Here is a 121,896-nt window from a genome sequence, read left to right on the forward strand (position 1 = left end):
GTGTCTCAGTGGGAAAATCTCTCTGTGGGAATGTGGCAGAGTGGGAAAGTGTCCCTGTGGGAATATGACAGAGTGGGAAAGTGTCTCTGTGTTAATGTGGGAGAGTGGGAATGTGGCTGAGTGGGAAATTGCCTCGGTGGGAAAATCTCTCTGTGGGAATGTGGCAGAGTGGAAAAGTGTCTCTGTTGGAAAGTGGCTCAATGGGAAAATGGCTCTGTGAGAAAATGTCTCTGTGGGAAAATGGCAGAGTGGGAAAGTGTCTTAGTGGGAAAGAGTCTCTGTGGGAAAGTCTCTCTGTGGCAATGTGGCAGAGTGGGAAAATGTTTCTGTAAATGGGGAAGAGTGGGAAAGTGTCTGAGTGGGAAAGTGTCTCTGTGAGAAAGTGTCTCTGTGGGAAAGTGGCAGAGTGGGAAAGTGTCTCTGTGGGAAAGTGTCTCTGTGGGAAAATGGCAGAGTGGGAAAGTGTCTTAGTGGGAAAGAGTCTCTGTGGGAAAGTCTCTCTGTGGCAATGTGGCAGAGTGGGAAAATGTCTCTGGAAATGGGGAAGAGTGGGAAAGTGTCTGAGTGGGAAAGTGTCTCTGTGAGAAAGTGTCTCTGTGGGAAAGTGGCAGAGTGGGAAAGTGTCTCTGTGGGAAAGTGTCTCAGTGGGAAGTTTCTCTGTGGGAATGGGGAAGAGTGGGAAAGTGTCTCTGTGGGAATGTGGCTGAGTGGGAAATTACCTCGTAGGAAGGTGTCTCTGTGGGAAAGTTTCTCTGTGGGAATGTGGCAGAGTGGGAAAGTGTCTCTGTGGGAAAGTGGCTCAATGGGAAAATTGCTCTGTTAGAAAGTGTCTCTAGAAATGGGGCAGAGTGGCAAAGTGTCTCAGTGGGAAAATGGCAGAGTGGGAAAGAGTCTCTGTGGGAAAGTGTCCCTGTGGGAATGTGACAGAGTGGGAAAGTGGCTCAGTAGGAATATGTCTCTGTGGAAAATTCTCTCTGTGGGAATGTAGCTGAGTGGGAAAGTGTCTCAGTGGAAAAATGGCAGAGTGGGAAAGTGTCTCTGTGGGAAAGTGTTCATTGAGAAAGTGTCTCTGTGGGAAAAAGTCTCTGTGGGAATGTGGCAGAGTGGGAAAGTGTCTCTGGAAATGGGGCAGAGTGGGAAAGAGTCTCTGTGAGAAAGTGTCTGAGTGGGAAAATGTCTCTGTGGGAAAGTGTCTGAGTGCGAAAATGGCTCTGTGGGAATGTGGTAGAGTGGGAAAGTGTCCCTGTGGGAATGTGGCAGAGTGGGAAAGTGTCTCAGTGGGAAAATGGCTCTGTGGGAAAATGTCTCTCTGTGGGAAAATGGCAGAGTGGGAAAGAGTCTCTGTGGGAAATTCTCTCTGTGGGAATGTGGCTGAGTGGGAAAGTGTCTCTGTGGGAATGTGGCAAAGTGGGAAAGTGTTTCATTGAGAAAGTGTCTCTGTGAGAAAGTGTCTCTGTAGGAAATTCTCTCTCTGGGAAAGTGTCTCTGGAAATGGGGAAGAGTGGGAAAGTGTCTGAGTGGGAAAGTGTCTCAGTGGAAAAATGGCAGAGTGGGAAAATGGCTCTGTGGGAAAGAGTCTCTGTGGGAAAATGTCTCAGTGGGAAAGTCTCTCTGTGGGAACGTGGCAGAGTGGGAAACTGTCTCAGTAGGAATATGTCTCTGCGGAAAAGTCTTTCTGTGGGAATGTGGCAGAGTGGGAAAGAGTCTCTGTGGGAAAGTGTCTCAGTGGGAATGTCTTTGTGGGAATGTGGCAGAGTGTGAAAGTGTCTCAGTGGGAAAATGGCAGAGTGGGAAAGAGTCTAAGTGGCAAAATGGTTCTGTGGGAAAGTCTCTCTGTGGGAACATGGTAGAGTGGGAAAGTGTCACTGTGGGAATGTGGCTGAGTGGGAAAGTGTCTCTGGAAATGTGGCAGAGTGTCTGAGTGGCAAAGTGTCTCTGTGGAAAAATGGCAGAGTGGGAAAGTGTCTCTGTGGGAATGTGGCAGAGTGGTAAAGTGTCTCTGTGGGAATGTGGCAGAGTGGGAAAGTGGCTCTGTGGGAAAGTGTCTCACTGGGAATATGGCAGAGTGGGAAAGTGTCTCTGTGGAAAAGTCTCTCTGTGGGAAAGTGGTTGAGTGGGAAAGTATCTCTGGAAATGGGGAAGAGTGGGAAATTGTCTGTGTGGGAAAGTGGCTCAATGGGAAAATGGCTCTGTGAGAAAGTGTCTCTGGAAATGGGGCAGAGTGGGAAAGTGTCCCTGTGTGAATGTGGCAGAGTGGGAAAGTGTCTCTTTGGGAAAGTGGCTCAATGGGAAAATGGCTCTGTGAGAAAGAATCTCTGTGGGAATGTGCCAGAGTGGGAAAGTTGGTCTGTGGGAAAGTGTTTCACTGGGAATATGGCAGAGTGGGAAAGTGTCTCTGTGGAAAAGTCTCTCTGTGGGAATGTGGCTGAGTGGGAAAGTGTCTCTGGAAATGGGGCAGAGTGGGAAAGTGTCTGAGTGGGAAAGTGTCTCTGTGGAAAAATGGTAGAGTGGGAAAGTGTCTCTGTGGGAATGTGGCAGAGTGGGAAAGTGGCTCTGTGGGAAAGTGTCTCACTGGGAATATGGCAGAGTGGGAAAGTGTCTCTGTGGGAATGTGGCAGAGTGGAAAAGTGTCCCTGTGCGACAGTGTCTCAGTAGGAAGATGTCTATGTGGAAAAGTCACTCTGTGGGAAAATGGCGGAGTGGGAAAGTGTCCCTATGGGTACATGGCAGAGCGGGAATGTGTCTGAGTGGCAAAGTGTCTCAGTGGAAAAATGGCAGAGTGGGAAATTGTTTCTGTGGGAATGTGGCAGATTGGGAAAGTGTCTCTGTGGGAAAGTGCCTCAGTGGGAAAATGGATCTGTGGGAAAATGGCAGAGCGGGAAAGAGTCTCTGTGGGAAAGTCTCTCTGTGAGAATGTGGCTGAGTGGGAAAGTGTATTAGTGGGAAAAGTCTCCCTGTGGGAAAGTGTCTCAGTTGGAATGTGGCTGAGTGCGAAAGTGTCTCTGAGGAAATGTTTATTTTACCTGTTGTGGGGAAGATTTGAACGGATTCACTTTTTCCAGTATTCCCAACATCTCTGATATCTTTAGATTCAGAAACAAAGGAGAAATATACAAAAAAACCAAAAAATTATTCCAACTTTCAAGCCATCCATACTTATTCAAGCTATCACAAAAATTAGCTGCCCGTTGTATTGTGATAGATGCATGTCATTACATTTTGCTTTTAGATTTGAATAAATTAATCCCTAAATTAACTGTTAAACAGCAAACAACACAATGAACTCACTCGTGAACTCACCTCATGAACTTAACTGTATTCATTTAGTAAAATAAAAGCTAAATTAATCCTGACATTAATTGTTTGGGACAGTGAAACTTCCTTCTCACAGCAGCTCAAATATGAGTAGGGGCTGAAGACTGAGTCACGTCATGTAAAACAAGCGAAAGAGTGTGAGGCCTTCATTGTTATATTCTTTGTTTCACAATATGTAGCAGACTGTCTACTGGGGTCAGGTTTGGACTATAGACCATGCAACTTCTTTCACAGTAGTGCATTTACACTGCAACATAATATGATTGTGCATCATCTTGTTAAAATATACAGGGCATCTATGGAGAACACAGTGTCGAAGGTGGCTCTTGTTGTCGAATAAACACAGCATTAACAATGCTATGTTGGACATGTTTGATTGAAGGGTTCTCTTCTTTGAACAAAGCACATTGTGTCAAATTCATCCATTGTTCTTGACTGACTTTGATTGTCCAGATGCCCCCAAGCCCAGAGTGGACAGCTCTCCTGGACATGGTTAAAATGAGGCTTCCTTGTAGTATGTGTAGCTATAATGTGCTGTGGCATTGATAAGTTTACCAGAGGACTCTTTAGTCCACTTTGTCATAATGCCTATGAACAAGTAAAACAACAAACAGGCAAGCTTAGTTTAGCTGGATGGCCATTAGTCCTATAGCCATTGTCTCAGAAGTGTTTCTGTGTTAATACATACCCTTGATCTTTGAACATCTGGTGAAGGTTTGGTGCTTCATTTTTATTCTGTCTTTGTTTCCATGTGGTTTTTATTCTGTGATTGTATTGTACAGAAAATCCGGAGGGCAGGAAACGTGCTGAACAGTTCCATATTTAGTTCACAAACTGGAACCACCCTGGTTCCTCACTGGTGGAAAAGCACTATGTTAAATATTCATTCATTCATTATCTGTAACCCTTATCCAGTTCAGGGTGGTAGTGAGTCCAGAGCCTACCTTGAGTCATTTGGCGCAAGGCAGGAATACACCCTGGAGGGGGCGCCAGTCCAGGAAATAGGCATATGGCAGATTATTTCTTTGTTGTAGCAATGCTTCTTGGTAATAAAACTTACACGATTGGAGCCTGTTAATTTCCCTTTTAAAAAAGTGCCACATTTGTAAGAAACATGTATTTGTGGGAGGAGTAGTAGAACTGAGTGTGTGTGGGTTGCGACCATGAAAAATTTGCCAAATCCTGTATAACATACAACCCTGTTTGTGTGGTGATATGTGGAGCTACGGCATTTTGACTAGCACTTTCAAGATGGAACCGAACGTATATAAACTTGTTGCTCACAACTTCCTCTGATGTTAGGCAGTTTCTTATAGATGTATGAACGATTTGCGCTGGCAACTAAACTGTGATAGTAGAGATAAATAATTACATATATAATATCTGTTTCAAGTGGCTGGATTTCCCTGGAAACTGCAGTGTCCTGATGTGTTGACTGAGCCACAAAGACAATTGTGTATCATAAAACATTTGCAAAGAAACACAATATATTTGCAAGGGAACGCAAAACATTTTGAGAGGGAACGCAAAATCAATAGTCTTTTTTTTGCCCCAGTCCCTTTAGGGGCTCCGTATCGAACAGCTGAGTTACATAGTACTGTGCAAAAGTTTTTAGGCACCTGAGGAAATGAGATTTAAGGAGCTATTATCTGAGCAGTAAGAGATAATGTGCCCAAATAAAAAGAAATCACATTATTAGTGATATTGTGTGTGTTGATGTATTGGATTAACCTTTAACATCTCTCCTGGTGGAAGTGCAGTTTTATTTGAGGTTATACACTATTTCACTAAATAAAGTGGGCTGTTGATTTCACAAATCCATATGATCAAGGATAACATCTGGAAACAAACTTTTGTCTTCACGCTCGCCCATGACACATTTTTAGAAGAGAATATCATATTTTGTATTCAGAATTATATATATTTAGAAGATCATATTAGAAACCATTTGCACTTGATACGAGCTCCTTCGAGCTCGATACGAGTTTTTGGCAGATTTAACTCTCACTCTCTCTCTCTCTCTCTGTGTGTGTGTGTGTGTGAGGGATAAATAGCAGTGGATTTGCAGAGTTCCTTTATATTTATTAGTTTTGTACGAAACAAATTCTAAAAAGTGCTAAACTCCTAGACACTTAGTACTAGACACTTCCATTGTATCATTTGGGACGTGCACACGCTCGCGCCAGTTTCCGTGCATAAAATATAACGGATGACTGAGGGATTAAAAATGAATACTTTAAACCTCCCAGTGTCAAAGGAGCCAAACACAGACAGCACTGCACTGGTTCAGGAGCACCACTGGGTTCTAAAATGATGCGCAAATACAAAAGAATGGATCTCAATAGTGAACTGAACAGAGAGACATCACTCAGCTAATGAACCATCCATCTACTGTCTGTAACTCTTATTCAGTTCAGGGTCACGGTGGGTCCAGAGCCTACCTGGCATCAGTGGGCGCAAGGCGGGAATACACCCTGGAGGAGGTGCCAGTTCTTCACAGGACAACACAGACACTCACCCCTACGGACACTTTTTGAGTTGCCAATCCACCTACCAATGTGTGTTTGAAGCGTGGGACGAAACCCACGCAGACACGGGGAGAACACTCAGCTAATGAGCCCTAACCCTAAATCATCTCCAAAGACGACAACAATAAAAATAACGACAACAATAAAAACTTGTAAAATCGCCTGTGACTTTCTCAAGTCTGTCCGGGCTAATGGCTTGTTTTATTTCATTATATTAACAGAGAATCTCTGCAGTTTCTGTTGATTTAATCGGCACCGTTTTCCTCGTTTCTCAGAGAAAAGTGTAAAGAGATTCAGAGACATACCCACAGCTCCTGTTTGTTTATGTTTTCCTCCTTCGCTCTGCTTTGGGAAAGTTGTGGGTGTGGAGACCACATCACTTCTGCTCCTCGGGTCCGTGGCGGACAGAGGCGTTCCCACACATCGGATATGTTTTGTATCTTTATTCCGTAAAAACCCCAATAAAGAGTAGATTATTGTTGTAGAAAAGTAATGACTGAAGTTCTGTTTAATAACTGTCTGAGAGAATGGGCTCTGCCCAGAGGTGTTCAAACTCCTGCCTCATGAGTGGGCGGGGCTAAGACCTTAAGAATAAATATGTTACAAATGTACTTCTGCACCCAGCAGAAAATTTAAATTTATAAAGAAATGATTAACTTGGGGTTCTGCGGTAATTTAAAGAATTTAATGCATGTTAAAATACAGCTTTATTTTTTTAGTGTTTACAAACAAACAAAATATTGCACAAGACTCTAAACATAATAAAAATAAAAACAAAAAGACACAAACCCGGTCTTCAGAAAATAGTTACCTGGAAAATGATGCCAGCTAGAAATATGCCATTTTTTTCCTTGTTGTCACGCCTACATCCCAGGACTCCAATTCCCAGAATGCACATGACTACCCACCGGTCTCCCTCGCCTGAATTCTAATTACACACACCTGTTTGTTTCCCTATTTATACCCCTATCACTGAACTGTTCTCTGCCGAGTATTGCAGTGGTTTATCCCATCTTACAATGCATTCGCTTGTTATCAGTCTGACGATTTCTTGTTGCCTACTTCTAAAGCCTACGGTTTTTGCTTATCCTCTGAGGTACTGTTTGCTCCCTGTTTTGAACCTTGCTTGCCTTGTGATTACTCTTTTGGATAACGTCATTAAAAAACTGTTTACTGTGTTCTGCGATTGTCAGCTTTCTGTTCTGTCCTGACAGAATACTCGGCCACCATGCAGACAGCGGACACAGATGTCGTTAGAACGGCTATTACTAGTCAGGGCCATATGCTTGGTCATCACCAGCAAATGTTAGCTAGTGTGACCCAATCTGTCGACTCTCTCGCTCAACAACAACAGAGTCAGCAGCTCCAACTGAAACAAGTGTTGGAGAGTGTGAACGCCCTTATAGCCCGTATTCCTGCTCCTAGCCCTAACCCCAGTCCTCCTACAGTGTCTGTTAGTTCGACTTCACGTTATCCTGTCAGTAAACCGGAGATTTTTGAGGCATACATTGATGACATCTTGATTTACTCCCCAGATGTCAAAACACACATAATCCAAGTCAGTCAGGTGCTTCAGCGTTTAAAGGAGAATAACCTTTATGTTAAGGGAGAAAAATGTGAATTCCACCAGCAAACCATTTCGTTTTTAGGATATGTCATCAGTGTGTCTGGTATAGTCATGGACAACCGGAAAGTTGAGGCGGTTGTGAACTGGCCAGTCCCGAATAATGTTAAAGATCTTCAACACTTTTTAGGATTTGCAAATTTTTACATTTTAGTTCTATTGCAGCCCCACTTACTGCTTTGCTGAAGGGTAGTCCCCATCAGTTGTGTTGGTCTCCTCAGGCACAAGGTGCTTTTGACCGTCTCAAGACTGCTTTCACTTCTGCTCCCATATTAAAACATCCAGATCCCGAACTTCCCTTCGTTGTTGAGGTCGACGCATCGGAGACGGGTGTAGGAGCGGTACTATCTCAACGTAGTGGAGAACTTCCTAAGTTACACCCTATTGCTTTTTTTCACACAAATTATCACCTGCAGAATGAAACTATGGCATCGGAGATGGAGAACTTCTAGCGGTAAAATTAGCTCTGGAGGAACGGAGGCACTGGCTAGAGAGTTCTCTACATCCTTTCACAGTTCTAACAGACCACAGGAATCTAGAATATCTCCGTACTGCAAAACGAATGAATTCTCGGCAAGCCAGGTGGTCACTGTTTTTCTCTCGGTTTCGGTTCTCCATCACATTTCGTCCAGGTAGTCGTAACCTTAAGGCTGATGCGCTCTCTCGTATAAATCAGAATGAATTAAGGGAGAACGGTGAAAAATCCACTGATTTTATACTACCTCCTTCCGTTTCTGTGTCTGCCATCAGATGGGAATTAGATGAACATATTGCACAAGAAAATAGGTCTAAAGGGGTGCCTGAAGTTTGTCCTGAAGGTAAAACGTATGTACCACCTGAATTAAGAAATAGGTTGATTACCTGGGCCCATTCGTCCCTGTCATCTGGTCGCCCCAGAGAGAGACTAAGCACTACACAGCTTATTCTAGCACGTTATTGGTGGGGGACATTAAGAGCTGATGTGCATGAGTTTGTTGCATCTTATTCAGTTTGTGCCCAGTCTAAGACACCAAAAACTCTTCCGGCAGGTAAATTAATGCCTCTACCAGTTCCAGAACGTCCCTGGTCACACTTAGCACTTGATTTTGTCATGGACTTACCTCTATCTGAAGGAAGTACTACAGTACTCACGGTAATTGATCAGTTCTCTAGGGGGGTTAAGTTCATACCGTTTCTATCATTACCCACGGCCCTGAATACAGCTAAGGCTATTTATACACATATTTTTCGTCATTATGGAATTCCCGAAGATATTTTATCTGATCGAGGTCCTTAGTTTACTTCACATGTCTGGAAAGCCTTCTTTGAACATTTAGGAGTAAATGTTAGTCTCACCTCTGGATATCCTCCCCAGAGCAATGGTCAGTGTGAGCGGGTCAATCAAGAACTGGGAAAATTCTTACGTATGTATTGCCATGAGAATCCACAAGACTGGTCCCAGTACTTGGTGTGGGCTGAAATAGCACAAAACTCCTTGGTGAACTCGACTACAGGCCTCACCCCCTTTCAGTGTATTTTAGGTTATCAACTCCCGTTGGCACCCTGGACTGCAGCAACATCAGGAATTCCATCAGTGGACTCGTGGATGAGACGCAGTGAGGAGGTGTGGGAAGAAACTTATCAACACATCTCAGAGTCCCTTTCCTGATATAAGGAACAGGCTGACAAGAACAGATCGAGTTCTCCATCATTCCAGATTGGGGAAAGGGTGTGGTTGGCTACTAAGGATATCAGGTTTGAGGGGAGGTGCAGGAAGCTCCCAAGTACATTGGTCCTTTTCGTGTTTCTGGTAAAATTAATGAAGTTACCTATAAGTTGGAGTTACCAGCACAATATCGTATTCCTAATTCCTTTCATGTGTCTCTCCTCAAACCTGTGGTTCCAGGTCCTTTGAATGAGTTGCTGCCCGACGACATTCCGCCCACGGCTGTGGACTTTGGGGACTCTTCTACATATGCCATGCGCGAGGTGCTGGATTCACGTAGACGTGGAGGAATTCTTCAGTATCTTATTGATTGGGAAGGGTACGGTCCAGAGGAGCGTTCGTGGGTACCTTCAAAGGACGTCTACGACCCCGTCCCAGATGTCGCCCTAGAAGATCAGTCTCCAATCCCGCTCCGTCCCTTTCTACGTCTCGATCCAGAAACCCACGTCAATCTCAGCCCGCCGCATGTGCAGTCGTCTCTAGCTCCGGTAACTCTGTTACGCTGGGTGGTCGTCATCGTGGCCGTCCTTGTTCCAGGCGTCCTCCGGTGCCTTCGGGGGGGGGGGGCTACTGTCACGCCTACATCCCAGGACTCCAATTCCCAGAATGCACCCGTCAGTCACATGACCAACAACCGGTCTCCCTCACCTGAATTCTAATTACACACACCTGTTTGTTTCCCTATTTATACCCCTATCACTGAACTGTTCTCTGCCGAGTATTGCAGTGGTTTATCCCAGCTTACAATGCATCAATCAGTCTAACGATTTCTTGTTGCCTACTTCCTGCCTGTTTTCGTCTCCTGCCTTGTCCCTTTTGGTACTGTCTGTATTCCTCGGTTTTTGAACACTGCCTGATTTTCAACTAGGGTTTTTGCTTATCCTCTGAGGTACTGTTTGCTCCCTGTTTTGAACCTTGCTTGCCTTGTGATTACTCTTTTGGATAACGTCATTATAAAACTGTTTACTGTGTTCTGCGATTGTCAGCTTTCTGTTCTGTCCTGACACTTGTATTGAATTATATCACTCTATATCACTTAATTTACAATTTGTTACAGAAGAATATAGAGGTATTTGTGTAAAAAAAGTATTAATTAAATTAATTGAACCAGACTTGTGGGGTCAGTGTTGTGAGAATTAGACGGTCAGTTAAATTCAGAAAGACTTTGAAAGCTGATTGGTCGAGGGGATTGGTTGCTGGTGATAACTACAAAATGGTTTTGATCAGGCCAAATGGTGAACTGAGAGACTGACCAGGTGTGGACATTTTAGAAACAGCTGCTCATGAGTCTAAGGTCACCAATGCCAAGTATCAATAAAGGACAGTGTTCTGGAGAGACTGAGAGCATTGTGAAACCTTTGGATGAGTTGGAGTGGTGTGAGTGATCCAGAACCAATCATCAACACCAGCACCTGACCTCACTGATGATCATTCAGCAGAATGCCATCAAATCTTCACAGCAATTTTCCAAAACCTAGTGCAAACTAAAAATTGCAGGTAGGATGTAGGAAATGAAGTCCCCTTTGTTTCAGAAGAAACACTGAAAATGTAGATATACACAAGGCTTGTATTTTTCAAGTCAAATTTCCTCGGTTTACGGCCTGGTTTGCAAACAGTGTAAAATTAACCACATCCAAAAACCCTAGAATTTCATTCACTGCGCTTAGGCCTTTCCAAAGAGGAAGTGATTATACAAAACAAGAACTAAGAAACAGAATGAAGTAAAATCACAGGCAGTATTCAGACAAAGATAAAGTGTCAGGTGATCAACGTGATTATTTTATAGGACAATTTCCATTAATTTAAGATTTATTTAAAACCAGTCCAAAATATAAACTAGCAAACTGGCAAATACATGTAAATGAAAATTGTAGGCTTGTGCACATTCACAGATTTATATAAATATTACAATTATTGGGACGCTATGTAAACATTTGAATATTCAAATGATTAACCCCCCCACAATCAAATCTGGAGATTAAATAGAAATCAATAAAACACAATAACAGTTTTTATATACAGTAATTGTAAAAAATGTGGAAAGCATGGAAAGCAGTTCCCATCTTTCAATGGTAACTGGAAGATTTGTGTACTTGAGAGTACAAATATCGTAACAAATCTCTCTCATTAAACAGAAAAAGCTTTTTTTAACAAATATCTGCAAACTTTCAAAATCCTGTTCTTTTGTTATGAATAAAGAAAACTATTTTCTGAAACTGTCTAATTACATCGTTTCATTTATGTCCACGTTCTGGGGTGAAGATTTAAAATTCATTCCAGAAATGAAGGAACAAGGAACATACGTTCATGTCATTGATGTTGTCTGAAATGGAAGCTGAAGCTGCTGTGATTCCTCCTGCTGTGGCAACCCCAAGGCCAACAGCTGATACAATAAGCAAAGCCCCAAACGTCACTGGTGCTAAAGCCAGTCCGGCGATGGCCGCCACTCCACACACAGCAGTTGTAGTGCCACCTGTAATGTTAGCAATCTTAGCGCGGTGATGGAAGATGCTGAGGTCATCGGCGATGGCGTAGAGCAGGGGTGTCAAACTAGATCCACGGAGGGCCGTGTGGGTGCAGGTTTTCTTTCCAACCACGCAAAAGCCCCACACTACTGAAAGTCAAGATCTACTGATTAGATCCAATGATTAAAAACAGATGGAATGAGGTGTGGTTTCTGTGTGGTTGGAAAGAAAACCTGCACCCACACGGCCCTTCGTGGATCTAGTTTGACACCCCTGGCGTAGAGGAACAACACGTGTTGGTAGAGAACTTCTGCTTGCTCTGTGAAAACTTTATAGAACACACGGAGCCCACGGTGGAATTTCCCCCCAATCTCAGTGAAGGATCTGGAAAAGATAAGAAAAATGAGCTTTAAAAATATATATATATATGTCTCATTTCTATCCACTGGCAAAATGTGCATGTGCCAGCAGCAGGTGGCACCATTTAAGAATTTAAGCTTAGTTTCCATTACGTTAAAGATTATGGTGCAAATACCAAGGGACATTATTACATGGTTTCATCCTCTTCAAGTATGATCTCTTCATCCGATGGTAGTTCATCCCACTCTAGAAGAGAAGAAGCAATTTATGTATGTTTAAATGTATGAATTATATGTCCTGCTTAAGTGCACAGTTATACAGGTGTGAAAAATCATTCCATAGGAGTGCTCACGTTCTACTGTGTTCCACCACTCCATCAGACTGTCAGTGTCCTATGGTTCAGACCCAAAGAAGAAAACAGCACAGGATGATTACGAGGAGAAATCACTGCAAACATCTTAACTTGTGAATCAGTCGTTTTCTGGACTGATATTTTATTAGATTTTCACTCTGATGAAGATATTCAAAGTGCGATATTCAGAAAGTTACTTTCCTTTATAAAAATCTAAGTGTCAGAAAGTCTGAACTAAGTGGTTTCCTATTCTACACACATTTACAGATTTTACTCTGTAAAATGTACAAGTTATTTATTAATTTCTTGTGAGTTATGTTTGTGTGGCTGACTGTGCTCAGACTGACCCCTTCTTCCTCCTCCTCTACATCCTCCAGCCTCTCTCCTTCATTTGGTCTTGTTCTTCTCACATCCATCTGTGAGGACATCCATTCAGCCTGAGAAATACATGTGAAAAGAGAAACAACTACGTCTTTGGCACTTTTTAAAGATCTGTGAATAAACAGCAGGGATCAGAAAGACTTTACGCATCATCTCCACATGGGAAAACCTCCATCTGCAAAACCACAGCCTTCACAACAATTTCTGAACAATCAGAATCTACTCTGATTATTCATGACAGCTATGAATACATATTCAGAACTTTAAAGTGGCATGTGAATATTGAAAATATAAACAAATTTATATTAGCTGTTAACCCTGGTACTGCACTCATAACTTACTATGTATTTTATTTTAACATACTGTATATCATTTTAATGAACTGTTGAACAAATTGTTTTAACAACTTTAAACATAGCCTCTGGGAGTTCATCTGACCTCGTACATCCCACAGCATCAGAAAACTAAGCGGTGTCTTTCTTTCATGCTCAGGGACCGGAGCGAATTCGTTGGCATGTTGTAACAGAAACATGGTCTGTTTTACTAAAAAATATCATTTTGAGCACTGAAAAAAATGTTACATTTGTCCCTATAGAGGAAAGCAAGACAGTGTGTTAGCTTTCATTAATGGGGTAAATTTACTGTTTGAGCCACTAACTCTAACTCAATCTAACCTCTTTTCTGAGGTTCTGAGTTCTGAGTTCTGAGTTTCTTCTGAATAAGTTCTGTTTTCTGTAACTGTGTGTGTGCCTCTCTCTCTGGCTTTGTGCGTGTGTGTCTACCTTTGTGTGTCACTTTGCTTTTGTGTGTGTGTGTGTCCCTCTCTCTCTGTCTTTGTGTGTGTATGTGTTTCTCTCTCTGGTTTTGTGTGCGTGTTTGTGTGTGTGTGTCTCTACCTTTGTGTGTCACTCTGCTTTTGTGTGTGTGTGTGTCTCTCTTTCTACCTTTGTGTGTCTCTGTTTGTGTGTGTGTGTGTGTGTGTGTGTGTGTGCGCATGTGTAGTGGAGTACAGACCAGATAACCAGATCGAAATGAAAAGTTTTGAATTAAACTTTTCCAGTCTGAATAAGACCTCTCGTCTGTGACAACATCCAACCTTCCACAGGACTGTTTGTGCCCGCGGGGGGTCAAAGCCCCACACACACGCGCACACATAAGCTAAAACATCAAAGGACTTGAGAAGGACACTTTCAACACATGGCCCCAACGACCCCCTCTCTTCAGGAGATAACCTATTTTATAATGCTTTTAAGAGACAGGAACCTCAAACAAAAGAAAGGGTTATAATCCCGCCTGGAACAAAGTGGCACCTCAATGTCTCGTTATCTCCGCGGAAATCAACAGATGTTCAGAAAGGGGCGACCTCGAATTGAACCCCATTGACTCAACCGAAGCATGGATCAACAGCGACACCAAATGGACACTGGCGAAGCTACACCTCACTCGGAGTCACCGGAAAACAATAGCGGAAAATAATCAAACTCTGATTATTTGTGTATTAAACCCATGTATTAATGTCACTTTCTGTACCCTCAGATGAATGCCTATCTCCTAATGAAATGTTGTATATTGTGGACTGTTCCTATCATGAAGAGAAATCCTACCTCTGAATAGGATTAAACGAATTAATATTCTTTCCCAGCATAGCATTATAAATGGGACGTAAAGATGAAACCTTATGTAACTGTCTGATATTAATAGTCCAATGTACTCATTGTTATATGTTGATAACAGGTATAAGAATTTTGATACGAGAAATTCATATTCTTTATGTGTGAATCAATGATTCAAACCCCCTTCGACTCTCTCCCCCTAGCGAGAGTCACGTGAGACTGAATTTGTTTCCAATCAGAAAGAGGACTCCTCCCGTTAAGGCGTGACCGCGCCAGCCTTGAAAACACAGAACAGCCCAACGCAGTTCAGTTCGAAGTTCTGAAGAGTTACGAGAGCTCGACAGAAGTAACGGACCACGAAAGAAAGCGGGAAAAGAGAGGACGCCGACGACGACGAAACAAAAGAAAAAACTCAGAGACTTCAGAAAAGCTTACGAGAGACGTCTCGAAATTAGCGAAGAATATGAAGTTTTACTAATACGTCGAGTAATTTGAATATCTTCTTTTCTTTTAATCGTGTTTATGTCTTATAACCCAATCTAAGTTTAATCTCACGACTGATCGAAGCAGGTGAACTTATTCGTGGCCAGAGTAAGGAAACACTGCCGAGACACCATAAAGTCTTAGAATAAGTGAGTTTATTGAAGCGGTTTTCAGTTCTGGAGCTGCAGCAACCAGCGAACCTTTCGTCTAAGACGTCCATATTTTGGACTCTCCCACTCCGGACCGAAGGCCGAAGAGAGGATCCTGCCGCCGGTGTCATCACACTCCGGGCACGCCCAAGATAACTCAATCAACGAAGAAAGACCTCCACGCTAACTCAGCCTGGATGCTTCTGCGGTAAGAACCGCGAGACTAAGTGAGACGCCTCCACTCCCAGGACTTCAAAGAGCCTCTGTATCCAAACGAGTGGTGAAAATCGACGAAAAAGTAAGCTAAACTTATGCATTTCCAGAGCTGAAAAACCGAATTGAGTTCTTGATAAATTTTGTATTAATTAAACCTTAGCCAGTAACTTTAGTCACAAGTCAGAAGCGCCTAGCTCACCTTTAAGCTCGAATCAGTTCCCCCTGCCGGACACCGTGGGATTACAAGGTTGTGCTATGTTAATTAAATACTTCTCTTTATTAATAAAACTCTCATTCTTGGAAATCACAGTGTTTGCAATTTGTTTATTAATTTCCTGAAAATCCTGACGGACTCATTTAGCATGATTATTATTCATTCTCAAACTAATAATTAATGTTTTAATTGCTTAAGCCAATTATAAATCTTAATTAATTTCATCAAGTCAAATATCAGAGATTGGAGGAGTTTGAATAAGGTCAAGGCTATAAAACAAATTATAAAAATTATATGTATATGTATTTGTGGTGTACCTTACTACACTACATATACATATACAACCAATTATTTCTTTTTGGCGCCCAACGTGGGGCCAGGAAAAAGGCTTTTAATGAACAAACTGTAAAACACTGAAACAATCAGCTTGGGTTTATGAAATACTTTCCGCTGTTTGTGTTGCTGAATAACGATTGAGATTCAAAGCTTGATGTGGGTAATTTCGTGTTGTGTTTGTTACTGCTGAAAAACTGTTCTGTGATATATACCGGTTAGAAAATAAGCTTGGTTGTTTTTGAAAGTGCGCGCCTGCGCCATTTTGCATGCATTAAATTGAGGCCTGGGCACGTCTAAATTGCGCGAATCTCCGCTCTTAAGACTTTGCCTTCGGTTCGACCCCTTAGCCGCGAATCCCGGCGAGAGACCACCGAACCGAATACCCCCGTTCGTTTTAAACTGGGTCGCTACCAGCGTTAATAACGAGATCGCGCGCTAGGCGATTGGGAGGTTATTAAACAGCCGAAAATACGGCTTGTGTGAAGAGCAGTCTGCTCTTGTCAGCTGTTCCTGTTAAACTGAACTCGTATTCAGAAAGGAACGAACCCCTTTGAAGGGGCGGAGCTGAAACTAAGGAGGGAAATTCAAAACGCCCCCAAAACAGAGGAAGACTAATTCCCTCTTGTGGTATAAGTGCATAATTGCAGGGAAAAATACTTCATAACTAGCGTCTATTGAAGCGTGTCCTCCCGTGCTCCTCCTTGTGGTCAAGTGGTGCTACCCTTGACGTTTGATTCCCGTACACCCTCTAGTGGTTGGGAGGTTGTCCGCCGAGACAACATAAGTGTTTAGCAGCCCTCTGGTGTTTAAAAGTTGTCATTACAGATGAAATTCTTTTAAAATACCTTAGTGTAAAATCTCTGTTCCCCTTTTAAAATTTTAAGTTTTATTTTTTTTTTGATAGAGTATCTGAGCGTTTAAAATCTTTATCCCATTTTAGATTTTAACTTGATAACACCCTCTAGTGTTGAAACTTCCCGCTACAGTGGAAATTCCCATTTGTGTTATTGTGTCTGCTGGTACCGTGTCTATTGGGATTCCCACCAGCGCCGACTGGTGTCCATTGCTGCTATTGCATTGTAACTTGCTTGTCGCCCTCCGGTGTCCTAGTCTGGTATTACAATTTAAGTTCAACTTAAATACTGAAGCTCGCTGTTGCCATTCAGACTTACCTTCAATACCCTCTGGTGGAGAAAACTTGCTATCGCAATTGAAATTGTCGACCAGTTCACACTGATAAGACCTGGTATCACAGCTCTAGTGGCTGTCTCTAAACTCTGCACATCTGAATAATTACAAGTAAAGGCTTGGAAGCATAATAAGTTGATACAACTACAGCAGACAGTGTGCAGTAATTAGAGATTGACACTTTAACTTGATACCAGATCACAAACGCAGTTAAAAGAGAGAGTCTTTTAATCTTGCTATTCTTAATAATTCTTTAATTCGGAAAATTCTTTTACTTTCATAATTCCTTAATTGGAAATTATATCTAATAATAAACCTCACTTAATATTAAAATTCCTTCATCCAAATTTCTCGACAATTCTTTAATTCAAAATTTTTAATAATTGTTATTATTAAAATTTTTTTTTTATTAATTTTTTTTCTCTCTCCTTGTATTCACTCGCGCATAGCAACTTTCACTCCACCCTCTCATACTAACAGACTTCCCTTAGAGATTCACAAGTGAACTCTAACACCATACATACTAGCAGTTACTCTTAGAGCACTCGGTACAGGTGAATTTAGTTCAGATTTAGTTAGAAAAGGGATTAACGGAATTAATCCTAACTAAATAGAAGTAATTTACACCTCGCAGTTAAAACACAGCTAACATGGCAGAAGGAACCTTTCCCTCTGAAGTATATGTAGAAGGTTTGTGGGATGAGGCATTCTCTGTTCTGACCAGCATCACCAGTGATGTGATGCCTGGATTTGCAGAGACTGTGCAGAAGACCTCCCTGGTATGCCGTGACCACATGGTGGCTAAGTGGGTAGAGAACCACTTAACCCACATGGCCAAGGGCAAGTCCCTAACGGAGGCATTAGGTCAAATAGCCATCCTCGCTTTAGTACAGCTCAGAGCCAGCGAACGTGAGCTCGAGGTATCACAGCGACAGCAGGCAAAGGTAGAGGCAGAGTTAAGTCAACTTCAAAGCGAAATAGCTGAAGGGAACACACTGCCCCAGGTCACACCTGATGTGCCACCTAGTGCCGCTATAGAAAGACAAGAACAGCAGGAAGATAGTGAGGATCAGGAACCAGACTCAGGGACCGTAACCTTTAGAGCTGCTGCAGCACCTCCTCTGGTGTCAACGGGTATTTCACCTTCCCCTGAGTCTCCTGTCAGCCGTCCCTTACAACGCCCTGCTAGACCCAGAGCACTGCAACCCAGTGTCTGGTCCCCTCAACCTTTACCCTCTCATGGTCCCTCATACAAGGACCTAGATAAAATCGCGCGTAATATAACCCGCTTTGATCCCAAACCTGACGGTTCTAATTATATCTTTTCCTACCTAAAAGATATTGACTTTTACCTCCAAAGGTTCCCCGGGATCACCATAGATGACAGACTATATGTGATTAAACTGACCTCCAACCGAGACGTCAGTAACTTCATTGAACGTCAGCCAGACTATGTGAAAGCGCGATATGATGTGCTGTGCCAAGCCTTGGAGGACAAATTCTCCAATCACCTGTCACAGACCGGACTGGCCGCTGCTTTGAACATAAAACAGCAACGCCAGGAATCCCCTCAGCAATATTATAATCGACTCAGACAGGCGTACTTCGGACCTAGAAATGACTCCGGAATGGAGGAAGAGTTAAATTTCAAGTCACTATTTATCCAAAACCTCCATCCCCACACCAGTCATCAGTTGGGAGTCTCAGCTTGCCCTCGCACCCTGTCTAGCAGACAGCTGCGCGATTTAGCACTCAGAGGTTTCCTAAAATCCCAACAAATTCCCAACAGGCGGTCCGAAACACCCCAAGTCTTCAATGTCGACTCCAACTCCCCACATTTAGAGTTAGAAGGTGCCACCCAGGCCGATCCACCAAGATCCGCCCTGGATCCTTCCTCCACTCCGTGGACCAGTGAGGGCCCGAAACCTCATCCGCCCTCAAACCAATACAAGCGCTACCCTCCTCGCAGGCCAGACAGAAATCACGACAAAGATTTCTGGAACCCTCGGGACAGGGCTGGGTATGGTCGTGACTATTACCCTGTAGAAAACCGCGGTGCGGGCCGTGGAAAACCATCACATCCCCATAAGGGATATGAGCGAACAGCTCCGAACCAGCTTTCTGATTCCTATAGAGAAAAGAAAGAGAAATACTGGTATCAAAATAAAGAAAATCACGCTAAAGACAAGCTTAAAGGCAAGGAATTCACCTCTAAGGAATTAGAGGATATCCGCCGAATGCTTGCAATGATCTGTAAAGAGAAAAAGAAAAAACCCGACGTTCTTTCTATCACCTCTGTGCGGTCTAACCCAAAGCCATCCTCTAACACTCCAGAAATGTTAGAGAGTTATGTAGGAGAAGTGACAAGCAAAGCTCCGTCTTGCAGCGCACCGTGCGATCTCCTCGTGACCCAAACAAACACTGAAAACCCGATGATACAGGGGGGTGACTTGCAACCACCCTCCAGTGCTGTTTTAGTTGTTCAGTTAGACGGTAAAGAAGGTTTAACGCCAAATGACCCTTCAGTCATTGAAGGCGACACCGTCCGACAATTCATGGGACACTTGACTGAGAAAGGGGTTGCACGCAAATTCTACTTGTCCACCATTGTGGAGAGAAGGCTAGTACATGAGGCCCTGTTGGACACTGCATCAGATGTCACGCTCATGTCTTCCGCCTTGTTCCACCAGGTTCGAGCCATTGCGCGGCGTGAAAATCGCGAGATACAGCTCCAAAACTGTTCTCTTAAAATTCAGCCGTATTCACATGCAGGCCTCACTATCCAATCTATGGCACTAATACACTTAGCCATTGGACCAATGACTTTAGTGCATCCAGTCCATGTGTCTCCTCTCGAAACAATTCCCTTCCTCATCGGCAAAGATCTCCTTAATCGCTTCGAACCACTGATTGACTTCAAAAGGTCAAAGATCTGGGCACAAGTGCGTGAGCCTTTACCCATCTGCACCCCACACCACCGGGAAGCTCAGTGTTGCCGTCTCGAAATCCGGCCTGAATCAATAGGAGATCCACCAAGTCAGATCCCTCACTTCGAGGAAGAGGAAACTGAGCCCAAGGCAGCCACGCCAGAGACAGCAGTCTCTCCCTGGCCCCCTAGTGCCATGTTAGAACAACGGAACACATTCCTGTGCACTTTCACACAGCCGTCCACAACAGACGCTCCCGGCCTTCCCATCGTGAATGGTCTCACAATGCAGGACTGTCATGTAGACAATGCAGTTCTGGCTCTATGGACCGACCAGTCCGCCATAAGCCAAACCCTCTTTAACACTCTGCGCCTCACTCAACCAAATATTCCTTTGGTGAGCAGTCCTTGTCGTTTTCCTCTTAACCTGACATCAAAAGCAATGTCACCCACTGATGGAATTTGCGCTTTAACCGTCCAGTGGAACAAAAGGGTAATCACCCATTATTTCTTAGTCGTCCCTAACTTGCCGCACGACGTTTACATTGGAAGTGACTTCTTGGTGCGCCTCGACGTCCACGTAGACACCCTCAATAGCGTGCTGTGGTCTTTGACTGATGTTTCAACGGAAACCTGGTCCTCTGATCTCAGCAACCTAGGCTCAGGACAAACTATTCCCGAGGTATGTCAGGTCACTAACCAAGGTTCACTTGTGGTACCTGCGAATGCAGCAAATGTACCCATCCGCTTAATCATGCGACCTGGCCAACACTTGAGCCACGCGCATGCACTTTTCCAACCATCACCTCAGTTCTTCGAGCTAGGCCTCACCCTCGAAGCCACACCTTTGGTGGAGACGCGAGCAAGATCCACCTATCTATTCGTACGGAACGAAACCACTCAACCCTTAACGATCCCTCACTCATCCCCTCTGGGTTGGTTAGTCAGTACGAAATTCCATGACTTCGAGTTGCGAATTCCGATCATAGGACCAATGCCTGAATCCCTGCTTCTTGCCATGCAGAATCAAAGGTGTTCTACACTCATCCGACACGAGCTGTTGCTCTCTTCTCAGCTCTGGACATGAGTAACGACGCCATTTGCAGGATAGATCTCGCTGACGACAATCAAATGACGATCACGGTTCTTTCCATAGATTCATCCCCGGAATCCTCCCGGGAACCATCTCTTCTTCCCGAAGCGGGAGAAAACACTTCAAATCCACGTACTTCAAAAGAACTATCTGACTCCGAATTTCGTATCCAAGTCGAACAAGTTCTAAAGGAGGCCGACGCCCTCCAAAGCAAAGAAGAACGTGAGAAACTCTGTGAAGTGCTCCTTAAATATCAAAAATCTTTTTCCAAAGATTCAACGGACTGTGGTCTCACTGACATTCATTCAGTACGCATTCCCACTCGTCCAGGAGCACCACCCACATTTGTCCGCCAATACAAAATTCCGTTGGCATCCTATGAACCGGTACAAGAAATCATTGATGACTTGCTGGAAAAGGGCATAATTCGACCCTGTAACAGCACGTACTCGGCACCATTATGGCCCGTCATAAAACCAAATGGTAAATGGCGCTTAACCATCGACTATCGGAAACTAAATCAACAGGTTCCCTTGTCTCGATGGCCGATGACACAATTGGAGCAAGAACTTCCCTCGGTCTGAAACGCTAAATACTTTTCCACCATCGATGTAGCCTCTGGCTTCTGGACCATCCCGGTGCAAGCAGAAGACCAACACAAGCTCGCTTTCACTTTCGCAAACCGACAGTACACATTCACTCGGTGCCCTTTTGGATATGCCAACTCACCCGCGGAGTTTAATATTTTCTTAAACAAAGCATGCCCTGATGCCCGCGAGCGAGGCACCCTCATATATGTGGACGACATACTCATGCGTAACCACTCCCTACAGGCACACATTGACGAGATTGATCATGTTCTTGACCAGCTTACAACAGCAGGTGCGAAAATATCACTCTCCAAATGTCAGTGGTGCAGAACAAAAGTGAATTACGTCGGTCTGCTCGTAAGTACTGATGGTGTTGAACCACAAGTGAGTCGAGTGCAAGGGGTAACAAACCTCGCAGCACCCACCAATCTTAAGGAACTCCGCAGTTTCTTAGGAGTATGCAACTACTCACGACAATTCATAGAGAACTACGCGGACCTAGCTCGTCCACTTTATGACCTTGCCGCACGACGTTTACATTGGAAGTGACTTCTTGGTGCGCCTCGACGTCCACGTAGACACCCTCAATAGCGTGCTGTGGTCTTTGACTGATGTTTCAACGGAAACCTGGTCCTCTGATCTCAGCAACCTAGGCTCAGGACAAACTATTCCCGAGGTATGTCAGGTCACTAACCAAGGTTCACTTGTGGTACCTGCGAATGCAGCAAATGTACCCATCCGCTTAATCATGCGACCTGGCCAACACTTGAGCCACGCGCATGCACTTTTCCAACCATCACCTCAGTTCTTCGAGCTAGGCCTCACCCTCGAAGCCACACCTTTGGTGGAGACGCGAGCAAGATCCACCTATCTATTCGTACGGAACGAAACCACTCAACCCTTAACGATCCCTCACTCATCCCCTCTGGGTTGGTTAGTCAGTACGAAATTCCATGACTTCGAGTTGCGAATTCCGATCATAGGACCAATGCCTGAATCCCTGCTTCTTGCCATGCAGAATCAAAGGTGTTCTACACTCATCCGACACGAGCTGTTGCTCTCTTCTCAGCTCTGGACATGAGTAACGACGCCATTTGCAGGATAGATCTCGCTGACGACAATCAAATGACGATCACGGTTCTTTCCATAGATTCATCCCCGGAATCCTCCCGGGAACCATCTCTTCTTCCCGAAGCGGGAGAAAACACTTCAAATCCACGTACTTCAAAAGAACTATCTTACTCCGAATTTCGTATCCAAGTCGAACAAGTTCTAAAGGAGGCCGACGCCCTCCAAAGCAAAGAAGAACGTGAGAAACTCTGTGAAGTGCTCCTTAAATATCAAAAATCTTTTTCCAAAGATTCAACGGACTGTGGTCTCACTGACATTCATTCAGTACGCATTCCCACTCGTCCAGGAGCACCACCCACATTTGTCCGCCAATACAAAATTCCGTTGGCATCCTATGAACCGGTACAAGAAATCATTGATGACTTGCTGGAAAAGGGCATAATTCGACCCTGTAACAGCACGTACTCGGCACCATTATGGCCCGTCATAAAACCAAATGGTAAATGGCGCTTAACCATCGACTATCGGAAACTAAATCAACAGGTTCCCTTGTCTCGATGGCCGATGACACAATTGGAGCAAGAACTTCCCTCGGTCTGAAACGCTAAATACTTTTCCACCATCGATGTAGCCTCTGGCTTCTGGACCATCCCGGTGCAAGCAGAAGACCAACACAAGCTCGCTTTCACTTTCGCAAACCGACAGTACACATTCACTCGGTGCCCTTTTGGATATGCCAACTCACCCGCGGAGTTTAATATTTTCTTAAACAAAGCATGCCCTGATGCCCGCGAGCGAGGCACCCTCATATATGTGGACGACATACTCATGCGTAACCACTCCCTACAGGCACACATTGACGAGATTGATCATGTTCTTGACCAGCTTACAACAGCAGGTGCGAAAATATCACTCTCCAAATGTCAGTGGTGCAGAACAAAAGTGAATTACGTCGGTCTGCTCGTAAGTACTGATGGTGTTGAACCACAAGTGAGTCGAGTGCAAGGGGTAACAAACCTCGCAGCACCCACCAATCTTAAGGAACTCCGCAGTTTCTTAGGAGTATGCAACTACTCACGACAATTCATAGAGAACTACGCGGACCTAGCTCGTCCACTTTATGACCTCCTGAAAAAGGACACTCCGTTCACCTGGGGCGAAGCCCAAGAACACGCCATGCAGGCACTGAAATCGAAACTGTGCACGGCTCCATGCCTTGCCTATCCTGACAGTAGCAAAGAATTCTACCTAGAAGTAGGGTTCTCGAATCACTGTCTCAGCTCCGGTCTGTATCAATTACACGATAGAGACAAACGTGTCATAGCCTATGCTAGTAAAACTATGCTGGCTGCCGAAAACAAATACAGTGACTGCGAAAAAGCACTACTAGCAACAGTGTGGGCAGTCAAACATTTCTCCAACTACCTAGGTGGTCAGAAGGTGATTGTTGAAACTCATCATCAACCAGTCACTTTCCTAAACAGCCAACGAATTCGAGAGGGTGTAGTAACTAACGCTCGAGTAGCATCCTGGCTAATGGCTCTCCAAAGCTTTGACTTAGAGGTACGTTACGCACAAAACTACAAGAGCCCCCTAGGCACAGGCCTTGCTTCCTGCAGGCGATGCGAAGGAAACATTCCATCCCAAGTGCCACAAACTCCAGAAACCCTCTTACCCACCGTGGCTAACCACCACTATTTCGATCCTAACACATGCAAAGACCTTGTCACTGCGTATGTAGATGGTTGCTCGTTCCGCCGAGAACACACCCTGATGGCAGGGGTGGGTATTATCGGAATAAACGGATGGCCTCACGAACCCCTAAGTTTCAAATTGGGTGCTCAGTCCTCCCAATATGCTGAAATAGCAGGAATTCTCATCACAATCCAGTCTGCAGTCCAGAAAAGCGTAAAAACGTTGGTGATCTGCACAGACTCCAACTACGCGCACCTAAGTTTCACATGCCACTTGAGACTGTGGAAAACCAACAACTACACCACGTCAAACAAAAAGCCAGTTAAACACAAAGAGCTTTTCGCGGCATGCGAACACTTGGTAGACACACATGACCTGCAGATCTACTGGAAGAAAGTGAAGGGTCACTCCCGAGTCCCGGGAGATGACAAAGAATTCAATGATCAAGCAGATAGCTTAGCCAAACAAGGGGCCCGCGAAGGCACATCGTGGACATTCGATCCCTCCCTTTTTCCAAACCCACCCGACATCGAAGTTCTAGCTGTCACACGGTCTCGAACTGTAACGAAGGCGTCGCCTGACAATGCCAAAACTACCATTGTCTCTATTAACCCTGCTTTTTCGGACGCCGACTTAGTTACTCTCCAAGCTCGAGACCCATCAATTTCTAAAATGCTTAGCCATGTCTCTGACCCATCTACTAATCCAATCGCAGCACAGGATCTTGACACCATACCAGGCCTTAAAGACCTATACGGCACCAGAGCGTCCCTCCAAGTCGTCAAAGGCTTGCTAGTTCATGCCACTGACTCGCACACTTCACCTACGTTCGTGGTTCCTCAGTGCCACAGGGGGGTGATGCTGATGCACACCCATGACTCCCCATCTGCGGGACACAAAGGGGTCAAAGCAACACACCATTCGCTCAGGCAGGTGGCATATTGGCCCCACATGGTAAAAGATGTGGCTGACTACATTAAAGGCTGTCTGGTATGTTGCCAATTTCAACCCTCGAATCCTCTTCATAGAGCCCCTTTGCAAAAGAAAGGAGTATCCTTCCCTTGGTCAAACCTCCAGATAGACTGGGTTGGACCACTCACTCGAACAGTAAGAGGTAACAAGTACTTCCTCACAGTCACGTGTGCATTCACTAAATGGGTAGAATGCCTCCCCGCACCGAATGACACAACGCTAACCACTGCATACTTACTGATGAACCATGTCTTCTCACGGTTTGGCCTACCCAGCCGTGTCGACTCTGACAGAGGGACACATTTCACAGCTGAGGTCATGCAGCAGTTCTGGCAACTCTTAGGAGTAAAAGCCAGCCTTCACATTAGCTACCATCCTCAAAGCTCAGGTCAGGTAGAGCGAGCCAACCGAACTGTTGTTAGCATACTGAAAAAGTACGTAGCAGCAAACCAACGAGACTGGGATGTCAAACTTCCCCTCGTACTGATGGCCATACGGGCGACCCCACACGACGCGGTCGGGGTCTCACCCTTTGAGTTGATGACAGGGAGACAAATGACTCTGCCTCTACATCTGTTATATCAGCCAGGTGAAGCTAGCATAGCCGTAGCCTACACCACCCATCAGTACATGGAGGACCTGCAGAAACACCTCAAAGCTACTTTCGCCTTTGCCCAGCAGAAACTGGAAAAAAGTGCAGAAGGTCGCAAAGCGTACTATGATCACAAAGCATCCCACGACGAACTCCAAATAGGGGACAAGGTATGGTACTACATCTTTGTCCAACCTGTTGGAAGGTCGCGAAAAACAGGGAGGAATTTGGCCCGCAAATTCCTACCCCGATGGTCCGGTCCCTATAAGATAACAGACAAACTGTCCCCCGTTGTTTACAGGATCAAAATAAACAAAGCTCGGGGCAATACCGAATTCAAATGGGTCCACCGCAACCAAATCCGACCACACACAACCCCCATGGGACTTGTAGGGGATACTAACGCTTGTGTTAGATCATAAACGACAGAACCAAAGGCAGGAAGGGTGTTAGTTAACAAACAACTATAACCTTCTACTCACACCTTAGTTCTCCTATCCCTTTTCCCTTTTTCTCTCACATTTTAGCAGGCAACGAGCTTCTAACCAGACTGAGGACACTCAGGGTGCAAGACCCTAGTCCCTCATCGTCAATTATTATAAAGTGTTTACCCTAGGAAAATTTTATCAAAAGGGGGGTATCGTGAAAATTTTATAATTTGTCTAAACGACTCGCCGTAAATACCCTAAATCTAACCATGAGCATCTCTTCCGGTAGGATGGCCCCGCTGCTCATTCTCCTGATCGTCGGCTCCCTAGGAACCGCCGTGCTCCCTGAAGTGATCGAACCAGGTCCTGACTCAGGAATAATACTGAAAGACCAGCCGGGACTGCTAATCACTAATTGCCGCCTCCATACCCAGAGAGTATTTGTACGGTTGAATCCCGCCGAAGCGTGTAGCAAAAACCTACCGATAACCACTCTGCAGACTGGCCGGAATGGAGTTAGATGGACTGAGGAAGCTATCAGCCATGCTGAAGCAGACGTAACTCACATGCTCCGCCAGCTACAAAAGTTTACCGTGACGCAATCAGAACTAAATGGTTTTAATAAACGACCTAAACGCTTCATAGGCGGATTGCTAATGGCAGCTGCAACTGTGGGATCACTACTGAGTCTCGGAACGTCCGCCGTCAATGCCGTCAATGTAGCCGCTGTTAAACGTCAAGTAGGGGAATTACAAACGGAAATTCCGAACATTAAAACCCAATTAGATAAACAGCAGCAGCACCTGCAAACCATTGGGCAAACCCTACGTGGCACCGTCGTAGTGCTCAACGCTCACAGTGTCGCCTTGAACAAAATGTTCCAGACAGTTAACTCCATGCTTTCAGTAGTACAACTTGACCTTGCCCACATCCAGCTTGTGAATATGTTATTGTCTGATATGCTACAAGAAATCAGCTCAAATCAGGACACTTTCAACACATGGCCCCAACGACCCCCTCTCTTCAGGAGATAACCTATTTTATAATGCTTTTAAGAGACAGGAACCTCAAACAAAAGAAAGGGTTATAATCCCGCCTGGAACAAAGTGGCACCTCAATGTCTCGTTATCTCCGCGGAAATCAACAGATGTTCAGAAAGGGGCGACCTCGAATTGAACCCCATTGACTCAACCAAAGCATGGATCAACAGCGACACCAAATGGACACTGGCGAAACTACGCCTCGCTCGGAGTCGCCGGAAAACAATAGCGGAAAATAATCAAACTCTGATTATTTGTGTATTAAACCCATGTATTAATGTCACTTTCTGTACCCTCAGATGAATGCCTATCTCCTAATGAAATGTTGTATATTGTGGACTGTTCCTATCATGAAGAGAAATCCTACCTCTGAATAGGATTAAACGAATTAATATTCTTTCCCAGCATAGCATTATAAATGGGACGTAAAGATGAAACCTTATGTAACTGTCTGATATTAATAGTCCAATGTACTCATTGTTATATGTTGATAACAGGTATAAGAATTTTGATACGAGAAATTCATATTCTTTATGTGTGAATCAATGATTCAAACCCCCTTCGACTCTCTCCCCCTAGCGAGAGTCACGTGAGACTGAATTTGTGTCCAATCAGAAAGAGGACTCCTCCCGTTAAGGCGTGACCGCGCCAGCCTTGAAAACACAGAACAGCCCAACGCAGTTCAGTTCGAAGTTCTGAAGAGTTACGAGAGCTCGACAGAAGTAACGGACCACAAAAGAAAGCGGGAAAAGAGAGGACGCCGACGACGACGAAACAAAAGAAAAAACTCAGAGACTTCAGAAAAGCTTACGAGAGACGTCTCGAAATTAGCGAAGAATATGAAGTTTTACTAATACGTCGAGTAATTTGAATATCTTCTTTTCTTTTAATCGTGTTTATGTCTTATAACCCAATCTAAGTTTAATCTCACGACTGATCGAAGCAGGTGAACTTATTCGTGACCAGAGTAAGGAAACACTGCCGAGACACCATAAAGTCTTAGAATAAGTGAGTTTATTGAAGCGGTTTTCAGTTCTGGAGCTGCAGCAACCAGCGAACCTTTCGTCTAAGACATCCATATTTTGGACTCTCCCACTCCGGACCGAAGGCCGAAGAGAGGATCCTGCCGCCGGTGTCATCACACTCCGGGCACGCCTGAGATAACTCAATCAACGAAGAAAGACCTCCACGCTAACTCAGCCTGGATGCTTCTGCGGTAAGAACCGCGAGACTAAGTGAGACGCCTCCACTCCCAGGACTTCAAAGAGCCTCTGCATCCAAACGAGTGGTGAAAATCGACGAAAAAGTAAGCTAAACTTATGCATTTCCAGAGCTGAAAAACCGAATTGAGTTCTTGATAAATTTTGTATTAATTAAACCTTAGCCAGTAACTTTAGTCACAAGTCAGAAGCGCCTAGCTCACCTTTAAGCTCGAATCAGTTCCCCCTGCCGGACACCGTGGGATTACAAGGTTGTGCTATGTTAATTAAATACTTCTCTTTATTAATAAAACTCTCATTCTTGGAAATCACAGTGTTTGCAATTTGTTTATTAATTTCCTGAAAATCCTGACGGACTCATTTAGCATGATTATTATTCATTCTCAAACTAATTATTAATGTTTTAATTGCTTAAGCCAATTATAAATCTTAATTAATTTCATCAAGTCAAATATCAGAGATTGGAGGAGTTTGAATAAGGTCAAGGCTATAAAACAAATTATAAAAATTATATGTATATGTATTTGTGGTGTACCTTACTACACTACACATGTGTGTGTCCCTCTCTCTCTGTCTTTGTGTGTGTGTGTCTCTCTCTGTTTTTTTGTGTGTGTCTCTCTCTCTGTCTTTGTGTGTGTGTGTCTCTCTCTGTTTTTTTGTGTGTGTCTCTCTCTCTGTTTTTGTGTGTGTGTGTCCCTCTCTCTGTCTTTGTGTGTGTCTGTGTTTCCCTCTCTGGCTTTGTGTGTGTGTGTGTCTCTACCTTTGTGTGTCACTCTGCTTGTGTGTGTGTCTCTTTCTCTCTACCTTTGTGTGTCTCTGTTTGTGTGTGTGTGTGTCCCTCTCTCTGTCTTTGTGTGTGTGTCCCACTCTCTGTCTTTGTTTGTGTATGTGTTTCTCTCTCTGGCTTTGTGTGTGTGTGTCTCTACCTTTGTGTGTCTCTGTTTTTTGTGTGTGTCCCTCTCTCTCTGTCTTTGTGTGTGTGTGTGTGTGTGTGTGTGTCTGTCTGTCTCTGATTTTCTTTCTCTCAGATTCAGATTCTCTCCCCCTGATGCTCACTGTCTCTCTTGGGAAGAGTAGTCATTTTTGTGGGGTGACAGAAACCTTGTCTTACTTGTTCCCAGTTACATACATTTTTTTTCTGCTATGGTACTGTAAAGCTCGTGGTCTGGTCTCTAACTTTCTCATTCTCACTCAATCAAGTTCAGCTGAAAACTTGTGGAACCTGTCAGAGCACATTGTGAAATGAAAGGCCTCTCTTTCTTTCTGAGAACCTTCAGCTGCAGATTCACAGAATAACAGAAGAAAAAGACTAAAACACAACAGTTGCAAATACAGTTGCTCCTGAACTCTAACACTTCTTCTAACACTTAGGTGTGGATACTTTGCGGCCTCTGAAAGGTAAAAGTCACTGGACGTAGCGCCTACGGGTCCCACGTCCTCAAATCAAATCAAATCAAATCGAATCAAATTTATTTATATAGCGCTTTTCACAACTGATGTTGTCACAAAGCAGCTTCACAGAATTCCAGTAAGACAAAGATTTGACATGAAATGTAAAAACAAATGTAAAACCCTCAAGTGAGCAAGCCAGGGGCGACAGTGGCAAGGAAAAACTCCCCCAGCTGAGGAAGAAACCTTGGGAGGAACCAAGGGTCACAAGGGGTGACCCATCCTCCTCTGGTCAATCTACTGGTGATGATAGTTATTAGTCCATGAGAACTTCAGTATAGGGACAGCTTCAAGGCACTTGGTGGTTGCTGGAGCGTGGGCAGCTGGTCTGAAGCGTGGAGGAGGATCTCGACAGTCATCCATCAGTGTCCAGACAGACAGGTGGGCAGTCGTTTACTCGGAAAGATGTAAAGGGATGGAATTAGTTTTGAACTGTTTTGTGTTTGTAAAGTAGAAAATATGAAAATTTCCAGAGTGTGGCTAATGACTCCGGCAGATCTGACTATGACAGCTTTAACTAAAAGGAGAGAACCAGGAGGACACACAGACACGGGAGCATCCTGAAACACTGGCATCCCTCCGCTCCACCGTCAACAAACCTGAGTGATCACGAGAAGCGGCGGGACGACAGCACCAGCGTCTCAGTTTACTATAATACCCTGTGTCCATGGACCCCCCGGATCTGACGCCTTTATCTATGGGGGAGCATTAGCTACCAAAAGATAAACTAAACAAATGTGTTTTTAGCCTAGATTTGAAGATTGCGACTGTGTCTGAGTCCCGAACATTTTCTGGAAGATCATTCCAGAGTTGGGGGGCTTTGTAAGAAAAGGCTCTTCCCCCAGCTGAGGCCTTCTGAATTCTGGGAACAATTAAAAATCCAGTATTCTGTGATCTGAGTGAACGTGGAGGCTCATAATAGGAAATTGTATCTTGAAGATATTCAGGAGCAAGCCCATGTAGAGCTTTATATGTTAATAACAAAATTTTGTAGTCAATGCGGAATTTAACAGGCAGCCAATGAAGTGATGATAAAACTGGGCTGATATGTTCAAATTTTCTAGTTTTAGTGAGGACCCTAGCTGCAGCATTTTGAACTAGTTGAAGTTTTCTTAAATTGCTGCTGGTGCATCCTGACAGTAGTGCGTTACAGTAGTCAAGCCTTGAAGTAATAAAGGCATGTACTAATGTTTCTGCGTCCTGAAGGGATAAGGCATTTCTAATCTTAGCAATATTGCGAAGATGTAAAAAAGCTGTCCTAGTGATACTACCTATGTGTTGATCAAATGATAAATCCGGGTCAATTATGACACCAAGATTTTTTGCTGCTGAACCAGGTTTAACTGGAAAGTCAGCGAGATTTAAAATTAAATCTGATAATTTATTTCTTGCCACTTTTGGACCCAAAAGCAGGACCTCTGTTTTGTTGCTGTTTAGAAGGAGGAAGTTATGCAACATCCAGCCTTTCACGTCTTTTACACAGTCTTCTATTTTCTTTAATCTGTGTTTGTCATCGGGCTTGGCTGAAATATACAATCGTGTGTCGTCTGCGTAACAGTGAAAATTAATGTCATGGTTTCTTATAACTGTGCCTAGCGATAACATGTATAATGTAAATAATAATGGTCCTAAAATAGAGCCTTGTGGAATTCCAAATCTTACTTTAGAATAATTTGAATTTAGATTGTTTACATTTACGAATTGATAACGTTCTGTTAAGTAAGATTTGAACCATAATAGGGCTGTCCCTGTGATTCCAACCATGTTTTCTAACCTTTCTATGAGAATATTGTGGTCTATTGTATCGAAGGCTGCGCTTAGGTCAAGAAGCACCAACAGGGATACGTGGCCTTGATCAGAGGCAAGAAGAAGATCATTTGTTATCTTGACTAGAGCTGTCTCTGTACTATGATGTTGCCTGAATCCAGATTGGAATTTTTCATATATATGATTCTTATGTAGATATGAACTAAGTTGTTGGGCCACAGCTCTTTCTAAGATCTTGGACAGAAATGGCAAATTAGAAATAGGCCTGTAATTAGACAGTGTACTAGCATCAAGATTTGGTTTCTTGATCATAGGTTTAATAGCTGCTAGTTTAAAAGCTTTGGGTACATGGCCCAGACTAAGGGATGAGTTTACTATAGTTAAAAGAGGATCAATAATAGCTGGTAGTACTTTTTTGAGCAACTTTGTGGGAATTGCATCAAGTGTGCAAGTTGTACAGTTTGCGGAGGTGATAATCTTCTCTAGTTCTAATTGTGGGAGTGGGTAAAAGGTTTCAAGTCTTTCTTTTACAGTTATATTATGTTTTATATCATTCACATCGGGTGGCAGCCAGGATGGATTTGATCCTGTGGCTTGAGTTTGTTGTCTAAAATTCTCAATTTTATTATTAAAAAAGTCCATAAAATCTTTACTGGTGAGAGTTGCTGGAATTAGTTGTTCAGAACCTGCTTGATTTTTTGTAATTTTAGAAAACACACTAAACAGTGCTCTCGGATTATTTTTATTATGGGAGATCAGCGAGGCCAGATATGCTGAGCGAGCTTTAGTGAGGGCATTTCTATACTCTATAAGGCTGTCTTTCCAGGCAGAATGGCAGAACACTTCAAGCTTGGTTGATCGCCATTTCCGCTCTAGTTTTCGTAATGTTTGTTTTAAAGTACGGGTCTTATCATTATACCATGGTGCGAGCTTTTTCTGTCTTATACTTTTATGTTTAAGTGGTGCTACCTTTTCTAAAGTAGATCGACAGGTATTTTCTAGGTAATCAGTTAGTACATCTAGGTCCATTGGGTCTGATGGAGTTGGAACTGGGGTCGATAGTTCTGGTAGGTTTTCTATAAATTGTAGGGCGGTAGATGGTTTTATTATACGCCTTGTAGAATAGCGAGGGTTCTTACATATATTATGGCTAAAACGTAGCTCATATGAAATTAAGTAATGATCGGAGATTGCTGAGGATTGCGGTAAGATATTAATTTTGTCAATGTTAAGACCTAGTGTCAGAACTAAGTCTAAAGTGTGGCTGCAGTAGTGTGTAGGCCCTGTTACATTTTGAGTAATACCAATAGAGTCTAAGATTGAGGTAAATGCCTTTTTTAGTGGGTCACTTTCCTTCCCAAATGGATATTGAAATCTCCTACAATTATAACTTTATGACTGCACACCGCTAGGTTTGTAGCAAAATCACTGAATTATTTCAGAAATTCTAAGTAAGGCCCTGGTGGTCTGTAAATGTTGCATAATAAAAATGCGTCCTTTTTTGTGAACAGATTTGTAATAATAGTGGAGAGAACCTCAAAAGAAGAGAAGGTGTCACATTGTTTAAGACTAATTTCTAGGGTATTTTGGTAAATTACACATACTCCACCTCCTTTGCCTGATATTCTTGGGCTATGTGCATAATTATAGCCTAGGGGGGTGGCTTCATTTACTGCTAAATATTCATTTGGTCTAACCCACATTTCCATGAGACAGAAAACATTGAATTTATGATCACTTATAATATCATTTACGATGAGTGCTTTTGAGTTTAGTGATCTTATGTTGAGTAACCCAAATTTTAGTTCTGAGGTGTTGCTGCTAGGTGTTGTGTATGATTTAATATTGATTAGGTTGCTGATACAGGCTGATTTTGTTTTTCTACTTTTACATTTAGTTCGGGGAAAAGACACAGTCTCAATACAGTTGAACCTGGGTGACGCCTCAAGACAGTTCGCAGACGGTCGGTTTAGCCTGTCTCTCTGCGGCCTGGTCCCGGCTCTGGATTGTCAGCAGCTATCTAGACTACGTCCTCAGGGAACAAAGCCTGGTCTGGCACCTTTAGGGTTAACAGAATAAGATTTAAGTAAGTGAAGACACACTGTGCAAGCATTAAATCATACACTGTAAATACACTGCTCACAAAACAAGACAATGACCACTAGAGGGCCAAAAACTCCCAGCACGGGGCTGTGGAGCAGAGGGAGGAACTATGCTGTCTGGAGTAACTAAGCATCATCTAATAACTTGGGATGAGTTGGAGTGGTTTGTAATGCACAACTTATCCAAAACTCAGTTCCCAACCTCACTTTTGGCTGTTTTGACTGCCATACAATCCCCAGAGCAGTGTTCAAGAATGTAGATTCAAAGCCTTTTCAGATAAACAGATTTTATTCCAGAAAAGAGGAAGATAACCTCACTGTTAATGTATTTGCTTTTTTTAATGGAGTCTTTGAATGGAGGAAAAGTTACCGCTGCTTCTCGGCTTAGTGTCCTTTTGTCTGTCGGTGGCTTCACATCCTAAAAATTTTTTTTAAAAAGACAAGCAATTTAACACTATTTTAATGCCAAAAAAATACACCACAGTCCTGAGCTCAGCAGTTCCACAACAACAGAGTAAACTTAGATTCTATTCATACACAAAACAACTGTGTACGCACTGGACTATACTCCTCTGTCCATCTCTCGCCATCCTCAAGGTCTCCTGCTTTAAACAGATCTGCTCCTTTATCTGTGATTTCAGGATCCTTCATGCACTAAATACCACAAACATCGTCATTAAAATGACTGCATTTCAAACAGGGATTAGCAACATAATGTCTACAAACTGAAGAATAATTAAATGTAATAAAGGTAACAAACATGAGATGCCACTTAACCTCAGAATCTCTGTGAGCTAGGGGTGGGACCCTCAGAATAGGAGGCTTCTTCATCTGTGAGGAAAAAGATTGCACAAATCAACACAGAAAAATCCTTCAAATCAGGAAACGGGCATAAAAAAGATAAGCACAAAAAAATACCTCATGATAATCATCGTGTCCCTTCAGTTCAGAGCCTTTAACATCACTGGCTTTAAACAAGTCTGCACCTTTCTGTGGGGCTTCATCTGCTGCACTCTGAAGGCAAATCATGTCATAGGAAATTTGGTTTGAAATATGATCAATATCCACACATGCCTTTCCTACAAAAACAACACAACATAGGCCTTACCTTTGATCCCCTCCAAGGGAAACGAGGCATTTTCAGTTTAACAGGTTTCTTCTGTAAAACAAAAGGAGCATGTTTAAATCTCAGTGGATTTGGAGACTGATCATTACACAGACAAATCAGAAGATTCTGGAGCCTCACCGGTCGAGAGTAGAGCATTTCTAGTTGTGGTCCACTGTCATCTAATGAGGTGAACTGCTCAGCTCCACTCAGAGGGAAAGGTTCATCCTGAAAACCCACCTAAACATTACAACACCAAAATGAGTTTTAAGACTAAGATAATCAAACAATTTCTAGAAAGGCATTTCACAAAGCATCAGCCAGAAAATTTCAGGCTGTTCCAAACCTCTTCAGCAGGAGAAAAGCAGAGGGACATTCACACTTCACAGGTCTCAACTTCTCATGAAATGTATCTGGCTATTTACTCTATCCTGCTTTGTGAAACTCTCCCAATAACAACAACAACAAAATTAATACCAGACCTCCGACTGCCACGAAGGCGTGAACCCAGTTGCTCCCTCCTCCTGCAGCACTGAATCCTGGGGAAGAATTTCACACTCATTTATGGAGTTAAACACCACAGTAACTAAAATAAAACAGCAAATGTTTCAGTAGAGGTCAAGGTCAGGTGTAGGAAAGCAGCCAATGACTTCATTATATGGACCTTTAAATGTGGCCAATTTTAACAAACACCAGTGATTCACTAGTAATGATGAACATCAGTGATTCCAGTATGCAGATTCAGTATTATACACCAGCAATTATAGAACGTAGACTCAGTACTCTAGATAATGAACTGGACTGGCTAGCCAACACTGAAGCACTCTACAAGAAAGGGCAGAGCAGGCTGTACTTCCTGAGGAGGTTGGGGTCATTCAATGTCTGCAGTAAGCTCCTCAGGATGTTTTACCAGACTGTTGTTGCCAGTGTCCTCTTTTATGCTGGGGAGGAAGCATAAAGAAGAGGGATGCTGGGCGACTAGACAGGCTGGTTAAGAAAGCTGGCTCTGTAGTGGGGGCTGAACTAGAGTGCATCACTTCCATATCAGATAAGAGGACCCTGAACAAACTGATCAGCATCTTGGACAATGAGTGCCATCCACTCCACAGTACCATAACTAAGCAGAAGAGCTTGATCAGCTAGAGACTTCGCTCACTGCCAGGCTCAACTGACAGACTGAGGAAGTCATTTGTCCCCAGGGCTATTGAGCTGTTCAATGCTTCACTCAAGGGGAGAGGAGAGATGGACTTCTCTGCATAGTCTGTCTGCCCATCCACCTCCTCCATATTTGTACATGTGTACCTAAATGGACATTAGACAAGTCAACCACTGGACAAGTCAACCAACTCATCTACCTTATGTGTATCTTAATCTGACAGCTACAATAGTAGTTTTATACTTAATACAGGAACATTGCACTGAATTGCCTTGCACTATTTATTTTACTATATTTATTTCTAATTCTGATACTGCGCTGATATTGCACATTCCATACCCTTTGCACTATCCAGACCTTTTCAACTTTTAAACTATATACTGCACTCAAGAGATCATCCTCAGCTGCTCACTGTATCACAGATTCTTACCAGGCTATGTTTGATCATTTTTAAGCACACTATGTTAATTTTTTGGTATTTGATTTTTTGATATTTTGATATACAACTCAGCCTACATAGTATATTGAAGTATGTCGATTTTGATATTTGTTTTAGGTTAAAAATTATTTTCAACATTTAGTATTTTAGTATCATGTTCTATATTCTACTGTCTCTTTTGTACAGTGGATTTTTTTTTTAGTCCATTGCTGTTAGTGATTGTTGTATGTGATGTCTGTAAGCTACTGAAACCTTGAATTTCCCCTGGGGATCAATAAAGTATCTATCTATCTACTTATAATCAGCGATTCCTAGAAATAACTCAGTACTGAACATCAGAGATTCCTGAAATTAATCTCAGTACTGAACATCTAGTAATTATTGAAAGTGACTCAGTACTGAACATCAGTGACTCTAGAACGTACACTCTGTACTGATCATCAGCAATTCCTAAAAATGGTTCAGTACTTAACATCGGTGATTATTAAAAATGATTCCATGTGGATCATTAGTAATTCCTAAAAGAGACTCTGTACTGAACATTAGCGATTCCAAAAGGCAGCATCAGTAATTAATGATGTATGTCAAATTGAACACAGCGAATCCAGGGCAGCAAGCTAGTACCTTTGGTTTCTCCAGAAAATGGAGGTCTTTCCTCTTCTGTGGCAGGTCATCTTCAAACACCCTCTACAGAAGAGGAGTATGTTCAGAGAATCATTTAGCAGTTTAATCCATTTCATAAAGACAATAGGAGAGTGAATGTATAAATTCACTACCTTTGATGGTCTAAGAGGTACGACGGGTTTAAAGTTTAATGAATTCTTCTGTTGGACACAAATCTCATGTTATTATTTATCATAAAGCACCGCCAGTGTGTAAACACTAAGCAGTAAAATAAATACCGGTCTACAGTCTTTCATTCCCAGCTGCATCTCCTTGCCACTGTTCGGCTTTCCGTCACTTTGAAGTCCGGAGCTTTCCTCAAACAGTTCATCCTATACCAGAGAACACCTTCATTAAAGCGAAGCTGGTCATAATTGAGTCTTGGTCGTATCACCGGCATCGACCCCTTGGATGCTTGAAGATGAGGTGACTGGCCCGTTCCATTTTCAGAAATTTCATCATGGGACTTTATCTGATTGAACAACAAAGAGAATAAAGTTAAAGCTTTCTTTTAAAAAGTAAAAATACAAAAACCAATAATACAAGTCATCTGGAAATGTGCTAAACAGTAAAATTACCTTAGAGGTTCGGTAATGCAATCGGGGAACTTCAATTTTATATTTTTTCTTCTGTTGAGAATTAAAAGAGAACTATTAATAATCCAGGGAAAAAAATCTAACATAAGAAAAGGTTACTGTGGTTGAACGAAACCTTGACTGATTTGCTGGTCACTGTTGCTCCATGTTCTTCTTTGTCCGATGAGAAAACATCATCTGAGGCAAGATCATGGAACTAGAAGAAAAGAAATGTCTTTATTAAAGCCCTGGAACAGGTTTAGAACCATGCACAGCTGTAATCTACTTAGACTAAATCCTTCTGTACCTTTGTCCGCCAAGGCAAGGTGCCTCCGTAGCCATCATTCATGTTCTCGGAGGCTTTCTCCTAAAAGAAAAAAAAAATGAAGTCTGTTAATTATTACTACAAATACAATCAGTAAACCACTTACTGACAATGCTAAGGCAGGTAAACAAACAATAATCAAACAGTAAACAAGATCAAATACCATTGTGTGTCTGCCAAGCGTTGCTGTCTGCGCAACCGTCATTTCTTCTCCAAATTTATCCTAAATCAAACATTTTAAATGCAGTTGCATTATAACTTTTTCAAGAGGTCAGAATTGAATTATGCTTGTGTAAATATTCACCCTTGACCCTCTTCTGGACAGAAACGAAGACCTTAGCTTCTTGCTCAGTTTCTAAAATGAGAGAAGAGCAAAGAAATCCGAAGCATTGGCACAGAGATTAAAATAATATCAAGAATATAAATTTTACAATATATATATATATATATATATATATATATATATATATATATATATAATAGCCCTTACACTTTAATGAATACAATGAGCTCATGAGATAAAGCAAAATCTTTGGATATTAAAGTGTAACCATACAACACACTGAACTCTTCAATTTGAACCTCTCTATTCAGCTCAACACAACAATTAAAACACCAGTGTCAGAACCTTTGAAGAAGCCCTAATGATGTGAAATGAAATCATGTATCGAATTTGTAATTCACTTTAATTCAGTCTAATACAGGTGCTTGATAAACTCTGTTGTAGTGATCTTTTTTGATTGTTATGCTTCACTTGTTATGAAGCAGGTAATCATCAAACAAATACTCAAATCAGGATTTTTTCTTTGTATCAAATAAAATATAGACACACAACTTTTCCATGTTTTTTTCCCCAGAGTGTCTAAAGACACGCCTTCCTCAGAGGCTGCAGTGATCTGTGAACAGTCAAAGGCAAATAGTTTAAGTCTGACATTGGTATAAAACATGAAATAAACAAAAAGAAAGAAAAATTAACTCTTTTGTTCACTCTTGCTTATTACTGATCAAAAACCAGAACAAAAAAAAAAAAAAAATGGCAATTTACCCTCGAAGAATTACCCTCCTCAGACGTAACTTTCCAGGCTATTGGAAAACAAACATTTTAATTTTACATACAATAAATTTGCAAATACCTAACTGTTACTTTTTGTTGCAAACATAAAAATACACATCCAGTAACCACTTTCTCATCTGTGACTGGGCAGTGCAATGTTGCAACTGGCCCAAAACCCATTGAGGACACTTAAACCACACATCTTCCCATTTAGCCAAACAATTACATTTTTGGATTAGTCTGCTGGCATTTAGTATCCAATTGTGTTAAAGAATCAAATTAACATTATCTGAAAGCTGCAGCTAACACAGTTAGACTTCAGTGTACTAATTAATTAAATACTTATATAATTAATTAATTCTTTAACTGGAATCACTGGTCGCAAGGAGGGAACACACCCTGTTGGGGGCACCAGTCCTTCACAGGGCAACACACACACACACCTATGGAGTTGCCAATATAGTTAACCTATTCTTTTGAGGCACCAATCCACCTACAACAAACATTTTAACAAACTACAACCTGTTGTTTTTTTTTGTTTTGTTTTTTTTGGACAGTGGGAGAAAACACCAATTCCTCACCGACAGTCACCCAAAGCAGGACTTGAACCTACAACCTCCAGGTCCCTGAAGCTGTGTGACTGTGACACTACCTGTTGTGCCACCGTGCTATTTTAAATTAAGGAACATAATTCTGGAACTGTTTCAGATTGCCCACACAGTCTTTCACAGGGCAGTAAACTATAATTATTTTTTATAGAATTATACAATTTTAATACTTTTGCCTTTTTGTCTCCCCTCAACTGTTTTGAAATGTGGTGTTGGCATCAAATAATTAATACTGGGCAAAAAAAACATTTCAAACTCAAGTATTTTACTGTAATACAGGGTTTAAATGATATGCACATCAATACATGTTATTTGTATTTTAATTTACATACAGGCTTCCAATCAGGGGAAAGTTGGGGACTGTCCTCTGGCCAGTCCTCTACACACTTCTCCTGTAACATCACCCAAAAAAAACACAGTTATGACACAGCTCATTTTACATTTACTAACACTAAGTGTATTTTATCTTGCACAAATAGCACACGCACCTGACCGATGAGAAGTACATCCACATAGACTTGATTCTGATTTTCCTCTTTAGCTGATGTAACATTCTGTCAATTTAAAACAAAAGTAAAAGGAAACTTTTACAGCAACAAACTATAAATATTGTACAACTGTAAATAACACACATTTATTAAAACATCATGTATTATTAGTAATAACTGCATTCTGCCACCAAGCAATAAAAATATATATATAAAATAATACAATCTAACACTACCCCATAAATGAATATAAAAACCATTCTGTTCTGAATGGAGCCCAGCCAATCAGATATCTAAATCAAAATTAAATTTCATAAATAGCTGCAAAACACCTGAATGCTGGCTTTTGCCCCTGAAACTGGAATAGGAGAAGATCTGGGGTTAAGGAAAGATCTGGGGTTGATGTGGGAGGAGCTTGGATAGGAATAAGTTGGCTTTGATAATTGCCAGAATAAGCTGGTGCAGGTGTGGGAGGGACAAACTGAGGCTGAAAGTCCACAGCCTGAAAGAGAGACAGAGAAAGATTGTCACTTCTAAGTAAAGACACTACGAGAGGAAAAAAAAAACACCATGGTCTCATACCTGATTAAGGTTCTTACGAATCCCACGTGGAACTGGTTTGGGAGGACGTCTTCTGAACATCTACAACATCAAAACAAATTTCATTTTGTCCTTTGTCCTTCAGAAGAAATTTCAGCCAAAAAGCATTAATTATTTAATTCATTCATTTTCTGTAACCCTTATCCTTCACAGGGTGACACCCACTCACACCTACGGACACTTTTGAGTCAACAATCCACCTACCAATGTTTGTTTTGGACTGTGGGAGGAAACTGGAGCACCCGGAGGAAATCCATGCAGACACAGAGAGAACACATCACACTCCTCACAGACAGTCACCCGGAGGAAACCCACGCAGACACAGGGAGAACACACCACACTCCTCACAGACAGTCACCCGGAGGAAACCCACACAGGCACAGGGAGAACACACCACACTACCTGCTGCACCACCGTGCCGACCTGCCGGAAGCTACTGCAATTCACAAGTAAAAAATTCTACAGCCCCAAGTTGGCATCATGCAAATCTAAATAATGACAAACTTTTCTCATGCCATGCCTAAAAAAAAAATCTGAAGCTGATGAAACCTGAAGTTAATTTTCTTATATGTTTTAACAAAAGAAACATGTCATTACATTAATTTAAAATGGTGTCACAATAGAAAAAAAAATATGTCACAACTTAAGGAAGTCAACTTGAATTTATTTTGTTAGTTTACCCTAAAAATGACACAGGACGTAGGGCCAGAAGTGTCTTGGGTGTTAGATTCCTTGGCTGAAGTCATTGAAGATCTCCCATAATAAAAATAATCCGAGAGCACTGTTTAGTGTGTTTTTTAGAATTACAAAAAATCAAGCAGGTTCTGAACAACTAATTCCAGCAACTCTCACCAGTAAAGATTTTATGGACTTTTTTAATAATAAAATTGAGAATTTTAGACAACAAACTCTAGCCACAGGATCAAATCCATCCTGGCTGCCACCTGATGTGAATGAAATAAAACATAATATAACTGTAAAAGAAAGACTTGAAACCTTTTACCCACTCCCACAATTAGAACTAGAGAAGATTATCACCTCCGCAAACTGTACAACTTGCACACTTGATGCAATTCCCACAAAGTTGCTCAAAGAAGTACTACCAGCTATTATTGATCCTCTTTTAACTATAGTAAACTCATCGCTTAGTCTGGGCCATGTACCCAAAGCTTTTAAACTAGCAGTTATTAAACCTATGATCAAGAAACCAAATCTTGATGCTAGTACACTGTCTAATTACAGGCCTATTTCTAATTTGCCATTTCTGTCTAAGATCTTAGAAAAAGCTGTGGCCCAACAACTTAGTTCATATCTACATAAGAATCATATATATGAAAAATTCCAATCTGGATTCAGGCAACATCATAGTACAGAGACAGCTCTAGTCAAGATAACAAATGATCTTCTTCTTGCCTCTGATCAAGGCCACGTATCCCTGTTGGTGCTTCTTGACCTAAGCGCAGCCTTCGATACAATAGACCACAATATTCTCATAGAAAGGTTAGAAAACATGGTTGGAATCACAGGGACAGCCCTATTATGGTTCAAATCTTACTTAACGGAACGTTATCAATTCGTAAAAGTAAACAATCTAAATTCAAATTATTTTAAAGTAAGATTTGGAATTCCACAAGGCTCTATTTTAGGACCATTATTATTTACATTATACATGTTACCGCTAGGCACAGTTATAAGAAACCATGACATTAACTTTCACTGTTACGCAGACGACACACAATTGTATATTTCAGCCAAGCCCGATGACAAACACAGATTAAAGAAAATAGAGGACTGTGTAAAAGACGTGAAAGGCTGGATGTTGCGTAACTTCCTCCTTCTAAACAGCAACAAAACAGAGGTCCTGCTTTTGGGTCCAAAAGTGACAAGAAATAAATTATCAGACTTAATTTTAAATCTAGCTAACTTTCCAGTTAAATCTGGTTCAGCAGCAAAAAATCTTGGTGTCATAATTGACCCGGATTTATCATTTGATCAACACATAGGTAGTATCACTAGGACAGCTTTTTTACATCTTCGCAATATTGCTAAGATTAGAAATGCCTTATCCCTCCAGGACGCAGAAACATTAGTACATGCCTTTATTACTTCAAGGCCTGACTACTGTAACGCACTACTGTCAGGATGCACCAGCAGCAATTTAAGAAAACTTCAACTAGTTCAAAATGCTGCAGCTAGGGTCCTCACTAAAACTAGAAAATTTAAACATATCAGCCCAGTTTTATCATCACTTCATTGGCTGCCTGTTAAATTCCGCATTGACTACAAAATTTTGTTATTAACATATAAAGCTCTACATGGGCTTGCTCCTGAATATCTTCAAGATACAATTTCCTATTATGAGCCCCCACGTTCACTCAGATCACAGAATACTGGATTTTTAAATGTTCCCAGAATTCAGAAGGCCTCAGCTGGGGGAAGAGCCTTTTCTTATAAAGCCCCCCAACTCTGGAATGATCTTCCAGAAAATGTTCGGGACTCAGACACAGTCGCAATCTTCAAATGTAGGCTAAAAACTCATTTGTTTAGTTTATCATTTGGTAGCTAATGCTCCCCCATAGATAAAGGCGGCAGATCCGGGGGGTCCATGGACACAGGGAATTATAGTATACTGAGACGCTGGTGCTGTCGTCCCGCCACTTCTCGCGATCACTCAGGTTTGTTGACGGTGGAGCGGAGGGATGCCAGTGTTTCAGGATGCTCCCGTGTCTGTGTGTCCTCCTGGTTCTCTCCTTTTAGTTAATGCTGTCATAGTCAGATCTGCCGGAGTCATTAGCCACACTCTGGAAATTTTCATATTTTCTACTTTACAAACACAAAACAGTTCAAAACTAATTCCATCCCTTTACATCTTTCCGAGTAAACGACTGCCCACCTGTCTGTCTGGACACTGATGGATGACTGTCGAGATCCTCCTCCACGCTTCAGACCAGCTGCCCACGCTCCAGCAACCACCAAGTGCCTTGAAGCTGTCCCTACACTGAAGTTCTCATGGACTACTAACTATCATCACCAGTAGATTGACCAGAGGAGGATGGGTCACCCCTTGTGAGCCTTGGTTCCTCCCAAGGTTTCTTCCTCAGCTGGGGGAGTTTTTCCTTGCCACTGTCACCCCTGGCTTGCTCACTTGAGGGTTTTACATTTGTCTTTACATTTCATGTCAAATCTTGTCTTACTGGAATTCTGTGAAGCTGCTTTGTGACAACATCAGTTGTGAAAAGCGCTATATAAATAAATTTGATTTGATTTGATTGAGGTGGTGAAAATGCTTAGCAGTAGCAAAGCCCAAGGAGTGGATGAGATTCACCCAAAGTTACTGAAGGCACTCGATACTGTGGGGCTGTCTTGGATGACATGCCTATACAATATTGCATGGACTATGAGAACCGTGCCCTTGGATTGGCAAACGGGTGGTGGTTCATATTTTTAAAAAAAGGGGACCGGAGAAAGTGTGCCAATTATCGTGGCATCACACTTCTCAGACTCCCTGGGAAGTCTATGCCAAGGTGCTGGAAAAAAGAATCCGCCCGATAGTCGAATATAGGATTTTGGAGGAACAATGCAGATTTCGTCCTGGCCGTGGAACTATGGACCAACCCTTTACTTTTTCACAGATGACTGAAGGGGCGTGGGAATTTGCTACTCGACTCTACACATGCTTTGTGGATTTGGAGAAGGTGTATGATCGTGTTCCTCGAGAGATTTTGCGGGAAGTGCTTCATGAGTATGGGTTGCCAGGGTCGCTCCGGCGAGCCATATGGTCCTTGTACTCTCAGAGTTTGAGTTGTGTTCCAATCTCTAGCAGTAAGTCAAGCTTGTTCAGTGTGGGCATTGGACTCCGTCAGGGCTGTGCTTTATCTTCACTCCTGTTCCTGATGTTCATGGACAGGGTGGCGAGGCATAGCCTGGGTCAGGAAGGCTTCCGTCGAGGGGCACGAGAGGTGGCATCTCTGCTGTTTGCGGACAGTGTTGTTCTTCTGGCTTCTTTGCACGGAGGCCTTCAGCGTTCACTTGAGCAGTTTGCAGCCGAGTGTATAAGCGGTCGGTATGTGGATCAGCACCTCCACTTCTGAAGCCACGGTTATCTGCCGGAAACAGATGTTCCCTTCAGGTAGGGTGTGAGAACTTACCCTAAGTGAAGGTGTTCAAGTATCTCAGGATCTGAAGAAGAATAATGGAAGAGTGCAGCGTCAGCCGAAACGAGCTTTTTCCCATGGGTTGCTGGGCGAACTCTCCATGATTGTGTGAGGAGCTCAGTGATTAGGGAGGAGCTCAGACTAGAGTTACCGCTCCTTTGCATTGAGAGGAGTCAATTGAGGTCATTTCGGGCATCTGGCAAGGATGCCACCTGGATGCCTCCCACTGGAGGTATACCAGGCATGTTCAACTGGAAGGAGGCCCTGGGGTAGACCCAGGACATGCTGGACAGATTATATCTCCCAGGTGGCCTGGGAACACCTGGGGATCCCCCAGGAGGAGCTGGTGGAAGTTGCAGTGGACAGAGACGTCTGGACTTTTTTGCTTGTCCTGCTACCACCGCAACACTGAAATGGATAAGCAGAAAAGATGATGATGATGATGAAGTTCTGTTACCTCAGTGGAAACAGGCTGATTTAGATATCACCCCATTTGACCTCAGTGCATCAAGCTAAGCAGACTGGCCATCAACTCATCATCATCATCCCAATTCTGTTATTTCTTGGTTAATTATAATAAATGGAAAATGAATGATAAAACAATTCTATAACCTCCACTGATTTACTGAAAGGTGACATATAACACCTCTGTATCCAAGAAGGAACACAGTCCTAGTTTTAAAAGTCCTGACCTGCTTTGGTCCAAACCCCACAAGCCCCACATCAGTGTTCTCCCCCTGTGTAAACAGCCCTGTTCAGAACACCCGCTTTCAGCACCTGTGCCTTTAAATGATAATGAGCCACTCGCTGTTCACCCCGACCCTGAGTGCACAGCAGTGAGGAGCTAGGAGCAGAAGGTTTTCAGCCATTTTCACTTTATTTTTACTCAGTACCATTATTTCTCCACGCTCGTTGTGTCTGTTTTGCTGTATTTAACATCATCTTTGCGCTCTGACATAAAAGCATGTCCAGCTCTGTGATTGGACTCAGACGAAGGGCCAGGCCATTCTAAAGTCTCTGCACTTGACATCTGAAGCAGAGCAGAATCAGAACAGCTCGTTTTATCCAGTGATTCTGATTGAGGCAGCACACAGAAAACTGACTAGGGTCTTGTTTCACAGTGTGGGGGTTGGTTGGCACTAGGTAAACACATTAACCCTCTGGGGACCATTCGTGATGTTTCTACTAATATCTTAGTAATATCAAAGAGCAGAAATACAGTTCCAACACTCTCTGAATATGTAGAAACAGCGCTTTCAATTGCATGTTATCGCAAGACTGTATGGGCCTTACATCCCAACTTACGAGCCTGTTAAAAAGCTTGAGACACACCTCCTGTGCCTCTCACCGTGTCTAACTGGTGGATTTACTTGTCTGTCATCTGCATCTCTCTTGTAATTGGTGAATTTGTGCGTCCATCAATGTTTTTCTTTGAAACAGACCAATGGACTATCTAGAAATCACTAAGGACTTACCCATTCCTTCAGTTACCCTCAATGCTTCATTCAATCAACGTTGGAGGAATGGCTTGAAAAAGTACAACCACTAAAATTGGTGCAGCACATCTGAAAAACAGCGACGAGGAGAACGGAGCTTCAGAGACCGAGGTGTTTTATGATAAAATGCCCGAACCACCTCAGGTAGCTCCTCTCAATGTGGAGAAGCAGCGGCTCCACTCCGAGTCTCTCCCGGATGTCTGAGCTCCTAACCCAGTCTCTAAGGGAGAGTCCAGACACCCTGTGGAGAAAACTAATTTCACCCACTTGTACCCATAATCTCTTTCTTTCAGTCATTACCCAAAGCATGTGACCATAGGTGAGGGTTGGGACATAGATTGAACGGTAAATTGAGAGCTTTGCTTTTCTGCTTAGCTCTCTCTTCACCACAACGGACCGGTACAGAGCCCGCATTACTGCTGATGCTGCACCGATCCGCCTGTCAATCTCCTGCTGCATCTTTCCCTCACTCGTGAACAAGACCCCAAGGGATTTAAACTCCTTCACTTGAGACAGGATCTCACTTCCAACCATTTCCGACTGAGTACCATGGACTCGGACTTGGAGGTGCTGATCCTCATCCCTACTGCTTCACACTCGGCTGCAAACTAGTCCAGCAAGAGCTGGAGGTCCCGGCTCGATGAAGCCAACAAGACCACATTTACCCCCTAATGTGTCAGTAATGGCGGATTTAGTTTTTGCTAAACGCTGCTTATGTGCATGAACAACGCATAAACTAATGTGATTCAATAGTCATGAACAAAATGACCACCAGCACCACCAGCCTGGCCAGAAAAAGGTTTCACATGGTCACAACCAACTTCCCTACAGCCACCAACATCCCATGCACCATCTTCTTCACAAAGTGTGACAGATCTCTACTGTTACCAACAGCCACCACATCCTTCTGTGCCTGTTACCACACCCAAGTCCTTGTCAGAAGAAATGCCTCCATCACAGCCATCACCAGCCCGACCAGCCTAGAGGCCCTATTCCACCGAGGCACAAACACCCACCCCCAGCCATGATAACATCAGGCTACAGCACCCCGACCTACACTGCCACCAGTTATGCTGTCCTGGAAGGCAGAAAATGACCTAGACACTAAGCCCCTTGTTTCCAGGTTTTGACCCGCTTGTACACCAGGGCCACAGCTCAGTTCCACCTCTACATATACACCCCTTGACACATTCAAACTTTACTTCCATTTACAAACTGAACAAACACTGTGGCAAAATATAAACAAGCAGGCTGCTAAAATCACAGGACAAAAATACAAATGGACAAACAGAGGTGGGGTGGGTTATAAGTACATTTGGCTGCCCATTAGTAAATGCTTGACTGTGTATAAGCTATAACCAAAGATAATTTCAACATCATAGGACAGGCCATGACCAGTGGAGAAGTTGTTTTTGCCAGTGCATGCATATATATATATCAGTGGCGGATGCTGGTTTTTCAAGGAGGGGAAGCTCAATTTCGGCCTACATCATAAAATGTGTCGGTTTATTTATACGTAAATTCTACCCTCCATTCCTTTTTTAGAAAATGATCTTTGACCCAGTCGTACCAACAAGGCATCTTTTCCAGGGACTTGACTAGTGTCCTCTCAATGGCCAGCAGAGGTAGGCTGCTTAAACGGCCTAGGCCCATGTGAAGTGTGTCTGCCTGTGCTCGCACGGATCTTTACACCAAAGGATCGTTGATTCGCTCATTTCGCTGTCAATCAAAAAGGGAGTCAGACTCAGACAGATCATCCAATCATCATGCAGAAGTTGAGCGTCCGGGCCAGCCGAGGCCAGCCCACTGCCCCATAGACCCCCAGAGACGCTGAGTGTCCGATGGGCGGGACAAAGCCCAGCATTTATCCAATGACTTGTCTTGTTTCGCTGCTTCGCTATTGAACTCTGTGGACGCCGTTTAAAGCACTGTGAAGCTGCGGGAATGATTCAGAGGAAAGCCGCGTCTTTACCAGTGATAAGAAGCTGATCCTGAACAAAAGTTGAGCGTGTTGTAGTGCATATTTATTCATGACATGTACACACAACAGTATATATGCCATCACTTATTTTTTTACATTTTAGGGGACGCTGAGCTTCTCTTGCAGTCTTAGAGGTTTATATAATAAACATTTACTAAGGGACAGACAATGAACGTATATACAGTAAACTTTACTAATAAACAATTAACTTTTACACAGTAAAGTGTTATTAATGTTTCATTTTGCCAAAAATGGATTAATATTTTGTCATGTAGAGGGAGAGATGGCACTTTTACTAAATTAATTTTAGACATTTTTTACACATTTATACAGTATTTAATTCATACAATCACCTGTTTTTGTGTCCCTAAGATTCTGATAAAACTATTTCAATCACCAAAACAATTCATCCACATGAGTAAAGGGATGTTTTCACAAGAGAGATAAAGATTTTCTAAAATCTGATTTAAGTTTACGTTTTTCAGGGTTAGAAACAGATTATCACTTCATAAACTGCTCTAGGTCATATGGGTCATCTCTCAATGATAGAGCTGAGATTGTTCTGAACATTTTGATATAAAACATGTGGGCAATATATTATAATAAAAGAAAATTTGCAAAAATTAAGAAAATGTCCTTAGACCATAAAGTGTTAATGTGAATATACACCAAACATAGGAATTCTTCATCATATATCCACAGTAAAACACTACAAAAGAAAAATCTATATTTTAAAATTAAAATGTATATACAAAACATATATACGTATATACATATTTCATTCATTTTCCAAAACCATTTCAGGTCAAAGTCATGTTGACAGATGATCAGATGGGTTTACAAGGAATAAACTTCCACAGCTTGTTACCAATATTATCTTTATACGGACAACAAATACTTATGGACTGATTAAATATACTTAGACCAAAAATCCATATGTAAATTATAATTAGGAAACAATTACTTACTGTAATATTACTAAACCATTTAGCTCCAAGGGACAGAGTAAAAGTGGTAAAGAGGAAGATCAGAAAAATATTCTTACCAGCACACCATCTGCTGAGGCAGTTACTGGAGAAACATCTGGAGGTCCATCACGACTGGTGTTGACAGAAGCAGTGAATTGTCCATCAGACTGAACTTTCTGCTCTTTGAACAAACCATCTTTCTCGGTGTAATCATCAGAAAATGGGTCAAACACTTTAATATCTGTAGTGGTGGATGTTGAATTCTGATACAGTGGAGTACTTTGAAACAGACCGGACACAGGGGTGTGAAAGATATCACCTGATGCAGACAAAGGTGTGTCTGAGAAAACATCTGCATTGAAGACAGGAGGAAACGGGTCCTGGAAAGCCTCTGCCCCATTAGGTTCTACAGCAGGAAAAGGCAGAGGTTGGGAATCGTCATTTCTTTGATGGGCAAGAATGTATTCCAGAAGATAATCTCTCTCGCCAGACGGCTCACTACAGCCTTCATTCTCACTGGTCACAGCTCTCAGCAAGTCAGCATTTTCCTTTTTGGATTCATAAGGTTGTAAATTATCTGTTTTCTGATTGGACAGTCCAGTTTGAGAGAGTTCTGTAAGCCAGGAAGTGGGTGTGGCCTGGAATGCATCAAATGAATGACTGGGGAAAGTGAGTTGCGCACGGTTAATTTGCAGGCTTGAATCAGGGGGTGGGAAGACAGCTCAATCATTCTGAAGATAATCACACTCAAATGTTTCTGCAGATGGTTTGTCTGGAGTGAGGAAACAGAAAAAGCATAAACAGAGAAGAGATTAATTAAAAAGAGACAACTTTAAAAACACACACCTATTTTTATCTGCAAATAAACTGATAAAAATATCAAATGCTGCAGTTGCCAGGTCCCATAACCAGCAATGATTTTATACATTTCTTTAAAAAAAATGTATTGCAATTTTTAAAAAAATGCTTTTTTATTGTTTTTATTAATTATCTAATGTACACTCCAATTCAGAGTCAACCTTTATCTCAGCTCTGATCTCTTTAAACCACAGCAATGATCAAACTCACTCCAGTGACTGTCAGTTTTTACTGGGCACAGTATGTGGTCACGCCATCGTTTTAAACTCTCTCCCACTCACTGCCTCCAGGACATCGGCAAACACTTTACAGTTTCATTTCTACAGGTACAATATGATCTCACTCGTGCAGGCTGATAATTTTAGGAACGTGTAGGAGCACCAGGTTAATGCATAAATTAAAAAAAAATATAAAGAAGTAACAAGGAAGCAGTCACAAAATATGTCACCAATTTTCAAGTTATGAGCAAGATTAAATCTGTGCAATAGATCACATCTGGGCTCAACATTCCTGAAATACAATAAATATATTCTAATCCAGATTTAGGTTGCAAACCTGTTTAGGTTGAGAAGAAGCTTTTGGAGAAAAACTGGAATCTGAGGCAGATGATTCAAGAGTCTGAGGAAAACACGAAGAAAATCTTTAGTAAAAAAGACAAAATACAGTGGCATAAGACTCTTTGAGGATTATGGACATTCGTAAAATGAATACAGTATTCTACAGTCTGGTGTGTGCAAATGTGTCCATTTATTCATTCATTCATTGTAGGTAATCACTTTATTTAGTACAGGTTCATGGTGCATTTGAGCAAAGGGCAGTCCCTCACACACTCTCTCTCTCTCTCTCTCTGTCTCTCTCTCACACACACACATAGTGACAAATTCACATAGTCACTCACACACGTACAGTCAAACACACACTCACGCAGTCACAGAAACTCACAAACACAGTCACCTACAGTCACACAGTTGCTCACACATACAAAGACAGTTGCTCACACACACTCTCATGCAGTCTCACACACTCACTCCCTCAGTTGTTCACACACTCACTCACCTAGTCACATTCACTAAGACAGTTGCTCTCACTCACTCAGTCGCACTCACAATCACTTGCTCAGTCGCACTCACAATCACTCGCACACACATTCATTTGCTTAGTCGCACTCACAATCACTCGCACTCACTCACACGCTCAGTCGCACTCACAATCACACGCTCAGTTGCACTCACTCACTCGCACTCAATCACCCGCTCAGTCGCACTCACTCAAAATCCCATACTCGGTCGCACTCAGTTTCACTCACTTCCTCAGTCGCACTTGCTAAGTCACACTCAATCACTCGCTTGCTAAGTCACACTCACTCACTCGCTTGCTAAGTCACTCACTCACACTATTACTCACACACTCAGTCATACTATTACTCACACTCAGTCATACAATTACTCACACATTCATACTCACTCTCAGTCACACTCATTCAATCAGTCATGCTCACACACTGTCATGCTCATGTACTCAGTCTGTCAGTCAGTCATGCTTACACATTCATGCTCACTCACTCATACTGTCGCACTCACTCACACACTCACAGTCACGCTCACTCACACACTCGTGCTCACACACTCACGCTCACACACTCAGTCATGCTCCTACACTCACTCAGTCACACACTCAGTCATGCTCAGACACTCAGTCACATACTCAGTTGCGCTCACTCACTCAGTCGCGCTCACACACTGTCACTCAGTCACACACTCAGTGGTGCTTAGACACTCAGTCGCACTCACATACTCAGTCATGCTAACACACTCACTCACACACTTAGTCGCACTCACTCTAAACCTAACCCCACCCCTCAAATGAAAACAGCCTGTTATGGGTGGCCCATCACAGAGTACAGCACAACAGTAGACATCGTTCAGCAATCTTCTGTCCACTGAGCAAGTGATCGTCAGAAACACAGAAGTTGCAGATTTGCCATTTCATTAAACTTTTATAAAACAGAAAGTTGCAAGTGAGTTGCAGGAGTTTTTACATTTTGCATCTCAGATGTGAGTTTCAAGCAACCATTGCATGAAATGTTCTAATGTAAATGTTTTAACAAGAAACAAAGGTCACAAATATGTTCTGAGTAAAGAAAAACTAAACCTGAAAACTATATTCTGCCCAATCCTCTCTGCCAAAGACAAACAGCTTATTCTGCCATAGACTTGTTTGGTGTGTGGTGGACTGGATGATTAAAGTTTGATGAAACAAGATGTATTGGCAATTTAACAATTTATTCATTTAAAAAAGAGGAGCCTCAGTAGCGTGTGGAAGAGCCATACACAGCCACAACAGCCTCTACCTCCTCCTCACCCTGGTCACCAGCCTGGTCACACACTGCTGTGGGATGGCATCTCATTCTTCAACCAGAATTTGTGGCGAGTCAGCCGGCGTGGTTGTGTTGGTCACTCTGGCACCAACAGCACGCCCAAGCTGATCCCACAAGTGTTCAATGGGAGTGAGGTCAGGAGCTGGCAGGTCATTCCCTCCTCTCCACTCCAACAGTCTGACGGTAGTCTCTGATAAACCCCGCTCTGTGGGGTGAGCGCTGTCATCTTGGAGGGTAGAGTTCGGTCCCAGACAGTGAAGATATGGGATTGCCACTGGTTACAGAATTGTATCTCTATCTCTGCATTGAGAAGCCTGGAAATCACATTAAAAGACACGATGAGTACATAATGCTCAGCGTTACCAGCACCGTTGTTGTGGTTTCCAAAGCCCGATGTTCCTATTAGAGACAGGGTTTTGAGACATCCAATACAAAAGGTTAAAATAGATTTAGAGAGACCCTCTGAAACACCCAGGCCACTAGGTGCCAGTATAATCCGTGTTACATAATGTGAAGAGAAATCAGTGAACTGAGTTAGTGACTGCAGCAGTAAATGTGTGGAGCTCACCTTATACTTCCTGTAAAAGGGACTCAGCGACACTCGCCTCAGAAAATCCTGCAGATGGGTAACACTCTAAAGAGAAAAACAGACACAGCAGAGCTTCACAGACACAGCACACCGCACACACCACACACACACGCAGCACACCACATATAGACGCGGCACCATTTCAAAGACGCAGCTCACCACACACAGACGCAGCACACCACACACACAGATGCAACACACCACATATAGACGCAGCACACCACACACACTCACGCAGCACACCACACACAGACGCAGCAACACCACACACACAGATGCAGCACACCACACACAGACGCAGCACACCACACACAGACGCAGCACACCACAGACACGTGCAGCAAACCACACACACGCGCAGCAAACCACACACACAGACGCAGCACCGTTTCAAAGACGAAGCACACCACACACAGACGTAGCACTGTTTCACATGCGCAGCACACCACACACACATTGTTACGTCTAGTGACCTATTTGTTTTGTGTTTCTCTACTCTCTGAGTAAATGCCTCAGGTGCTGCTGCTGATTTGCTGCTGGAACTGTGCTCTGGTTGGCTGACAGGATTAAGCAGAACAGATATAAAGCCCTGCTGGTTGACTGAAAGAAGCCCATCCTCTTCCTCCTTGCCATTGCTTCTTCCTGCCAGACTAAGGTGCGTGTGGACATGCTATTGTGTGTGATTCAGCTCATGTTATTGTGTGTGATTCAGCTCATGTTATTGTGTGTGATTCAGCTACCTAATGTAGTGTTAACTTAATAGTTATCCTACTAAGTTGGAAGCTGTAGGGGGTGTAGCCTTATTTCTTTTCCGTAAAGGGGTTGAATTGCTTCTGTTTGTTAGGGAGTTAGGTTATGTTTTTGTATTTTCTTTCTTAATTATTTTTGGGTAGGTAAGTTGTATATGTTGGGTGGAAAGGGATTTTGATTATTTTGGGCTTAGATCACTCCTGACGTTTTTGCTTCCATTATAATCTTGCAGTCAATAAAACATTTGGAAACTGGAGTCTTGTGACAATGTGTAGTTTTCTTGGTCTGGTGGGATCGAAGTGTGAGGAGTTGGGGGAGACATATTATTTCTTTTTTTTTTTTTATTATATATGTTGCAGCTTACCTAGACAGGCTGTAACATAAATTGGGGGCTCGTCCTCTTTGGGTTTTTTTTTTTTGGCAGGGGGGGCTTTCTGCTTTTCTTGTTGTCTGGCTGGGTTTATTTATTTTTTTTTTTTTTTTGGTGGGGGTGAGCTTCTATGGTTTGAGGCTTGAGTATGGACGTGGCTGACTTTGTTAGGTCTCCTTCCCGTGTGAAATTGGATAATTACCGTAGAAAGGATCTAGTCTTAATTGCTGAGACTTATCCTGTGTCTGTTCCTCATCATGGTAAGAGGGAGGAGATTAAAACTGCTTTACTTGATCACTTGGTTGCTTTAAAGGTGTTGCTGGATGGAGAGGTGGCAGTCAGTGCAGAGGTTGCAGATGAGGGTGGAGGAGTGTACTATCAGTGCGGTACCACCTAGTACAGGATCCAAACTTTCTGATCCTCTGATAGCAGTGTGCCTTAAGGAGTTGGATTTGGAGACACGACGGCAGGAGCGTGAGATACAGTTACTGAAGGTGAGGGCTCTGGAGATTGAAGCTGAGAATGCTCTGAGGTTATACCAGTTGCAGACTGGGCCTTCAGGTGCAGGCACTGCAAGTGGTGTCCCTTTGCTACTACAGCTGGGTGCTTCTTCAGAGTCTACTGAAAGGAGAGCTTCTGGCCCTGTTTCCATTCTTCCTGACCATACGTCTACTCCTTCTGGCCCACTCCTGGTCCACACCTTCTACCTTGTTTATTCCTTTGCCAGCTGCTGCTCATTCTTCTGTGACATCACCAGAACCGGTTGCTGCATTTGATGTAGGTAAGCATATTAAGTTAGTACCTCATTTTAGAGAATCAGATGTGGATTCTTATTTCCCTGCCTTTGAACGAATTGCCTCTGTTTTGCATTGACCTAAGGAAGTCTGGCCTCTGTTGTTGCAATGCAAGCTGGAGGGAAAAGCTCAAGAGGTATGTGCAACATTATCTTTAAGTCAGAGTTTGGATTATGAGGTAGTGAAAAGCAGTATTTTACATGCATATGAGCTTGTGCCTGAAGCTTACCGCCAAAACTTTAGAATGAAGGTGAAAACTGCCAGCCAGATATATGTGCACGTGAGAAAAGGACTTTATTTGAAAAGTGGTGTAGTGCCTCTAAAGCGACTAGTTTTGAACAGTTACAGGAACTCATTTTATTGGAGGATTTAAAAAATTCTGTTCATGAAAATATTGTGGTTCATTTAAATGAGAAGAAAGTTCTTTCTCTGGCAGATGCAGCGGTATATGCAGATGAGTTTGTGTTGACTCATAAAACTTACATCGCCAGTACGGTCTGACCGTGTGGTAGGAAGGGATTGCACATTAACACATGCTGCGTTTGTTGCTCCAGTAAAATGTGAGGTACCACCTAAAGTGTTCCAAAAGGGTCATCATGATGGTGAGACGTGCGTTTGTTTCTTTTGTTGTAAACCTGGACACTTGATCGCAGATTGTAAAGCTTGGCAAAAGAAAAACAAACAGCATATCAAAAGTGTGGGTCTAGCACAACCAGATGCCATGTTGTCTTTGCAAAGTTTCAAATCTTGCCTGGATGAAGGGTATAAGCCTTTTTTATTGGATGGGTGGGTTTCAATGGTAGATCAGGACCATGATTTGCAACCTGTTAAAATATTACAAGATACTGGGGCTGCTCAGTCATTTATTTTGGAAAGTGTTGCCATTCTCAGAAAAGACGTTTTGTGGGTCTTCTGTTTTAGTACGGGGCATTGAAATGGGTCATCTGCAAGTTCCCTTACACACAATTTATTTAAAATCTAGTTTAGTTAAAGGTCTTGTAAAGGTTGCTGTGCGAGATAAGCTGCCAGTTGCAGGTGTCTCCCTCATTCTTGGGAATGATTTGGCTGGAGGAAAAGTGTTTCCTTTGCCAGAGGTGAGTGTGACGCCTGAAACTGGTGACATCGAGCCAAAGTTTTTGTTCCCTGGTTGTGTGGTAACACGGGCTCAAGCTCGTAAAATTCCAGAGGTACCCCTTTTAGGGACATTTATGGCACCTCAAAGTCCATCAGTAGTGAAGGAGACAAACGCAAGTGGTGACAAAAAATTCTTTGGGGAAGTGATTAAGACGGGGTTAAAAATTGGGAGAAAGCAGTTGATTGAAGCTCAGCAAGGTGATGCATCTTTAGCCTTGTGTTTTGCTAAAACTGTTCCGGAGGGGGATATAAATAAATCAGCGGTTGCTTATTATGTGAGGGAATTTTTAAAGCGTAAGTGGACACCTACAGGAACCTCTGATTTGGGTTTGAACACTATCCATCAGATCGTTATTCCAGAGGCTTATAGAGGTCCTGTTTTGAGCCTAGCACATGAAAATGCATTTTCTGGGCATTTAGGGGTTACTAAGACTTATGACCGTATTTTGAGACATTTCTTTTGGCCAGGACTCAAGAGTGATGTTTCAAATTTCTGTCGTTCTTGTCATGTATGCCAACTAGTAGGTAAACCCAATTAGTCAATTCCATCAGCTCCCCTTCATGCAATACCGGTTATTGGGGGGCCTTTTGAGAAAATCATTCTGGATTGTGTGGGTCCATTGCTAAGGACAAAGGCAGGACATGAATATTTGTTGACAATAATGTATTCTGCTACTCGTTATCCTGAGGCCATTCCCTTGCGCACCATCAGCTCTAAGGCAGTGGTCAAGGCTTTGGTGAAATTCTGCTCTACATTTGGGTTGCCCAAGGTTATTCAAACAGATCAGGGTTCCAATTTCATCTCTAAGATTTTTTTTTCAATTGATTAATGAGATGTCAGTTTAACATCAAGTAGCTAGTGCTTATCACCCATAATCACAAGGGGCATTAGAGCGGTTTCACCAAACGTTAAAATCTATGCTGCGCAAATATTGCTTTGAATCAGGATGTGACTGGGATGAGGGAGTCCCTTTTCTTTTGTTTGCTTTACGGGAGGTTGTTCAGGAATCTCTTGGATTTAGTCCTGCACAGTTGGTGTTCGCACATACAGTTCGGGGTCCACTTAGAATGCTCCATGAGCAACTGAGTGCTGAGCAATTGTCAGAAAAACACAATGTGTTGGAGTACGTGAATGCATTTCGTGAACGTCTGCATAACGCCTGTAAAATAGCCATGGCTTCATTAACTGCTGTTCAAGCTAAAATGAAACGTCGTTTTGACAAAAGAGCAAGGTGTCGTGAATTTCTCCCTGGGGATAAAGTTTTAGTATTTCTGCCCATCTCTGGTTCAGCCTTACAGGCTAAATTTTCTGGTCCTTATGTAATTGAATCCAAACTTAGTGAAACAGATTATGTGGTTAAAACTCCTGACCGGAAAAGGAAAAGTCGCTTCTGCCATATTAATATGTTAAAGGCCTATGTATGTCGTGGTCCTGTGGGAAGTTGTGATGTGTTGCCTACTGCTAAAACCACTACTTCTACTGTTGCTGTTATCCCGCTTGTGTATAACCCTGAAGAAGATGGGTTAACATTGCGTAGTGTACCTTTTGTGCCTGCACGTTTTTGTATTTTCTTTCTTAATTATTTTTGGGTAGGTAAGTTATATATGTTGGGTGGAAAGGGGTTTTGATTATTTTGGGTTTAGATCACTCCTGACGTTTTTGCTTCCATTATAATCTTGCAGTCAATAAAACATTTGGAGACTGGAGTCTTGTGATATTGTGTAGTTTTCTTGGTCTTGTGGGATCGAGGTGTGATGAGTTGGGGGAGACATTTTTTATTTTTATTTTTTTTAATAATTTGTTGCAGCTTACCTAGACAGGCTGTAACATAAATGCGCAGCACACCACACACAGACACACACAGACACACACATGCGCAGCGCACCACACACAGACGCACACACAGACACACATACGCAGCACACCACACACAGACGCACGCACATGCGCACATGCGCAGCACACCACAAACAGACGCACACACAGACACATGCAGCACAGCACACCACACACAGACACATGCGCAGCACAGCACACCACACACACGCTCAGCGCACCACACACAGACGCACACACAGACACATGCAGCACAGACGCACACACAGACACATGCAGCACAGCACACCACACACAGACACATGCGGAGCACAGCACACCACACACATGCACAGCGCAGCGCACCACACACACGCGCAGCACACCACACACAGACGCACACACAGACACACGCAGCACAGCACACCACACACATGCGCAGCGCACCACACACAGACACACACATGCGCAGCGCACCACACACAGACACACACATGCGCAGCACACCACACACAGACACACACATGCGCAGCACACCACACACAGACGCACACACAGACACATGCAGCACAACACACCACACACAGACACATGCGGAGCACAGCACACCACACACATGCACAGCGCAGCACACCACACACACGCTCAGCGCACCACACACACGCGCAGCACACCACACACAGACACACGCAGCGCAGCACACCACACGCAGCGCAGCACACCACACACACGCGCAGCACACCACACACAGACGCACACACAGACACACGCAGCGCAGCACACCACACACATGCGCAGCGCACCAAACACACGCGCAGCGCACCACACAGACATGCGCAGCACACCACACACAGACGCGCACACCGCACACACACACACAGCACACCGCACACACACACGCAGCGCAGCACACCGCACACACACACACACCGCACACACACACATGCAGCACAGCACACCACACACAGACACATGCGGAGCACAGCACACCACACACATGCATAGCGCAGCACACCACACACACGCTCAGCGCACCACACACAGACGCACACACAGACACACGCAGCACAGCACACCACACACACGCGCAGCGCACCACACACATGCGCAGCACACCACACACAGACGCACACACACACACGCGCAGCGCAGCACACCACACACATGCGCAGCACACCGCACACACACACGCGCAGCGCAGCACACCGCACACACACACGCGCAGCGCAGCACACCGTACACACACACGCGCAGCGCAGCACACCGCACACACACACGCGCACCACACACAGACATGCGCAGCGCACCACACACAGACATGCGCAGCGCAGCACACCGCACACACACACGCGCAGCGCAGCACACCGCACACACACACGCGCAGCGCAGCACACCACACAGACATGCGCAGCGCACCGCACACACAGACATGCGCAGCGCACCACACCGCACACACATGCGCACCACACCGCACACACATGCGCACCACACCACACACACATGCGCACCACACACGCGCAGCGCACCGCACACAGACACACACATGCGCAGCACACCACACACAGACACGCGCAGCACACCACACACAGACACGCGCAGCACACCACACACAGCACACCACACGCAGACGCAGCACACCAGACGCGCACACACACACAGACGCAGCACACCAGACGCGCACACACACGCAGACGCAGCACACCACACACACATGCGCAGCACACCACACACAGACGTGCACACACACGCGCGCACCACACACACACACACACACACACACACGCACACCACACACACATGCGCAGCACGGTTTCACAGGCACAATCTCAGTCACTTTGGTTTTTGTTCACTTTTAAATGTAAGCAATAATAAACTGCAGGTCAGTTCCTGTTAGAGATTAATTTTAACTGAACAAGGACATGTCTCTTCAGATCAAACAGATTAGATCTGGCGAAGTACGGGTTAAACCAGAGTTATTTAAGACTGCGAGAAAACAAACACAGGCAAACTCTGGAGTGAAATTAAACATTGTGCTGCTGCTGGGGCGGATCCTTACCGATCTACCGAAGGTGCCAAGGAACCTTCTGCCCTGCCGCTCTGTGCTTCTGCCCCGCCGCCCTTCGCCTCTCCCGCCTCCTGTAATACAAGACTTTCTAATCGTTGTTTTTGTCGCAGGTTAAAAGCAAAACCAGTTTCCTTTATTCTCATCATGAATCCTCCACGTGCTGCTGTGAAGACAAAGAATGTCTGGCGTTTTCACTCTGAACCTAACCTGCCCAACCTGACCTTCCACCTCCGCCGAGGATGCTCCGGAGGATGTCTGTGGACCTCAGTGGTAAAGAAGTCCAGGCTGTCTGCAACACTCTTTATAACTTAATTGTGATGGGGTTTATATGGAAAAGCTGTTTAAGTGATTTTTTTTTTAAATCAGCTTAGTGTGGAAAGGCTGGGCTCCGAATCTTTTTATTCTGATGGTTTGTTATTCTGTTCTCAAAATGGGGGAATTCACTTTACAGCAGGCAGCCAGTGGTGTGAGGCTGAAACTGATTTAATTGGATTATCTGGTTTCTAGTGTGTGTTAAGGTTCCTACTGTTGGAGTTGGGTTTGTAGCAAGTGCTGTAGATAATGCATTATGTTGAATCCAGACACAACATGCAACAGTTTATAATTTGTTAAGTTTATTACGTTTATTTGAACGGCAGTGTGTTTATACCGGTTTATGTATAAAATGTTGATATTCAACCATAACGGCTGAAACAATTACGCAACCAAAGTACAATTTGAGGTAAGTTCAATTTATTAAAATTAAGGATACGTTTACAGTTAAGAATAGGGTTGTTTAGGGTTAGATTTAAGGATAGGTTTAGGGTTAGCTTTAGATATTACCAATAGCATTGATTAAGTACAAAACCAGCCATTTCTAACCTTTTTGAACTTAAAATCAAGTTAGGTTCAGGTATAAGGTTAAGGTTAAGGTTAGGGCTAGGCCTGTCACATTTTTTGCCAATTTTTTGTGTGTTTGACATATTCTCTAATAAACTAATAAATAAATGAATAGAATAGTTGTGATAAACTATATTATTGTCATTTTAAGACTATAATAATATAAGATGTATTAATATAATAAGCCAATAATGCAATTACAACCCTTTTAAATATCATAATTTTTTTTGCAAAAACCTATTAAGAATATTCAGACCTTGCTATTGGAATATTTTATATAATTAATGTTATATTTAATTAGACATCAAAATGTCTAATTAAATATAACATTAATTATATAAAATAATTCACAGTTTTTAAACAGATCCATAAAAATATTGATAAAGTCATTATTGTAACATGCCTAGGGCTAGGATGAAATATTCACTGTTAAATAGGCACAAAACCAGCCATTTCTTACCTTTTGTGGCTTACAGTCTTTGGGGTTAGATTAGAGTTAGGCTCAGGGATAAGTTTAAAGTTATGGTTAGGTTTATAGGCTTTGATATTAGCAAGAACTAAACAAGTCAAATCCAGCTGTTTTAAATATTTTGGTGCTTTAAATTACTTTAAGTGTCAACTTTAGGTTAGGGCTATGTTCAGGGTTAGGTTTAGGATTAGATGTTAGCGATAGTGTAAACGTAGAGAAAAACAATGCAGTTTCTTGTTTTGGAAGTTAGGATTAGGTTTAGATTAGAATTAGGTTTAGGAAAAGTTGTAGGGGTGATTGTTCATGCTGGATAGCCAGAATGTCATGTGAATACTAATGATTATATTTAGTACACACTTTATGAGTATCCGATGTAGTACACACTGTATAGATCTTGGGAATGGGCTTTTAGTAAAACTCGTACCAAATTATTTTGGGACCAGTCTGCGTCTGCACATTTACCAGCCTCTACATGTTATACTTACTCATGGTTTTGACATAGTGACATTGTGGGTCAGAGCAGATGGTTTAACCAATCTTACCTGTGAGTTTACAGTGTTGTATGTTTGATTAGCTACAAACTCTGTTCACTAACGCTCAGCTAAAATGTTGTCGAAATATGTGGTGTGCCTAAACTGTAAACGGAGAATGCCCATTTGTACAATACTGTGAGAAATATATCCTGAACATGTAAAATCCTGATGCTGGCTAGATGTTTGTGAACCAGGGGTGCTGCAGGATGTTCTCCAGGGAAGGTCTGGATCCTGGCCGTTTGTCCAAACAGCATTCCAGCAGATCCCGACAGCCTGCAGAGAGACAAAGACGGACAGTGAGATGTTTTACTCTGTGTCTAGTGGCTTCTATTCTGTCTATTAATGAATAGTTTGTTTATTATGTGTCATTTTCTGCTTTGAGACTTGACGAACACTTTTCAAACTAGGGATATTCTGGACGTGAAATGATCATGTACTACTGTGTTTGTGTGTGATTCTTACCTAGGGAAAGATACCAGGGGATGTAGAGCTCCTGGCTGACGATATCCGTGGGGTTGTTAAAGGGAAATCTTCCATTCAGAAGGACGAACAGTGACTCCGATCTGCCACACTGTGAACGGCTCAGCGTTGTAAGAGTGATAGTCAAACCACTCGGGAGGAGAGTAGACCTCCGTTCCTTCAAGGGAGAACAGTGAAGTTAAACTTTAACCGGTGAACGCCATAAACTTTTGTCAATTGACTGTTACTTGATTGTTTTTTTAGAAAGTGAAGTTGTGGTGGTGTCCGTTGCTAATCCTTACCACCAAAGTCGCTGTAGTCCAGGATCCACAGATGCAGACCTTCAGGGACACTCTGGATTAGGATGTTGTCAAGTTTGATGTCTTGATGGACGACTCCTTTGGAGTGGATGGCGATCATGGCCTGGACCAGCTGCTTCAGGATTTCCTGAACGTGAAATAGAAGATGAAGTTAAATTTATTACAGCAGGACATTAAAGGTTCTGCTCTTGACGATGTGCTTTCTGGCACCGCAGGACAAACTGTTCTGAAACTTGGGCTGAAACTCATTGGGTAGTGCTTTAAATGACTGTTTTACACGACTGACCCATTCTGTGGAACATAAATTGGTTCATTTAGGGACATTTGATTTATTAATGAATAATCAATCACTGGATGAGGAAGATTTGATTCGTGTTGGTGGTAAAAACGACAGCAGCATTGTCTCACCTTGGCTTCCTCCTCATCTAAGTATCCTCCTCTGGCCTCCAGGTAATCTACCAGGTCCATGGATGGCACTGGACGCTCCATTACCACCACCACCTCATCCTGAAGTTCTAGCCAGTCCAGAATCCCAACAGAGAAGCGCTGCATATCTGTGGCATCATCCTCATTTGCCCCAGTGATGGACATCAGCACTACTTCCAGAGGATCCTCCCTCTGTTCTCCATCCACTGTCTGTAACAGAACACAGCTGTTTTAATATCAGTCCAAAAAGTAGTTAAGTCCGATTTCCTCAGCAACAAACACATGGATCTACACAAGGGGGCAGCAAAGAGCTTAACGGTGCTAAAGAGCCTTAGTAATGACACATTACTTACTTACTTAGCAATGGTCTTACTTGTCTGTCTTCTACATTGGTCCATACAACCCACCTTCCAAAAGCTCTTCCCACCTTCATGATATGTCATCAGAAGGCAGTTGTCCTACTCATTAAACTGAAAGATCTCACTCTTATGACCGTTTTGGCACCACAAGAAGTTAGTCGACATGTTTATAACAGCCTCCATTTTTCATTTTGGTGAGAGCACCACTAAGTTATTTTCTGACCTGAGGCTTCTGTTCCTCGTGTGCTAAAATGAGCCCTGGCTGAGGATCCACAGAGTCACTCATGGGCTGCTGAGCTGAATGAGGCATTAAAAGAACTCACCACAGTAGTGCGTGTCACGTGGTCTGCAGGGATGTGTTTGATAGCCACCTGTAAGATTTAAAAAAAGACTGGATTTAACAAATGCCACTGCTTTTAGTATCAAATTGCTGAAGAGACCTTTGGTTTCCCACACTATAAAGTAAATATTTTGATATTTACAGGTAGCCCGTCTTCTCTGCGGATGCCAGCGAACACTGAGCCATATCCTCCTTCCCCTAGATAGTCCTGCTCCTCATACAGCAGCTCCAGCACACCTACAAGGAGATGAAAGGGTTAAAGGGAAGCTCCTCCAAATGTCAGACATGTCTGAGAAGTTAAAGTTTACAATATGAAGAATGTCATCCAGAGTGAGTTGATGTTTGTTGCTGCTTTCTGGAGAAACTTACAGGTGATAGGTGTCTCTCAAAGCCCCATCACAGTAATTTTTGTGAACAGATGTTTGAGTTTCATGAAGTTTGTTTCACAATGGCCACAATTTTACTCAGATCAACATCATATATCAGAGCCCAGAAGATATGTGGACATTCACTCTGGATGACCTTTACATCTACAGAACTGTTGACGTGTGTGTTATTTTAACGCCATATTTCTCACGTCTCAAGGTGGTGTCATTCAAAACATCGTCATCTGATTCAGTGTCCAGCTCCTCGCTCCACTCCTCAGGAGAAACACCTTCCTCGGACAAACTGTCCTCAGAAGAAACACCCTCAGGTGAATATTCAGTGGAAACAGAGGCGGGTGATGTGCTGGAGCTCTGTCCCTCTTCCTCCTCCCATGCACTGGCAGCTCTCTGCTCCTCATCCCTCTCCACGTCCTCCACCTTCCATCTCTTTCTCTGACTGCAGCAGAGCTTGCTCCTCCTCCTTTTCTTGCCTCTCTGGACAAGGCCGGTGTTCACAGGAATATCGTTGGACCTCAGGGCCTCTAGGGGCACTGGGTCATCAGCGTTTGCCCCTGTGGAGCAAGACAAGATCGGAAAAAACATCAGCAATTATGCATTTAGTGAAAGGGGATAAATTTAGACCTCCATATTAACATTGCATAGTCTAAGCAGATTGAACAGCTAGTATTCACTGGAGATTCCTATTAAAAGTCCTAGTAAAAGAGGTGCTGTAAGACTCTACTAGACAGGATTTTTAAAAACTAATATTGTAGCCAGCCTATCTGATGGAAGCCCATTTAGATTTTCAGAATACTGCTACGACTAGCACTGCTTCGATGGGAGTGTGACCTAAGGTCTTATGTTCACAGCTTCCTATGTTCCTACTGTCTTGTGTTCCCAGGCCCTAGCCTTTATTTCAAGGGCCCTAAGTCTTGAGGACCCTATGTTCCCAGGATCCCTATGTCCCTGGATTCCATGTGCTTCTAGGGTACTAGACATAGGTTCCTATAGCCCCAGGTTTTAGGGTCCCTGTTTAGGACTGATGTAGATATTGTTAGCTTTCTAGCTATATCTAGTAACAAACGTAAGATGATCTCCAGAGTTTCATAAATAAATTAATTTCTTAAATCATCCCTAAACTCAAGTTTAATCTTGTGTTTTTTTTCTCACAGCTAGTTACAAATTTAAATATAAACAAAACGATACTTCATTTCATTACTGGGCTTTTCCTGCATAAATAATTCTGTAAAACATGTCTCCTCCACTTTTCACAGAGAGTTCATTATAGAGAAGAAATTTGTGTCAGAAATTCTGACAGAACTCACTTTTCCTGGGGCACAGAACGGTTCTGGACATCGTTATCTCGAAGCAAGTGTCAACTCGATCGATCCAACTCTGTTGTGATTCGAATTCTGCATCTCTGGGCAGATTCGGTGATGATGTCATCAACAGTCACAAACCTGACCCACAGTCGGAATCCTGTGGTCGCAGTGGAGACAGTGGACACTAGAGTTAATGCAATCACACAGTGACAAAATGGAGGACAGGATTTTAGGGGTTAGTAGTGAATAGTGATCAAAATTAATTAATTGAATCCAAAGTATACATTCCTATTTCTCATTATCTCCACACTACTGTGCACTTACAGTGATGTAAGAATGAGTGGAAATTATATTAAAGCATTGGGAATATATTTATTTCTGAATGGTTGATCTTAATTGCTGTACTGGTATATTTGTGTTTTAAGGCAGGTTTTGCCTCTCATTGGAAATAAAATCCAACAATAAAATTAATGTAGAATTAGGAAAGAAACCTTGTGTCATTGCTGTCATTCAAATAACTGGTCAGTCTACGACCCCTTAGGTATGCTGTCCATTTCCTTCCTCTTTTCTTTGGAGGAAGCCCCCTCTTTAGACGAATAATCATGTGAAACATCTTTAGTGGGAACAGTGGTTCATGACAGACTCTGACTGAAATTCTGTTCCTCTTTGCTCTCAGTATCCGCCTCATTCCCGCTCCATTTTCTTTAATTCCAGCTTCTGAATGTAACATTGGAGAACGTAAAACATCTGTTTCTGCAAAGTTTATGTTGCTTAATAAGTTTCTACAGAGTGCTGTTAGCTATTTATTCTCAGTCCAGAAGAGACATTGATGTGTTTTAAAACTCCAGTAGCACTGCTGTGTCTGATCCATTGGTACCATCAAAACACGTGAATATATATCACTGCAGTGCTGTGAACCTGCCACCACCCAAATCACACTTGCTTTCAGGGGGAAAGGGACGTCTGTCGTGTTTAAGTACAACATGTTTCTGTTTGGTCAGAGGAGTTGATAAAATGGCGAATGAATTTAGATACGGAGCGTGGCTTTAATGTTGTCACTGACTTCCTTCACCGCTGAAAAGCCGTGTACCTTTAACCGAGCCCAACCAATCAGATTCACGCTCTCTGCTGGTACGGTGGCAGAGTGAGGACAATCCGACCCATCTGGACACTAAGTTGGCTGCAAGCTGATGAGCGGATCCTAGCGCTGTGTTTATGGATCGCCTTTCTCGGCTTTTCTAGGACGCTTTTTGTTTTTTTACGCGTGTGCTTAAAACATTAGTGCGCTCTCTCTTCTCTGTGTCCGCTGCACGCAGCTCTGTCCGGGCTTCTGTTCTCGGTGCGGGCGGGTTGGCCATTGTTCCAGTGTTGTTGGGTTTCTTCCCCCTCCGATCAGGTTTCATCTGACCAAGATAGGCGGCTCGGGCACCAAGATGTCGAACCGAATGGTGTGCAGAGAAGCGAGCCACGCCGGCAGCTGGTACACGGCCTCAGGTAGAGCCGGGGAGAGCGGTGTCTCTCCGGAGCCCGCGGGCCGAGAGGAGGGGGGTCGAGCGGGCGGGGGTCGAAGATCAGCTGTGAATTTATAAACACCTCTTGAGGAGCACAGGCCTCGCTTCACAATTCAGCAGCCGATTATGTTCGAACACAACCACAAAGCTCACACTCTTAATACTCCTTGAGGGACTTGTGTCACATTTACTAACGTTACTCGAGCAGAGAAGAGCTCTGAGTCTGAGTTTAAACAAAGGCGCTGGGAGCTAAGTGAGGCTTGCTAAGCTCGGCGTTTAGCATTTTAAATGTTCCGAGATGTCTTTACATGGTTCAGTCCAAACAGGAAAGTTAATAAGCAGTTAAATTGGCCTCGAAATAGGTACAAACTAACGCCAACCCCCCACGGAAATGATTTATTTTCGATGACAAAGCTTTTGAAGAGGATTGTTTTGCTGTCTGTTGCTAGACAGCTAGCTGAGGTTGTTTGGCCTCACTGTTTTTGTCCAGTTTCTCGATATTAAAGTAGACACCGGACGAAATACAGTGCAAATTAATAAATAAATCAGGCCAGCATATTTTCATTGAGTCTCTACATAGCTGCCAATGAACAAATTAGGCAGTGTGTTAAATATAGCTCTCACCACAGCTAGTACACTGCTTTAAAGGTGCAGTAGGCGTTTTTATTTCATTTCATAACTAGTATCAATACACTAGAATAAGTACAACATGATTAAAAACAGCTATTTCACAAACTTTGTCAGTACAAGTGCTTTCCGTGCCTGAGAAAAGCTGTTTGACAAATGGCAGTTGGGCCCAGCCTGCCTGTCTGTTTTTGTGGTTCATCTGATTGGCCTTCGGAGGTCTCCTTAACTAATGCACCAGTGCATTTCTCAGGTTTTGGGATGTGAGACATCTAATGGCAAAGTAACTAAACTGTAATAACATGCAAGCACTTCAATGAGATTTTCCATTGCACCTTTTAAAAGCTTGTGTTGTTATAGTCAGCTGGGTTTAACTGTTAAACAGAATTACAGTGTTTTTTTCTAGTAGGGTTTACTCTGTCTGTTGTGACCTGTGCTGCTAATGCAAATCTATACAGTTAGTGCAGTCCAGTCCCATTCCAGCTTGGGGCCACTGTGAAAGACAGCATAGTCAGCAAACTGTGAACCTGGGTGAAGCAGTCAACAGTGTCCTCTCGCTCAGAATCAAAACGTGACACTGTCAAGCTTCTGGCTAAATTTTTTGCCTTTCTTCTTCCACATGAAGGTGAACACGTTTGTGTTTGCCCACACCCCCCCCCTCGTAAACAAACGCTCATCACCAAAACCTGCTGGTCAGTTTGTCCTCAGAGATAGTGATACATTTTCAGACAAACCTTCCTTTGTTTCCCTCTTCAAACAGCAGCCAGAAAAAGCATGTCATGGTTAGTCAGCAGATTTTATTCTATGATTAAACGTCGGCTCAGTTTAATATACCTTTTCGGTGTAATAAATAACTTAAAGGAACTAAAGGCTCAGCTTCATAAGTGTTTATCATCGTAGTCCAGATATCAGAAGACCTAAGTCATGTGAGGTAAATTATCACTCATATTTTTTATATATATAATGCAGTTACTGAACAGTGAAGATTTTTCTTGCTTTCTCTCTGTTCTGTAGTAATTTCAATGTGAGCCTAATGTGCAGGCTAATGGTGGTCTCTCATTTTAAAACGTCTGATGTGAGGGTATTTATAACTATAGAGTGATTCATATGAGAACAAGTATTTTTTTATGCACATTTTTCACTTTGAGACATCTTACCATTGTTTTGTGTCATTGTCCCATACTAAAGAGAATTAATAGCAGTTTTGACGTATATTTTTCTTATAGTCCCCCTCTGGTTGTTAATTAAAGTAAAGACAAGTTACATCCAAGGGGGGAAAAATCCCCTAATGCCTTAATAGTGATTTAGATGTAAATATATACCATCAATTTTGTTTATTACACAACGGTTTACTAAAACGAATTTAGTCTCCACCTCTATCTCCACTTTCCCCTTGTCCTGTCACCTGCAGCTTCAAAGCCACACCCTGCAAGAGGACTGGATTGAAATGTAGGATGTCCGTTTCAATTCTGCAGAGTAGTTTGTACAGCTGCAACACACCCAAATCTACTCACGAATGCAAATACATTTTTCTTGTGGGTCATGTTTTATGTTTTAGTTTTTGGGTCACCTTGTGATTATACCTGTATTTTAGTATTTAACATGTGTTCTCACGCACACAGTCTGACTGTCCGACCTGTGTTGTGTCACATACCAAAAAGCAGCCTGGTTTTAAATGTGGATGCTGCTAAACAGGAGTAGGGTGTTACACAGATGGACGTGTCAAAATATATTGGTATTCACAACACATGACGAAATATTACTATTGAAAACAGCTTGTATTTGTAGTTCTTCGGAGCACATTACCTGGTAGTACTTATTGTACGTATAGAAATATTAGTTTAAACAAGCATGTAGGTCTGTTAACTGGCTATTGGAATGTCAGATCGCTATAATCTGAAAATGAACCTGATATTATCTGATATAAGGCATCTGTTGACACGGCCACAAACAGAACTGTTTCAGGATATCGTTATGATAGACAGAATGATAACTTTAATGATCACTGAGGGTAGTTGATGTTACAGACTCTCAAACCCCATCAAGACACCAGTTAACAGGATGTTATAGGAAACACAATAAACACATACTGAGCACTAAACAAAAAGATACAATGAGATTTTTAAAGTGGCAACGCTACAATAAGAACAAGGTATAATGATAAACGGATACAATATAAAATAAAGTGCAATTCAAATGAATAGATCAATACTGCAGTAGTTCACACCCTGAGTAGAGCTCTGAACTATAATGCATTAGTAATGTATTCATTCTTTTTAATTTTTTTTCTTTCTCTCTCTCTCTAGGATCCCAGCTGAATGCACAGCTAGAGGGCTGGTTATCTCAAGTACAATCCACAGCAGCACCCGCTAGAGCCATTATAGCACCGTACGTGACTGAAATTTCTTATTTAAAAAAATGAGTTAGTAGAGAGTTAAATCTTCTTTTAATTGTGGAATTTCTGTTCATTTTTTCCTTTTAATAATAATATATTATTTATTTTTGTTTGATTCTTTTAAAATGATACCTTTTAGATACAAATTTATTTGCATATGTAAATAGCTTTGAAAGCCTCCTGTTTTTTTCTGTATTCGATTCCTCTGAGCTCATTTAAAGAAATGGTTTTACAGTTTTTAAATAATTAGATATAGTGCACTGTAACAAATCTTAGACTAATACAACTTGAAATATAAATGATCACAGTACGCTTGGCTCATACAATTGCACTTCTTAAAGCAGAGCAACTTTCAGTGAACCAGTTTGGAACAACTTAGTGGTCCTGTTCTGCTGGAATAAGTTGATAGAGTGCTCAGAGAGTTTCTTGCCATTCAGTAAATGCACTAAACGAATGTAATCCATTTGGCTTAATCAAAGAGAGGATATGCAGTGATTTGGTTTTCATATTTGATTGTGAATTGATGCCAGTTAATATTTTGCACCTTCTTTCAGCCATGCTGGTTATACTTATTGTGGAGCTTGTGCAGCACATGCCTACAAGCAAGTGGATCCCTCTATTACGTGAGTATTTTTTGCTGTTAATCATGTAGCTTGCATATTGAACGGGAGTCCTCCATTATGGGATGAACTAACTCTCACGCTGTTGTTTGGTAGCCGGAGAGTGTTCATTCTTGGACCTTCACACCATGTGCCCCTATCTCGATGTGCTCTCTCTCCTGCTGAGGTCTATAGGACACCACTGTATGACCTAAGGATTGACCAGAAAGGTAAAACCCTCACAGTGAAAGTATACACCAGGCTTAATTTCTGGACTAAACCTGCAACTCAGTGGAAGAGATTTAAAGGCCTGAAGAAGTGTTAGTTAAGTTACTTTATAGTGAGCAAATCAAGAATACTCCATCATATCTGTGACACCCCATTATTTGCCATTGTAGGAATGTAATTGGAATAATATAAATTTATTTGTATGCATCTTCTTTGAATGAACACTAAACAACACATAGTCATAAACAATACCTCTCAAGATTTAAAATAATAAAAAAAGCTTTCTCATCCCTTTAGTTTATGCTGACCTGTGGAAAACGGGCATGTTTGAGAGAATGACTCTGCAAACGGATGAGGATGAGCACAGCATTGAGATGCACCTGCCTTACACTGCCAAAGCCATGGAGAAGTAAGTGTTACAAGGGCCAAAGTTAGTCCACCCACCTCTGCTTATATGGCACTTTTTCACCATAATGTTTTTTACCCTTTGTAAGAGGGTGTTGTATGTATTCTAAGGGAGTTGGCAGAATAAAATACAGAGAGGCTGATACCAGACTGCTGTCTGCTCGAGACACCACACACTATATAGAGACTGTGTCTATTTCTCAGCAAACTGTAAAAATGCTTCTGAATGCTAGATATGTACTATCTGTCTTTTGTCATGGCTCTACCTCCGCATTGTTTCACAGAAACAGGGGCTTGAACTTTTCTTTGATTTGTCACTATTCCTTCTGGTACAGATTAATGTTCATTTCATCATGCTGCTTTACTTTGTTCTAAGTACATTAAGAGGTACTGGATGTGTCTTGAAGCCAGAGACAACTATTCACTTCAGAACAATCTGCTTGACACTGTGGTTGAACTAAACCACTGTATTGTTGAATGTCTTTGTGTAAAAAATAAAACCAAACTGTGTAGCATCACTGCTACACAGTTAATAATCCATGATTTTCTCAATCTAGCTTTAAAGATGAGTTCAGCATTGTTCCTGTGCTGGTGGGGGCTCTGAATGAGTCTAAAGAACAGGAGTATGGCAAGCTGCTCAGCAAATACTTGGCTGACCCCTCCAACCTGTTTATCATCTCCTCAGACTTCTGCCATTGGGGTGGGTGTTTCTGCACTACTTTAAAACCAACTGTATTAATGAACAATTATAATGTAATTAGCTTGAAAATAAGAATTGAATTGAGTTTAAGTAATTTAGCTATCAGATAAGTGCTAATATGTTTAGCTTTATGTCAGAGGATGATTTTCAGTTTGCTTTCTATTATATTTTTAGGTCAACGATTCCGCTACACCTACTATGACGAAAATCAAGGAGAGATCTATAGATCCATTGAACATCTTGATAAGATGGTAAACCTGTTTCTTTTTTAGTAAACTCTTTGTACATTTGCTTACATTGTTTTCACAAGAGGTGGGTTAAAAAAAAAAAAGAATCATTAAAGGCTAAGCACCACTTAATGGACCTCCATGAATATTCCACATTATTTTAGTTACTGACATAAGTATTAAAATGATAATAATAATAATAGTAATTAAAATGAAAATAGCATGCTTAGTTTGCTTTAAAACTGACAATTTTATTAAATTGACGGAAAAACCCGAGCTCGCTACGGAAATTCCTGAACCCAACCGTGACGTCACTGGTGGACAACAGCTGAACAACGCCGCGGTAAAACACCGTTATGACTGACTGTTATGACAGTATCTAGCTAAATAACCAACATTATTCATGACAATAGCTTAGCAATAAGCTAAACTCAAATTTAGAGGTACCGTTATTCTTGTAAATGTGATCGAAGTCGAACTCGAATTCATCCGACACTATAAACCTCCGTAATGCAGCTACGTAGCCGAGTATAATCTGAGCCACCGAGTTTAGCAAGTCAAGCTAACGTTAACTAACACCAACTAAAACAGGCGAAGTGAGTGTCCTTACCCTGTTTACCTCCATGTTACAGAGGCTCTTGAACACCTTTCGTTGGTTTCCTTACATGCCCATATTGTTGGAAACGCGCCAGTGAAATGAGCTACAGATAACGGAGTGAGCGGACGGTCCTTTCCAAAGTGCCCGTTTAAAGTTGACAAAATTAAGGTCTTTTAAACCTTATTCCTTGAATTATTAAGTAATCCAAAAGACTTAAGCCAGGTAAACATGTGCGTATAAGACAGTGGTCTTATACAGCTGCTTCATGTTATACTTGAAATCCTGCAGCTGAAAACAATGCTGAATTCTCTCACACTGTGATCTCATGTGGGCTAAAGTTAGAGTTCTGCGCTTTCCTTTAGTTAAAGATTTGTGAATTCTTAGAAATCCATCAAATTTAAATTAAAATTACTGTTATATCAACTGTCATGAGAATCATGTTTTACACAATGGTTCTTTTCTCACCAGGGAATGGGAATTATAGAACAATTGGACCCTGTCTCCTTTAGTAACTACTTGAAGAAATATCACAATACTATTTGTGGTCGTCATCCCATTGGTGTTCTATTGAATGTAAGTATTTGTTCACCCTGAATATGTCATATTGTTATTAGTGCAGATATTTGCAAATATTTATTTATATGATTATAGGACTATGCTGTCAGACATATTCCTTTCTGGATAATTCAAACGAACTATGTTGTGTAGACTACAGCTATTATAAACTGAGCAGATTAAAGCAGACTCCCTGGAAGTAACATGCAGCATGACATTATATGCCATTCATCATAAGACCATCATAAAATGGGTCTTAAAATACAGGGTGGGCCATTTATATGGATACACCTTAATAAAATGGGAATGGTTGGTGATATTAACTTCCTGTTTGTAGCACATTAGTATTTGGGAGGGGGGACACTTTTTAAGATGGGTGGTGACCATGGCGGCCATTTTGGATCCAACTTTTGTTTTTTCAATGGGAAGAGGGTCGTGACACATCAGACTTATTGGGAATTTCACAAGAAAGACAATGTGTTCAAAGTGCTGCCCATTGTGTTGGATTGTCAATGCAACCCTCTTCTCCCACTCTTCACACACTGATAGCAACACCGCAGGAGAAATGCTAGCACAGGCTTCCAGTATCCGCAGTTTCAGGTGCTGCACATCTTGATGTTATGGTGTGGTATATGGGGTACAAAGATAATGGGGCTATTCTTCATCAGTGGAAACCTCAAGGCCACTGGATATGCGAAACTGCTAACTGATAATGTGTTTCCATCTTTATGCACTGAAGCTGGCACGTTCCCTGAGTTTTTCCAGCAAGATGGTGCACCACCACATTATGGGTGTCATGTCCGAGCATTCCTAGATGACTAGTTTCCTGGAAAGTGGATTGGTTGTCGTGGGCCAGTTAAATGGACCCCAAGGTCTCCTGATCTGACCCCCTTAGACTTATCTTTGGGGTCACCTGAAGGCAATTGTCTATGCTGTGAGGATATGAGAGGTGCAGCACCTGAAACTATGGATACTGGAAGCCTGTGCTAGCATTTCTCCTGCGGTGTTGCTATCAGTGTGTGAAGAGTGGGAGAAGAAGGTTGCATTGGCAATCCAACACAATGGGCAGCACTTTGAACACATTTTATAAGTGGTCAGAAACTTATAACTCATGAAAGAATAAAGTGTTAAAACCCAGCACACCATTGTTTTTCTTGTAAAATTCCCAATAAGTTAGATGTGTCACATGACCCTCTTCTCATTGAAAAAAACAAAAGTTGGATCCAAAATGGCTGACTTCAAAATGTCCACCATGGTCCCTACCCATCTTGAAAAGTTTCCCCCCTCCCATATACTAATGTGCCACAAACAGGAAGTTAATATCACCAACCTTTCCCATTTTATTAAGCTGTATCCATATAAATGGCCCACCCTGTAGTTGTTTCTGACTTTCATGTGACTTTTATCTGCACTCTGAACATAGCCAAATGACAATGCTAAGATTGTGAAGCCAACAGCCAAGAGGGGGTGCCTACCCTTGCCGTCCTTCAAATGTTGTTATGCCTGCTGCAGTCATGTTCTGATCTGAACATTTGTAAGGGGACCACAATCATCTCAGTGCATCGCTCACAGTGCATGTTGGTAGAACTAGTGTTTTATAGCTATGTAGAAGAAGGGAGAAAGCTGTGGATGGCACACTGGCTAAAGATGGTAATGCAACCCTATACACAGAGGAGTGGAGATCCTTACTCAGCACTGGTTGCAAAGCCTTCATCTCATCTTCCTCAAACCCTGCATTACTTGGAAACGGTGACTGATTCCTCTTTTTTTTCTTTTAGGCTGTGGCGGAGCTGAAGAAGAGCGGGCTAGACATGAACTTTTCTTTTCTGAACTATGCTCAGTCCAGTCAATGCCGAAACTGGTCGGACAGCTCAGTGAGTTATGCTGCTGGAGCTCTTGTTGTTCATTGAGGTGAATTCTCCCAGGAGCCAGTTACATGGCTCCTTTTGAAGACCCCCAGCACCCCCTGCCCCCACTATTCTAGACAAACCCCCAACCTTGTACTTCTCTACTTTCTGACATTCTCTGCCCTCCTCCTGCTGTTTCCTTTTCTAGAGGGATGGAACTTGCATTTATGGAGGTTAATTCTCTATTACTGAATAACCGCCACCTTCCCATATCGCTTTCCTTACATTTTTACTTCCGGTCTCAGAACCGGGATGACTTGATTGATGCTATAGCTCTGAAGTGTAGTTGCAGCCTAAAACGCTGTGGAATGGATTTTTTTAAGTTTAGGTTTCCAGTTTTATTTTTTTATATAAGATTTCTTGTTTTTTTTGTTTTTTTTTGTTCTTGGGTTTATGTAGGGTGATTGAGTTTGCTGTTGGTTCCACAAGGACATCAGGTGTCCTCTTAGCTCTAATGTATAACTTTAAACAAGAAATTATAATTCAGTTAAAGTTGAAATAAAAGACAATATGTATAACCATATTTACTTATTTACAAGAAGGGTTTTGCAGGGCAGTACATATGTATCATTTAGTGTTACAGAAATGAAGAAGGATATGACAGACTGCTGTTTGCTATTTTGTTTTAGCTGCCAACAAAGGGCTACACAGTATCAAGTACTTCAACCCTCTGCTGTACAATATATAAATATATATATATATATATATATATATATATATATATATATATATATATATATACATACCAAAAAACCCTTTTATTATCTACTTTAGTCTTACATTTTTCCAGTTTTTATATTTACTCCCCTTTTGCTTTTCCCTTTTTGACGGTTATTATTTTCTTCTTCTTATTAATCTTCATTTGTTTACATTGCTAGCAAGTATCTACTAGCAGTTAGCTTACATTTTGTTGATGCCCAGGACTTACACGGTTTCTTTGATGATCCGAGCAGATTGACTTGCTTTCCAAATATTAACAATAAAAAAAAATCTGAGAAAGAAAATTCTGAATTAGTTTTTTTAGTGCAGAGGAACAGATTATGGACAAAGGAGTTTCTTTTTGCTTATTGCCATGCTAAGCTATGCATGTAACAGTGCTTTATGCTGGAGTAGCTCTGGTATTCACCATAAAGAAGGAAACACTGGACCAGGCAGGTTTCAGAAATATCACCACCCCTCCTTCAATTGGCTTGAGTCTTATTTTGTTTTTTGTTTTTTTTTTTTTAATATAAGGCCCCCCAATGAGCACAATGCAGCAAGACACCTTAACCTCAATCCATCTGAAAGCCATTTAAACAATAAAGTTTGTCTCAGCGTTCCCTGTTCATCGATCACCATGCAGATGTGCCTTGGGTCTGTGTCGGGAGAAACGTTTTCTTTTTCTCGCTCTGTGGTTTGTGCCCATTCAGTCCCACTGTCTCCATGGATATTTGCTACAGAGTCCCCTCTTGTGAACGTAGGGTGAAGAATGTGTATCTGCCTCACCGATTAACCGAAGGAGAGCCCAGCACAAACAATCGTTCTGAATAGTACAACTGTCGTCTACTGCTGGAACAGTTACTTTTCTGTTTTTTTTTTTTTAGTACTGTTTAATCCATGCTTAGTTTTAACACTGTTTACACATTGTCACAAACCTATGTGGAGGATTAACTTAAAACACTGAGTGGAGTTTTTTTTCTTTTTCTTTTTTTTATCTCAGGTTACACTGATGAAGCATTGAGTGTTTGTCAGAAATGATAAAAGAGTAATGACTAACATTGAGGAGGTGAAGGGGGAAGTAATATGAGTGAAAAAGTGAATATGCCATTGTTTTTCTTTTTTCTCCCCCCAACTTCTCATTTGGTCTTGCCATCATGGCTTTTATTTTCCAGCAAGTAATTTGCAATAAATCAAAATATCAAAGAGATGTCTGATGGTTAGCTGTCTACTGTATTTTTTTTTATTGAAGAAATACCGGGCAGCACGGTGGGGAGCAGGTAGTGTTGCAGTCACACAGCTCCAGGGGCCTGGAGGTTGTGGATTTGATTCCCGCTCTGGGTGACTGTCTGTGAGGAGTGTGGTGTGTTCTTCCTGTGTCTGTGTGGGTTTCCTGCGGGTGCTCCGGTTTCCTCCCACAGTCCGAAAACACACCTTGGTAGGTGGTAACTTTGTGGTAGTGACTCAAAAGTGTCTGTAGGTGTGAGTGAATGTGTGTGTGTGTCTGTGTTGCCCTGTGAAGGACTGGCGCCCCCTCCAGGGTGTATTCCCGCCTTGTGGGTAGGCTCTGGACCCACCGCGACCCTGGGCTGGATAAGCGGTTACAGATAATGAATGAATGAATGAAGAAATGCCCACCTTAAATTTCTAATACATTTTGCTACACTTAAGTTAAACAGTACAAGTTTAGACTGATCCTGATGATGAGTTCAGGGAAAGTAAATAATTGTCATTTATATCAAATAATATTTTTAATAATTTCTTTTTTCAAAACTCTGTGGGGTGAAGCCTTTTGGGTCCAAACACAGAACTTGGGAAGCAATGTTGTCAGTTACTTGCCCCAAATTCGTAGCATTCTGAGCACATATAACTACACACAGCCATATTAGGGTCTCTTAAAAAGCATACACTCAAATTCAAACGTTTGGACACCCTTGCACAATCTGCATCCTAATTTGAATTAAATAAAATACATTGTGCAACTTTTGCACAGGCCATATTTTATGTTCATATTTACTTCTGTGTTCTTAAATGTGCAGAAATGTACTTGTTTTCACACAGGTTCAAATCCTGCCTTGGGTCACTGTGACAGTCACATGTTGGTAAGTGGACTGGCTGTGTAAAGTTGCCCATTGGGGAAGTGTGTAAGTGCATGGGGTGAATGAAATGCCCTGGGATGGACTGGTGACCATACAGGACACCTACCATCCACTACAGCTGCGAGCAGATTTGGGCAATCTGTGTTCTCTGTCTGGTGGTTTTGTGTTAGCCACAGTTGGAAAAGGAGTGGTAATTTGGCTTCTCACATCTCAACTCTCTCAGGTTGGTAGAATTCTGTGTGACTGGGGTAGTCTCAGTGAACAGATAGGACTGGAAAACACTGAGGAGGAGCTGCATATTAATAAATAATTAAACTGCGTTAAACCTGAGAAAATAGAACTCTAGTAACTGGATTTAAACCGCAATTTAACCCGCATCTTCCAAGAACCCATGTTCCTCATTCATTCATTCATTATCTGTATGCGCTTATTCAGTTCAGGGTCGCAGTGGGTCCAGAGCCTACCTGGAATCATTGGGCGCAAGGCAGGAGTACACCCTGGAGTGGGCACCAGTCCTTCACAGGGCAACACAGACACACACACACCTACAGACACTTTTGGGTCACCAATCCAATTTTTGGACTGTGGGAGGAAACCCACGCAGACACAGGGAGAACACACCAACTCCTCACAGACAGTCACCCGGAGGAAACCCACTCAGATACAGAGAGAACACACCAACTCAACTGTAATATGCAGCTCCTCCTCAGTGTTTTCCAGTCTGGATCCAGGTCACAGACAGTCACCCGCAGCGGGAATCGAACCCACAACCTCCAGGCCCCTGGAGCTGTGTGACTGCAACACTACCTGCTGCTCCACCGGGCCGCCCCCATGTTCCTCATTCATGTTTAAATTCTAAACCACGTTTAAACAAAAAAAAAAACATTAACTAACCCTAAAAATGCTTATTGCTAATATTAGCTGTTTTGTGTACAGCGCTACTTATTTGACTAGAATAATAAGCTGCATTATTTTATGTTATATGTCAATACAGAATTAACTAATTCCTATGATTATCAAAGTAAATCAACATTTCTAACTTCACTAAGTGTTAAATTAATTCACATCTTTGACAGCACATTTCACATCAAGTAAAATACTCGCCACCTCTACTGCAATATCTAAAGCTTTGATCTTGGCAGTAAATGAGTCCAGGAGTTTTGATTGACAGTCGGCTTCATCAGGGAATTTTGGAAGGAAAGGTGTGCACTCTGTATTTAAAGAGCTCTTGTCCAGACCTGGCCTGTCCTTTATCAGGCCACAGCTGCAAGACTGCACGGCACTGGTCTGGGAGACCGGGTCCACTGGTGTCACCCAGCGATGAGCATGGGTCAAGTCCATGAGGCAGTGCTGACCATCTTGCTCTAGAGACAAAGCCAAAGACTGCAAAGACTGGCAGAATGCCTCTGTACAAAGCAGGAACTCAGAATGTGAGCAGCCTAGAGCTGGAGCGACTTCAGTGGCGTTGAGCTGACTCTGTTGGGAATAAAAACCAAATATATGACTTTTAAAATGCACTTAAATTCATAGCTCAAAGCGTTTATGTAAAAACAGTTCGGCAGGAATGTCAGACTCCAGACTTGGTGGGGGTTATCATTTAGCATTTTAACATTTTTCCCCGTTTATTACATCTGAATAAAAACATCAGCTAATTAGTAAGCCCCCCATTTAATGCAATGCCAACTCAGAGCTAATGTAGTGCAAATGGTACCTTCACACTAAGAATAAATGGGACATAGGGTACTGGGACAAGAGCGTGCATTTTGAATAATTTTGATATTTAAGTAACCATATTGCCCTATGATTGACTAGTGACTATTGTCCAGGGGGAGCTCCTGCCTTGTTATAATATATAGTGCATTAGAAGATAAAGGCACTAAACAGCCAATGGAATCTGACACCCTTGTCTGTAATCTTTAATGAACACAACTGTGTACCGTGTATCTAATGTAAGCAGACAGCAGTGTCTCTGTACAGCCCCCCCCTAACAGTGCGTAAGGCTCCTTAAGAATCAGCCTCAGTACATGCTCCGCTCTCTGACACGTCATCTTTCACAGAACATAAAAGAGAAAATAATGTCAGGACAACCCATAAATGAATAGTCTATATTTATATTAGGTATTTGCTTTTCATGAGTGGAACCGTATACTAACCTTCAGCTCATCTAACATGGTTTCATTCCTGTGGCAGAGCAGCATTGTGGTAACCACTGCCTCTCCAAAAGGAAGGAGCTGCAGCAGCTCTTGAGATCCTCTGCGCTGGAGACAAAGTCCTCCCAACTGTCCATACGCTTGGGCTGGGACTGGAGAGTAGGCAGAGGCTACGATTACGGCCCCTAAATCATGACGGAGAATCAATGATTTCAAACAGTTACTCATATACAGGGTGATATTGAACGTAGGTAACATAATATTTTCCAAATATATAGAGTCTCACCACATCTGAGTTTGTGTTAAACAAGTGAAAGCACATGTAAAGCACTTTAAGAATGTCTTACAGTCATTTACATGTGTGAATTTCTGTAACGGGATGAGGATGAGGCAGGAAAAACAATGTGAGGTGGATTTTATTAAACACAAAGACAACACAGAGTATGGGAAAATACATGAAATACAAAGTAGTACAAGCCAAGGACAGATACGAAAATGAGGACAGATACAAAGCACCTGGGAAGTATTTCATTCATTCGTTCATTCATTATCTGTAACGCTGTAATCTGTAACAAATGAATAAATAAGATGTTCTGGGTCGCGGTGGGTCCAGAGCCTACCTGGAATCATTGGGCGCAAAGCGGGAATACACTCTGGAGGGGGCGCCAGTCCTTCACAGTGCAACACAGACACACTCACACCTACGGACACTTTTGAGTCACCAATCCAGCTACCAACGTGTTTTTGGACTGTGGGAGAAAACTGGAGCACCCAGAGGTAACCCACGCAGACACAGGGAGAACACACCCACTCTTCACAGACAGTGACCTGGTGCGGGAATCGAAGGTCCCTGGAGCTGTGTGACTGCAACACTACCTGCTGCGCCACCGTGCCGCCCCCTGGGAAATATTTGTCACTAAGAAAATGATACTTCACAGGTGTGGGGTGGGACAAAGACAGGGGACATAAGGAGCAAAGGGACAGTGGATCAGACACAGCAGTGCTGCTGGAGTTTTTGAACCCCTCAGTCTCACTGCTGGACAGAGAGAAGAGTCTACCAATGAAAAACATTCAACCAACAAGATCCTGCATCCACTAATGAAGGACTAGGGAGGGTTCGCAAACTGTGCAGCAACAAATGAGGTACAGTCTCTGACTTTACATCTGCAGGGTGGACCAATGTAGACATGTAAGACAATGTAAGCAGCAACAAACAAACAAAAAAAGAATCAAACCTGTCATTTGGGCAATTGGCTCCATTAGAGCAGCTCCAAGCCTCTCGATAATCACCAGCCCATGTTCCCTCAGGTAGTGCTGTAGGACTGGATGAATCACTTTCTGACATGCAAAGAGACCCACACCATCCCTGACTGCTTGCTCTCCAAGTTTCAGCAGCTGCTCCAAGAGAGCCACGTCTGAATTTACTCCTTTGTGAATCTCCAGTGTTGCCTCTCCAATTTCAGAGAGGTCACCCGACAAAGATGCACTGAATAACACTAGTTTATAGGGACCGGGCCCCGGCCTCTTTAGGTCTGTAGGTTGCAGCGGGGGCATGCTCACTAACAGCCCTGAAAAAACTGCAGAGTCCTTCACCGGATGGCCTTCTAAAGGCACTGTCGCTGTCCTGCCAAAGCAAGTTCTGCCGGATGCCTCAGAGGGAACAGACTGAAGAAACGCTTTTATGGTCAGAGAGGTGATATGCTGAGCCTCATCAGGACTCAACATGCATGCTCTTTTACTAGTGATCACACTGTGGGCTAAAACCTGCAGGTAACGTATACTGCTGAAATCCACCTTAACCTTGCAGCCACATTCATCTGACTCAAGATATCTGACTGATTCTTGCAACAGATGCTTGTACACTCGGCTTGCTGTGGTAGCCCTGAGGTTCAGCCTTTTGCTGTTTTCAATAAGGCTAAGGCAAAAGATGCCTGTGAACAAACCACAGTCGCTGAATCGTGCTGTGTGGTTAATAATGGATGTTGCTATCAGTTTGAGCAGTGGATCATGCAGGGTCATTGATTTAAGAAGTACTGCTGAGGTCGAAGTGGTCACAACGTGTCCTCCTACATTGTTGTGGATTTGTTTCAGTCTTCCAAATGGGCCATAACATGAGGAAAGCAGGTGGTGCATTAACGTAACCTTCTGGCCCACTTCTGTTTGAGCAAGGGGTTCGTCTGTGCAAACAGACAACTTTTTCTTGCACACCCGAGACATCACTGCTCCTCTGTGGGGACAGATTTGGTTCTACCTTGTACACGAACATTCACAGCAGTTTTTAAACCCACTTGATTATAGTTTAAATCTCTAAAAACCCATCTCTGTTCATCAAATACATCTTTAGAACTGTGTTGTATGTAAAACTACATTTTGCCCTCATTCAGTACCTCTGAATTTGTGAATATGCAATTAGTCCCCACCTTTATATTCTTTCACCCCTCTGTCACTCGACTGCACCGTCAAAGCCCCACCCTCAAGTTGACTGGACTGGCTCTTTAGGGTTATGATGTAAGAAAGATGTTTCAAAGTGGAAATGCTCACCCATGGCGTTATCTGTTCATTTTGCGCTTGTTATCTTTTTGGAGCATGTGATGGTTAACGTTAATCAAAACACACAAGAAACAATCGCAAAACAATTCTTTAAACCGCTAGGAGGATAAACGTTTATCATGTTAAGCATTAGTACAAACGTTTTCAATCAATAATCGCAACAGCAGTCCGCATTACACCGACACAGGAGCAGAAAAGTTACGCTATTTCTCCAGTTTGTGTGAAAACACAGCATCCACCGGTCGGGGAAGGGACCACTACAGGCCCAGTGTCAAACGGCTTCCTGCTCCCTATGAAGGGCACTAGATAGAAACTGCCTTGTACACACAAATAGTGCATTAAGACTGAGAATATTGCAGCTTATAATAAAAAATAATTGATTTTCTATTATACACAATACAATTTTTGGATGTAAAGCTAATTTTACGTCGTCCAGTCCTCTGATTTGGGACTAGGCAGCATTTGGAGATTCGGTCTTTCTTGGCGTTGAAGACGTGCCCCAAACGGACCTCGTCATAGATAGGCTGCTTATTTCCCTGTTACAAGCGAGATTTAAAAGCAAAGTTAGGTACATGGTCTTGACAGAAATTGCCATAAAATTAAATAAAAAATTTAAAGAGTTCCTACATAACGGGCTACTACATTCTGCGCTGTTCTTAGTAAAACTACACGATGCAATCAGGCAAAATTAGAGCGACCTATTTTTCTATAGCAACCGTGAGCTTTGGCGTCTTTGGCTTCACGTGACGGCTTTCGAAAAGCGCGGTAAATATTAAAGTTCACGTCAGCTGTTATGTGTTTGTTTGCTGGTTTTCGTTAACATTAGCACGGGGCTAATGCACAAAGCAAGTTTTAACAGCGAATCCAGAGAACATAAACTCAAAAGCAAACGTGTCCTATAGTAAAACAACAGAGGGACACTTATTGCACAGTCCTCAACTCTGGATTTATGTTATCTAGCTAGCTACCGTTAGCTAACTCAGGAATCTAGCTTTGTGTCCCATTGGATTTATGAGCGAGATAAAGTAAGCCCAGGAACGAGGACTTTTGCTAGTACTATTGCTGTTATTTAATGATATCCTGTGTGACCCTTTGTGGGACAGCCGCCTGAATAAAAATGTCTTGTCTTCTGTCACTCGACTTTTATTTAGTTAAATGCTAAAAAAACGAGTTATTGGGCACATTTTGCTGAAACTAAAACAGAATCATAACGATGTTATACACACTTACCGGCCCTTTTGCCTGTGGACAGACATTCACCCATTTAACATATTCTTAATTTATATTCACATAGTCTAAACAGAGCTTAGCAATATTAAACCACCTACAACTCTACTTGAATGTTTTATTAAATGTAATTTATATTTAAATTATCTTTTTTTTCAGGTGCAGGTTTTCAGAATGCAGAAATTTGTGGTGAAGGTATGTGGAGTCTGCGTTTTCTGGATATTTGCTTTTCAGAATATTTTACCTTAGTGTGACTATATAAAACCGATATATAAAATACTGTTACTAAATCTAGATTTCCTACTACAAACAGAAGTCTAGTTTTATATAATTGACGACATATTTGTTTTATTGACACAACAAATGCTTTAAAAAGTCTAGTCGCACAGTGACACATGATTTATTACTTCATTAAAGTATTGCTGCTGAACAACACATGCATGTTTGAATTCAACATACAAAAATTAACATTATTTGCAAGGAGAGGTCGCTACCCAGTAAACAATTAGCCGTTGATTCAACGTTGAAATAACGTAATGACTGCCGTCTAATCAACGTTCTCTTAAGGTTGAAAATGAAAGTCGAAAAGACGTCCAAACACATTGACAATACGACTTTTACACGTATTTTGGACGTGCATTGACGTTATTAATTGGTCCCGAAATAAATTACTTTTATAAAACGCATTTTGGACGTCCATTGACGTTTAAAATATGTCGTTGACGGACAGACTACTTTTAGACCTACTTTGAACGTCCAGGGACGTTCCTTGTTTACTGGGTAGGTTTGTGCAGAAATGTAAAATATCTACGGTGACTTAGGCTTTTGCCACAAGAGGGAGTCATTGTTTTATCAATGACCTACAGCTTTAATTCTCTGGTCTTTTGTTTTCAAGCTGTTCGCATTTCACGAAGCGCTCCAGGAATTAATCTATAGAATCATAAATACACATTATATTGTTGACTCAAAAAATCTCTCTAGGGTATCTGGCTAACCTTGCATAGCTGCAGCAATTTAACTGTCTGTTATATTTGATACTGAAATGCTATAACTTGCTTTTAAAAAATCACTTACCTGGCTGGGTCCCAGATTTTGCTTAAGTTAATCATGGGTGTTTCTGTCCATCTCTCATTCTCCTGGCCAGTCTGCCTATCCCCACACTCTAGAGTCTGGCTGAACCAGTGTTGGGCCTAATGCATGTCAGATGTTCATATTAAGGTTTGGGAAAGCCCCAGCTCACTTTTTTTTGTCTTTTCTCTTGGTGTTGCATCTCTTGAAGGATTAGACCCAAGATTCTGGACATAAGCGTGGAACACACGTCTCTGCTCTGGGTTTCCCTAAGACTACCTAGTCGTCTCTCTGGCTCTCATTCACCACCACTCTATCTCTCTCTCTCTCACTGTCTGTCTGTCTGTCGCTGTCTCAGACACACGCATTTACAAATGCATTCCATTGCGTCTCCCTTTTCATTGTGGGAGAAAAAAGCTTGCACACTATAACTGTCTTTTCCAGGTCTGAACATAATAATACTGTTGTGATTCTTGTCCCTGGGAAAGAAACTATCATTCTCTGCACTGCAGCCACAGCCACACACAGTACAATCAGGAAGGGAGTAGCAAAACGAACCCAACTTACAACTTTACTCCTTCATTAAGAACTGGAAGTTTCTCTCCCTGGAACTTTATTTTTTTTAACACCACACCAAAGTCACTACATTGAGACGTACACTGAGTCTCTCTTTGCTTACTCTGACAGATAACTCTATTTCCCTATTCATGTTCTTTGAGGCTATATTTTGCTGTTTGTCTCTTTAGGAAGAAGGGACCAACAACATCGCGCATTAACAGTGCTGTGTGTAACGCAAGCCCATCTCCCGCTACACATCCAACCTTTTTTTTTTTTAATGCATCTGGCAAAGGAGAGGCCAGAAGGGTTTTGTTATGAAGTTAAGAATTTTAAGTGGGGGGTAGAATGACAGATGTGTCAGCTCTGGTTTATGGGCTCGGGCGATTGCCCTTCTAGACATGGACCACACAGTTGAATCTCCTAGCATCCCTTTTATGTGTAAATAAAGGAAAAATATATATTTCTTTTTTTCATTTGCCATTTCTGAAATGCCATGGCAATAAAAACAGCATTTTACAATGAGTGAAAGACTCCAGAATAATCGTTCTGCATGGTGTTGCTTGTCCTAATGTCATTTCAGAAGCAGGACCTTAGTGCAAGTCTCTGGATGTGACACAAAACATTTTTCTTAAAAGACATTATAAAACATATCTCAAATCAAGTTGTGATTTCAGATGATGGTATTTTTGTTCCAGAAAAGTAGAGGATGAAAATGGAATCTATGGGATCTTATTGAGGAAGAAATACCACATTTAGTCAAAATGTGTTGCTCTGGTTTTGACTTTTATTAATGCTTGAATTTATCTAGGTGTTAATTTAATAGAAAAAATATTGTGCACACATTTAATTACTGAATCAATTTGAATCTTTTACTTGCACATTCAGTGCTGTTTAAGGTTATTAGCTGCATGCTCTGAGCGCTGTTGTCCTCTACAAGTGTAATGCTCGTAATAATCTGGAAAAATTCCCAGTGTCAGCTTTAAATTCTAAGGCATTTATAGTCATTTATCCAAATTCCGCAGCTCTGTTGTAATGCTGAGAGTGAAGCTGACTTTGATAGGTCCTTGACATTTCAGCCTCCTGCTGGTGGGTGGGACAAAGATCTTGCTTTTGACAGTAGGTTCTGTTAATGAAAAAGTGTGTCTGGAAACACAAACAGATTTGCTTTTGTAGTTCCAAGAACGAAGAAGCCCTGCCTTGATTCTGGCACACATTGCGCTTTATCTATGAGTAATCTGTCTCCCTCTTGGGGAGAAATGCATCTGAGCATGGGTCTGTACTGACCTTGGATCTGCCCCTTTCCACTGCTTAAATACTAACATTTCATTCTTTCTAGCTGATCATTTATTCCTGTGAGGAGACCTTAGTTACAGCTATTAGAATAAAGCTCTATACACTTTTAGGAGTATGTTTTTTTTACTTATTTACTTAATTATTTTGATTGCCCTTATGTTTTTGGCCAGAGAGGTGAACTAGATCAAGCACTTAAGTGTTCTGTGTGGAGGAACATTAGCACCGACTTTGTCTTTCATCATTTTGGACTTGATAGCTACGGTTTGAAAGACAGCCTGACCCATGTATTAATCCATTTTCCAAGACTCTGTAGCTGTCGCAAAGCCCAGAGACTCCCATAAGGTTTGGAAAAGTAGAGCAAACATGCTCCTCTGGCACTCTGACACTGAGAACATTCCTATCTCAAGCTGTAATGGCATATTTTAGATTGTCGAAAAAAATGTACGTATTTAAAAAAAAAAAAAAAAAGGAAAAACAGCAAAGCACAATCAAACCCAGGCCAGAAATAACAATAAGAACATCTATGGTTTTTGTAGTTACAAGACCTTTTTCCACAAAGCTCTCAGTGACATTTGACCTAGCTTCAGCTTCTCTCTTACGCTGTGGCTGTTGTAGGTCTCATGCGAATGGGATTGACTGCAGAAAGGTATCATGTATGGACTTTGTCACACACAGTTAGGGTAGTAGAGGCACTAGTAGATTTAGATTTAGTTAGATTTGTTATGAAATAAGATATAGAATTTGGTTGCTGTTATTGGGCTTTTATGTTTTATTCAGCAAGACTTACGATCCATTTTCCAGCAGAACAGTGATTCAAAGCAAACCTCAAAATCAGTTCAAAAATAGTTCCCCATCTACAGTATCCGTTTTGACATTGGGCTCTGCATCCACCGCGACCCTGAGCCGGAGCCCACCTGGAATCACTGGGCACAAGGCGGAAACACACCCCGGAGGGGGCGCCACACATTCTCTCATAAACTCACACCTACGGACACTTTTGATTCGCCAATCCACTGTGGGACAGTGGGAGGAAACAAGGTGTGACATAAATAAACACAAAATATATTTTGGCACCAAAGCTTCTTATCAGAATTTTTCATTCCACCTTAAATGGTGCAACAGTTATTCTAACACCCAGGCATGATTTAAGGTGGAATAAAAAAATAGGAAAAATGCCAATGAATATAAACCAGTTTATGCTTTATTTTATAGCTATACTTTGCACTTTGGCACGGTCATTTGTAATTTCTTGTTATGGCAGAGTAGACATGCTTTCAGTTGTAATTTTCTTGCTCTGGTCTATGTACTGAGTGGGATGTGGTGTTTTTAAGGTGGTATCAAACATGAAGCAAAGTAGTAGCTGGTTGTCTGTTGATAACTCATATAAATCTAGTCTAATGTTCCTCATTTACAAAGAGTTTCACATGGCTGTTTACCCTGCCACTGCTTCACCGCTGCTGGAGGGTGGCAAAGGCAAATAGCTTTTTATAATCCGTTTTTTGGCTTATTTCATCCTTACAGAGCCTCTCTTATGACATCGCTTCCAAATAAATAAGGGTGTGTAAATTAATTAATAATGTGTGAAAGAGATGTGTTGAAGTGTGGGAAAGCGATATTTAAATATGGCTTTTCAAGTCTTTATTAATGCTTTCCCACGCATTACTGTGCCATTCCCACACTTTATTAAGTCCCACCACTGCCTTACTGAAGTTTTTCTGTTTCTATATTTTAAGTAGTTTGGACCGTTACATTTATTTTCAAGGTATGACACCAGCAGAGTCCTGTAAAAAAAACTTCTTGTTTTTGTTTTTTGCTGAATCTGAAATAGCCCTTTGGAAAATGTTCCAGATGCCAAAATCTTTTTGGTGCCTTCCTAATTTGGATAGGTTGTGTTTGGAGAAGTGGTCAAAGACAGCTCCAGTCTCTTTAAGCTTTATAGGAGAATACTCAGAGTATCATCTTTGCACAGAGAAGATACACAAAGTACTGATTAAAGGGGTGACATTTGATGGACGTGGCCTGCTGTACTGAAAGAGGTTTTTGGAGGAAGGCACTGTAAACATCTGTTGAAAAGATTATTTTTAGGGACATGTGCTGGTAATGGATTGGTAACACGCACACGCATACACACACACACACACTCAACAAAACTGAGTGTAAATTTGGAAATGGACATACGTTCAGTGTTGACATGTTTAAAGTTGACTAATTATTTGACTCTTTAATAAAAGTCCTGTGTTATTTGGTAGCCTCCATATCTCGGCTGTAATGCAATTGCTTCAATTTTCACAAGAGGGACACCCACTCCTTAATTTTCCAAGACTCTCTCATGTTTAAACATGGAGCAACAATTACAACAAAGTATGCTTTCATGTCAGAAAACAAAGCCGTTTGGCAATGCCATTTGGCCTTAACCGCCTGTCTGTGCTAATGCTGTGCTGTGTTACTGTTTGACGGGAGATGGATTCTGAGGTTAGAAGCCAAGGGAATGTTGGCGGACTTTTATTTACCCAATCACTAGAGACTCCTCCAGCAGAGGGTAACATAAATCACTGCTTATGGGCAAAGGCAGAGTGAGGTAGAGAAGGGCGCAACAGAGTAATGCCAGTGTGTCTGAACAATGGGCCTTCGCCTGCCCACCCTTCCTATTCACTTCCACATGTCATCTCCTCACAGCTGGCCTTGGAGAACCCTCTGTAATAAGAATTATATGTCGTTTTTGTACTTGTGCTCTTCAGTAGTTCTTACAGGCACTGGCATCTGCACTATGTCTCTACTCTGAGAGGGTTTTTCTCATTCATTCATTAACCACTTTTTCAGTACTGTGTAATTGAATGGCCACAGAAGTTATGTTAGAAATGAAATGTTAAATGTACTGATATGGCAGTACATCATGGATTGACTTGTGACGTGTGTGTGCTGAACAGTGGTGATTTAGAAAGCGGTGTTTATAGCACTCATCGTGTGGTAAGTATGCTTTAAGGGTTAGATTTTTAAATTATGGTTATTATTGTATTAAACGTTTTCTTTGTTGAGTTTCACTGTGGCCCCAGTGTTTATTTATCATTCATTTTTATATCTTTTGTGATTCGTCAGTGTATCCTGTGGTAATGTGTGTTTGAATGAACCAAGTACACTTTACTGACTGTTGTTTATGCATTTTTAATTCTTATTAGTTGTCCTTTGTTGTTCATTTCTACAGGTATTTGTGGATGTTGAGTCTTGGCTGGTTACATGTGCAGTTTATCAGCTCCATTGACCATATGGGTGCACTTCATAGTTCTGTAGTTACAGACTATTGTCCATCTGTTGCTCTACATACAGTTTTAGCTTTCTTTTACACTGTTCTTCGATGGTCAGGTCCATGGTCCTCCTTGTAGATTCAAAGATAGAGACAGTAGTTTGTGTTGGTCGTCTTCTAGTCCTTCGTCAGTCATGATCAGAGCAGTGATCAGCTGCCCAGTTAATATCTGCTCTGTGGTGGTCCACAGATTCAGTTTATTCAATAATTACATAAGTTGTATAATGTGCTTTTAAATTATTTGTTCATTCATTCTCTGTATTGTTTGTTCATTCATTGTCTGTAAGGCGGGAACACACCCTGAAGGGGGTGCCATTCCTTCACAGGGCAACACACACTCACACACTCATTACTGACACTTTTGAGTCGCCAATCCACCTACCAGCGTGTGTTTTTGGAGCGTGGGAGGAAACCGGAGCACCTGGAGGAAACCCACACGAACACAGGGAGAACACACCACACTCCTCACAGACAATCACCCGGAGGAAACCCACACGGACACAGGGAGAACACACCACACTCCTCACAGACAGTCACCCAGAGGAAACCCACACAGACACAGAGAGAACACACCACACTCCTCACAGACAGTCACCCGGAGGAAACCCACACGGACACAGGGAGAACACACCACACTCCTCACAGACAGTCACCCAGAGGAAACCCACACAGACACAGAGAGAACACACCACACTCCTCACAGACAGTCACCTGGAGGAAACCCACGCAGACACAGGTAGAACACACCACACAGACAGTCACCTGGAGGAAACCTACACGGACACAGGGAGAACACACCACACTCCTCACAGACAGTCACCCGGAGGAAACCCACACAGACACAGGGAGAACACACCACACTCCTTACAGACAGTCACCTGGAGCGGGACTCAAACCCACAACCTCCAGGTCCCTGGAGCTGTGTGACTGCAACACTACCTGCTGCGCCACTGTGCCGCCCCTTTTAAATGAATAATAGTAAATTAGTGTAAATAAATATATTTGGCTTAATCATATTGATCAATTAATGTAATTATTCAGTTAAGTGTCATTCATGCATAATTAAATCGTTCTCTCTCTCCGTCTGTCTCTGACAGTGTGGAGTCTTTGCTGTGCTTGTAGATCTTCACATTCTGCCTCAAGGTGCTCAAAATAGCAACACCTGGTTCTCACAAGAGCATAAAGAGGTATGGCAGTTCTGAATATGTGTTTTTGGTCTTACATTTCTGAGATTACTTGCATGTGGTTAGGCTCAGAAACCAGTTAAATCTTCTATATTCAAACCGAAAATTTGTTGCACGGTGGGAAAATAAACATTGCTTTGTCGTTTTGCATCTCCGTTATAAGCTTGTATGAGTTTGGGCATTTGTTGGTGGGGTTTTCTGAGCACATCGTTTTAATGAATGCAAACTCTTCCTTATCAGTCTTACAAATGAACGATCTTCCAGTGTTTATGCTGAGTGAACCGTGTTTCATCTGCTCTGCAGGAGGTAGGTGCTCTGATCCAAGATGCTCTAGAACAAAGGGTGAGGCAGTTTCTGGAGGCCAGACAACTTCAGTCCAAACAGAAGAAAGAACTATCAGCTGACAGCCCTCTATGCATTAAAGGTACATTACAGCAGGTTTCTGTATAAAACGTGTATGTTATGCTTATGTAATTTATAAGGCTGTTCAAACCCAATTACAAAAGGTTGGGACCGTAAGTAAAATGCAAATAATTACATGTAATTGTCTAATTAACATCAACAATCAGCACAAAGACATGATTCTGTATTTACTATTTAACTCTTTCAGCTTATTGATTTTGTAAATACACACACACTTTCTGATACTGATGCCAGAAATGCATTCCAAAAAGTTCAGACTAATTGCATGGTCTTAGATCGGTGCGTACTGAATGAAGGTGAAGGTATACAGTTATATCTAAACTGCCTTTAAGGCTTGTAGGGTTTTTTTTCTTGGTGGTAGCACTGAATTATGCAGTTTTGTACTGAAAATGACTGTGTATGTGAGGAGAAAGAGGGAGCATAAGCTCAGAGCATGGCAGGCTGGGGTTGTGTAAACAAATACTACTGATTTATTTGATTATTTTTTGCTGCTAACACAACTGTCTATTACCTGCTGCTGTGTTGGTCACCTGTCAGTATTAGACCTCTTTCAGACATTGCCACATCCTAAACATGATAAACATCAGATCAGCATTACTCCGGCAAGTCGTTTTCCCAGTCATGCTTTATACCCACATATGTTATGTGTGGGAAGGGCGTGATTGCAAAACATTGTGGGGAATGTCTGTGATACCTGCTTGCTGAATGCCACCAGGGGTGGAGAAAGAAAAATAGAACTAGTCAAGACTCGGCAGCTCCCCTCCACGCCCTGGGTGTGTCCTGGCTTTTCCAGCTGCTGTGATAGCAAAGTGGAAGACTATTTGACTTGGCCTGTGCCACACTCGGAGAGAGTGTGTATGCTGTGATTTCAGGTCTTTGTCAGTAGCGGCTGTTTTTTCCTCTTGTGTACAGAGAAAAAACGGGTTTGAACCTTCATTATGTCTTACCGTGGTCGTTGTTGATGTCTTAGTGTGCTCTAAAAGAACTGGACCATTTTAGTTTTGTTTTAACTAATGTATACAGCTACAGTTAAAGGTAAATTGTAATTTTATGCTGCGGTTTACGTCTCTGAAATATCAAATCTTAATATAGAATACATAAACGTATAACAGAGGGAGACATATCAAATCCTCATTGACAGCATTTACAGATATGATACCATTATGTATTTATCCATCAATAAATAAAATCCAGTTTGTAGTTCTGAGTAAAATATATTTCAGTACCAAGTTTTGTAATATTAAGGTTATTACACACAAACACAGTGCAGTCATTCTCCTGATATGATGTGGTATTAATGTTGTAAAATTCTCATTCACTTATTTCCTCTTTGTTTCCGATGGCTTTAATAAACTCTAGTCATCGGTTCAAACTGATCTCTGCTTTACCTGAACAGGGAGTCAAATCATAGTCATAATTTCTTACTAATGTGTGCTCGAAACTGACATTTCATTTATGATTAAATATAGTTTGCAATATGTGGGCAGTGGGCAGCCGTGGTTAGGTACCAGCGGGTTGCCAGTTCAATCACCAAGACTGGCGTGAGCATCCAAGGCTGAAGTGCCCTTGAGGAAGGCACTGGACTCACGGCTTCCCGGGTGCTGGGGATGGCTGCCCCCAGCTCTGGGTGTGTGTTCACAGCCCCTAGTGCATTAATGCGAGCCCAGCGTCTTTATAATTTATGTGCAAAATATATTGCCATATAAATATTTTTTAAATGGGGCGGCATGGTGGTGCAGCAGGTAGTGTCGCAGTCAAAAGTGTCTGTAGGTGTGAATGTGTGTGTTGCCCTGTGAAGGACTGGCGCCCCCTCCAGGGTGTATTCCTGCCTTGCGCCCAATGATTCCAGGTAGGCTCTGGACCCACCGCGACCCTGAAATGGATAAGAGTTACAGATAATGGATGGATGGATGGATAGATATTTTTATAATGGTAACTATAAACAGAAAGGACTAAATGTTTATTGATGTACAAACAAATAAACTGAGTGTTTCTCATTTCATTGTGGTCAGGAGAGACTCATACATTTGTGCAAAATTGAGGGTGATACTCGTGTGGGTGCAAGTTGATGGTATATGCCTATGGCAGTAGATAAGAAAGGTGTGGACTGCATAGGGTAACGAAAGCTTTCTGTGAAGATTTAAATGATATGCAGTGTGAGATTTCATACTGTGGATTGTGGGTGTAAAAAACCTGTGCCAAAATATGTAGCCGAAATAACGTGGCTTCTTTGGAATAGCAAAGGAGCTAAAGAGTGTTCTTAATGGACTACTTTTAAACACTGTTTACAGTTGCGCTTAGTGCAGCAATAATTGAATTAGGCCTTTTGTTTGCATTCTCTGCTCATACGTGTTGCATAAGTTGAATAAATATTTTTGGATCCTCTACACTTTGGGGAAGTGTTTAAACATTGAACATGCGCTTCCCTCTTGATTGTGTTTTGTAAATTTAGAATCAAATGCTTATGACACTGCAAAAAAGTTTAAATGGGGCAACATAAGAGTGAAAAGTTCCTTCATGAACCATTACATTATAAGTAGGTTAATATAAAAGAGGCATTCACTTAAGGCTCAGCATTTGCAAGCTGAAATAGGCCACTGCTCCTCGCTTTCTTCCAAAATGTGTGTGAGAATTGTCAAACAGAACATTTTCAGTGCAAGATTGCTGTGAAATTAGGTCTTTTACCATCTGGAGTTAATAAAACCTTGAAAAGGTTCAGGGAGTGAACTTTCAGTTTGCAAATGCCAAGGGCAGAAACTGCCACTGAATGTGTGTGACCACTGAGCCTTCAAACGGTCTTGTTTTAGAAATGGTCATGCTGCTGTGATGAACATGGCTTGGGAGTATGCTGCTGCGATGAACATGGCTTGGGAGTATGCTGCTGCATCAAGGAATGCAACCTGTAACTCAAAGAGGAAGCCATATATTTTGCACAAAGTTTTGTAAAGACACACCAGGTTTTCTGGGCCTATAGTCATCGGAGATGGACCAAAACATAGTGGAAACGTGTTCTGTGGTCTGACAAATCCTCGTTTCAGCTTGTTTTCGGGGGAAAATTTGACATCAGGTTCTAGGTGCCAAAGACGATCCAAAAAAATCCGAAAAAGATCCAGATTGTTACTAGGGAAGATTGCAGAAACCAGCATCTGTGATGGTCCATGGCAAGGGTGATCTTGTCTTGTCTTGATGTTTTGGAGAGATCTATGCTCCTGACTATGTTCCCAGGAACTCAGTGTCTATTTTATAAGGACAGTGGACTTTGTAGACATATAGTGCATGTGCATGACTGGCCTGGCTGCTTCCAGATTTGTCTCTTATTGAAAATGTATGGCGCAGCATGAAGAGCATGTTTATGGCTTTTCAGTGGTGTTTAGCTCAAGGGTACTACATCATAGTTAAACACTAATGGCACAAAATGTCATGAAAGGCCACATTAGAGTCCCATAAAAAAGAGTTTAATGTGCACATTGCATGGATTTGTTAAGTGTAGTCAGTAGCAAACCTGATGTAATTCAATGAAGGGTTGATTGACTGAAGCAGGTATTGGAGTGTTACTTTAAATACTAGACTTCCTTGAGTAGAGTTTTGGAAAAGGGTACGCACTGTCAGAGGACCATTTAATGCCCCATCAGTCAGTCATCATGCCCTACTTAACCCACAGCTTTTTATACACACGTCTATTATGGCATATAGAGAAAAATCAAAGTGTATCATATATCTCTGTGTACATACGCACTTGTGTTTATAACATCTAGCGATCGTGTCAGAGCGGGTCAACACATTTCCTCAGCAGTCCACTGGCTGTCAGCTGCACAGGCCTTTTTCCAAATGTCAGGCCTTGTAACGTCCCGCAGCCAGCTACCTCATGCTTCACCATTAGCTCATAGTGAGTTGATTTATTTATGTTTTGGAGAGGGCGGGAAAGGGGGAACTTTTCCCACCAAATGTCTTGGCTTTGGTACGAGCACGAGCCAGACTTTTGGCTTAGCAACCAAGGAGTTTTAGTACAAGGAGAGAGGTCACATGCTTGTTCATATTAATGCAGAGGACAACAGCAGTCCAGAGCATCATATTTCTCCTTTAACTTTTTTCAGTAGAAAATATAGTTATGCTTGGAGATGGTAGGGACATTTGGTATTGGCGCAGAAAGTTAGCAAAGGTTTCAGATTTCTCTTTTAATACCACAACGTATTTACAATCCTCTGTGCCAAAAAAATAAGAAGCAATCTGCATGCACCAGTTGAACCGATGCTTAATTAGAATAAAAGTCCTGGGGCTGTCACTCTTGATAATATAACTAGTTATAAATTCTAATGACTTTCAGCAGTGTACACAATGCAGGCTGTATTCATTTCAATAGACGTAAGCCAAAAAAGACACATCCTGTTATGTGAATATTTCAACCCTTATATGAGTTTCGGCAAAACTTTTACATAAATCCTTCTGTACCGCCTACACCACAACATGCTACACCACTATGGCTTAAAGATGCTATAATTATAATCATAAGCTATAAATGTCTAAGGCATTGTTCATTTGCCTCACAGTATTTTCTTAAAATGTTTTTCTAATTGATTTCTAATTGTAGTCACTGGCTTTCGTAGACTTTAAATTCTCACTCAAGGCATCTGATGGTCACAGACTCATTTCTGTGGTTTATGTTTATCGTAAAACCAAAATTCTATGTATATATTGCTATATTACAGCTTATATTATTGTTTTGGTCAGCCATGTCAATTACAGGAGGATGGGTTCTTTTTTTGAGTCTAGGCTCCTTTCTTGGGAACCCTTCTTTGACACCATTACCTTGACTTGACAAAGCCATAAAGAATAAAATCAGTTGAACTCAATAATAAAGGATAAGGAGAGGTTGGGAATTGGTCATGAACTAAAACAACACAGTAATGATTTTAATACTTTAAAACAGCTAGTTTTAAAAGTATCTCTGAAAAAAGAAATATAAATAGTATGTTGGGTATGGATCCTTTTAACATGGTGGCATTGCTCTCATTTATGCATACCACAGTATTGAATGCTCTACTAATCATGGTGTATTTTGTTGACATAGAGTCTTGTTTGTCAGGTCTGAAATCCATCATAATCTTCATCACACAAACTGTGGTATATAACAAACAGGTATGGGACAAAATGGAGAGGGGATCAGTGGTGTACTTTCCTCACAGGTGCTAAGACGTCCAGTGCTGGTGTGCTCTAGGGGAGGGAACACCTGCCAGACTCTTGGCCCTGATGGCATGGTGGGTCCAGAGGCATTTTCCCAGGCTCCCTAGATGAATGGTCACTAATAGCCGTGGGAGAGGGCTTTGCGAGCACAGCACAGCGTACCAAGCTGACTCCTTTTGGCAAGCCCTGTGAGGAAGGCTTAATGCCTGTGACCCACCCAGCACCCAGCGCAAGTGTGCTGCTGAATAGCCTTAGTGGCATAGAGTGTTTATGAAAGCAGGAGAGAGAGCATTCCCAAGGACACTGTGGTATAAATATAGCTACTGTGATAAATAGATTTAAAAATAGGCTTTGATTAGAAATTATTGTCTCAACGAATCAGTTAGGAATTTGCATAACGATAATTCGCGTCTTAAATTCTTGTACTAATCTCTCACACAGTAAGAAACAGCCGGATTAATGCAGAATTATGTAGATATAAGAGCATATATATGTCTGCACTGCCAAAATGGTTGTATGTTAAATGGCATAGCAGATCTGGATAGTTGTTCTCCTCCAAGCGTGTTGAGCTGTCCAGTAGCGTTGTTTTAGCAGTGGTTTTAAAACATAACTTAGATGGCCCTCACCCCACCAAGCGGGTGGCATTGTGTGCAATGACGAGACATAACCAAGGAGTGGAATTTGCCACAATTAAATGGGAGAAAAACTGCATAAAATAATATATATAAAAAATACTTTCTTTGACATATCATTAAACTTAACCGTCACATTCAGAAGCTTAACAAGAAAAGAAAATGCAATGCAGCTGGAATTCGTTAGCTGGCATTCGTCTGTTTACAGTGGTTTAAAGTAACAGCAGATCTTTCACCTGCCTTGGGGCATGCCAAGGGGCTAAACAAGTTTGAGGTAGTGAAATGGAAGCAGGGGTTGCTGATTTCTAAAGCTAAACTTTGATCTGTATCACTTTCAGCTGCCTATCTGGGTATAAAGGTGGATGTACCTCAGTATGGTGTCTTCTTTTTGGTGGTGGTGGGGGTACAGTGAAAGGTACAATGGGGAAAAAAGGGGATAAGAACCTTAGAGAACACTTTGTTGTGCTTTTAGGGTCTGGAAGATCTTCACTATGTTGCTAACAAAGTGAGCAACATTCAGTCAAGTCAACTATCTGAGCCAAACAATTCTCTAAGCCTTTAAACTAACATTTCATGATCAATATCAAATGCTGTACTCGGATCAAGCAGCGCTAGGGCAGACGTATAGCCACCTTTTGAAGCCAGCAGCATATGATTAGCTCCTTTGGCTAATGATGTTTGTGAACTGTTTCCTGAAGCTTGATTAGAACACATAATGTAATTTTTTTTCTTAAGTAGGATTAGTTGGATTTTTTTGGGTGGTAAGTTTCCCAGCAGTTTTGACTGGAGAAACATGACGGGGGTCGCACAATAGTTGGCCATATCCTAGGGATCAAGGTACTGTTTCTTTAGGAGAGGTTTGGCAAGTTTGATAGTAATGTATTTATGATGTTATGCAAGTTTCCCCCATTACAACAATACGACTTGTATTATTGTGGTATTCAGCCAAGAGTACACAGTGTTAGTCTGGAAGAGAGCATAACACTGCAGAGTTTATTATAAACACAGCACTTAATTCATCCAAAACTGACACTTCCTGTCTGGTTGTGGCCGGAGTATGTAGTAGAATACAATCGCCTTATGCCAGTTTGATGTTGTGATATCAGTGCTATTGGAAATTCTTGTTTGTACTTGTACTCTTGCCGTCTGTGCTTGTATTGTGGGGACGATCCTTTAGGTCAATTGTTAGACACTATTTTACGTCCAGTTGCTGTAATCCGGGATAGATGTACTACGTATTTTTAGTTAAATCAGGTGCCTTCTTCCTGCAGTTGTATGTGAAACTGGAGGAGCTCATAGAAGCTAAATGTTTCATTCTTTTGTTTTCGGTTACCGTTTTGAACCCACAACCCACAACCCCAGAACCCTAGAGCTGTGTGAGAGCCACACTACCTGTTGCACCACTGCACCACCCATTAAAACTTTCAGTTTCATACATAACAACAAGTGCATGGAATTACACAGCATGTGCTTCCCTCATGCATATGTATTTCAGGGAGGATCCTGCAAAAATGTGTGATTCTTTAAGACAGGTGGAGCTTATGTACATGCGGATTATTATGTGTTTATAACACACAGCTTGTTAACCCTTAAACAATTGTGTTGGGTCTTGCAGCAGACATCCTCCACTATTAAAAACCAGGTGCAAATTTGCACTAGAGTCTCAAAAGACATTGTTGAGAGGCTTTGGCCTCAGGCACTGCAGGTAGACAGATGCACAAGCGTAAAACATATGCTAAAGGAACGTTCACCATCAGATCAATGACGTTTAGCTTCTCGAGACTAGTTGGATGTGTTTGAGAAGTGTGCAGCGCAAAATATGCTGTGTGCAGATGCTATGTTCACAAGCAGTGTCAAACTCCTTCCCATCTCAGTTATTTCAGTGTGCCTTTTAAATCCTTGGCCAAATGCGAGCAGCTGGAGCACGGCCCTGTGCCCAGTTTTGCAGCCCTTTTGGGAGATTGAATGTTAAATATCTTAATTCTTTATTTCTAATTGTGGCTATGGTATCTGTGGTTTCCCCATCAGTGAACCACAGTGCAGATGGGCATACACATTTGTGAAGCTTTTATTACATTGACCTTGTAAGTATATAAAATAGCACTTTTACAATGGTATAATAGGCAAGGTTTAGAAATACACTAAATGGAGATTAGTCGTGTCTGACCAATATCTGACACTTTTAATATTGAAACATTCAAAGCATAAAGTAAATTCACCCACCAAGAAATTCTAGGCCAATAAGCTAATGAGTGTCTCTCCAGTTTATTGAAACGCACAGCTGTCTTTTATTATGTAACTAGGATCTCTGTATAATCACCGTGGGCAACAGAGCTGACATTATACAAAAATATAGTGTGTAAATCCGTGTAACTCAACTACAGCACGTGTGTGTATACCCAAACACACGCACACCTCTGTAGCCCAGCGTAACTGTGTTCCCACCGCACTCTCTTCTGTGTGCAATTAGGGTTTTGGGGAAATTAAGGCCTGAACTCACTGGCATTCATGTGACCGTTTCCCTGCTGCAGTCGGGTCAGCCGGTCTCACACAAACACATGTACAGTCTCTGTGAACTCCGGCTGACTGTGTCTCCTGACTGGAGCACTAACTTCAAGAATTACAGAGTCATTTAAGAGGAGCAGTTTTGTTTTTTCTCGTTTAGTGTTTTCTTTGGGCTGTGAAAGGGGTGTATCAACAGGCAGATCATGTGCTCTTGGTTAGCCGTAGCTGTAGCTTTCCCACCTTCTTCTATTCTTGCGTCAGACAAACCTCTTTACCTTTAAGTAACTCCAAATGTACTGGTTTAAAGGGTCATTATGATTATGTTGCATTGGTACTAATAATAACGTACAATTAATGCATCTATATGAATTGTATTTAATAGGACATGGATAAATATTGACATCTTCCGTAACTTTACTGATTACTGTAAAATTTAATGTATTATTTGGACTACACACTCACCCAGACACTTGGCCACTCACACCTGTGGACAGTTTTGCACAACCAGTCAAATCACCAGCATTTGTTTCTGGATAGTGAGAGGAAACTGGAGCACCCGGAAAAAACCCACGTGGACACAGGGAGAACACACCAAAATCCTCCCAGAGAGTGGCCTGAGGTAAGGATCAAACCCAGGACCTGAGGATACTGCTATTCTACCTGTAGCACCACTGCTGCATCTGCTTTGAAATACAGAGTGCAGTAATATTTTCTCAGGCTGAAAGTAATTTTTTTTATGCATTTTACGTATTTTAAAATCTATTTTACACTCACTGGTGCTTTATGCTCAGAGGTCTTTCTTGTATTCTAATGCACAGAAATGATTACATTCCTCAGACACCAGTGAAGCAAAATGAAATAAGAGATGTGTGACTTGGTAGTGCACCATCAGCAAAATATAGGGGGCTGAATTGCACTGACGAAAACTGTCAAACAAAAGATTCACAGTCAGAAACTAACAAACATATATTTTCATAATAATGTCACTGTTGATTGTGTCGACTCTGAGTTTTACTGGCTCAACCCAGATGGCTTTGCCAGCTGACGTCTTTAAAGAACATCAAACCGTCTCACACTAAAGGACATTGTTTCCATTGTTGTGAGCATTGTTGGCTAGGCCCGAATATTAATTTGGACTTCTGCTGAGCGATGTATAGTTCTGTGTCACTAAGAATTTCTTAGTAGTCTGCTTGATTTACATGTGCCCTGTGTGCTTCTTTTGTAGCGGAGCTAGATCAGACGAGGTCTGGCTTTAATTCATAGTCCCCAGCAGATAATGGAACAGCACATAGCTCAGATGTAATCAATTAGGGATTTGCCGAAACTTCGGCCATCAAAATTTTTCAGCTGAAATGTTCAAAATTAGTTTCATTTTTACGAGAAAAAGCAGTAAAAAATAGACCCAAATTGATGATTTTATGTTATTATTTTATGAAATTATGATGATAAACACTCTGTTTTCTTTGTTCTCCGGCACTGTTCATTGGTGTTATCAGTGTTCATGTGGAAAATCAAGGGCAAAGGAAATTGATACCACCTTAAATACTGTGTTTCACTTGATGCCACCTTTTAACAAAACACCACATCCCGCTCACTACGAGGAATACAGAAAAACGTTACAACAGAAAATATTTCTTCAGCACGTACAGGCCTTGAGCCTTTTCTCATCACAAGCACAGTTCTAGCCGTGTTACATCTCTTAGCTCCAAGCGTGTCAAACTCCAGTGGCATTTTGTTAGCAGCAGCTCTAAACGTGGTATTTGGCTTCATATGATTCGCATGTGCTTGCCCTCTCTCTCCCAGGTTGGTGTCTTTGCTTGTGATGGGTCGTGTCTTTTGCCGGCATCACACTAAACAAGTTTAGCCTGATTTTGTCATATCTAACAAACTTCCAGTGACTGAACCGAATATGAGCGCCGTGGACGAGGATTGGTTGTGTAGTGTGACATAATCAAAGAACAACAACGTGAAGTCTGGGATGCACCACAACACCCAGATGAAAAGTCTAGCATGTCTGACACATCTGATGCCTAGCCTGTCATATCCTCCGACATGTTCCTTGACGATGACCAATAGGAGGACAGAACGCTGTCTGCCGCACATCTGTAAACATGGAGAAGAGAAAGAGGGAGGCTGCAGCTGTCAGGTGGAAACCTGAAACTGAGGAAATGCCCATATTACCTCAAGGTCTCTTTGCAGAACCGACAGTCCATACGGTCCTCTTCATAACACTATCTATAATCGGTCTATAATTGTTTTTTCTTCTTCTTCTTTTTCTTTTTTCGGAACACAAAACCTCCAGCATCTCACACAGTGCTTCTGTATCCATGTTTGACAGTTCCTTGACCCGCCTCCCTGACAACATCTTAACGCAAACGATGATTGGTCAATGTCAAACGTGTAGTGTTGCCGACCAAGACACAGCGCTAATCTGACAGTGAATGTCATGAAAGACAAAAGTATTGTGTAGTCTGATCCCAGCATTAGCTAATGAGTGGAACGGGTGATGACTGAGATCAATTTATTGGCTGGGTTGCTAACCGTTGTTGATGTAATTGCTTCCTAACTGGAGAATCTCCATGAGATATTTCTGTTTTGATTAAAACAATGGCTGTTGACTGTTGTGTAAGCAGTAGGGAGCAAGGAAACTGACTGGTAATTGAAAATAATTTGAATATGCAGTTTATGTAATAGAATCAGGATGCACAGTGTCTAGATCCAGTTTCCTAGCCATACATAAACTTGACAATATCCTACTATTTATTCAAATTGTTCATTCATGCGTTCATAAATAAAACATAAAGCATATTTGTCTGTGAAAATTTTAATTTAGTGTTACCAGGGCTTCAGTGTCTACCTGAAATGAAAGAGGAAGGTTCATCAGATGTTCCCCATATCGTGATCGTGCTTGTGTTGATGATGTGTTATATTGTTACATTGTCCAGTTGGACCGTGCTGCTCCATTTTGTAACCACGTAGAAAGGGTCACCCAGATGTTAAATTGAACTGTCATGAGCAAATATTGTTTCAGGTGGACACTGAATACAGCGATAAGACATACTGTTGGCTTGGCCTGAGTTACAGTCATGCAGCCGAGTGTGATGTCTTTCCAGGAAAACCCAACTCTCAGTTTTCATGTGGCCACACACAGTCACACTGCAACCTCACCTGGCCCAGTTTAAGCAGGACACAACGCCACACTATTTTTCTCCTTTTCAGAGGTTTCACAGAACCAATATAACGATTACCGACAGTACCAGGGCTGTACATTTAATCTCAACTTCAGTTTTTTTACTTTTTATAAACTGTAAAAAATTATATATCAGTTATATATTCTCTGATATCCTCGGAACTCGACACTCTTTGAAATGGTTTCTATTGTAACCTTGGTTCTCACTGAGTTGTGTGTAAAAGAACAGTAGAAACACACTCCGCTCATGACTTCTGCTTTAACACACCAGTGAGGCTTTCTCTTCATGAGATTACACAAATTCAAAAGTACTGACAGCAGAGATATTTGTGTGTATGTATTATTATGGTGGGGAACCCAATGCAGACTGGGGCCATTTTGGGGCCATGGTGCACAAATGAATCACACTGCAGAGAGGACCATCCTGGACCACCTTGAGAGATGGTCTGAGCTTGGTTAGTATTTGAGACAGTTTAGAAGGGGCTGATTTTGTTTTGCTGTGTTTGTATATGCAAAAGAAACCACAAATGAAGAGTGTGACTCCATATGAACTGCTAAAACCATCCAGGTTTGTTGTTCAGCGTACCATGATCATAAATCTGCTTTAATTGTTCTGTTATATATCAGTGCTATAGTGTTTTCTTAAAGGCTAGGCACCACTTAATGGACCTCCATGAATATTTCACATTATTTTAGTTACTGACATATATAAGTATGAAATAAAATGAAAATAGCAGCTTAATTTGCTTTAAAACTGAAAATTTTATTAAATTGACGGAAAAACCCGAACTCGCTACGGAAATTCTCGAACACAACCGTGACATCACTGGTGGACAACAGCTGAACAACGCCGCGGTAAAACACGTTATGACAGTATGTAGCTAGCTAAATAACCAACATTATTCAGGACAATAGCCTAGCAATAAGCTAAACTCAAATTTAGAGGTACCATTATTCTTGTAAATGTGATCGAAGTCGAACTCGAATTCATCCAACACTATAAACCTCCGTAATGCAGCTACGTAGCCGAGTATAATCTGAGCCACCGAGTTTAGCAAGTCAAGCTAACGTTAACTAACACCAACTAAAACAGGCGAAGTGAGTGTCCTTACCCTGTTTACCTCCATGTTACAGAGGCTCTTGAACACCTTTCGTTTGTTTCCTTCCTTCTTTTAAACCTTATTCCTTGAATTAGTAAGAAATAACATGTTTTCTGACTATCAATAAACACAAGTTAGAAACTCAAATTCCACTATATTTCGTGTTTGACAAATTTCATATAGCTGGTGCTTAGCCTTTAAGGCTTTCATTCCTATGAACGAGAAGTAAATGGAAGGAACACTTGCTACATTTATTGCAGTGCCCTCTGCCCATGTTTTACTTCAGATTCTTCTTTGCATTCTTTTGGATTGCTGTCTTTATCTCCCTTTGTTGTTTATGAAGCAGTGAAACATGCTTGTGCATGCAAGTGTGTACACAGAGGTAAAGTGTCGTATATTTCAGACCTGACCCTGTGGTGTGTCATGTTGTGGTGATGTTTTGTGGTGGATTACGATAGAGCAACACATCTCAAAATCAGACAGTTTATGTCTTCTGCGAGCAATTTGTGTTTCACGCGATGGAGAAATTACTTTCACAAGCTCCACACCACACATCAACAGCTGTGTTCTTTTTGCTAAGCCATTTTTCTGAACTGGTCACAGTAACAGCATTGTGGTTGACCACGCTGCTATTCAAACCTGAGTTACCTGCCAAGGCACATCTGACTGTGCATCTAAACAATCCATGCGTACTCAACTGGGATGCGTTAATGTATACAAGTATCTGTAAGGGTTAAAGAACATAGCCTTGTATTTTAGATGATAGCACTGGCATTGTACAAATGATAAGCAGACTCTTGTATCTTGGTGCACAAACTCGAGTGAAGGGCTTTGAGTATTTGTGCTGTGAAGTTTAGCCCAGCACAGCCTGAAAGTGCACACCGACAGGTGTTGACCAAAAAAAACAAAATACTGAAAGTTCAGCAACTGGTACTGATCAGAACAATTAGAAAATAGGGGAAAAGAGACCGGTTCTACGTTGTTTAGAAGCTGCCCAGCTAACAGGCACTTGTGGTTTAGCACACAACAACAGATGATTTTCCAGTGAACTGAGGCTCAAAACACACATTTAGAGATAAAGCCTCATAGCTGTGAGCGCAAAGTCGACTGAAGGGGTTTTCAGCTTCTTTCCTCTCTCTTTTAACCCAAAAGTAGCACTAAACTCATAACTGCTGTGAGTTACTGGGCTTGTGTTTTACACCCCACCCCTTTTCAGACTGTGACATCAGCAGTCACAGCGCCTCCACCCTGTGGCTCTCTGAAATGCACATGATAGAAATTTTTAGTCATGTTCTTAAAGAAAAAACAGAAATTTGACACCCCAACCACATTTTTAAATACAGTGATATAGGGTATTACCTTTATAATGCCCTACGCTAGGAAGCAGTAGAGCTTTGTGTTGGAGGAATAATGGAGATCAACTAACGGGGAACTAAACAGGGAACTAAAACTACCCGGTAGGTTAGTTTGAATGAGGATAGTTTTAACTTAGCCATTTTCATCATGTTCCTAACAACTTGTTTTTAGTGATGTGTGCTTGGCAAAGTGTTCATGTCGATAAGCTCATGTTTGGGAGTAGAAAAGTATTCACACTCAAATATGACCTTTATTCATCCTTTCTTATTCCTTTCTTTTATCTTTTTTTGTTTTTAGTTTCTTTGTCCATCCTTTCATTCTTTTGACCTTTCATTATTTCTTTCATTTTTTGTCCTTTTACTTTCTTTCTTCCTTTCATCCTTTTTCTTTTATTTTTCTTTACCTTTCTGTCTTTATTTCTTTTTTCTTTCCTTTTGTTCTTTTGTTTTTTCATTCTCTCTGTTTATTTTTTTTCGCTTTATATTTCTTTATTTTCTATTTCTTTTCTGTCTTCTCTATATCTTTCTTTGGGTTTCTCTCTTACTTCCTTACAGCTGATGTGACTTTCTGTGGTTCCAAAGTATTCAGCCAGACATCCTAGCCAGCCTGTCCTGGGAATTGGCTCTATTTAGTCACTAGGGAAGTGCAAGAGACCACAAATGCCTCTGAACTTCATTGAAGGAGAGAATAAGGCTGGTGGTGGTGGAGGGGGGTCGGGGGTGTGTTCGTTTGGTGAGGTTCAGCAAGTCTCAAACCGCTGGTTAAAAGTTTTAAAACCTATGATAAAAATAATATAACTAAGCTATTTCTAGTTTTCTGGTGATCCCCTACCAAGGGTATGACTAACAGCTTGTTACTCGTCTGCATTCACATCCTAAACCCTTTTAAAAACAGTGGCCCTGGTTCTGACCTCTTCAAGAGAAATGACAGTGAAATCGAGCCTTAATCTTTTCTCTTTCCCTCTTGCAGAAGTCATTGGAGAAGTTCTGTAAACAATCCTCTATCTTTTCTCTGGTGTTGCTTTTCTGTCCTCTAGCAATTCAGGGACAAACCCATCTCTGGAATCCACAAATTTAATTCTGAAACCTTTCATTCAACTCATTTCTGTGATAAGGACGACTTGAGGGAATTCATATGAATCTGTCTGAAAGCTTGACGCAGCAGTCTCATGTAGACTTTTGTTGGTCTTTTGTTGTCATTCCCGATTCTGCCGAAGCATGTGGGAACTCTCTCTCAGTAGAGGAACACACATAAGCTGGAACCAGGATATAAATATCAACCGTAGAAGCCAGTTTTACAGGTTGGCCAAACCCACTCTTAACATAATTGCCCTTTTCTATTATTCCTTTTGAAAAATGCTTTGATGGTAATTATGAAGTATCTTATTTACACTGACTACAGTGTGAGGTTTCGTTGCTACAAGGCCTTAGTTTACCTGACCTGATTTCCCAATGAATGTTAGTTTGCTTGATGTCTTCTGTGTAGCATGTGTTTGTAAGTTGTTGCTGTTGTCATAAAACATGGCAACAAACACTATACAGTGCAAGAATGATTAAAGCGCTACAAATGATGAAATATGTATTGTGATTTATTTGTACCAGTTAAAAAAAAAAGAAAATATAAAACAAATTTATTTAAGACTTATTCGATGATTTTAATGTTTTGTATGTTTTTTTTTTTCTTAAACCATGGATTCTGTTTTGAGCCACCTTTTAAATCACGATTCAAATTAGAAAAATAAGAGGACATATTATTAATATTATTATATAATTCATTTATATTATTAGGTATAGATATGTAGAATACATTTTCTGAAACTGCTTCATCTTGTTTGGCGTTGCAGTGTGTCCAGAGTCTACCCAGAATCACTGGGCACAAGGCAAGAACACACCCTGGACGTGGTGCCAGTCCGTCACACACACTTACTCAGTCACTCACACACTTGCACCAGTGGACAGTTTCCCACAGCCAAACCATGTACCAGCATGTGTTTTTTGAACTTTTTGGAAGAAACCAGAGCACCTGGAGGAAACCCTAACAGACACGAGGAGAACACACCAAACTGCATCTTAATCAAGCTGGGATATTTTTCCTAATGTTGTTGGGAGCTTGTGTATATTTGGTGTGTAATTGTGCTTTGGTCGCTGAAACAGTTTTTTCTAAGCGTAAGGCCTTGATCCTTACGCACAGCAATTGTTCCAGATTCTCTCAATCTTTTGATGATGTTATGCACGGTTGATGATGATAACTTAAAAGTCTTTGCTATTTTACGCTGGGTAACACCATTCTGGTATCTTTCTACTCAACAGTGGTGGAATTGGTGATCCTCTTACCATCTTGGCTTCAGAGAGACACTGACACTCTGAGAAGCTCTTTTTATCCCAATTATGTTGGCAATTGACCTAATTAGTGTCAATTGGTCTTCCAGCTGTTCGTTATATGCTCAGTTTTCTTTTTCCAGCCACTTATTGCTACTTGTCCCAACGTTTTTGGGATTTGTTGACACTGCGAAATTTTGAATCAATATATTTTTCCTTTAAAATGTTACATTTACTCAGATTAAACTTTTGATCTGTCATCTATGTTCTATTACGAATAAAATGTTGACATTTGCCATCTCCACATCATTGCATTCAGTATTATTCACAATTTGTTTAGTGTCCCAACTTTTTTGGAATCTGGTTTGTAGATTAGAGGTTCTGCTAGTCGATTTTGATTAGTTTTTGATTAATTGGCCAGCAGTGGTCTAATGGTTGTTATCAACAGTAGATTGCTGGCATCTCTAGTGATGCCTCAGCCTTTCAATGCCAGGAGTCCAATGGAGCACAACTAGCCTTGCCATAGGACAGCCCCCTCTCAGTGCTAGCCAGCATGACTGTAGACCTTAGCATTCTCCTCCAAATGCATTGTGCTGGCAGCAGATCAAGAAGGCAGTTTGAAAATAATAAATGTTTAACAGCCTACAGGCTACTGGGCTATGCATATGTTTGTCATGAAATATAAGGTTCATAACCCAATATTAGCTCAGTTCTGTCAGTGCTTTCCAAACTGTTCTACAGCATAATTCATACTGGTGACTGCTGTGTTTGTACGTGTGTTTGGAGAGTCGTCAATGCCTTCGTCGTCTGATAGTGTCTAACAGCAGACTCAGTGTCGGAGGATGTGTCCAAGGCGAGTGAGCTGATGGATTCCCATGCCTGTTTGCTTGTTTACAGCAGCCCTCACAGATAGCTTGCGTGGTTCACCAGTGCTGTTTTCTTGCCGACAGATTCCTCTCAGATTAGGCAACACTGGTCTGTCTTTGCCCCAGTTTGTCTTGCATTCCTAGAACAATGTCAAACAGACCCAGTTAGTAGAAACCTCTCTCTCTGCCTGGTGCCTCACAAATTAAAACAGAATGAGTGCATAGTTGCGCCTACAACAGCAGACTGAATGAAGTCATTTTACTGGCCTCCTCACAGAGTGTGAATGGTTTAGGACGCATCATGAAAACAAGGACTGTTCTGGCTGCCAGGTGAATCGATACCTTATTGAACTTGGTAGAGTTTTATGTTTAATAGAAAGGTATGTGTTGTTTCTTATAAAAAAATAGAAACAGTGATTAAAATGATTTTTTTACTGACTTGAACTTTAATAATATTTACTAACATTCTGATATTTGTGCTGTGTGTTTCCGAAATGAACCACTATACAATGTATTCATTAAATTATATTTTTGGTAAAAACCACTCCTAAGTGTTCTGAAGTTTATAAGATACACAAAGTATATACAAAATATCATCAGCTATGATTTCAATAAACATAATTCACCCACAGTGTTAGAAGTGTAGCCTCAAAATACTGTGAGTTTAGAGAAAGCACAGTGCCACTTACTCTCGACTGATTTTAATATTACAAACCCCCACACTCCCAAATGGTAATAATTATTTAAAGTGTGCTGTTATTACTTAGGGCGGCACGGTGGTGCAGCAGGTAGTGTCGCAGTCACACAGCTCCAGGGGCCTGGAGGTTGTGGGTTCGATTCCCGCTCCGGGTGACTGTCTGTGAGGAGTTGGTGTGTTCTCCCCGTGTCCGCGTGGGTTTCTTCCATGGTCACAGTCCAAAAACACATGTTGGTAGGTGGATTGGTGACTCAAAAGTGTCCGTAGGTGTGAGTGTGTGAGTGAATGTGTGACTGTGTGTGTTGCCCTGTGAAGGACTGGTGCCCCCTCCAGGATGTATTCCCGCCTTGCGCCCAGTGATTCCAGGTAGGCTCTGGACCCACCGCGACCCTGAACTGGATAAGGGTTACAGATAATGAATGAATGTTATTACTTAAAGCACTTCACTTCAGATGATCATTTGAAGTTTCTTGAAAAATACCCCACGGGAAGAATTGACTGAGTATGACAGCACTTTTTTTAAAGCCACATTCTGAAATACAGCTAAATGTATCTTTACATTTAACCGAAGTAATCATTTAAATTTGGAGACAAGATATTAACTCCTTTATTTAAATTGACTGTGTGAATGAGTCTGTGATGAGGTCATAGTAACATATTTACACACACACACAGCAGCAGCTTTCATTCATGTGTATTTGTTTATTATCTGTCATATATAAGAATTTGAATCAATGTGGAAAAACTCAGTTACGGAGGTGTAACAGGTGCCAGATGGACATCATGCAGAGTTTGGCTGTTAGACAGCAGTGGCAGTGTGGGTTAGCCGATGATGTGATGAGTAGAGGAATCTGTTTGAGTCTACAATTGCAGTGCTGGCAGCTGGCATGCTGTGTTCTGTTGGCAGTAATCACAGGCAAAAGGATGTGTTTGAAGCCTCCAAAGATTGCTGGACGTAAGAGCGTGAAATCTATGAGTCCAGAGGTAGTTTGTGAGCTGAAAATATAGGTTAGCAGGTCATTAAGAGGCAGGAAAACAACACTGATGCAGCTACAGATTGTGCAGGAGGTGATACAAGTGTTCAGTAGGGGAAGGATCACCTCTGTGGGCTGAGAATGGACTGGAGGGGGCATGAGTGGAGCATTGAAAGGTAATACAGCACGGGGAAGAGGAGTGGTGGTTTTGGACATGTGGGGATTGAAGGAGCCAACCCAGTGCACAATAAGATGATAGGCTGAACTCTGTGTTTATATTATCCACGAGTATAGGCAAGAGGGGACTGGAATAGACTCAGGGTCACTGGCAGGCTACTTTAGAGAGTTACTGGCAGCAACACTTTAAAAGATTGTTGCGAAAAAATTCACAGACACATACCTCAGGTTGGTCAATGGCAAACTTCAAATTTGCTAAATCACTCAATTTCTAGGGGGTGCTATAATATTCATAACATTGTTTATAAACCCATGGATTGTCTGATTAATGTTAATTTTGGCATGTTGCTAATTTGTGGCACTTCGACTTTTTGTTGTTCAGCTTGAAAATGTACTCATGCATAGGGTAAATATTTCTATTCACAACATGGAAGGTCATGTTGCATTACTAGGTGTCTTTTTCTCATTCGCATGTATGCTTTCTTTTTTCTTCCTTATATCTTCTCATGTTGGCATTTTTCTCTGCTTGGATATTTTCCAGTTATGAGGTCAACTGCTTTAAATAAACCTCTGAGGAAGCTGCTCTAGCTTGTGTTTAACGTTGAGCTGCTTTGCATTTCATTTCTTTTTCTTTCCCTCATATCCCTCTCTCTGTTCCCTCATGCACAAGTGAACATTGTTTAAATGCTGTATTGTTTATCTGCCCTGATTCATATCAGCTTGGGAAGCGTGTTATGGAAATGCTTTATGCCAAGGAGCATTAATTAGAATTCCATACAATGGCTGATGACAAATGTGCTTTATTTGGCAGGGCAAACCCTTCGCCTGGCAGCGTACTTCATGAAGCGTCATGTCAATCTTCGATGCATTACAAAACAACACGGACGAGGTAAGTTAACTCGGTGAAATGGGGGGGAAAACACTTTCATTTAAATGTAGGGTCATTGACTGTATCAGCAGTTTTGACTGCCAAGTCAATATAATCTTTCCCGTTAACATTCGCTTCAAAGCCTCATGTTCAGAGCACGTGTATACCCACTGCACAGTATTGAACACTTAAATGTTGGTCCTAAAGTTGTCTTCAAATCACAAAAGTGATATCTAATTAGCTAGCTAAAGCCATAATAGGAAGTGGTGAATTTGACAGTTGTTGTCCCCTGCTCTCTGCGGTAGCTAAGATGTGCAGTATTCTGTGTCGTAAATATATTCATATCAAAATTATTTACTGACAGCTAAAAGTAGACTTCAAAGCCTGTCCTGTGGATGATGTCACTCAGACATCCCACGAAGTGTGCTGAAACCACACAATAGGTTTTATTAAGCTATGAATTCAGTGGCATTGTATTGACAGAAGTTTAAAAAGAAGCCGTGGTTTGTCCTCACATGTCTCAGAGGAAGTATGTGTTCACCCCACCCTTCTGAAGCTGGTGGCACTGTGTGTGATTGTGGGAGACTTAAGCTGCGGTCACACAGCAGGTAAAAGTGGCCCAAATCAGTTTCTTCATGTGTGACACGGATGTGTCGTATGTGGGCTGTGTAAATAGTGCACTTCTTATTGAATCATACTTTTTAAAATCATATTTGGGCCACTTTCATATGTGGTATTGAGATCCAATCCATATGCGATCAGTAACAATGCAACTGTCTGAACGGCCGTATTGGAAATCGCGTGAGTTTTACATCATTCCAGGCTACGACCCTGGACTACAGTCCAGTGCATTTTCAATTTAATAAGAGATATTAAGGACATGGAAACAGTCTGGTTAAAGATTGTGGTTTTGTAAAAATCTTGGGGATAAACAAAAAAACATTATGGTGAAATGAATACCAGTTGTTTGGAAAGGTGCCAGCATGCGTGGCATTACATGCGTAGTCTACAGCTCTCTTCTGTATTCTTTGAATGCATGGAATGACTGACATGCAAGTTGATACACCTCTTGATATGCCTGGAGCATTTGGTGGTTGACTTGTTCAATTACAAGAACTTAATCGACTACCCCATTAAATGTCCTGTATTTATTATATAATAAAGTTGCCTAAGTCATAGCCAATATTTAAACACATGAAAAACATAATCATGAATAACAATGAGTATTCAACACAGAAACATATTTGTATTGCCAAGATCCCAAGAACATCTTAGACCAAAAATGGCTAGACATCAATCCAGGCATGAGACCTAGCCTCTTATTGGTTTCTTTTTTGTCTGGAATCTGACTGAACAAGTGAACATTAGATGAGTACACAAGATTGCAGCAATAAATATTATTTCAGGACAACAAAATCACTTTCCTGGTTAGGCAAGCAGACATTCAGGCATAGAGCACTTTTGACAGTAAACCACCGTATTTTATAAACACACTTGGGGCTGCTATTCTAAACCAGTCATGCTTAAATCTAACTTATATTTCCTCCCATTTTGCAGGACTACGCATTTTTCCTGAGCGATTTGTTGTGTGTGTGACTCTCCTGGAGAATGGTATGGCTCCTTGTGGAAACCTGAAACAGGACATGGTAAGGACTGTGTGTATATTGTGTGGTAACACCTAAAATGTAGAATGTTGGTCTCTCAGCAGTGTTGTAAAGCCAGGGGGATAACACTATACTTTCTAAGTCTTAATAACAGCAACGCCTCTGTCTTCAGGATGTGTGTCTTCAATATCAAAAATGATATTGAAAGTGAAATTGATGGCACAACAACCACCTTTTTTTTCAGATGCCGATGGTGATACTGAAACCTTGGATATTGTCTATTAATGTTATCAAATTCAATTAAATTTTATTTATGGCACTTCTAATAACTGGTTTGTCACACAGCAGCTTTATACAATTCCGGGTCCTAGCTCTAAATTTGCGTCAGTGCCCAGAAAAACATCTTTAGAACAAGTGGAAGGATCTATGGACTTGGGAAAATTTGTATTCTGTTATTGGGCAGAACTTACTACAGATTACAGATTTACAGAGTGAAAATACAGGTAAAGCCAATGAAAGCTTGATGCCTGAGTATAAGAACTGTGTTTAGAAGGAAAATTGTGAGGCAGGTGGAGAGTCAGCAGTTCTTGTTTGAATTAAAGGCATAGCCTTTAACAGTCAGTTGGTGCCTGGAAGACATTCCAGGCACATGCGGGCTGGCTCCACAGGATGCGATCTGGAACCCCCCAGTCTTGAGGCTGGATCTTACTATTGAGTGTGGGTGGGGCATGTAGGTGCTGCTTCAAAGCTGTCGGACCTCAGGCAGGCAGGGACACCCAATCCAGAAAATCTGCCTCAAGCATCATGTCAGAGAATGGACGGTTGTTCAACTCAGAAGAAAACAATACAGATAGTTACCCAAAAAACAAATACCAGAAATATCTGTGAGTTTTAACCACACTTTATGTTTAGAAACTGGATTCATCCAAAATACATGTTGGCCACTGATCCTGGTATTTTTCAGTTAACTAATTTGTTGAAAATATAATCTTTTTTTTCCCCTCTGTCTTGCTCTGGTTTTCAGTGAAAGCAACAATCGTACTCATTTCAGTGGAGAGATCCAGTTTGAGAGTGCAGAGTTCAGATTGTGTAACCGATTTTCCAGTTGAGGGAATGAAGGCTCTAGTTTTCGTGTTCTCCTCCCCAGGATGTGGTTCTTTGGGCTTGTATATGTCATGGGGACTGAGTGGTTGAAGGTTTGTGGTGGCCTGTTCACTCAGCTTCTCTGGTGGTTTGGAAGAGCGAGATACAAGACGAGAGACTTGGCCTTTCTCACATTGCAAAAGATATTTGTTTACCTATGTCATTTGGCTCTTATGTGTGGTGATTTCTTGTCGTCACAGAGCTTGACAGCGTTAATGGTTTTGAAAGGCGACACATTGTTGGCCAATTTGGGGGGCTGGGGGTTATATTAGGGATGGGCAGGAATCTGACTACTAACTAAACATTCGTAACATAACCCCATAACCCAGGTGACACCTATCTTCTCCATATAAAGGGTTGGTGTGGCTGCAGGTTTTCATTCTATACCAAGCAGGACCACACCCTGTAAAATTAACTAGCTAACCATGCTAACAAGAAGAAGCATGATTCCCAAATAAAATAAACAAGGACTACTGTTGTGCTTTTTTAAATCCAGCAGCTGTATTGTGAGCCCAAAAATCTCTCTCGCACTGTGTAGAGTGTATGACTGTTTACTTGATAAACAGAAGAACTTACAGCTGTGTTTGTTACCGAATTGTTGCTGTGAATAAAACACAGTATCAGCGTCTGATCATTTCTTATTTGTTGAGTAAACAATTGCTTAAATTTTTGGTAGCATATGCTAATATAAATGAGTGTCTATCATACAAGGACAGTTTACAAAAATATTGTAGCAGCCACAAAAATGTCATGGTGCCTATCCTCTGGTCGCACGATTGTTTGATAACAAATGGTGACAATCTGTGGTTTCTTTGTGCAGTCATAAATATTGTGACACTCCTAGGCATCTGTATCTTTGTCATCCATGTTGTGGGTTTGGAGATTAATCCCATCCTGAGCTGTGGTCTGTAGAAAGAAGTCATTGCTCATGTTTGGTTTACTCTGATACAACTAACCATTCATTACATTGTGTTGTATTGTGCTGGCATCTTCTATGTGGCATTTAGTTTATATTTCCATTCATTCATTTTCCGTAACCGCTTCATCCAGTTCAGGGTCACGGTGTGTTCAGAGCCTACCCAGAATCATTGGGCGTCAGGTGGGAACACACCCTGCACAGGGTGCCACTCCATCACAGGGCACCACAAACTCACCCCATCACACACACAACTAGCTAATTAAGCTAAATGGCTGGCAAATTAAACTAATTGATACTAGATTAAAAATTAAGCTCGCAGAACCAATGAGATTCGTATCTGTGTCAGACAGGGATATGGTATATGGTCAACACGCCTAAAAATCATTTAAATGCCTTTTTAAATACGAATTAGAATTTCTTTCTCATATTTGTAAGTCTTTAATACATACACTTGTATAAAAAAGTTATTAAAAGCAGGTCTACGTGGATTGAATGCCTGTGTTTTTTTTCATAGTGCCATTGTTTACTGAATTATTTAGTTAAAACATCCTTATCCACCCTTATCCACAAAGCTAGTTACAAATGGAAATCCTTAAAAGATGCTGCACCTTGGTTTTTATCTCTAAACTTTGAATATAACTAATTCCAGTAAAAGCAGCAATCATACTGTGGGTTTCTTTAATTTTATTTGGTAAAACTAAATTAGTTCCAGGATTAACAGTTACCACCATGATAACCATCTCAGATCTTCCATTATTACATAAAGTATTCATTCATACTTTCTTGTTTAATTTGTTGTTATGGTTTGATGCCATTTTATAGAAAGACAGTGATGATATTTAATCTTCCTTGTATCACTGCTTGTGTTTTTTTAAGATGATGCAGAGTGGACAAAGCAGGTCAGAGTACTTTACCTGCCCCAAAGAAACTCAAGAACTAATAAACAACTCCACAACAACAAAGAAGGCCATTCTTCAAAAGATGTAAGGACCAATCCGATGCAAATCTGGATGGTAATACTTGAATACATTATGCCATAATATCTCACTGAAGACTGCTGTGTGTGTGTGGTATTATTTATTTTTACTTTCTACAGAACCAGGCAAGTCAGTGCCAATCCTCGCCCAGAATCTGAACATGAATTCCAGAACCATGGGGCCACACCAAGCAACTCAACTGGTGCAGTAGAGGTTTCTCTCCAAGTGGAAGAGCTTGCTCAGGATGACGTCAGGGATGTGTGTGTGCCAAGACCTTCTGAGGGAGATGTGGTGAGTACCATTGTAAAATTATAACTCAGCAAATTAAAGCATTGTGAAAATCTATTTCATTATTAGATAAAAATAATTTTGGAAGCATATTTTAGCTTTTTAAACCTGTTAGAATGTATACCTGTGCTTTTTTGTCCATATTTGTTGCAACATTACTATAAAATAGCTCATTTATTTCACTTCACAAACAGTTGAAATGGACAAAAGCAGCTTTCCGCAATTATTTCAGTTAAAATAGTTCTATAATATGACCTCCAACATTTTATATCATATAGCACCATGAAATGATTTAAGATTTTGGATTTTATTAATAAGTTTGGATTTTTTGTCCTGCTCAGAGACTCATGACCTCTGATGGAGACCGGGCTTTCAGACACCGGGCCTTCTATTGTGCTCCAGCATCCTTTGTACGCACTTATGAATCATGAATGTAAGATTTCACGATGCCAGGTGTAGTCAATGCACTCAGTGCCAAAAGCAGCAAATCAGCCTCAGAACATCTGGGAAGCTCCTCTGTGTTTGATCCTTGGCACTGTGTTGTATACTTTAAAGGCTTAATTTAGTTTTTTGTAAACAGAACAATGATGAAAAATCTGTTTTCCTCCCAACTGGGCAGATGCCATGCCTTCATGAAGATTTTTTTTTATCTTCCTAGGGTAAGTTTTGCAAGTCTGGCGTTTTGATGTTTCTCTGTCTGTGGTGGGGTCCTCTTGGACCTCCTACCTTACAGTTTCATTGCAATCAGATGATGGATAGTAAAAGCTGACACTATTTTACATTCAGCTGGAATTTGTTTGGAGGAAGATCAAGATTCTCTCTGCACTAAGTAGCCCTTCACTGCAGGCTCTACTCTCCTCATGCTGTTAGCAAAAATACAGAACTATGATTCATTTGTTATGTACTGAGTGGTTAAAACTGTTTTTATTTACTTTTTTAGCCCTCTTTTACCCTGATATTTAATGAAGGTGTTATTTGTATGGTTCATCATTCTCAGCATTCTGCAGTGACACTGACACGGTGGGGGTATGTTAGCGTCTTCTGCGCTAATAGCAGAGGATCAGACACAGCAGTGATGCTGGACTTTTGAAGCACTGCCTGCTTAGTGTACGCTCCATTAGCCCACCTACCTTGTTGGTCCACCTTGTAGATCAACAAGTCAAAGACAGTAGCTCACCTGTGTTGGTGGTCCTCTAATCCTTCATCATTCCTTCACAAGTACAACACACTATCACACCACCGTGTGATCACAGTGTCACCGCAGCACTGAGAATGATCTACCCTAATAGTAGCTGCACTGTGTTGGTTCTGTAAAAACCAGGTTCTCCCAGATGTGTGATATTCTTGGATGAACAGCATGTTAAAGATCTTCTCATGGATTTTCAGAATCAACTCAAAAACATCAGCTTGCCCTTCTTGAGGTAGTTCTGAGATTTCCTGTGGATTAATGTCCATGGCTTTTTTTCAGCTTTCTTGACTGAGAGTGTCACAGAAGTTCCAGAATTTGCTGATATCTGGTGGAAACCATTTATTCATCTATCCATTAAATGTTTCCTGTACTACTGGCTGCCATACAGCCTCGAGGCATAATAGCTTTCCCTCCATGTTTAACAGTTGGCAAAGTGTCATCATGTGCGGCTCCTCTCCTTCATTCCTTCGGTGAATGTGACTATAATGAGAGCTCAGTATTACTTCCTCTGTCCACAGACATTTCCAAAATGCCTCTGGCTTATCCAGAAGTTGTTTTGCATCTTTAAGCTGTTGATACGGTGAATTTTGGAATGAGGACTCGGGTCTTTTTGACTATCTTGTGCAGGTTAAATTTGTACAATCCGTGCTCCAGAGTAGAGTACTCGTGTCCATTAAACCTCCCTCAGTGACTTATCAGTCCATGTCACTGCAGCATATGCGCAGATCTTAGAGTTATGATCGTCTTCCAAATGTTGCCTTCACTTCCACTGTTCCTGTTAATCACCATTGCTTTGGAAAGCACAGATGACTGGAATTAATTATATATAAATATTACCTGCTCCATAGGCATCTGCCTCAACTTCAGCAAAGTGCTTGCAGAAGCCTGTGGTTGGTCAAACCACATCTGACAGTTCCTAAGGGCAATTCTTGACTTGCTTATTAATTCTTAAGGACTGATGAAGTTAATAAAATGAAAAGTTAGATTGCATTAATATTAACACCAGAAAACCGTTTTAATAGCTGTGCTGAGAAGTTGCATCACTTCAAAAAAATATGTGCTCAAAATATGCATGTCAAGGGCTGCATACAACTTATATTTTGACTTAATACTGAAAGTGTCTGCCCTCAGGTACAAAATAATGATAACTCTGCTGAGAAGATGAAGCAGAACTGCAATACCGAAAATACCTCAGAACACCACGCCCGGGACCACGCCTCTGATAACATCCGGCAGGATCTTGAGAAAACTGACAGGAGGAGAAGACGTTCCCCGAGCAGCCCCAGGGAAGACACTGACCGTCAGGAGGCCAAGCGAGCATGTCTTCAAGAATTTTTAATTGGAGCTGAAATACAAAGGCATTCGACCATGGCCCTGTCACAGAGCTCCACATTGGGCACCTCTCCCAGTCTTCCTGGTGCTGCTGCTCAAGCTGCTTCTGAGGGAACTCTGGAAGAGGAGCTGCTTACACATGGAAAACAGGCCCAACGCCTTCCCTACAGCAACAGCACCGCCAAACACACCAACCGAAGTAGACTGGCCGCAAATCTGAGGGGCCTATCTGTCAAGGCTGTATCCTCTGACTCCTCTATTAGTTCCAGATCGGCCGCCAGAGACGAGGAGAAGCCCAGTGTGCCCAGAATATCCCGATTACGCAGACTCAAGAAATCCTGATGGGGAACAGGGGCATAAAAAGGAGAGGATCCTTGACGCCAGTGAGAGAGACGTTACCGTGTTGCCCTCCTACTGGAATATTGTCAGAAGAGAGGTCTCCTACAGGGTTTTATACAGTGGCAGGACATGGGCTCGTACGGCCATTTCATTTGCAATATGTATATTATTATAAATAGCTGGGTTTCTACACTCAATGTTCCTTTTAAGAGATCCACTTATTCTGTAGGTGCACTTTGTCGTTCTACAATTACAGACTGTAGCTCTGTATGTATTGCCCCCTTTCACCCTGTTCTTGAATGGTTAGGACCACCTCAGGACTACAGAGCAGGTATGATCTGGTTTATGGATATATCTTACCGCTGCAGTGAAACCAACAAGGTTGTGGTGTGCAGTGTTGGAAATTGTGGATCAGACACAATTTAAACAGAGTTTTTAAACCCCTCAGTGTCACTGCTGGACTGACAATAGTCCACCAAGCAAAAATATCCAGCCTACAGTGCCCTGTGGGCAGTGTCCAATGACCGTGGAGAAACAGATGAGCTACTGTCTCAAGGTGGAGCAGCAAGGTTGTTGTGTCTGGGAGTGGACAGTGAGGAGGCACGATGTTTAAAACTGGTGCCTGATCCACTGATGGATCACCACCCCTATAATACACTTGACCATTGAAGTACAGGCTGAAAGGACGCTAATAACTCTGTAGAGGAACAGACAGACTATGGTCATTAATTGTAGAACTACAAAGTGTACCTATATGGAGAGTGGAGCTGATAGTAGTGTATAAATATTTGTTTTTGTTTTTTTAAGGTTGGGCAGAAATACAGTTTTTATTTAACTGCCCATGTTTAATATGTTGTGTATGACTTAAATACAAGCTGTTATGGTTTTAGTCCTCACTTTTGTAAAGTTTTGTCAGGTTTTCCTACAAAGTAAGCACCTTTTATTTGACCGCAACTCCTACACAGACTATATGAAGTCTCTTTCATTCAGTCATGAATATCAGGCAGTAACCCACATCCCTCACAGACACACACAAAAACCAAGACAGTCTAACGTTCAGTCATTCGACTCGACTGTAGGAGATTACTGAGGTCTTAGCTCAGGCGCTTAAAAGATTGGAAAATGTTCCACTGCTTTATCGTGCAAGAATCAAATGCTTGTAAGGGAGCCGCACAAACAAATATAATGAAGTTCTAAACAAAAACACGCATCGTGACTGTGTTTTCTGCTCGAGATCTGAACTTCAGACAAGTAGGAGCCACCAGAACACCATGGCTTCAAGCCCAAATCGCTGGCTCCATCCGTCTGAAGTATCAAATCTTCCAGCTTTAACTAAGCACATGATTGATTTCTGCACGCTCTTACATATACATGCTTTACGAGAGTCCTTACGTGATCTGGGTTTTTCACTTTAGGAGTCAGCTGTCATCTCCTCGTGGTTATAATTTGTAAATCTGTTATTACTTTTTATTAAAGCCAAAATGTCTCACAAAAGAAAGGCAAGAGCAGAAGGGAAAATAGCTCATGTCACTACTGAATCTTTGGCTTGAGTGTGTGCATTCATCTTTGGTGTAATAATCATGCCTGGATGTGAATGTGATTATAAATTAAACTGCAAAAGCCTTGCCCTACCATTTCCATAAATCTTCATACATTCATGCTCAGTGACGGATGTGAAAGCATTTGTTAAAAATGTTCATGTAATGAGTCAAATAAACAGTTGTTCTGTGGCATTTTAACAGATACTAGTTTTGCCCGTAAGATGTTGTTTGCTGTAATGGAAAACTGCTGGCCATTTGATGCTATGGCACATGCAGATGGCCCCTTTGGGAGGGGAGCTATCTACAAGTGTCTGTATTAAACATAAGTGAAGGGGCCGGCCCTATTGAGCATGACTATTTAAAAACCATTAATTATATATTTAAATTATATGCACATAGACCTAACCTGGACCTGCTCCATAACTATTATGTTTATAAAACTGTATGATATGTCAGCATGGAGGAAACCCACGCAGACACAGGGAGAACACACCACACTTCTCACAGACAGTCACCCGGAGGAAACCCATGCAGACACAGGGAGAACACATCAACTCCTCACAGACAGTCACCCGGAGGAAACCCACGCAGACACAGGGAGAACACACCACACTCCTCACAGACAGTCACCCGGAGTGGGACTCCAGGTCCTTGAAGCTGTGTAACTGCGACACTACCTGCTGCGCCAATG

General features: G+C 41.8%; 5 protein-coding genes, 2 long non-coding RNA genes and 1 pseudogene across 11 annotated transcripts; 3 read left to right on the forward strand and 5 right to left on the reverse strand.

The window, feature by feature from the left end:
• Positions 1 to 11,910: 11,910 nt before the first annotated feature.
• On the reverse strand, positions 11,911 to 12,390 carry LOC136675674 (uncharacterized). The gene is made up of 3 exons (XR_010796213.1): positions 12,350 to 12,390; positions 12,173 to 12,243; positions 11,911 to 12,021 (listed from the first exon to the last, which is right to left on the reverse strand). It is a non-coding gene; the product is annotated as an uncharacterized lncRNA (long non-coding RNA).
• A 20,407-nt stretch (positions 12,391 to 32,797) lies between these two features.
• Positions 32,798 to 37,622, reverse strand: LOC136687076 (uncharacterized). 2 transcript variants are annotated; one of them, XM_066661304.1, is made up of 11 exons: positions 37,477 to 37,622; positions 37,351 to 37,398; positions 37,199 to 37,261; positions 35,462 to 35,518; positions 35,121 to 35,219; positions 34,983 to 35,033; positions 34,793 to 34,888; positions 34,652 to 34,705; positions 34,433 to 34,528; positions 34,245 to 34,292; positions 32,798 to 33,831 (listed from the first exon to the last, which is right to left on the reverse strand). In XM_066661304.1, the coding sequence occupies exons 1-11, from the start codon at positions 37,504 to 37,506 to the stop codon at positions 33,793 to 33,795; spliced, it is 681 nt and encodes a 226-aa protein (XP_066517401.1). In that variant the 5' UTR covers positions 37,507 to 37,622; the 3' UTR covers positions 32,798 to 33,792. The 2 variants fall into 2 exon arrangements, with proteins under 2 accessions (XP_066517401.1, XP_066517400.1); XM_066661303.1 differs by lacking the exon at positions 32,798 to 33,831 and having other exon boundaries at positions 34,070 to 34,292.
• Positions 37,623 to 40,079: 2,457 nt separating this feature from the next.
• On the reverse strand, positions 40,080 to 53,943 carry LOC136687710 (uncharacterized). Its single transcript, XM_066662245.1, has 7 exons — positions 53,807 to 53,943; positions 52,836 to 53,035; positions 49,564 to 50,207; positions 40,870 to 40,929; positions 40,620 to 40,789; positions 40,288 to 40,353; positions 40,080 to 40,191 (listed from the first exon to the last, which is right to left on the reverse strand). Exons 1-7 carry the CDS (start codon positions 53,941 to 53,943, stop codon positions 40,179 to 40,181), a joined length of 1,290 nt encoding a protein of 429 aa, XP_066518342.1. The 3' UTR covers positions 40,080 to 40,178.
• A 1,364-nt stretch (positions 53,944 to 55,307) lies between these two features.
• LOC136687077 (uncharacterized) lies at positions 55,308 to 62,468 on the forward strand. The gene is made up of 3 exons (XR_010800402.1): positions 55,308 to 55,360; positions 60,350 to 60,509; positions 62,315 to 62,468. It is a non-coding gene; the product is annotated as an uncharacterized lncRNA (long non-coding RNA).
• Positions 62,469 to 62,556: 88 nt separating this feature from the next.
• On the reverse strand, positions 62,557 to 64,808 carry LOC136687715 (serine/threonine-protein kinase pim-2-like; annotated as a pseudogene).
• A 2,073-nt stretch (positions 64,809 to 66,881) lies between these two features.
• memo1 (mediator of cell motility 1) lies at positions 66,882 to 77,467 on the forward strand. The gene is made up of 9 exons (XM_066651448.1): positions 66,882 to 67,205; positions 70,153 to 70,234; positions 70,796 to 70,864; positions 70,958 to 71,070; positions 71,366 to 71,477; positions 72,031 to 72,173; positions 72,348 to 72,424; positions 73,467 to 73,571; positions 75,332 to 77,467. Exons 1-9 carry the CDS (start codon positions 67,145 to 67,147, stop codon positions 75,461 to 75,463), a joined length of 894 nt encoding a protein of 297 aa, XP_066507545.1. The 5' UTR covers positions 66,882 to 67,144; the 3' UTR covers positions 75,464 to 77,467.
• Positions 77,468 to 77,471: 4 nt separating this feature from the next.
• Positions 77,472 to 83,739, reverse strand: mkks (MKKS centrosomal shuttling protein). Of its 3 annotated transcripts, none has more exons than XM_066651415.1 (5): positions 82,947 to 83,739; positions 81,641 to 82,632; positions 80,409 to 80,590; positions 80,193 to 80,303; positions 77,472 to 79,731 (listed from the first exon to the last, which is right to left on the reverse strand). In XM_066651415.1, the coding sequence occupies exons 2-5, from the start codon at positions 82,620 to 82,622 to the stop codon at positions 79,312 to 79,314; spliced, it is 1,695 nt and encodes a 564-aa protein (XP_066507512.1). In that variant the 5' UTR covers positions 82,623 to 82,632; positions 82,947 to 83,739; the 3' UTR covers positions 77,472 to 79,311. The 3 variants fall into 3 exon arrangements, with proteins under 3 accessions (XP_066507512.1, XP_066507504.1, XP_066507495.1); XM_066651407.1 differs by having other exon boundaries at positions 82,826 to 83,739; XM_066651398.1 differs by having other exon boundaries at positions 77,473 to 79,731; positions 81,641 to 83,491; positions 83,583 to 83,739.
• Positions 83,580 to 121,391, forward strand: slx4ip (SLX4 interacting protein). 2 transcript variants are annotated; one of them, XM_066651435.1, is made up of 9 exons: positions 83,580 to 83,720; positions 84,342 to 84,377; positions 91,500 to 91,589; positions 91,890 to 92,010; positions 111,817 to 111,894; positions 113,431 to 113,519; positions 116,416 to 116,522; positions 116,636 to 116,807; positions 119,125 to 121,391. In XM_066651435.1, exons 2-9 carry the CDS (start codon positions 84,357 to 84,359, stop codon positions 119,665 to 119,667), a joined length of 1,221 nt encoding a protein of 406 aa, XP_066507532.1. In that variant the 5' UTR covers positions 83,580 to 83,720; positions 84,342 to 84,356; the 3' UTR covers positions 119,668 to 121,391. The 2 variants fall into 2 exon arrangements, with proteins under 2 accessions (XP_066507532.1, XP_066507523.1); XM_066651426.1 differs by lacking the exon at positions 83,580 to 83,720 and adding an exon at positions 83,771 to 83,980.
• The last annotated feature ends 505 nt before the right edge of the window (positions 121,392 to 121,896 follow it).

The sequence above is a fragment of the Hoplias malabaricus genome, chromosome 2, assembly GCF_029633855.1.
Source record: "Hoplias malabaricus isolate fHopMal1 chromosome 2, fHopMal1.hap1, whole genome shotgun sequence".
In the NCBI taxonomy this organism is placed as follows: Eukaryota; Metazoa; Chordata; class Actinopteri; order Characiformes; family Erythrinidae; genus Hoplias; species Hoplias malabaricus.

Coding starts and splice junctions, on each gene's coding strand:
- LOC136687076 (XM_066661303.1), bottom strand. CDS start 37,506: ATGCAGCTGGGAATGAAAGACTGTAGACCG. Junction 37,399..37,476: donor GAATGAAAGACTGTAGACCG/GTATTTATTTTA, acceptor TGTGTCCAACAG/AAGAATTCATTAAACTTTAA. Junction 35,519..37,198: donor ATTTTCTGGAGAAACCAAAG/GTACTAGCTTGC, acceptor ATTCTTCCCCAG/GATTCAGTGCTGCAGGAGGA.
- LOC136687710 (XM_066662245.1), bottom strand. CDS start 53,943: ATGGCAAGGAGGAAGAGGATGGGCTTCTTTCAGTCAACCAGCAGGGCT. Junction 53,036..53,806: donor CTGAGGCATTTACTCAGAGA/GTAGAGAAACAC, acceptor TGTGATTTCCAG/GCTTCTCAATGCAGAGATAG. Junction 40,790..40,869: donor TTCGTAAGAACCTTAATCAG/GTATGAGACCAT, acceptor TCTCTCTTTCAG/GCTGTGGACTTTCAGCCTCA.
- memo1 (XM_066651448.1), top strand. CDS start 67,145: ATGTCGAACCGAATGGTGTGCAGAGAAGCGAGCCACGCCGGCAGCTGG. Junction 67,206..70,152: donor CAGCTGGTACACGGCCTCAG/GTAGAGCCGGGG, acceptor CTCTCTCTCTAG/GATCCCAGCTGAATGCACAG. Junction 70,235..70,795: donor GCTAGAGCCATTATAGCACC/GTACGTGACTGA, acceptor ACCTTCTTTCAG/CCATGCTGGTTATACTTATT.
- mkks (XM_066651415.1), bottom strand. CDS start 82,622: ATGTCTCGGGTGTGCAAGAAAAAGTTGTCTGTTTGCACAGACGAACCC. Junction 80,591..81,640: donor GCCAATTGCCCAAATGACAG/GTTTGATTCTTT, acceptor GTCATGATTTAG/GGGCCGTAATCGTAGCCTCT. Junction 79,732..80,192: donor CTGCTTACATTAGATACACG/GTACACAGTTGT, acceptor TATTCCCAACAG/AGTCAGCTCAACGCCACTGA.
- slx4ip (XM_066651435.1), top strand. CDS start 84,357: ATGCAGAAATTTGTGGTGAAG. Junction 92,011..111,816: donor CAGCCCTCTATGCATTAAAG/GTACATTACAGC, acceptor TTTATTTGGCAG/GGCAAACCCTTCGCCTGGCA. Junction 111,895..113,430: donor TACAAAACAACACGGACGAG/GTAAGTTAACTC, acceptor CCCATTTTGCAG/GACTACGCATTTTTCCTGAG.